The sequence below is a fragment of the Lissotriton helveticus genome, chromosome 9, assembly GCF_964261635.1.
Source record: "Lissotriton helveticus chromosome 9, aLisHel1.1, whole genome shotgun sequence".
Taxonomy (NCBI): Eukaryota; Metazoa; Chordata; class Amphibia; order Caudata; family Salamandridae; genus Lissotriton; species Lissotriton helveticus.
Window position 1 is genome coordinate 1,090,484,532 of NC_136070.1, and position 144,179 is coordinate 1,090,628,710.

Sequence of the window (144,179 nt, forward strand, 5' to 3'; positions counted from 1 at the left end):
CAAAGTGAGCAAGGGACTCACGTCTGAGCATACCCTGCCACAGTTATGGCGGCCAAAAGCGGTACAAAAGGGGGTGGTGATGGACGGAGCATCCGAACCAATCAAACACTCACACCCAGTCAAAAGATCAGGTTTTAATCCATCACCGCTCTTTAGCCCACTCTGCCACCCCAGTTCAGACATGGCTATATGCAAATCAGTCTGACCCTGTGCCTCATGGGAACAGTCCAGCCCGAACTGCCAAGCCATGCCTTCCCTGGACCGGAAACAAGCTTCCGAGGACCGGTTTCTGGCATTACAGCCGTCTTCAGCCCGGCTTGCTTGAATCCAGTGGCAAAGTGAGCAAGGGACTCACGTCTGAGCATACCCTGCCACACTTATGGCGGCCAAAAGATGTACAAAAGGGGGTGGTGATGGACGGAGCATCCGAACCAATCAAACACTCACACCCAGTCAAAAGATCTGGGTTTAATCCATCACCGTTCTTTAGCCCACCCTGCCACCCCTGTTCAGACATGGCTATATGCAAATCAGTCTGACCCTGTGCCTCATGGGAACAGTCCAGCCCGAACTGCCAAGCCATGCCTTCCCTGGACTGGAAACAAGCTTCCGAGGACCGGTTTCTGGCATTACAGCCGTCTTCAGCCCGGCTTGCTTGAATCCAGTGGCAAAGTGAGCAAGGGACTCACGTCTGAGCATACCCTGCCACACTTATGGCGGCCATAAGCGGTACAAAAGGAGGTGGTGATGGACGGAGCATCCGAACCAATCAAACAGTCACACCCAGTCAAAAGTTCTGGGTTTAATCCATCACCGTTCTTTAGCCCACTCTACCACCCCAGTTCAGACATGGCTATATGCAAATCAGTCTGACCCTGTGCCTCATGGGAACAGTCCAGCCCGAACTGCCAAGCCATGCCTTCCCTGGACCGGAAACAAGCTTCCGAGGACCGGTTTCTGGCATTACAGCCGTCTTCAGCCCGGCTTGCTTGAATCCAGTGGCAAAGTGAGCAAGGGACTCACGTCTGAGCATACCCTGCCACACTTATGGCGGCCAAAAGCGGTACAAAAGGGGGTGGTGATGGACGGAGCATCCAAACCAATCAAACACTCACACCCAGTCAAAAGATCTGGGTTTAATCCATCACCGTTCTTTAGCCCACTCTGCCACCCCAGTTCAGACATGGCTATATGCAAATAAGTCTGACCCTGTGCCTCATGGGAACAGTCCAGCCTGAACTGCCAAGCCATGCCTTCCCTGGACCGGAAACAAGCTTCCGAGGACCGGTTTCTGGCATTACAGCCGTCTTCAGCCCGGCTTGCTTGAATCCAGTGGCAAAGTGAGCAAGGGACTCACGTCTGAGCATACCCTGCCACACTTATGGTGGCCAAAAGCGGTACAAAAGGGGGTGGTGATGGACGGAGCATCCGAACCAATCAAACACTCACACCCAGTCAAAAGATCTGGGTTTAAGCATTACCGTTCTTTAGCCCACTCTGCCACCCCAGTTCAGACATGGCTATATGCAAATCAGTCTGACCCTGTGCCTCATGGGAACAGTCCAGCCCGAACTGCCAAGCCATGCCTTCTCTGGACCGGAAACAAGCTTCCGAGGACCGGTTTCTGGCATTACAGCCGTCTTCAGCCCGGTTTGCTTGAATCCAGTTGCAAAGTGAGCAACGGACTCACGTCTGAGCATACCCTGCCACACTTATGGCGGCCAAAAGCGGTACAAAAGGTGGTGGTGAAGGACGGAGCATCCGAACCAATCAAACACTCACACCCAGTCAAAAGATCAGGGTTTAATCCATCACCGTTCTTTAGCCCACTCTGCCACCCCAGTTCAGACATGGCTATATGCAAATCAGTCTGACTCTGTGCCTCATGGGAACAGTCCAGCCCGAACTGCCAAGCCATGCCTTCCCTGGATCGGAAACAAGCTTCCGAGGACCGGTTTCTGACATTACAGCCGTCTTCAGCCCGGCTTGCTTGAATCCAGTGGCAAAGTGAGCAAGGGACTCACGTCTGAGCATACCCTGCCACACTTATGGCGTCCAAAAGCGGTACAAAAGGGGGTGGTGATGGACAGAGCATCCGAACCAATCAAACACTCACACCCAGTCAAAAGATCTGGGTTTAATCCATCACCGTTCTTTAGCCCACTCTGCCACCCCAGTTCAGACATGGCTATATGCAAATCAGTCTGACCCTGTGCCTCATGGGAGCAGTCCAGCCCGAACTGCCAAGCCATGCCTTCCCTGGACCGGAAACAAGCTTCCGAGGACCGGTTTCTGGCATTACAGCCGTCTTCAGCCCGGCTTGCTTGAATCCAGTGGCAAAGTGAGCAAGGGACTCACGTCTGAGCATACCATGCCACACTTATGGCGGCCAAAAGTGGTACAAAAGGGGGTGGTGATGAACGGAGCATCCGAACCAATCAAACACTCACACCCAGTCAAAAGATCTGGGTTTAATCCATCACCGTTCTTTAGCCCACTCTGCCACCCCAGTTCAGACATGGCTATATGCAAATCAGTCTGACCCTGTGCCTCATGGGAACAGTCCAGCCCGAACTGCCAAGCCATGCCTTCCCTGGACCGGAAACAAGCTTCCGAGGACCGGTTTCTGGCATTACAGCCGTCTTCAGCTCGGCTTGCTTGAATCCAGTGGCAAAGTGAGCAAGGGACTCACGTCTGAGCATACCCTGCCACACTTATGGCGGCCAAAAGCGGTACAAAAGGGGGTGGTGATGGACGAAGCATCCGAACCAATCAAACACTCACACCCAGTCAAAAGATCTGGGTTTAATCCATCACCGTTCTTTAGCCCACTCTGCCACCCCAGTTTAGACATGGCTATATGCAAATCAGTCTGACCCTGTGCCTCATGGGAACAGTCCAGCCCGAACTGCCAAGCCATGCCTTCCCTGGACCGGAAACAAGCTTCCGAGGACCGGTTTCTGGCATTACAGCCGTCTTCAGCCCGGCCTGCTTGAATCCAGTGGCAATGTGAGCAAGGGACTCACGTCTGAGCATACCCTGCCACACTTATGGTGGCCAAAAGCGGTACAAAAGGGGGTGGTGATGGACGGAGCATCCGAACCAATCAAACACTCACACCCAGTCAAAAGATCTGGGTTTAATCCATCACCGTTCTTTAGCCCACTCTGCCACCCCAGTTCAGACATGGCTATATGCAAATCAGTCTGACCCTGTGCCTCATGGGAACAGTCCAGCCCGAACTGCCAAGCCATGCCTTCCCTGGACCGGAAACAAGCTTCCGAGGACCGGTTTCTGGCATTACAGCCGTCTTCAGCCCGGCTTGCTTGAATCTAGTGGCAAAGTGAGCAAGGGACTCACGTCTGAGCATACCCTGCCACACTTATGGCGGCCAAAAGCGGTACAAAAGGGGGTGGTGATGGACGGAGCATCCGAACCAATCAAACACTCACACCCAGTCAAAAGATCTGGGTTTAAGCATTACCGTTCTTTAGCCCACTCTGCCACCCCAGTTCAGACATGGCTATATGCAAATCAGTCTGACCCTGTGCCTCATGGGAACAGTCCAGCCCGAACTGCCAAGCCATGCCTTCTCTGGACCGGAAACAAGCTACCGAGGACCGATTTCTGGCATTACAGCCATCTTCAGCCCGGCTTGCTTGAATGCAGTGGCAAAGTGAGCAAGGGACTCACGTCTGACCATACCCTGCCACACTTATGGCGGCCAAAAGCGGTACAAAAGGGGGTGGTGATGGACGGAGCATCCGAACCAATCAAACACTCACACCCAGTCAAAAGATCAGGGTTTAATCCATCACCGTTCTTTAGCCCACTCTGCCACCCCAGTTCAGACATGGCTATATGCAAATCAGTCTGACCCTGTGCCTCATGGGAACAGTCCAGCCCGAACTGCCAAGCCATGCCTTCCCTGGATCGGAAACAAGCTTCCGAGGACCGGTTTCTGACATTACAGGCATCTTCAGCCCGGCTTGCTTGAATCCAGTGGCAAAGTGAGCAAGGGACTCACGTCTGAGCATACCCTGCCACACTTATGGCGGCCAAAAGCGGTACAAAAGGGGGTGGTGATGGACGGAGCATCCGAACCAATCAATTACTCACACCCAGTCAAAAGATCTGGGTTTAATCCATCACCGTTCTTTAGCCCACTCTGCCACCCCAGTTCAGACATTGCTATATGCAAATCAGTCTGACCCTGTGCCTCATGGGAACAGTCCAGTCCGAACTGCCAAGCCATGCCTTCCCTGGACCGGAAACAAGCTTCCGAGGACCGGTTTCTGGCATTACAGCCGTCTTCAGCCCGGCTTGCTTGAATCCAGTGGCAAAGTGAGCAAGGGACTCACGTCTGAGCATACCCTGCCACACTTATGGCGGGCAAAAGCGGTACAAAAGTGTGTGGTTATGGACGGAGCATCCGAACCAATCAAACACTCACACCCAGTCAAAAGATCTAGGTTTAATCCATCATAGTTCTTTAGCCCACTCTGCCACCCCAGTTCAGACATGGCTATATGCAAATCAGTCTGACCCTGTGCCTCATGGGAGCAGTCCAGCCCGAACTGCCAAGCCATGCCTTCCCTGGACCGGAAACAAGCTTCCGAGGACCGGTTTCTGGCATTACAGCCGTCTTCAGCCCGGCTTGCTTGAATCCAGTGGCAAAGTGAGCAAGGGACTCACGTCTGAGCATACCCTGCCACACTTATGGCGGCCAAAAGTGGTACAAAAGGGGGTGGTGATGGACGGAGCATCCGAACCAATCAAACACTCACACCCAGTCAAAAGATCTGGGTTTAATCCATCACCGTTCTTTAGCCCACTCTGCCACCCCAGTTCAGACATGGCTATATGCAAATCAGTCTGACCCTGTGCCTCATGGGAACAGTCCAGCCCGAACTGCCAAGCCATGCCTTCCCTGGACCGGAAACAAGCTTCCGAGGACCGGTTTCTGGCATTACAACCGTCTTCAGCTCGGCTTGCTTGAATCCAGTGGCAAAGTGAGCAAGGGACTCATGTCTGAGCATACCCTGCCACACTTATGGCGGCCAAAAGCAGTACAAAAGGGGGTGGTGATGGACGAAGCATCCGAACCAATCAAACACTCACACCCAGTCAAAATATCTGGGTTTAATCCATCACCGTTCTTTAGCCCACTCTGCCACCCCAGTTCAGACATGGCTATATGCAAATCAGTGTGACCCTGTGCCTCATGGGAACAGTCCAGCCCGAATTGCCAAGCCATGCCTTCCCTGGACCGGAAACAAGCTTCCGAGGACCGCTTTCTGGCATTACAGCCGTCTTCAGCCCGGCTTGCTTGAATCCAGTGGCAAAGTGAGCAAGGGACTCACGTCTGAGCATACCCTGCCACACTTATGGTGGCCAAAAGCGGTACAAAAGGGGGTGGTGATGGACGGAGCATCCGAACCAATCAAACACTCACACCCAGTTAAAAGATCTGGGTTTAAGCATTACCAATCTTTAGCCCACTCTGCCACCCCAGTTCAGACATGGCTATATGCAAATCAGTCTGACCCTGTGCCTCATGGGAACAGTCCAGCCCGAACTGCCAAGCCATGCCTTCCATGGACCGGAAACAAGCTTCCGAGGACTGGTTTCTGGCATTACAGCCGTCTTCAGCCCGGCTTGCTTGAATCCAGTGGCAAAGTGAGCAAGGGACTCACGTCTGAGCATACCCTGCCACACTTATGGCGGCCAAAAGCGGTACAAAAGGGGGTGGTGATGGACGGAGCATCCGAACCAATCAAACACTCACACCCAGTCAAAAGATGAGGGTTTAATCCATCACCGTTCTGTAGCCCACTCTGCCACCCCAGTTCAGACATGGCTATATGCAAATCAGTCTGACCCTGTGCCTCATGGGAACAGTCCAGCCCGAACTGCCAAGCCATGCCTTCCCTGGACCGGAAACAAGCTTCCGAGGACCGGTTTCTGGCATTACAGCCGTCTTCAGCTCGGCTTGCTTGAATCCAGTGGCAAAGTGAGCAAGGGACTCACGTCTGAGCATACCCTGCCACACTTATGGCGGCCAAAAGCGGTACAAAAGGGGGTGGTGATGGACGAAGCATCCGAACCAATCAAACACTCACACCCAGTCAAAAGATCTGGGTTTAATCCATCACCGTTCTTTAGCCCACTCTGCCACCCCAGTTTAGACATGGCTATATGCAAATCAGTCTGACCCTGTGCCTCATGGGAACAGTCCAGCCCGAACTGCCAAGCCATGCCTTCCCTGGACCGGAAACAAGCTTCCGAGGACCGGTTTCTGGCATTACAGCCGTCTTCAGCCCGGCCTGCTTGAATCCAGTGGCAATGTGAGCAAGGGACTCACGTCTGAGCATACCCTGCCACACTTATGGTGGCCAAAAGCGGTACAAAAGGGGGTGGTGATGGACGGAGCATCCGAACCAATCAAACACTCACACCCAGTCAAAAGATCTGGGTTTAATCCATCACCGTTCTTTAGCCCACTCTGCCACCCCAGTTCAGACATGGCTATATGCAAATCAGTCTGACCCTGTGCCTCATGGGAACAGTCCAGCCCGAACTGCCAAGCCATGCCTTCCCTGGACCGGAAACAAGCTTCCGAGGACCGGTTTCTGGCATTACAGCCGTCTTCAGCCCGGCTTGCTTGAATCTAGTGGCAAAGTGAGCAAGGGACTCACGTCTGAGCATACCCTGCCACACTTATGGCGGCCAAAAGCGGTACAAAAGGGGGTGGTGATGGACGGAGCATCCGAACCAATCAAACACTCACACCCAGTCAAAAGATCTGGGTTTAAGCATTACCGTTCTTTAGCCCACTCTGCCACCCCAGTTCAGACATGGCTATATGCAAATCAGTCTGACCCTGTGCCTCATGGGAACAGTCCAGCCCGAACTGCCAAGCCATGCCTTCTCTGGACCGGAAACAAGCTACCGAGGACCGATTTCTGGCATTACAGCCATCTTCAGCCCGGCTTGCTTGAATGCAGTGGCAAAGTGAGCAAGGGACTCACGTCTGACCATACCCTGCCACACTTATGGCGGCCAAAAGCGGTACAAAAGGGGGTGGTGATGGACGGAGCATCCGAACCAATCAAACACTCACACCCAGTCAAAAGATCAGGGTTTAATCCATCACCGTTCTTTAGCCCACTCTGCCACCCCAGTTCAGACATGGCTATATGCAAATCAGTCTGACCCTGTGCCTCATGGGAACAGTCCAGCCCGAACTGCCAAGCCATGCCTTCCCTGGATCGGAAACAAGCTTCCGAGGACCGGTTTCTGACATTACAGGCATCTTCAGCCCGGCTTGCTTGAATCCAGTGGCAAAGTGAGCAAGGGACTCACGTCTGAGCATACCCTGCCACACTTATGGCGGCCAAAAGCGGTACAAAAGGGGGTGGTGATGGACGGAGCATCCGAACCAATCAAACACTCACACCCAGTCAAAAGATCTGGGTTTAATCCATCACCGTTCTTTAGCCCACTCTGCCACCCCAGTTCAGACATTGCTATATGCAAATCAGTCTGACCCTGTGCCTCATGGGAACAGTCCAGTCCGAACTGCCAAGCCATGCCTTCCCTGGACCGGAAACAAGCTTCCGAGGACCGGTTTCTGGCATTACAGCCGTCTTCAGCCCGGCTTGCTTGAATCCAGTGGCAAAGTGAGCAAGGGACTCACGTCTGAGCATACCCTGCCACACTTATGGCGGGCAAAATCGGTACAAAAGTGTGTGGTTATGGACGGAGCATCCGAACCAATCAAACACTCACACCCAGTCAAAAGATCTAGGTTTAATCCATCATAGTTCTTTAGCCCACTCTGCCACCCCAGTTCAGACATGGCTATATGCAAATCAGTCTGACCCTGTGCCTCATGGGAGCAGTCCAGCCCGAACTGCCAAGCCATGCCTTCCCTGGACCGGAAACAAGCTTCCGAGGACCGGTTTCTGGCATTACAGCCGTCTTCAGCCCGGCTTGCTTGAATCCAGTGGCAAAGTGAGCAAGGGACTCACGTCTGAGCATACCCTGCCACACTTATGGCGGCCAAAAGTGGTACAAAAGGGGGTGGTGATGGACGGAGCATCCGAACCAATCAAACACTCACACCCAGTCAAAAGATCTGGGTTTAATCCATCACCGTTCTTTAGCCCACTCTGCCACCCCAGTTCAGACATGGCTATATGCAAATCAGTCTGACCCTGTGCCTCATGGGAACAGTCCAGCCCGAACTGCCAAGCCATGCCTTCCCTGGACCGGAAACAAGCTTCCGAGGACCGGTTTCTGGCATTACAACCGTCTTCAGCTCGGCTTGCTTGAATCCAGTGGCAAAGTGAGCAAGGGACTCATGTCTGAGCATACCCTGCCACACTTATGGCGGCCAAAAGCAGTACAAAAGGGGGTGGTGATGGACGAAGCATCCGAACCAATCAAACACTCACACCCAGTCAAAATATCTGGGTTTAATCCATCACCGTTCTTTAGCCCACTCTGCCACCCCAGTTCAGACATGGCTATATGCAAATCAGTGTGACCCTGTGCCTCATGGGAACAGTCCAGCCCGAATTGCCAAGCCATGCCTTCCCTGGACCGGAAACAAGCTTCCGAGGACCGCTTTCTGGCATTACAGCCGTCTTCAGCCCGGCTTGCTTGAATCCAGTGGCAAAGTGAGCAAGGGACTCACGTCTGAGCATACCCTGCCACACTTATGGTGGCCAAAAGCGGTACAAAAGGGGGTGGTGATGGACGGAGCATCCGAACCAATCAAACACTCACACCCAGTTAAAAGATCTGGGTTTAAGCATTACCAATCTTTAGCCCACTCTGCCACCCCAGTTCAGACATGGCTATATGCAAATCAGTCTGACCCTGTGCCTCATGGGAACAGTCCAGCCCGAACTGCCAAGCCATGCCTTCCATGGACCGGAAACAAGCTTCCGAGGACTGGTTTCTGGCATTACAGCCGTCTTCAGCCCGGCTTGCTTGAATCCAGTGGCAAAGTGAGCAAGGGACTCACGTCTGAGCATACCCTGCCACACTTATGGCGGCCAAAAGCGGTACAAAAGGGGGTGGTGATGGACGGAGCATCCGAACCAATCAAACACTCACACCCAGTCAAAAGATGAGGGTTTAATCCATCACCGTTCTGTAGCCCACTCTGCCACCCCAGTTCAGACATGGCTATATGCAAATCAGTCTGACCCTGTGCCTCATGGGAACAGTCCAGCCCGAACTGCCAAGCCATGCCTTCCCTGGACCGGAAACAAGCTTCCGAGGACCGGTTTCTGGCATTACAGCCGTCTTCAGCTCGGCTTGCTTGAATCCAGTGGCAAAGTGAGCAAGGGACTCACGTCTGAGCATACCCTGCCACACTTATGGCGGCCAAAAGCGGTACAAAAGGGGGTGGTGATGGACGAAGCATCCGAACCAATCAAACACTCACACCCAGTCAAAAGATCTGGGTTTAATCCATCACCGTTCTTTAGCCCACTCTGCCACCCCAGTTTAGACATGGCTATATGCAAATCAGTCTGACCCTGTGCCTCATGGGAACAGTCCAGCCCGAACTGCCAAGCCATGCCTTCCCTGGACCGGAAACAAGCTTCCGAGGACCGGTTTCTGGCATTACAGCCGTCTTCAGCCCGGCCTGCTTGAATCCAGTGGCAATGTGAGCAAGGGACTCACGTCTGAGCATACCCTGCCACACTTATGGTGGCCAAAAGCAGTACAAAAGGGGGTGGTGATGGACGGAGCATCCGAACCAATCAAACACTCACACCCAGTCAAAAGATCTGGGTTTAATCCATCACCGTTCTTTAGCCCACTCTGCCACCCCAGTTCAGACATGGCTATATGCAAATCAGTCTGACCCTGTGCCTCATGGGAACAGTCCAGCCCGAACTGCCAAGCCATGCCTTCCCTGGACCGGAAACAAGCTTCCGAGGACCGGTTTCTGGCATTACAGCCGTCTTCAGCCCGGCTTGCTTGAATCTAGTGGCAAAGTGAGCAAGGGACTCACGTCTGAGCATACCCTGCCACACTTATGGCGGCCAAAAGCGGTACAAAAGGGGGTGGTGATGGACGGAGCATCCGAACCAATCAAACACTCACACCCAGTCAAAAGATCTGGGTTTAAGCATTACCGTTCTTTAGCCCACTCTGCCACCCCAGTTCAGACATGGCTATATGCAAATCAGTCTGACCCTGTGCCTCATGGGAACAGTCCAGCCCGAACTGCCAAGCCATGCCTTCTCTGGACCGGAAACAAGCTACCGAGGACCGATTTCTGGCATTACAGCCATCTTCAGCCCGGCTTGCTTGAATGCAGTGGCAAAGTGAGCAAGGGACTCACGTCTGACCATACCCTGCCACACTTATGGCGGCCAAAAGCGGTACAAAAGGGGGTGGTGATGGACGGAGCATCCGAACCAATCAAACACTCACACCCAGTCAAAAGATCAGGGTTTAATCCATCACCGTTCTTTAGCCCACTCTGCCACCCCAGTTCAGACATGGCTATATGCAAATCAGTCTGACCCTGTGCCTCATGGGAACAGTCCAGCCCGAACTGCCAAGCCATGCCTTCCCTGGATCGGAAACAAGCTTCCGAGGACCGGTTTCTGACATTACAGGCATCTTCAGCCCGGCTTGCTTGAATCCAGTGGCAAAGTGAGCAAGGGACTCACGTCTGAGCATACCCTGCCACACTTATGGCGGCCAAAAGCGGTACAAAAGGGGGTGGTGATGGACGGAGCATCCGAACCAATCAAACACTCACACCCAGTCAAAAGATCTGGGTTTAATCCATCACCGTTCTTTAGCCCACTCTGCCACCCCAGTTCAGACATTGCTATATGCAAATCAGTCTGACCCTGTGCCTCATGGGAACAGTCCAGTCCGAACTGCCAAGCCATGCCTTCCCTGGACCGGAAACAAGCTTCCGAGGACCGGTTTCTGGCATTACAGCCGTCTTCAGCCCGGCTTGCTTGAATCCAGTGGCAAAGTGAGCAAGGGACTCACGTCTGAGCATACCCTGCCACACTTATGGCGGGCAAAAGCGGTACAAAAGTGTGTGGTTATGGACGGAGCATCCGAACCAATCAAACACTCACACCCAGTCAAAAGATCTAGGTTTAATCCATCATAGTTCTTTAGCCCACTCTGCCACCCCAGTTCAGACATGGCTATATGCAAATCAGTCTGACCCTGTGCCTCATGGGAGCAGTCCAGCCCGAACTGCCAAGCCATGCCTTCCCTGGACCGGAAACAAGCTTCCGAGGACCGGTTTCTGGCATTACAGCCGTCTTCAGCCCGGCTTGCTTGAATCCAGTGGCAAAGTGAGCAAGGGACTCACGTCTGAGCATACCCTGCCACACTTATGGCGGCCAAAAGTGGTACAAAAGGGGGTGGTGATGGACGGAGCATCCGAACCAATCAAACACTCACACCCAGTCAAAAGATCTGGGTTTAATCCATCACCGTTCTTTAGCCCACTCTGCCACCCCAGTTCAGACATGGCTATATGCAAATCAGTCTGACCCTGTGCCTCATGGGAACAGTCCAGCCCGAACTGCCAAGCCATGCCTTCCCTGGACCGGAAACAAGCTTCCGAGGACCGGTTTCTGGCATTACAGCCGTCTTCAGCCCGGCCTGCTTGAATCCAGTGGCAATGTGAGCAAGGGACTCACGTCTGAGCATACCCTGCCACACTTATGGTGGCCAAAAGCGGTACAAAAGGGGGTGGTGATGGACGGAGCATCCGAACCAATCAAACACTCACACCCAGTCAAAAGATCTGGGTTTAATCCATCACCGTTCTTTAGCCCACTCTGCCACCCCAGTTCAGACATGGCTATATGCAAATCAGTCTGACCCTGTGCCTCATGGGAACAGTCCAGCCCGAACTGCCAAGCCATGCCTTCCCTGGACCGGAAACAAGCTTCCGAGGACCGGTTTCTGGCATTACAGCCGTCTTCAGCCCGGCTTGCTTGAATCTAGTGGCAAAGTGAGCAAGGGACTCACGTCTGAGCATACCCTGCCACACTTATGGCGGCCAAAAGCGGTACAAAAGGGGGTGGTGATGGACGGAGCATCCGAACCAATCAAACACTCACACCCAGTCAAAAGATCTGGGTTTAAGCATTACCGTTCTTTAGCCCACTCTGCCACCCCAGTTCAGACATGGCTATATGCAAATCAGTCTGACCCTGTGCCTCATGGGAACAGTCCAGCCCGAACTGCCAAGCCATGCCTTCTCTGGACCGGAAACAAGCTACCGAGGACCGATTTCTGGCATTACAGCCATCTTCAGCCCGGCTTGCTTGAATGCAGTGGCAAAGTGAGCAAGGGACTCACGTCTGACCATACCCTGCCACACTTATGGCGGCCAAAAGCGGTACAAAAGGGGGTGGTGATGGACGGAGCATCCGAACCAATCAAACACTCACACCCAGTCAAAAGATCAGGGTTTAATCCATCACCGTTCTTTAGCCCACTCTGCCACCCCAGTTCAGACATGGCTATATGCAAATCAGTCTGACCCTGTGCCTCATGGGAACAGTCCAGCCCGAACTGCCAAGCCATGCCTTCCCTGGATCGGAAACAAGCTTCCGAGGACCGGTTTCTGACATTACAGGCATCTTCAGCCCGGCTTGCTTGAATCCAGTGGCAAAGTGAGCAAGGGACTCACGTCTGAGCATACCCTGCCACACTTATGGCGGCCAAAAGCGGTACAAAAGGGGTGGTGATGGACGAAGCATCCGAACCAATCAAACACTCACACCCAGTCAAAAGATCTGGGTTTAATCCATCACCGTTCTTTAGCCCACTCTGCCACCCCAGTTCAGACATTGCTATATGCAAATCAGTCTGACCCTGTGCCTCATGGGAACAGTCCAGTCCGAACTGCCAAGCCATGCCTTCCCTGGACCGGAAACAAGCTTCCGAGGACCGGTTTCTGGCATTACAGCCGTCTTCAGCCCGGCTTGCTTGAATCCAGTGGCAAAGTGAGCAAGGGACTCACGTCTGAGCATACCCTGCCACACTTATGGCGGCCAAAAGTGGTACAAAAGGGGGTGGTGATGGACGGAGCATCCGAACCAATCAAACACTCACACCCAGTCAAAAGATCTGGGTTTAATCCATCACCGTTCTTTAGCCCACTCTGCCACCCCAGTTCAGACATGGCTATATGCAAATCAGTCTGACCCTGTGCCTCATGGGAACAGTCCAGCCCGAACTGCCAAGCCATGCCTTCCCTGGACCGGAAACAAGCTTCCGAGGACCGGTTTCTGGCATTACAACCGTCTTCAGCTCGGCTTGCTTGAATCCAGTGGCAAAGTGAGCAAGGGACTCATGTCTGAGCATACCCTGCCACACTTATGGCGGCCAAAAGCAGTACAAAAGGGGGTGGTGATGGACGAAGCATCCGAACCAATCAAACACTCACACCCAGTCAAAATATCTGGGTTTAATCCATCACCGTTCTTTAGCCCACTCTGCCACCCCAGTTCAGACATGGCTATATGCAAATCAGTGTGACCCTGTGCCTCATGGGAACAGTCCAGCCCGAATTGCCAAGCCATGCCTTCCCTGGACCGGAAACAAGCTTCCGAGGACCGCTTTCTGGCATTACAGCCGTCTTCAGCCCGGCTTGCTTGAATCCAGTGGCAAAGTGAGCAAGGGACTCACGTCTGAGCATACCCTGCCACACTTATGGTGGCCAAAAGCGGTACAAAAGGGGGTGGTGATGGACGGAGCATCCGAACCAATCAAACACTCACACCCAGTTAAAAGATCTGGGTTTAAGCATTACCAATCTTTAGCCCACTCTGCCACCCCAGTTCAGACATGGCTATATGCAAATCAGTCTGACCCTGTGCCTCATGGGAACAGTCCAGCCCGAACTGCCAAGCCATGCCTTCCATGGACCGGAAACAAGCTTCCGAGGACTGGTTTCTGGCATTACAGCCGTCTTCAGCCCGGCTTGCTTGAATCCAGTGGCAAAGTGAGCAAGGGACTCACGTCTGAGCATACCCTGCCACACTTATGGCGGCCAAAAGCGGTACAAAAGGGGGTGGTGATGGACGGAGCATCCGAACCAATCAAACACTCACACCCAGTCAAAAGATCAGGGTTTAATCCATCACCGTTCTTTAGCCCACTCTGCCACCCCAGTTCAGACATGGCTATATGCAAATCAGTCTGACCCTGTGCCTCATGGGAACAGTCCAGCCCGAACTGCCAAGCCATGCCTTCCCTGGACCGGAAACAAGCTTCCGAGGACCGGTTTCTGACATTACAGCCGTCTTCAGCCCGGCTTGCTTGATTCCAGTGGCAAAGTGAGCAAGGGACTCACGTCTGAGCATACCCTGCCACACTTATGGCGGCCAAGAGCGGTACAAAAGGGGGTGGTGATGGACGGAGCATCCGAACCAATCAAACACTCACACCCAGTGAAAAGATCTAGGTTTAATCCATCACCGTTCTTTAGCCCACTCTGCCACCCCAGTTCAGACATGGCTATATGCAAATCAGTCTGACCCTGTGCCTCATGGGAACAGTCCAGCCCGAACTGCCAAGCCATGCCTTCCCTGGACCGGAAACAAGCTTCCGAGGACCGGTTTCTGGCATTACAGCCGTCTTCAGCCCGGATTGCTTGAATCCAGTGGCAAAGTGAGCAAGGGACTCACGTCTGAGCATACCCTGCCACACTTATGGCGGCCAAAAGTGGTACAAAAGGGGGTGGTGATGGACGGAGCATCCGAACCAATCAAACACTCACACCCAGTCAAAAGATCTGGGTTTAATCCATCACCGTTCTTTAGCCCACTCTGCCACCCCAGTTCAGACATGGCTATATGCAAATCAGTCTGACCCTGTGCCTCATGGGAACAGTCCAGCCCGAACTGCCAAGCCATGCCTTCCCTGGACCGGAAACAAGCTTCCGAGGACCGGTTTCTAGCATTACAGCCGTCTTCAGCTCGGCTTGCTTGAATCCAGTGGCAAAGTGAGCAAGGGACTCATGTCTGAGCATACCCTGCCACACTTATGGTGGCCAAAAGCAGTACAAAAGGGGGTGGTGATGGACGAAGCATCCGAACCAATCAAACACTCACACCCAGTCAAAATATCTGGGTTTAATCCATCACCGTTCTTTAGCCCACTCTGCCACCCCAGTTCAGACATGGCTATATGCAAATCAGTGTGACCCTGTGCCTCATGGGAACAGTCCAGCCCGTACTGCCAAGCCATGCCTTCCCTGGACCGGAAACAAGCTTCCGAGGACCGCTTTCTGGCATTACAGCCGTCTTCAGCCCGGCTTGCTTGAATCCAGTGGCAAAGTGAGCAAGGGACTCACGTCTGAGCATACCCTGCCACACTTATGGTGGCCAAAAGCGGTACAAAAGGGGGTGGTGATGGACGGAGCATCCGAACCAATCAAACACTCACACCCAGTTAAAAGATCTGGGTTTAAGCATTACCGTTCGTTAGCCCACTCTGCCACCCCAGTTCAGACATGGCTATATGCAAATCAGTCTGACCCTGTGCCTCATGGGAACAGTCCAGCCCGAACTGCCAAGCCATGCCTTCCATGGACCGGAAACAAGCTTCCGAGGACCGGTTTCTGGCATTACAGCCGTCTTCAGCCCGGCTTGCTTGAATCCAGTGGCAAAGTGAGCAAGGGACTCACGTCTGAGCATACCCTGCCACACTTATGGCGGCCAAAAGCGGTACAAAAGGGGGTGGTGATGGACGGAGCATCCGAACCAATCAAACACTCACACCCAGTCAAAAGATCAGGGTTTAATCCATCACCGTTATTTAGCCCACTCTGCCACCCCAGTTCAGACATGGCTATATGCAAATCAGTCTGACCCTGTGCCTCATGGGAACAGTCCAGCCCGAACTGCCAAGCCATGCCTTCCCTGGACCAGAAACAAGCTTCCGAGGACCGGTTTCTGACATTACAGCCGTCTTCAGCCCGGCTTGCTTGATTCCAGTGGCAAAGTGAGCAAGGGACTCACGTCTGAGCATACCCTGCCACACTTATGGCGGCCAAGAGCGGTACAAAAGGGGGTGGTGATGGACGGAGCATCCGAACCAATCAAACACTCACACCCAGTGAAAAGATCTAGGTTTAATCCATCACCGTTCTTTAGCCCACTCTGCCACCCCAGTTCAGACATGGCTATATGCAAATCAGTCTGACCCTGTGCCTCATGGGAACAGTCCAGCCCGAACTGCCAAGCCATGCCTTCCCTGGACCGGAAACAAGCTTCAGAGGACTGGTTTCTGGCATTACAGCCGTCTTCAGCCCGGCTTGCTTGAATCCAGTGGCAAAGTGAGCAAGGGACTCACGTCTGAGCATACCCTGCCACACTTATGGCGGCCAAAAGCGGTACAAAAGGGGGTGGTTATGGACGGAGCATCCGAACCAATCAAACACTCACACCCAGTCAAAAGATCTAGGTTTAATCCATCACCGTTCTTTAGCCCACTCTGCCACCCCAGTTCAGACATGGCTATATCCAAATCAGTCTGACCCTGTGTCTCATGGGAACAGTCCAGCCCGAACTGCCAAGTCATGCCTTCCCTGGACCGGAAACAAGCTTCCGAGGACTGGTTTCTGGCATTACAGCCGTCTTCAGCCCGGCTTGCTTGAATCCAGTGGCAAAGTGAGCAAGGGACTCACGTCTGAGCATACCCTGCCACACTTATGGCGGCCAAAAATGGTACAAAAGGGGGTGGTGATGGACGGAGCATCCGAACCAATCAAATACTCACACCCAGTCAAAAGATCAGGGTTTAATCCATCACCGTTCTTTAGCCCACTCTGCCACCCCAGTACAGACATGGCTATATGCAAATCAGTCTGACCCTGTGCCTCATGGAAACAGTCCAGCCCGAACTGCCAAGCCATGCCTTCCCTGGACCGGAAACAAGCTTCCGAGGACCGGTTTCTGGCATTACAGCCATCTTCAGCCCGGCTTGCTTGATTCCAGTGGCAAAGTGAGCAAGGGACTCACGTCTGAGCATACCCTGCCACACTTATGGCGGCCAAAAGCGGTACAAAAGGGGGTGGTGATGGACGGAGCATTCAAACCAATCAAACACTCACACCCAGTCAAAAGATCTGGGTTTAATCCATCACCGTTCTTTAGCCCACTCTGCCACCCCAGTTCAGACATGGCTATATGCAAATCAGTCTGACCCTGTGCCTCATGGGAACAGTCCAGCCCGAACTGCCAAGCCATGCCTTCCCTGGACAGGAAACAAGCTTCCGAGGACCGGTTTCTGGCATTACAGCCGTCTTCAGCCCGGCTTGCTTGAATCCAGTGGCAAAGTGAGCAAGGGACTCACGTCTGAGCATACCCTGCCACACTTATGGCAGCCAAAAGCGGTACAAAAGGGGGTGGTGATGGACGGAGCATCCGAACCAATCAAACACTCACACCCAGTCAAAAGATCTGGGTTTAATCCATCACCGTTCTTTAGCCCACTCTGCCACCCCAGTTCAGACATGGCTATATGCAAATCAGTCTGACCCTGTGCCTCATGGGAACAGTCCAGCCCGAACTGCCAAGCCATGCCTTCCCTGGACCGGAAACAAGCTTCCGAGGACCGGTTTCTGGCATTACAGCCGTCTTCAGCCCGGCCTGCTTGAATCCAGTGGCAATGTGAGCAAGGGACTCACGTCTGAGCATACCCTGCCACACTTATGGTGGCCAAAAGCGGTACAAAAGGGGGTGGTGATGGACGGAGCATCCGAACCAATCAAACACTCACACCCAGTCAAAAGATCTGGGTTTAATCCATCACCGTTCTTTAGCCCACTCTGCCACCCCAGTTCAGACATGGCTATATGCAAATCAGTCTGACCCTGTGCCTCATGGGAACAGTCCAGCCCGAACTGCCAAGCCATGCCTTCCCTGGACCGGAAACAAGCTTCCGAGGACCGGTTTCTGGCATTACAGCCGTCTTCAGCCCGGCTTGCTTGAATCTAGTGGCAAAGTGAGCAAGGGACTCACGTCTGAGCATACCCTGCCACACTTATGGCGGCCAAAAGCGGTACAAAAGGGGGTGGTGATGGACGGAGCATCCGAACCAATCAAACACTCACACCCAGTCAAAAGATCTGGGTTTAAGCATTACCGTTCTTTAGCCCACTCTGCCACCCCAGTTCAGACATGGCTATATGCAAATCAGTCTGACCCTGTGCCTCATGGGAACAGTCCAGCCCGAACTGCCAAGCCATGCCTTCTCTGGACCGGAAACAAGCTACCGAGGACCGATTTCTGGCATTACAGCCATCTTCAGCCCGGCTTGCTTGAATGCAGTGGCAAAGTGAGCAAGGGACTCACGTCTGACCATACCCTGCCACACTTATGGCGGCCAAAAGCGGTACAAAAGGGGGTGGTGATGGACGGAGCATCCGAACCAATCAAACACTCACACCCAGTCAAAAGATCAGGGTTTAATCCATCACCGTTCTTTAGCCCACTCTGCCACCCCAGTTCAGACATGGCTATATGCAAATCAGTCTGACCCTGTGCCTCATGGGAACAGTCCAGCCCGAACTGCCAAGCCATGCCTTCCCTGGATCGGAAACAAGCTTCCGAGGACCGGTTTCTGACATTACAGGCATCTTCAGCCCGGCTTGCTTGAATCCAGTGGCAAAGTGAGCAAGGGACTCACGTCTGAGCATACCCTGCCACACTTATGGCGGCCAAAAGCGGTACAAAAGGGGTGGTGATGGACGAAGCATCCGAACCAATCAAACACTCACACCCAGTCAAAAGATCTGGGTTTAATCCATCACCGTTCTTTAGCCCACTCTGCCACCCCAGTTCAGACATTGCTATATGCAAATCAGTCTGACCCTGTGCCTCATGGGAACAGTCCAGTCCGAACTGCCAAGCCATGCCTTCCCTGGACCGGAAACAAGCTTCCGAGGACCGGTTTCTGGCATTACAGCCGTCTTCAGCCCGGCTTGCTTGAATCCAGTGGCAAAGTGAGCAAGGGACTCACGTCTGAGCATACCCTGCCACACTTATGGCGGCCAAAAGTGGTACAAAAGGGGGTGGTGATGGACGGAGCATCCGAACCAATCAAACACTCACACCCAGTCAAAAGATCTGGGTTTAATCCATCACCGTTCTTTAGCCCACTCTGCCACCCCAGTTCAGACATGGCTATATGCAAATCAGTCTGACCCTGTGCCTCATGGGAACAGTCCAGCCCGAACTGCCAAGCCATGCCTTCCCTGGACCGGAAACAAGCTTCCGAGGACCGGTTTCTGGCATTACAACCGTCTTCAGCTCGGCTTGCTTGAATCCAGTGGCAAAGTGAGCAAGGGACTCATGTCTGAGCATACCCTGCCACACTTATGGCGGCCAAAAGCAGTACAAAAGGGGGTGGTGATGGACGAAGCATCCGAACCAATCAAACACTCACACCCAGTCAAAATATCTGGGTTTAATCCATCACCGTTCTTTAGCCCACTCTGCCACCCCAGTTCAGACATGGCTATATGCAAATCAGTGTGACCCTGTGCCTCATGGGAACAGTCCAGCCCGAATTGCCAAGCCATGCCTTCCCTGGACCGGAAACAAGCTTCCGAGGACCGCTTTCTGGCATTACAGCCGTCTTCAGCCCGGCTTGCTTGAATCCAGTGGCAAAGTGAGCAAGGGACTCACGTCTGAGCATACCCTGCCACACTTATGGTGGCCAAAAGCGGTACAAAAGGGGGTGGTGATGGACGGAGCATCCGAACCAATCAAACACTCACACCCAGTTAAAAGATCTGGGTTTAAGCATTACCAATCTTTAGCCCACTCTGCCACCCCAGTTCAGACATGGCTATATGCAAATCAGTCTGACCCTGTGCCTCATGGGAACAGTCCAGCCCGAACTGCCAAGCCATGCCTTCCATGGACCGGAAACAAGCTTCCGAGGACTGGTTTCTGGCATTACAGCCGTCTTCAGCCCGGCTTGCTTGAATCCAGTGGCAAAGTGAGCAAGGGACTCACGTCTGAGCATACCCTGCCACACTTATGGCGGCCAAAAGCGGTACAAAAGGGGGTGGTGATGGACGGAGCATCCGAACCAATCAAACACTCACACCCAGTCAAAAGATCAGGGTTTAATCCATCACCGTTCTTTAGCCCACTCTGCCACCCCAGTTCAGACATGGCTATATGCAAATCAGTCTGACCCTGTGCCTCATGGGAACAGTCCAGCCCGAACTGCCAAGCCATGCCTTCCCTGGACCGGAAACAAGCTTCCGAGGACCGGTTTCTGACATTACAGCCGTCTTCAGCCCGGCTTGCTTGATTCCAGTGGCAAAGTGAGCAAGGGACTCACGTCTGAGCATACCCTGCCACACTTATGGCGGCCAAGAGCGGTACAAAAGGGGGTGGTGATGGACGGAGCATCCGAACCAATCAAACACTCACACCCAGTGAAAAGATCTAGGTTTAATCCATCACCGTTCTTTAGCCCACTCTGCCACCCCAGTTCAGACATGGCTATATGCAAATCAGTCTGACCCTGTGCCTCATGGGAACAGTCCAGCCCGAACTGCCAAGCCATGCCTTCCCTGGACCGGAAACAAGCTTCCGAGGACCGGTTTCTGGCATTACAGCCGTCTTCAGCCCGGATTGCTTGAATCCAGTGGCAAAGTGAGCAAGGGACTCACGTCTGAGCATACCCTGCCACACTTATGGCGGCCAAAAGTGGTACAAAAGGGGGTGGTGATGGACGGAGCATCCGAACCAATCAAACACTCACACCCAGTCAAAAGATCTGGGTTTAATCCATCACCGTTCTTTAGCCCACTCTGCCACCCCAGTTCAGACATGGCTATATGCAAATCAGTCTGACCCTGTGCCTCATGGGAACAGTCCAGCCCGAACTGCCAAGCCATGCCTTCCCTGGACCGGAAACAAGCTTCCGAGGACCGGTTTCTAGCATTACAGCCGTCTTCAGCTCGGCTTGCTTGAATCCAGTGGCAAAGTGAGCAAGGGACTCATGTCTGAGCATACCCTGCCACACTTATGGTGGCCAAAAGCAGTACAAAAGGGGGTGGTGATGGACGAAGCATCCGAACCAATCAAACACTCACACCCAGTCAAAATATCTGGGTTTAATCCATCACCGTTCTTTAGCCCACTCTGCCACCCCAGTTCAGACATGGCTATATGCAAATCAGTGTGACCCTGTGCCTCATGGGAACAGTCCAGCCCGTACTGCCAAGCCATGCCTTCCCTGGACCGGAAACAAGCTTCCGAGGACCGCTTTCTGGCATTACAGCCGTCTTCAGCCCGGCTTGCTTGAATCCAGTGGCAAAGTGAGCAAGGGACTCACGTCTGAGCATACCCTGCCACACTTATGGTGGCCAAAAGCAGTACAAAAGGGGGTGGTGATGGACGGAGCATCCGAACCAATCAAACACTCACACCCAGTTAAAAGATCTGGGTTTAAGCATTACCGTTCGTTAGCCCACTCTGCCACCCCAGTTCAGACATGGCTATATGCAAATCAGTCTGACCCTGTGCCTCATGGGAACAGTCCAGCCCGAACTGCCAAGCCATGCCTTCCATGGACCGGAAACAAGCTTCCGAGGACCGGTTTCTGGCATTACAGCCGTCTTCAGCCCGGCTTGCTTGAATCCAGTGGCAAAGTGAGCAAGGGACTCACGTCTGAGCATACCCTGCCACACTTATGGCGGCCAAAAGCGGTACAAAAGGGGGTGGTGATGGACGGAGCATCCGAACCAATCAAACACTCACACCCAGTCAAAAGATCAGGGTTTAATCCATCACCGTTATTTAGCCCACTCTGCCACCCCAGTTCAGACATGGCTATATGCAAATCAGTCTGACCCTGTGCCTCATGGGAACAGTCCAGCCCGAACTGCCAAGCCATGCCTTCCCTGGACCAGAAACAAGCTTCCGAGGACCGGTTTCTGACATTACAGCCGTCTTCAGCCCGGCTTGCTTGATTCCAGTGGCAAAGTGAGCAAGGGACTCACGTCTGAGCATACCCTGCCACACTTATGGCGGCCAAGAGCGGTACAAAAGGGGGTGGTGATGGACGGAGCATCCGAACCAATCAAACACTCACACCCAGTGAAAAGATCTAGGTTTAATCCATCACCGTTCTTTAGCCCACTCTGCCACCCCAGTTCAGACATGGCTATATGCAAATCAGTCTGACCCTGTGCCTCATGGGAACAGTCCAGCCCGAACTGCCAAGCCATGCCTTCCCTGGACCGGAAACAAGCTTCAGAGGACTGGTTTCTGGCATTACAGCCGTCTTCAGCCCGGCTTGCTTGAATCCAGTGGCAAAGTGAGCAAGGGACTCACGTCTGAGCATACCCTGCCACACTTATGGCGGCCAAAAGCGGTACAAAAGGGGGTGGTTATGGACGGAGCATCCGAACCAATCAAACACTCACACCCAGTCAAAAGATCTAGGTTTAATCCATCACCGTTCTTTAGCCCACTCTGCCACCCCAGTTCAGACATGGCTATATCCAAATCAGTCTGACCCTGTGTCTCATGGGAACAGTCCAGCCCGAACTGCCAAGTCATGCCTTCCCTGGACCGGAAACAAGCTTCCGAGGACTGGTTTCTGGCATTACAGCCGTCTTCAGCCCGGCTTGCTTGAATCCAGTGGCAAAGTGAGCAAGGGACTCACGTCTGAGCATACCCTGCCACACTTATGGCGGCCAAAAATGGTACAAAAGGGGGTGGTGATGGACGGAGCATCCGAACCAATCAAATACTCACACCCAGTCAAAAGATCAGGGTTTAATCCATCACCGTTCTTTAGCCCACTCTGCCACCCCAGTACAGACATGGCTATATGCAAATCAGTCTGACCCTGTGCCTCATGGAAACAGTCCAGCCCGAACTGCCAAGCCATGCCTTCCCTGGACCGGAAACAAGCTTCCGAGGACCGGTTTCTGGCATTACAGCCATCTTCAGCCCGGCTTGCTTGATTCCAGTGGCAAAGTGAGCAAGGGACTCACGTCTGAGCATACCCTGCCACACTTATGGCGGCCAAAAGCGGTACAAAAGGGGGTGGTGATGGACGGAGCATTCAAACCAATCAAACACTCACACCCAGTCAAAAGATCTGGGTTTAATCCATCACCGTTCTTTAGCCCACTCTGCCACCCCAGTTCAGACATGGCTATATGCAAATCAGTCTGACCCTGTGCCTCATGGGAACAGTCCAGCCCGAACTGCCAAGCCATGCCTTCCCTGGACAGGAAACAAGCTTCCGAGGACCGGTTTCTGGCATTACAGCCGTCTTCAGCCCGGCTTGCTTGAATCCAGTGGCAAAGTGAGCAAGGGACTCACGTCTGAGCATACCCTGCCACACTTATGGCAGCCAAAAGCGGTACAAAAGGGGGTGGTGATGGACGGAGCATCCGAACCAATCAAACACTCACACCCAGTCAAAAGATCAGGGTTTAATCCATCACCGTTCTTTAGCCCACTCTGCCACCCCAGTTCAGACATGGCTATATGCAAATCAGTCTGACCCTGTGCCTCATGGGAACAGTCCAGCCCGAACTGCCAAGCCATGCCTTCCCTGGACCGGAAACAAGCTTCCGAGGACCGGTTTCTGACATTACAGCCGTCTTCAGCCCGGCTTGCTTGATTCCAGTGGCAAAGTGAGCAAGGGACTCACGTCTGAGCATACCCTGCCACACTTATGGCGGCCAAGAGCGGTACAAAAGGGGGTGGTGATGGACGGAGCATCCGAACCAATCAAACACTCACACCCAGTGAAAAGATCTAGGTTTAATCCATCACCGTTCTTTAGCCCACTCTGCCACCCCAGTTCAGACATGGCTATATGCAAATCAGTCTGACCCTGTGCCTCATGGGAACAGTCCAGCCCGAACTGCCAAGCCATGCCTTCCCTGGACCGGAAACAAGCTTCCGAGGACCGGTTTCTGGCATTACAGCCGTCTTCAGCCCGGATTGCTTGAATCCAGTGGCAAAGTGAGCAAGGGACTCACGTCTGAGCATACCCTGCCACACTTATGGCGGCCAAAAGTGGTACAAAAGGGGGTGGTGATGGACGGAGCATCCGAACCAATCAAACACTCACACCCAGTCAAAAGATCTGGGTTTAATCCATCACCGTTCTTTAGCCCACTCTGCCACCCCAGTTCAGACATGGCTATATGCAAATCAGTCTGACCCTGTGCCTCATGGGAACAGTCCAGCCCGAACTGCCAAGCCATGCCTTCCCTGGACCGGAAACAAGCTTCCGAGGACCGGTTTCTAGCATTACAGCCGTCTTCAGCTCGGCTTGCTTGAATCCAGTGGCAAAGTGAGCAAGGGACTCATGTCTGAGCATACCCTGCCACACTTATGGTGGCCAAAAGCAGTACAAAAGGGGGTGGTGATGGACGAAGCATCCGAACCAATCAAACACTCACACCCAGTCAAAATATCTGGGTTTAATCCATCACCGTTCTTTAGCCCACTCTGCCACCCCAGTTCAGACATGGCTATATGCAAATCAGTGTGACCCTGTGCCTCATGGGAACAGTCCAGCCCGTACTGCCAAGCCATGCCTTCCCTGGACCGGAAACAAGCTTCCGAGGACCGCTTTCTGGCATTACAGCCGTCTTCAGCCCGGCTTGCTTGAATCCAGTGGCAAAGTGAGCAAGGGACTCACGTCTGAGCATACCCTGCCACACTTATGGTGGCCAAAAGCGGTACAAAAGGGGGTGGTGATGGACGGAGCATCCGAACCAATCAAACACTCACACCCAGTTAAAAGATCTGGGTTTAAGCATTACCGTTCGTTAGCCCACTCTGCCACCCCAGTTCAGACATGGCTATATGCAAATCAGTCTGACCCTGTGCCTCATGGGAACAGTCCAGCCCGAACTGCCAAGCCATGCCTTCCATGGACCGGAAACAAGCTTCCGAGGACCGGTTTCTGGCATTACAGCCGTCTTCAGCCCGGCTTGCTTGAATCCAGTGGCAAAGTGAGCAAGGGACTCACGTCTGAGCATACCCTGCCACACTTATGGCGGCCAAAAGCGGTACAAAAGGGGGTGGTGATGGACGGAGCATCCGAACCAATCAAACACTCACACCCAGTCAAAAGATCAGGGTTTAATCCATCACCGTTATTTAGCCCACTCTGCCACCCCAGTTCAGACATGGCTATATGCAAATCAGTCTGACCCTGTGCCTCATGGGAACAGTCCAGCCCGAACTGCCAAGCCATGCCTTCCCTGGACCAGAAACAAGCTTCCGAGGACCGGTTTCTGACATTACAGCCGTCTTCAGCCCGGCTTGCTTGATTCCAGTGGCAAAGTGAGCAAGGGACTCACGTCTGAGCATACCCTGCCACACTTATGGCGGCCAAGAGCGGTACAAAAGGGGGTGGTGATGGACGGAGCATCCGAACCAATCAAACACTCACACCCAGTGAAAAGATCTAGGTTTAATCCATCACCGTTCTTTAGCCCACTCTGCCACCCCAGTTCAGACATGGCTATATGCAAATCAGTCTGACCCTGTGCCTCATGGGAACAGTCCAGCCCGAACTGCCAAGCCATGCCTTCCCTGGACCGGAAACAAGCTTCAGAGGACTGGTTTCTGGCATTACAGCCGTCTTCAGCCCGGCTTGCTTGAATCCAGTGGCAAAGTGAGCAAGGGACTCACGTCTGAGCATACCCTGCCACACTTATGGCGGCCAAAAGCGGTACAAAAGGGGGTGGTTATGGACGGAGCATCCGAACCAATCAAACACTCACACCCAGTCAAAAGATCTAGGTTTAATCCATCACCGTTCTTTAGCCCACTCTGCCACCCCAGTTCAGACATGGCTATATCCAAATCAGTCTGACCCTGTGTCTCATGGGAACAGTCCAGCCCGAACTGCCAAGTCATGCCTTCCCTGGACCGGAAACAAGCTTCCGAGGACTGGTTTCTGGCATTACAGCCGTCTTCAGCCCGGCTTGCTTGAATCCAGTGGCAAAGTGAGCAAGGGACTCACGTCTGAGCATACCCTGCCACACTTATGGCGGCCAAAAATGGTACAAAAGGGGGTGGTGATGGACGGAGCATCCGAACCAATCAAATACTCACACCCAGTCAAAAGATCAGGGTTTAATCCATCACCGTTCTTTAGCCCACTCTGCCACCCCAGTACAGACATGGCTATATGCAAATCAGTCTGACCCTGTGCCTCATGGAAACAGTCCAGCCCGAACTGCCAAGCCATGCCTTCCCTGGACCGGAAACAAGCTTCCGAGGACCGGTTTCTGGCATTACAGCCATCTTCAGCCCGGCTTGCTTGATTCCAGTGGCAAAGTGAGCAAGGGACTCACGTCTGAGCATACCCTGCCACACTTATGGCGGCCAAAAGCGGTACAAAAGGGGGTGGTGATGGACGGAGCATTCAAACCAATCAAACACTCACACCCAGTCAAAAGATCTGGGTTTAATCCATCACCGTTCTTTAGCCCACTCTGCCACCCCAGTTCAGACATGGCTATATGCAAATCAGTCTGACCCTGTGCCTCATGGGAACAGTCCAGCCCGAACTGCCAAGCCATGCCTTCCCTGGACAGGAAACAAGCTTCCGAGGACCGGTTTCTGGCATTACAGCCGTCTTCAGCCCGGCTTGCTTGAATCCAGTGGCAAAGTGAGCAAGGGACTCACGTCTGAGCATACCCTGCCACACTTATGGCAGCCAAAAGCGGTACAAAAGGGGGTGGTGATGGACGGAGCATCCGAACCAATCAAACACTCACACCCAGTCAAAAGATCTGGGTTTAATCCATCACCGTTCTTTAGCCCACTCTGCCACCCCAGTTCAGACATGGCTATATGCAAATCAGTCTGACCCTGTGCCTCATGGGAACAGTCCAGCCCGAACTGCCAAGCCATGCCTTCCCTGGACCGGAAACAAGCTTCCGAGGACCGGTTTCTGGCATTACAGCCGTCTTCAGCCCGGCTTGCTTGAATCCAGTGGCAAAGTGAGCAAGGGACTGACGTCTGAGCATACCCTGCCACACTTATGGCGGCCAAAAGGGGTACAAAAGGGGATGGTGATGGACGGAGCATCCGAACCAATCAAACACTCACACCCAGTCAAAAGATCTGGGTTTAATCCATCACCGTTCTTTAGCCCACTCTGCCACCCCAGTTCAGACATGGCTATATGCAAATCAGTCTGACCCTGTGCCTCATGGGAACAGTCCAGCCCGAACTGCCAAGCCGTGCCTTCCCTGGACCGGAAACAAGCTTCCGAGGACCGGTTTTTGGCATTACAGCCGTCTTCAGCCCGGCTTGCTTGAATCCAGTGGCAAAGTGAGCAATTTGTTCAAACGCTCCGTCCATCATCCCCTTTTGTATCGCTATCTTCTTTGTCTGACATGTGACATTGGCCTTTTTGTGTCTACATTGTGTATGTGTCTGTGTGTGTGGGTGGGTGTGTGGGTGTACGTGTGTGTGTGTGTGTGCACTTGTGTGTGTGTTTATGGCTGATTGGTTTATAAATGTCACCTGGACCATAAGATTTAAATCTTTACACATGTCAATCATTATGTATATCCCCCCTTTTCCTTCAGATGAATATGATTATACTTACTTACACGCTTCGGGCGTGTAATGGTTGCCTCCCTTCAGATAGCCAGGGCAATCCCACCTTTGAAAAAATGGGGCAGGCATCTACAATTGATTACATTCTGGTAGATGTTGAGTTGTGGCATAGATCTAAGAATTTTTCGGTCTTGTCACGATGTGAAAGCGATCATAATCCTCTGGTTCCAGCATTAGAGTGGTTCCAGTTCAAGGAAGCTCAGGGAACCTTGTATTCATGTCTCCCTAACCTCTTAGCAATTGAAGGTGGCAGAAGAGTACGATGGTGAACATTTGCACAATCAGCATTTGCGGTCGTCCAAAACAGTACTGGTCATGAAACCCATCCAATGATAGCCAAGAATCACCAAGATATGGTTTCAAAGTTGTCAGAGTTCTTTTATACTAATAAAAGTCTTAAAAAATCTTTTTTAAATTCTGTAAACCCCTGGCTCAACAAAGTTTGCAGGGAAGCTAAATCCGCTCTGACTTAAGGCAAGGGAATAGTGCACCCATTAGAGAGGCCAGGATGTACTACAAAAAAACTCTTGCTGAAGCCAAATCAAACTGGGACCTCGACAGATGGGAAGCAAATAAAAAAGCTTTAGATGATAGAGATATGAGAGGCTTTTGGAACTTAGTAAAAACTGGAAAATCTGAAGGCAACTCAGCTATCGAACCCAATCTAGGAGAAGAAGCTTGGAGATCCCATTTTGAACTTTTATATACTGAACCTCGTGATAGAGAAATTGATTATATGACTATAGCTTTTAACCAGATCCCCATTACTAATACCACTATACCACTCTGCACATTGCCAGAGATAACCTTGGCATTGGCTAAAGTTTTACCAATTACGGCACCTGGGCTAGACAGGATTCCTGGAGACCTGTTTAGAAATGATCAAGTTATATGGGTACCCTATCTATGGACCCTATTCAACGCTATATTACAAGGCATGGAGCTTCCATCCACTTGGGCTGGTGCAGAGATTATTCCGATATATAAAAAAGGATCCCCACACGACCCGGCAAACTATCGCCCAATCAGTCTTATTGATGTGATGCAAAAGATTTTTGCTTGTGTACTTCTTGGTCGATAACAATAATGGATGGATGAGACAAATGTACTTGCCCCTCTACAAGCTGGCTTTAGGTCCAAAGTCTCTACCATCAACCAGTTATTTAGACTGCAATTAATCTTTTGGAAAACTGTAGTGGCGGAGGGTGGTAGTCTTTATTTAACATTTGTGGACCTTAAATCTGCCTTTGACATGGTGCGGCACGATCAGCTTTGGGGGCTTACTCCATGATATGGGTGTCCCATTATATTTATGCCACCAGCTGAAGCGCCTGCATGAAAGCACTTACGTGAGGGTTAGACACGGCAAGAATGCTGAATTAACAGCCCGGTTTCCCGTGGAGAAGGGGGAGAGGCAGGGATGTGTGTTAGCCCCGACCCTCTTCTCCCTTTTTCTTAACGGTCTAATCAACACCCTCCTTGCTGTTAAAGACACAGACTCCCCCAGGTTGGCAAATCGTAAAATGCCAGCTTTAATGTTTGCCTACGATACCCTCCTCTTATCTAAGTCACCCATGGGTATGCAGCATGAAGGTGGATGAATTTAGAAAATATTTATTTTGAAAGAAAAGGGGCCTGGAAATAAATCTCCAGAAAACTAAATACATGGTTTTCCATGCCAATACCAGTAATTGCCCACACTCGCGGCTGGAATGTAGGCCCCTAGAGCGGGTGTCTACCTTCGATTACCTGGGTCTTACTTTAACTGATAAGATGGATTGGGGGACTCAAGTTAAGAAAGTCAATCTAAGATTAATACAGTCCACAGGGGGAATTTTAAAAGTTTATAAGAACTGCACCCACAAAACAGTAGGCCCACCAGCAGAAATTGTTACGGTTCAAGCAAGGGGAGCTTCACTATATGGCGCTGAATTATGGGGCCACTCACCGTCCAATGACCTTACAGCGACTGAGAATAGTTTTATTAGGCAGTTGTTGGGATTACCAAAAAGTACTCCCCTAACCCCACTTAGGATGGACTTGGGAATTGGTCCCATTACGACCTAATCACCGCTCGCCCCCTCCTATATTGACGCCGTCTCTGGGGCACGCTGGTGTTAGCGCCTTATAGAGAGCAATTGAAGGATGTTATGTCCACTCAGTGTGCAGGGAAATTCCCTTGGTTGGTTTATATAAGGAACCTAAGTCGGGCAATGGGGAGGAAAAATCTGTGGCAAACACCAGAAGATACTTGCCCTTTGATTTCTAAAAAATCCCTAACTATTGCTTACAAAGAATATAAATTGGCCCACATTTTACAGAGCACAGACTCACTCTCTTTGACTTCTAGGTTTCTTGAGTTTAAAGATCCATACAAACTAGAGTCGGCCCTAGACAGCATTCAACATCTAATGGCCGAGAAGCTATTCTTACAATTTAGGCACGGGACACTTCTGTTACGTGCATTCACCATTAAATGGAAAGGAGCCACTAAACAAGACTGTCCTGTGTGCTCTCTATCAGATGAAATCGAACTCCACGTTCTATTCTTTTGCCCTGCCTATAAAAAGACAAGGTCTAAGTGGGTCCTCGAGTTTTGTAGGAATACGGGGATTCGCAACTACATCAATGTCTTTAGACTATTTAAGTGTGATACACACCCATTAATTGTAGTTGTCATCTCTAAGTTTTTATATGTGATGTGGCGCATCCATAGAGGCATGATAAGGGCAAATCAGCAGCCCAGTAATGTAACCCCGGCCTCTGATTATACGTATTATGGCCCAAACCCATCAATTTCTCTAACCTGGGGTGAAGAAATGTAGTCTTCATTCTCAGGGAATACTTCCTAAAGGAAAAAGAACTTGGCACAGAAGCTGAAAATATGAAAAGACATCTTTATTAAATTTAATAAGTGAGGCCATGTCACACAGAAGCCGCAGCAACTGAATGAGGTAGTCTGAGGAGTACAGAGAACAGAGGCCTTATATATGCTCAGGGTTACAAAACTCAGCATAAAAGTAAGGGGCAGTCCTTGCTTTTTCAAGCATGCAAAATGCCTAACATGGACATGCAAGGTCTGCCAAACATTAGCCAATAGGACAAACACCCACTATTTACAATTGTCCAATCATAGGTATTATTACGCAAGGTATCGCATGACGACAAACCCACTTTTCAGTTGTCCGGCCCACCATTAATTATACAGAAAAGCCCAACATTCCTTCTCACACAAGCCGGACAAACCCATAATAAAAGGACCACAACACATATCATAAACAGACCATAAAAGAAGGAACAGAAAACAGATAAAAAGCAGGATAAGGGGTGTGTGTGTGCATACCAAACTCTACAATGTCCTGTGCTTTGATCCTCAATCTTGATCAGCTACTGGGAAAGGAACTGCCCTAACAAGGTCAGCTTCAGGCAACGGGGTCAGTTCACTCAGGTCATTCAGAAGTCAGCCAAAGTGTACGTGTACTAAAGACTCGTTCGGCCGCAGTCATCGGCCTATGTGAGGGCAACCACAAAATGGCTGCCATACACAAAATGGAACCCAGGGTTCAGAACGAAATCCCCAAATACATAGTGAATCCCTCGATCTAACATGACGAAACCACTCGTACTTGTCGCACTCACTAGTTACAGTTCGCTACTATCAAATTCGTAACAAAACCATGACATTTATAAAGTGGGTTCAGAATTCACGGAACCTCAGGGGAACATTTTCAAATTTTATGTATCTGCTCCCAAATGTTTTTATTAATAAATTATTTGTTTTATATACAGATTTTATATCTTACTATTGTCTTAAATGATTGTTTTGGCTATAGATGACTTTACAGATTTGTAGTACAATATTCCACTGGCACCAACTAAATTGTGTACTAATCGCCATATCTTTACAATTTTTGGTTATTGTAAACTTTTGTAATATTATGTATTGTTTTAACAATCTGTGCTTTTATGGCTGTAAAGCCGAAATAAAGGATCTCTGACTGACTGATTATGTATTTTTTATGTTACATGATTTAATAATTTGTTTTAGTACTCTTTAGAAAAAGAATTTGTGTGTCATCCATTTAGTATTTTTAGTTTGTGTGAGATTACAGATGTCTGTTTTGAGGATAATGTGCTAATATTTCAAATGTTTTTTAAACAACTCTTTATAAAATGTCAAATTTTAATTTAAGGTAAATAAAATGAAACATGTATTCTAAAATGCACCTTTGTTTTGTAGTACACATACATTAAAGAGTAAGTTTAATACCATTTATATAAGGAAAAACAATAAAGTGCAAGGTGGGACAGTGTAAAGTTTGTTGACATAGTTCTGTGTTTATAATGTCCATTTTCACATACTGATGAGGAATCATTGATAAATGCTTACATGAAAGATTGCCTTCAAAGAGGAGCTTGTCTGGTGGGCTGATTAATGCTCTGAAATCAGCACTGGATTGTGAAAACATTTTTTACCAGCATTGATAGAAAGGTGAAATGCTTTGATAACGATTCATTTAACTTTTTTCTTTTTTCTTTAGGGAAGCTAAATATGATGCAAATAATCTGTTGTTAATACCTTTTTTTCTGTGAAATAAAAGCTTTGAAACATGGGCAAAAATTCAATAAGAAGGTTTATCCAAGTAATGGATCACCATTGTGTAGTTATAGATGGGTCAGAACATCAGACTTTCCAATGGAAGAGCAGAGTGGAATTAAAATGCTTACTATTTCCTTACCTATTGTGAGGAATGTGGTTTAGTATATGGTATGGGTGTATGACCTTACCATATAATTAAGGCTCATTGTTTTCCATTTTTACTGATTTTTACAGATAAATACAGACAGAAAACCATTTATTTTCTTGTCTGTATTTTTATTTAAATATGGATAAAAACGGAAATTGGGTGCGTTTTGAGTGATTCTTAATACACTTTACCATGACTGTCAGGCAAACAACTGTGTGGATTGATAGTTAAGGGGGATAAAAAAGAAAGGAATTTTTGTAAAGAGGCTTAAACAGCTGTAGCTATGCACAAGGCTGATACTGAAATGTGCATATTTTCATATAAGTGCATTGATTTATCTTCTGCAGGTGTTCATATCACTGAAACCTTGCATGCATTCAAGCATGACTGCATATTTATTGGTTGAATAAATGTGGAAATATACCTGTGTCAGCTTTACATTTTTCACAAAACCCATAATAAATATGGATAAATACAGATAAAGTTGTAAAAAAATAAATATGGATAGCTACAGATGGAAATGACAAATACGTATATACCATAAATCCAGGAGCCCTACATATAATACATTTGCAAAACTCTCTTGGGTTCAGTCAGGCATGTTTGTAAAACCTCTAGCTCAAACCTACATAGCTGTAGCTTCAAGCAGTAAGGCACCAGTGTAAATCATTTAGAAGGACCAAACAGCAAAATAAAAAAGTTAAGCAACACAAAAGGAATCCAAAACTAATGTAAAAAAATCGATTACAGACTTATTTAGACACCAAGATGAGCAAAATCCAAAGATTCCAGGGACATAGATTGTTAAGTAAACGTAATTCTCAGCTTTTAGTACAAAATGCAACCAAGCACTGTTCACCATAAAGTTTGGAAACTTTTGTAAAGTTTGACAGAGTTGTGTTCTGATACTACAGCTCCAATTTGGAGAAGGTGAGGGGTGTGAATAATGAGTATTCGGACAGTTACCTGGTCACCAAAGCAGTCTCAAGTCCAGTTCCACACTTTACTTCAAGAAAGCAGTATACTTCAATTGAGTAGTCCTAATGCAGGGGGTGCAGGATGTTGCAGATGCTGAAAGATGCTCTGGGTTCTGTACGGTCTACAGGGGTACTCTTGCGGTTATTCCTCTGGCAACTGGCAAGGGAGGGTGACTTTGACCACAATGGTTGGTGTCCCTCGAAGACCTCTTTGAGCGAGCACAGGATCAGCTGCGGCTGGGCTTCTGACCTCCGTACACAGCGGTTCCAGTGGTTTCCTTTTGGTGAGGCTGGTATTTGTCTTTGACAACCAATCTGGACTCAGGTGACACTCCTGATCCAGCAAACTCAGGTGCAACTTTTGGCTGTTGGGGATTGGACTCTTTGGGTGCCCGTCAGTGGTTAACAGCAATTTGTAGAATGTGTCTACCGACTTCCCGTAGTGGGATATGAGCTTTTATGGCCCTGGTGCAAGAACAGGGGGTCATGGCTTTTGTCTGGGGCTCAGGTGTTACCTTTCCTCGAGCCTGGCACACAGGCACACAGGCACAGTCCTCTCTTTGCTAGCACGAGAAGCAGAAGGGACAGTCCAGCAGATGTAGCAGCCTCTCTTGCCAGGTCTAGGGATCAGCAGGGCATTCCTTCTTCAGTGCTGTCTCCAGTTCCATTGTGATATGAGACTCAGGATGCCAGGGGTGTCAATTTATGCCCTGAAAGTGTCCTGGGAGGATGATGCGGTTACTAGCCAATGGGCTACCAGGGTCCTTCCAATCCTGTGACGACTTCTGGCTATGTGTGGCATCTAGCAAACCCTGGGTGCACTATTCTGCCCACTCCTAAGATTTCTGAACCATTTCTTGGATTTTAAGGAGCCTGGTAGCTCACCCTAAGTGTGTGTGTCTACGTGTGGGCTACATGCATACGGGAAAACTTGTATAGCAACTGGTGTGCCCTCTCTGTTCCCTCCGTCAACCCGTCTACCAGAAAAAAGGGGCAGCCTTACATGAGTGTGAATACCATTTTCCTACTATAGGCTGCTCTCCCTTTGAAGCCCACCTTTTGGGCTAATGCCTTGTTTGGCTTTCCCGCATGACCTCCCTCTCTGGCAGGCCTCTATTAGTCCTGAGCCTGGGAGTCATTCATACGACTCTCCAGGATAGCAGAAAGCTGTCTGGCCGCCAGAAACTGTGCAAGCCCACTGGATAAACTGGGCAACAGAGTGGCAACTTCTTAAAGTTTGCCTGTCCTTACAAATGACATAAAAGTCGACTTGAGCATCAAGACGTGTTTAATCCCATGATTAATTTGATTCTCTGATGTACCTATTTTAGGAGTCCCATTCTGAAGTCCCATTAGCAAGACTGAGAGATCAGCCGGTAGCTCTGTATTAGCCAAATGAGGCTACTAACTTTCCACAGCAAAAACAACAATTTGAAAGCTTTGCTGTTAGGACCTATACAATATATGTCCTACATAGTAATATACAGCTCCCTCCCTCAGGGCTCGATATGCCCTACTTGGGTAGATTACATGTATTGTGAAGGGAAGTGGGGGCTTTGCAACTGGTTTAAATGACAAAGTCGAACTAGCAGTTTTAAAACTGCTCTTCCAGGCTGCAGTGGCAAGCTGGGAGCCATTTTGTACTTTGTCACGCGCAGGGTGGCACAATCATTGCTGCAGCCATGGGTGGACAGCCAAACGTACATGCCCTGGGTACTGTTGGAACCATATACTAAAGGCTTATAAATTAATCAGCCATGCCACTTGGGGGTAGCTAACTCAGGGCCCTCTCAGAGTAAAAAAAAACAGCGCTAGTGGTCCATGTGGGGGCAAAAAGTGTGGGGAGTTAGAGTCGGCAAAAAGCGTTTCCTCACACCTATCATAAAGACATTTCTGATAAATAAATGGACAATGGTGAGGGCCAGTAGACCTTTGTAATTCTTTAGCAGCAGCGGTTACCACATATTTATGGATTTACTGACTATGCTGCATAATTTGCCACATAATTTATCTAATTTGACTAAATTGTAGTTTTCAACAAAATGTTATTTCTAGCTTAATGGATGACATTAATATTAACAGATAATGTGCCACATACGTTGTCTATTCTTCCTGCATTGTTTAGGTGACTTTCCCACATAATTTGGTCCTCCATTGCCTCATAAACTATATATCTGTGGCAATAATACATTTTTGCACAGTGATATGAAATTAACCCATATTTCACAGGGAATCATGGCATATTTTCCATATTACACGATGCCCTGTGAAATATAGGTTTTAACGCTGCTTGTTGTGCAATAAACGGATCCACACATGTAGTATTGTGATGTATGTGCGTGGATGTAAATATTCAAAATGTTCTTATGTTTGTGTCTAATTCTTATTAGGAACAATAAGCCCATTGACTGCAATTGAAAGGTGACTAAAAATACTTTGATGTATATTGCATTGAGTGTTGTTATATGCAATGGTGTATTTCTATTTTAAACATGTCCTTGAACGTTTAACTGTACAAAAAACGAAACCTGCAATGTTTTGTTAATTATATGTTAAAAGAAAGCACATACAACATTAAGTGAATATAACATCTAAAGAAATGTATGCGGGTGCTTAGAAATGAATACATGTAGAAACTAGTTGTGCCCCAGACAGCTGGTTATTTGTGGTTCTGGTGTTAAAGTTGCATCTTAAAATACTGTAGACACATAGAAAATGCCACCAGATGGCAGTGCGCTCATGTTATGAAATTCGAAAGTCTTTCTAAAGTATAAAGCAGAGAAAGTGTCCTTAAACACATTAAACAATTCCAATATTATTCTTTCCCTGACCGCCAGTTACACTAGATGCGATTGAAAATCAAACAATTTCGTGGAGCTCTCTCAATTCACGAGTAGAACATTTAATCTACGTTTTTTAAACAGTATTTTGTTTAAAATGAAAAACGAAATATGTACGTATATTTTTTCTCACTGAAATGCTGCGCCTTCTTCCTCGTACGAACCAGATACAAGTCTTGACCTTGGATGGCTGCTGTGGATGGTGCATAGGGAAATAGTAGTGTCATCAATGCCCTCTAACACTGGGGGTCCGTGATGCATTCATTGGGGGCCAGTTGTAACACTACACCAGTGACCTGCGTGTGCAACTACATGCTTCAGCTGCACAGGGCCACCAAACCCCAGGGGCCACCACGCCAATATATATCCTCAATATAATAATCCTCTGAGGATGGATACATATTTGCGTGGCGGCCCCTGGCAGGGATTTGGGGCCTCCGGCTCTGTTCCACTTCCAAACACCCTGCCCCCCCCCCCCTCTTCACTGGTCTCCGTGCTCCGCCCCGCCCGGACCCCTCCTTCCGCGGCCCCCTACCTACGCTCCCTGCCCAGGGCCGCCAAGAGCCTAGAGCCGCCCCTGTGCAGGTGCACAGGTGTAACGAACGTGGAAATGTACATGTTTTAGCAGCAATAATGGCTCAGCGGGTTGAACACAGTCTGCTATAAAACGCAGTGATATCCACTTTTCAAGATTGAATTTTAGCAAGGCTGACTTTGCCGTCCATCCTCAAGTCTGGGAATTGGATACCATCAAATCGTGCAATAGTAACACCTGTTACTTACAATGTTTAGAAACGTCTGAAATGAAGTATAAAGCGATACATCAAACAAGTTATTACACTTCTTGTGGATCCAAACTCAATATCCAAAAACATAAATTTTTGTTATGTGTTTTTTTTTCTTTTTTTCCTCATATGACCTCTGTAGTTATAGCACCCATTTGACCTGTACCACCTCTGGTGCATATCAACGTGGTTGTTCTACTCTCGCCTGATGTTCTTTACAGGAAATATCCGTAACACAACCTGAGCTGACCAGAGGCTTTAATCATTGGACCTTGTCCTATCCCTCAACTAAACCAGAAGTAGCATCATCCAATAGGTTCCAAAACAATCTCTTATCTGGCCTTTCTCTATAAGCATTTACTCTTTGATCTAGGGTTCTAAAATACCTTTCAGAGTTCCACCAAGCATTCCAAATGGGGGGAACCAACTGACGCCACAATTTGCAGATCTCCCTACTAGCTAGCAGTATCAGGTAAAATACCAGCTTTTGTTGGGTCCCTGTCTGGTCCAACACTCCCCCCAATGCAGGAATAATGCTAAATATTATGAGAAGTGTGCTTACCTCCACAAAGCTGCCCAGGGCCCTGGAGATAGTATTACCCACACTTATCCAATATTCTTGTATCCTCGAGCAAGAAGCAAATACGTGGACATCATCTGCATTATGATGGCTGCATCTCAGACAGCTGGCTTCTCCACCACCCTTTATCCTGGATACCTTAAGGGGAGACCAGTAGATCCTGTGGAGTGTGAAAAAGTGGTTTCTTCTGAGTGCAACAGATGTAATCAGTGGATAAAGAATGTCAAGAGATACTTGCCATAATGTTTCCAGCTCCTCACTGCAAGTATTTCTCCCAGACTCGATATGGCTGTTCCATCTTTCTGTCTGTTGCTGCCAAGAGGTGATTATACCATTGCGCCACTTCTTCCTTCCTAGGGGCTAAGTCTTGTAGTTCAATTTCCATGCTATTATCTCCCAAAGGGGGCCAGTGTTGACTCTTGCACCAGGAAGAAAGCTGATAGAACTTAAATCTTGACAAAGTTCCGCAAATGGTATGGCTCCAAAAGTCCCAAGAATGACATTTATCACCCATAACAAGATCCCTACTGTGTACGTCTCCTGCCTCTTTTAATGGATAAGCAAGAGTGTCCAGAAGACACGCAGGTGTGCCGGGAGAATCCCAAACTGGAGCCCAATCACTATAATATGGAAGTCCTAAGCGGTCTCGGCAGTCCGACCACAGCCTAGCCGTCATACGCAACGTCTTTAAACAAATGTTTTAAAAGAATTTAGGAGAGCGGAATTTATACATGAAACCTTGCTCCCCTAACCCTGCTAGCATAGCTTTAAACATGCAGCCTATCAATGAGTCATCTGGGGTAAGTAATAGCATCCTGCAGTTCTTTAATTGGTAGGCCCAACAGTACAACTGACGATCTGGTAAACCCATGCCCCCTCGCTGAAATTTACGTCTAAGTTTTTTTCAGGATAACCTGATCGCTTTGCTTGTCCAAATAAATGAAAATATCTTGCCCTGGATTTTAAGGATATCGGTTTTTGGATACTCTAGGGGAATATTATTAAAAAGATAAGTATATTTTGGGAGTAGGCACATTTTAATCAGATTTACCCGCCCATAGAGCGAGAGGGGGATATTCTGCCATCTTTTTAATAGAACATCAACCTCCTTTGAGACTCTATCTAAGTTGGTTTTAGGGATTTGGGCGGGATCCTGAGTTATTATAACTCAAAGGTATCTAAGTTCTTTGGCATAGTTCCTCTCCTGAGCGGCGATATTCCAGGCCATGTTCTCAGTTTCTCATTATTTATCTCATAGCTCGAAAGACTCCCAAAGGTTTGGGCTTCAACTAAAAGCTCTGGAAGTGCAGTATTAACATTTGATGAGAGTAAAATCAAATCGTCCGGGTACAATGCTAACTTTCATACAAACCCATTTGTTTGAAAAGGGAAGATCTTCTGGTTTAATCTGATACGCTGGGCTAATGGTTCAATGTACAGATCATGTGTTATGTGTTTTTACTGTCTTCCACAGGGCCCTCTTACAAGAAAAGATGAGTTAAAAAATATTGCAAAAGAGTCAAAATTCTCTGTGAGTATTTGTGTCTTACTGAAAAAAAGGTTTGTGAATCACAAAAATATTTTCTATATTTCTTTCCCCGTGATCAAATATTTTTTTGCTTGCTCCCGGGAATGTGTAAGCCCCACCCAAGTCAGGAGTAAGAGACAACTGCTGACATTTTTCTTTTTTTACTCAGGCTTGGAAATTCCAGTCTATCTTACATCTAAGATAGGAGAAAGACTCAGCTTCTCATGGAATAAAGCTTTATGAATCAGTCCTCTAAAGAAAGTCAGTATTCTACACCTCCAAGAATACACCCTTGCATGGGTGCAGATTTATGACCGCCATACCTAAAGGCCTGGAATTCGGACATGGAAATGTTTGTGAATACACACAAACCTGAGCTTCCAAGGGTATCCTCTCCCTGAACATCCATTCCCCATTCCTGAAGAGGGTTTTATTCAGACTACTATTACTGCTACCAGCAATACTACTGGTAATCCTACTAGTACCAGCATATCCAATCATAATTATCAGCATCACCAAACTAGCAATAAAGTTATTAGTGTTATCATTGTTGCTATTATTATTAATATTAATAATAATAATAATAAGAAGAAGAAGAAGAAGAAGAAGAAGAAAACCAAGAAGGAGAGAAAAAGAAAAAGAAGAATAGAGTATAAAAGTGTCTATGAAACACAGGCAGGCCACAATTCACGAATGCTAGCATGCATTCCGTATTTTAAAAAGAAACACACACTTAGTGAAAAAAGCAGGTCAATTTTAGATTATTGGTATCTTCTTTATGACAACAAGTATGCCTGGTCCTAATGTTCCAATTTCAGAATTCGGTGTCCCAAATACCAGATGTTACAAAGTCTAAAAATATATTTGAACATTCTGTTTCAAACATATAATTTTTATGTCTCTCCCTTCTTTTCTGTTTAGTTATGTGGTGCTTACTGTTCTCTCTCTCTCTCTCAATTATAATAATAACACAAGTTCTACTAAAGTCCTGTTTGAAGATGGTACATTTACTAAAATCGTTAGTGGTGTCATGTCAAAGGATTACAATTGACAGGGGACTTCTCACGTTTTAGAATAGGGCACCTTTCAGATCAGCCGCTGGTCATAGGTTCAAGATGAGAATTTCCAGCTCAAGCGTCTTACTCATGAATTACACAATTCTGATAAGGCTGATCTAGGAGCCGGAAGCCCTCTTGCTTTGATTCCTGAAGATGGACTTCGATTCACCAAAATGCAAGGACGGTGACGTCATAGAGAAGAACCTCTGTCCCACTTCAAACAGTGACAGTAATCATCCTTCTCACCTTCCTGTGTAAAGCTACTGGGACACTTCATTATCATTGAGATGCAAAGCGTTAGAAGAATTATGAAATGGATCTATGATTTGTTGGGTCTAGCACGAATAAAGAATTATGATGTGAAGATAAAAGCTGTTTTTATTATTGATGGCAAGGGAACATGCCCTACAAATAGTGAGAAAGGCAAGTCCTGCCCTGCTAGGGATTTACTGCATAAAGTTGATGGGGTTAATACAGTGAAACTGGGGTAAGTGTTACTGGGAAAATGTGGTCCAGGAAAATAACAATAACCAGTAAAAATAGGTCTTAGTTCACAAAGAACATGTTCTTACTTACGACTTGGCATCATTTACACCTATTTAGAGAAGTCAAGAAACTGATCTAAATGAGTGAAATAGAAGTGCATAGCTTATGTACCAGTGTGTAGCTTACATACTTTTAGGTTTCACTTCTGGTCATCCCAGGAGCGTCTCATGGAAGTGATTAGGGAAGTACGATAAACGTGTGGTGAACACCAATCAACTGTAACATTTTGATAGTTATAAACCTTTTAAGAACGTTTTCTGCAATTATTTCACACTTAAGCTACAAGTGACAGGTATAGACCTAACTGCTACAACAAGTGTTTAGAGGAGTACCACTCATGTCAGGTGGTGTGTGGATGGAGAAAGGCCATGTTAGTAAACAACTGTTCGCATGCAGGTAACATAGATTTATAAAATAATTTAAAACAGTGTCAAATCAAAATGATGTGGCATTCCTACTAATGGTGGATATTTTTTAATTGCACTTAGTTATCACCGATGGTAAAAACATAGCCTATGGGATATATATTTTCAGCATTTACATCAGCTAGGTCAAGGCATAAGGGAACACATTTGCAGCTGGTGATACAAATGTGCCACAACTCGTCGTATGTTTACATGTTTGGGATATTTCCCTTGTAGTAAATCACTTCCCCATCATTACCTGAACTATAGTTAACATATAAACTCCATTATTCAGAAAGGGGTAGCTAGTTTAGTGGATGATATTTTTTAAGTCCTGCTCAAGGCTGTTTTTATTTTGATGAGTAATTACAACATTTAGGGGCCGATTATGATGGAGGATTTTCCGCATCCTCCGGGCCGGCGGAAGCCACCGCCGGCCCGGAGGATGCGGAAAATCTTCTGCGGACCCACCAAAGACCCACCGCCACATTAGGATGGCTGGTGGGTCCTGGTTTTCGTCCGCAGCTTTTCCGCCGTGGTTGGCTTACAACTGCGGCGGAAAAGCACTAATATGGTGACGGTGTCTCTCAGACACCGTCAGCCATATTAGGATGCCCGAAAAGAAATGCTTTTCCACGGCGGGTTTTCCGCCGTGGAAAAGCATACGGAGCTTCATTGCGGGGGCCCGTTGCGGGCCCCCTGGGTGAAGGGGGGGTGGGGGGTGCACATGGGGGGTACCTATGGTACCCCCCTGCATTTGTATGCAGTAATCGGCAGGCACCGCGCGGTGCCTGCCGCTTGCTGCATACAAATGCAATGTATGCATTTTTAACATTGCGGCGGGTGCAGCTTGAAGCTGCACCCGCCGCAATGTTAAAGATTGAGGATGTGACCGCCACCCTGGCGGTCACATCCTAATCTGCACGGAGGGACCGCCGCAGCCCCTGCGGACGGTCCCTCCTACTCTATGGTGGCGGACGGACTCAGGTCCGTCCGCCATCATAATCGGCTCCTTAGTAGGCGGCTTTTTTAGTTCTACAATGCAAATTATTCTAGTTGAAGCAAGTAAGCTGGTGTTAATTACAGTGCTGTTCGTGGTAATCTTCCTACTGGCAGTAACCAGGGACAGAGGAATTTTTCAACTTCAATATTGAACCTTTTTTTGTAATGGGTGGTGTTGTATTAATTACAGTAATTACTAATAGAGAGTGAAAACCCTACCTGGACGCCGCCATTAGCTGTGGAAACGCATTGGGAAACCGCCACTCCTCCCTGCAGCCTCCCTGTGTCCCAGGAGGGATCGACCGCCATCGCACCGCGTAAACAGCTTGCAGCACCCGCTTCGCGGGTGCCGCTGCGCGGCGCTTTGGTGCGGGGTTGAGGCAGCAGGACATCAGCCGGTCACCGGGAGAAAGAGCGAATTGCGTGAGGCAACTGGGGGCGCGTGAGGCAGGGACTCCATAGACCAGGAGTCCCGGCGCTGCACAGGTGTGCACGGCCGCGCCCCCAGCAAGACACGCCCCCGGCAGCAATACCTCCTATAATATCAGTGCAGTAACGCTTAGCGGGACGCGAGCGGGACGCCGAGCGAAGCCCGGGCAAAGGGCGGGCCCTCTGTGGCCCTCAGAGGCCAGGAGAGGCCGGGCCGGGCTAGTCCTCTAAAATCTTCCTCGGCACCCAGCTCATCTACTATCATCACACCCTGTTTCTCTGATTATGAGGAAAATTGCTAAGAAGTCCAAGATGCCCATTTTAAGATCAAGCACAAAAGGCAAAATGGACGTGCCCCCTCCTTTACCAACCCTTACCGCCATTGACAAAATGCTCAAACAGACCATTGGGGCGGTATCCAACGCCATAGCTAGTACAGAGAGAAGAATGTCCTTACCACCTGTGACAATCATCCAGGAAACCCAGGAATCTCCTATTAATTTATCAGAAGCCTCTTGTGATCGGGCGGAGGAGCTCGATATCAGCCCGCCCCTATCTCCCTCCTCTTTCGTTGACCTCCCTTGTGCCCAGGTGCCCGTTGAAACTAGCAGTGATAGATCTGGCACACAAACAATCACTCACGATAAAAATTTGCATATCATAGAGAAAATGCCGCACAAGGGAGGCCACAAACAAGGGGGTAAAAAAGGACCCTCAAAAACCAGTAACCATAATTTGATAACGCCTATAAATCCATCCACACCGGGAATACCTTGCTGGATAACCAACATGGTGGCTGACCTCAAAACCGATCTTGAGCACTCTATCACGGTGCTGCTAAAACCCCTTATAGCAAAAATAGACAGACTTACATCACTGGTAAACAATAAGGGGATCGGCCCAAAAAGCCACCTTGCGCAAGATTGTGACCTAATAAAACATAAAGTCACCACACCTAAAAGCTTACTCAAAGACAAGGCCTCTATAACATCTGATGTGGCCGCAAAGGCATCTGATAGAGTCACACAAAAAGGCAGCAAGGATAAGCAAAAGGCTGCCACAACCCCGATTATAGGATAACCAATAAACAAACAACTGCTGGAAATAAAAAATTCCCCCTTGCATCCGCTCAAACATTGGAAGGAAATAATGCTGCAACCCCCAAAGTAGACCCAAAGACATCCCGGACTCCTTCCGTGACAACCACTAAAGAAAACAAAACTGCAACCCGCTTCAGGACAATTAACCTCCCGCCTGAAGCACTGCCTTTTGTGGTTGTCCTAACAGGAGTCCCACCTCTAAGGGAGGGCCAACGAGAATCACAAGTAGAACTGAAAAATAAATGTGCACAGTGGCTGCAAACACATAGGCCGCTGCCTCCTGACATTTATGGGGAAATCCTCTCTGTAAGAAGGGGTGAGTGGATTGGCAAAGGCATGAAGACCATAGCAGGTGACATCATCACGGTGAACTTTAGAGATATGGCAGCAGTTAACTTTATCTGCAACGCCCCCCCGAGTTATACCCGCTCACAAATTCACCCGGTACACCTTTCCTACTTTTACCCTTTTGAATCTCAGAGGCCTAGGCAGAGCAATAGACCACCACCGATCAGAACACCACAGATGGGCTTTCAATATGGCCCACCACAGTGGCAAAGGCCTAACCTTGTATTTCCAAACTATGACTCTTCCTTAATGCAGTATGCACATTGGAATAGGTACAGCACACTTGAAGAGGTTGACTGACAGAGACTGGGCAATCAATCGTTTAAATCCACAAGTTGGAAGGTGGTAAACTCTCCATTAATAGGCACAAGTAAGGGGGCAGAACATGGCCCAGGCAATGAACCAGAATTCATGCCTAGCAAAGGAGGAAGCATTATATCGTCGGACACCATCAGGGGAATAGGAGAGGGGACAAATCCCCTAAAAGATAACCCACACTCCAAACATAGTAGACTGGCCAACCCCTGTTGTACACAGCCGAACCTGGTCAATCCACCAGAAATGGGAAAACAAGTAACGCCCCCATTAGGCGAATTAAAAAGGACGCCTAAGGTTACGACCCATGGAAATCTCCAAATAGCATCATGGAACATTGCAGGTCTAGCGGCCAAATTTGAATCTCAGGAATGGCTCCGCTACATAAACATATTTCATATTATATGTCTGCAAGAAACCTGGGCTATCGAATTAAATGATTATAACCTGGAAGGCTACAAAAGCTTTTTTGTCCCAGCAAAAAAAACAACCTCTGGGAGAGCCAGTGGGGGGCTCGTGGTATATGTCAACTTAAACATCAAGGGTACATGGTCCAACACCAAATGGGCCACGCAAAATCTCCAAGTATTAAGGTTCACCTCCCCAAGACTAACCTTCTTCCTAATTAACTGGTATAATGCACCGACAACGCCGGAGAAGGGAATAGCCACAAATGAACTAGAAAATTGTCTGAGAAATTTAAACTTTTTAACTAAGACACCAAATCCCACGAGTCTAATACTAATGGGAGATTTTAACTGTCACCTTTGTGAAAAACTAAAACCCCTTAACAAAGACTGGTCAAGATGCACTATCATGAAAGGACCCCATTTTACCCATTCAAAAGAGGGATGGGACCTAGAAAGACTAATGAATAGGCACAACTTAACCCATACTCTAGACCTTGTTGTATTAGGTGATAAAGGAGAACTAACCCCTACATATAAAGGCAGAGGCTGCCATTCCTACATCGATTTTGTACTAGTCTCTCCTACTCTAAAAAGATGCATCAGTAAAACCATTATAGAGGCCAGCGGTTTCAGCGATCACAATCCGGTGATTATTACAATGGAAGGTTTCGATTTTAATTCATGTCTAAAGAGATCTGACATCATGGAAAGAGTAGTGTACCAGGGAAGAAGAATCAAATGGGCCAAAATTGATAAAAAAACTCTTAACTGAAGCCTCAGCAGCAATCGACAAATGTCTTGACCCCGATGTGAGGGGTGTTGTGGTGATCAAGGCTTTTGAAGAAATTGCGCACCATGTAAATAGTTCACTACAGACCACCGGGCCTAATAAAACCTCCCTAAATCCTCGTTGGTTTGACTCGAACTGTACCAAGGCGCTCAAAAAACTAAAGGACAGTCTCCATTCCAAACCGAGGGACAAAATCAAGGTTGCACTGAACAGAGCCGAATACAAAAAAGCTCTGAATGAGCGTAAGCTGAACTTACAAAACCAAGCCTGAGAAGACTTAAGGGAAGCTGCAGAAAGAAAAGACTCTACAAGCTTCTGGAAAGTGATTAATTCTCCATGCTTCCAGGACCAAGGGGCTCCAAAAATCACGAATGTCATCCTGCCGGAACAATGGCAGAATCACTTCCAGAGCTTATACAACCACTCAAGTCAGGCACCTATGGAGGAAGCACCTGGGTCTCACCAGCAAGCCACGTTGACCCTCACTCTGAAAGAAGTCGAAATGGGTATAGCCGGGCTCAGTAAAAACAAGGCACCAGGCCCGGATGGAATTCCACCAGACCTATTCCTGAGCAGACCCGACTTATGGGCTCCGCTGCTTACCAGGGTGCTAAATGAGGCCGTGGAGGTAGGACTTCCCCAGTCCTGGTCAACGGCGACCATAGTCCCCATCTATAAGAAAGGCAACCGTGATGACCCCCAATGCTATCGACCCATCTCACTCATTGATGTAACAGCTATGGTCCTGGGGCGAGTCATCCTACTTCGATTGCAAGATTGGGCCGAGGAGCACCAAGTCCTCTCGGAGATTCAATACGGCTTCAGGAAAGGTAGATCGACCACCGATCAATGCCTAAATCTATACCTCCTGATTGCCAAATACACCATCGCCGGGAAGGGGTCCATCCATATGGGGTTTATGGACCTCTCGGCGGCTTTTGATCGCGTAAACAGGAGAAAGCTCTGGTCTATGCTATTGGAACTGGGAGTGGACCAACCGCTAGTTGACACCCTGCAAAATCTCCATCGGAACACCACTGCAAGTGTAAGGTATAGCCAAGAGGGCAAAAAGACCGATCCCTTCACTTGCAACAGTGGAGTAAGGCAGGGATGTATCCTTGCGCCCTTTCTTTTTTCGATTTACATTAACTCGTTGGAAAAAGATCTCCTCAAACTCAAGGTAGACTCACCCCAAATTGGTCATCGTGCAGTGCCTGTACTACTCTACGCCGATGACGCGGTTCTGCTTGCCAGAACCCCTCTAGGACTACAAAAACTGATTGACGGGTTCGTCAAGTTCATGGGCAAACTGGACCTGGCGACAAACCTGGAAAAGTCCTATATTATGTCATCTGGGCAATCTACAAAAGGGACCTTTACCTATCACATTGGGTCACACAAAATTGACCAGGTCAAGACCTTCACGTACTTGGGGGTACTATTTGATCATGACCTCACGTTCAAACCTTTGATAGAAAAGCATACCACGAAATTGGCAGCCTCAGTAGGAGCCATTATGGGGTATGGGCATAGATTAGGGAAATGGTCCCCGGAACAAATATTGAATTTATACAGGTCAATCTGCTGCGCGAAAGTATCCTACGGGGCTGAAGTGTGGGGCTTCTTGGACAAAAAAGCACAACTGCTTCAGATAGGAGAAAACAAATTCTTGAGAAGAATTTTGAGAGTCCCCCAGAGTGTATCAGCCCACATTTTGCATGAAGAACTAGGAGAAACCTTCATAGAGGATAAGATTAAAATTAAACCTCTCTTGGCATGGGTTAAAGTATGGACCAACCCGGAGGCTGCTCTAACAAGACAAATTATCGAGGACTGCCTTAAAAGAGACAAAGGTCACACCATCCCCTGGCTGAAATATGTCAAGAAGTCGTTAACAGAGATCGATTGCATTAACTTCTTTACATCTCCTGACTCTCTATCTTCGGAGAGCAAGTCCTTGGTGAAAAAACTCTTCCTCACACAGCTGAAGACAACAAGGGCAGAGAAAGAAAATCACAAACCCACCAATCTCTCTTATAATGAACTTACTGTGAAGCAGGGCATGGAACCTTACTTGAGGGTCATGTACAATGCACAGGACCGCTATTTTATGACTCGCTTCAGACTTAATATGTTACATCATCTCCTTGCGGTCCCAGCTGGGTTCACCCACACAGTGGAGGAGAAGGGTCCCTGCGGCTGCGATCGTAGATCTCCGCAGGATACCCTTCACCTTGTGTTATTGTGCCCATTTTATACTATGCCAAGACGTAAGTTTCTTGTGGGAATCCTGAAAGATTTAAAGTTCAAACACGCAAGAGGGGCCTTGAGGTTCCTACAGGAAGCGGAGGACGCTTATACCTTGTTCTGCACCATAAACTTCATCCGAATAGCAATAAGACTGAGGAACACTAGAGAAACTGGCCCCTAATACGCCTTGAACATTTAAAACTTTAAATCCCTAGCACCTTTTTCGATGCCAGATATTTTTAAATATTTATACCCTTTTATATAGAAAATTACTTTTTGCTTTTTAAAAACATTTTGTGTGCATTTTTGTATTTGTGCTTTTATGGTGTCTTTTTAAGAACGAATAAAGTTTATATTGATTGATAATGATAATAAACATTGGATTACCTCCCTTTGTTTGATAATGCTCAAGATATTCCTTTGTGGGAGGTGAGTTGAGGCCATGAGGCAGTAGTTGTTTTGATGAAGAAGGGAGAGATCTTGAGACAGCAGGCATGGTATGGCAAAAGGTGGTGGTGCAGGAGACACTCGTTCTGTTCTCAATCAGGAAGCATAGAAAACACCAGGCGTTCGTTTGATGTGAAAAGTGAACAGGAGAAAAGTTGGGGGATTGTGCACGGGAGAAAAAATCAAAATCTATGAAACAGGAGAGTGAGTAATCATACAGAATTATACACAAAAGAGCTATCCCATCTCCGCTGCTGCTAACTCTGACCATGGTACCGGGACGACCTCCCATTCCTTTCAGGCTATTACTGTTCCCCCATATGCACAGACTGTGACAGACGCCCTCCGACATTACTTTGGGGAAAACTGGGGGTCCACTGCTGCTAGATCTACGGAATGGGAGGCCATGAAGGTTGTTATTAGGGGAGTCTTTATGAGGACCACATACGGGTTAATCTTCTGGTTAATGCTGATATTGAATCCCTAGAAAAGCATTTACAAGCCCTGGAAATTGCCTCATATCAGTCTACTACAGATAGAACTGAGTGGACGCGGGTCAAGGGGGAATTGTTAGAAGCTTGGTTGCATTTGGAGAAAGATAAATACACCACTTATAGGCAGAGGCTTTCTATGGAGGGTGACAGGTCTGGAGCATTGTTGGCTTGTCTTATTAGGACAAAACACACACCGGTGTTACAGCTACATGATACCAAAGGACCATTGTTTTTCTGTACCACATAATAGCAAAGGACACACAGTATATAAACAAGACGTGAATATACAAGAATTTTTGACTCACCCGCATCGGACCTGTTCGACTGCCACCCAGACTCGACCTCTTGCTTTTCAGGAATTTTTTAAAGACATGGTGCTTCCCTCTCTTGGGGAGGACGAGTCTAGAGCCCTCAGAGTGCCGCTCACTAGGGAGGAATTATTGACTTCTATTCAGTGGCTGAAGACTGGCCAGTGCCCCGGGAGTGACGGTCTACCGGCTGAGTTTTACAAGGTGTTTGCCCCGCAGCTGGTGGATCACCTCCTGGAGGTGTATACCGAGGCACTAGACAAGGGAACCCTCCCGAATACTATGATGGAGGCACTAGTCCCCATGAGTCTTAAGCCTGATAGAGATCCTCTCTACCCGAGCTCTTATAGGCCTATTTCTCTCCTAAATATTGATGAGAAAGTATTAAGTGGTGTGTTAGCTGCACGTCTTTTGCTATATATGACAAGACTGGTCCACCCGGACCGGTTCGACTTTGTCCCGGGACGGAATACCACACACAATTTGCTCATGCTTGCACATTTATGGCACGAGCCGGATCTTAAGGACTCGGAATGGGCTTCATGCCTCTTGGACATTCAACAGGCTTTTGATTCTGTTGAATGGGATTATTTGTGGATGGTGCTCTGCCAGATGGGGTTGGGAGACGACTTTATAAGGTGGCTGAAATTGCTTTACTGAAAATCAATGGCTCGGATCCGCCTCCGGAATCAGGTATCAGACGGTCTAGCGCTCCAGCGGGGTGCTCGTCAGGGTTGCCCCCTATCGCCACTCCTTTTTGCCCTTGGGATGGAGCCTCTGGTGATTGTTTTTAGACACCGATGGAGCAATGGGGTAGCTGGTTGGGGACAATGGTTCACATGGTGACCATGTATACCAATGACACCATGGTCTACCTCTGACACCCTGAGACGGCAGTTCCGGAGCTCCTTAGGGAGCTGAACACCTTTGGGGAAATCTCGTGACTCTGTTTCAACCCCAGGAAATCAAAACTTTTCCCCATGGGCAGCCTGCACGATATCGTGGAGCGTGAACTACCTGTGGTGGAAATGAGGTGGGTCGTAGACACGGTCCGCTATCTAGGGGTAAGGCTGGCGCACACATCGGAAGACTATCTAGAACGTAATGTGGGGAGATGTGTGATGAGAGTTCAAAACTCCATTGAGTTCTGGCGTGACCTCCCAATGTCTTTTATTTTTAAAAAAAAAATTTTTAAAGACCTTTATTGTCCAACATACAGTGTACACAGCATCATAGCTTACAACCCAGCCGGGCCAGCTGCAGATAATGAACCTTGTGGTGCATAAGGTAAGTGAACACAGCTTCAAGTCCGACAACCCTGGGGTTCGGCAGCGTATTTCAGTACTTCACAGAACACCATGGCATGTATACTTTCAGTGTCTAGTAAGTGCGTGGTCTATGTGTTTTCTTGTATGAAGTCAGAGGATCAAAGTGGCTGTGCCGAATCTACCCTCATCAGTGGCAGCGGTGGCAGCCGTGTCCGCCCCGTCCAACGTGTGTCATTGGTGAGTGTCTCAGTGTGGGTCGACTTTCAGACGGGCCTGGTGTCATATGAAGAAGTGTTGAGGGTGTTCAGCGACTAAGCGTGTTTGGGGAGTATAACCGCCTTGCGTATCCATTCCGGTGGAAAGAGCTGTTCTGCATCCCAGCGCCCAGGCGAGGTGCCCAAGTTTCGGCTGTCACACCCGAGGGTGCCTTGTGGCGCCAAATGGTATAAAGCATTGAGTTGTATGTGTACGGACATGGTCTAAGGGGAGATGAAACCAAATCAACAACTAACTGCAAAACAGGGACATGGGTTATACAGGGGGTAGGTGGGGGCAGGTGTGTGTAGAGTTTGCCATGTCGTCGAGGGGGTGGAGGTCTGAATCAGCGTGTCAGTCGTGTCTCACGGGGTAGGCAGGCGGGGGGGCCGGGGCGCGGGAAAGTGCAAGTCGTCCGCGTGGCAGAACCATTAGAGGGGGGGCCCACGAGTGGTCGGTGGGTGTGGCATTCCGGCGTGGAGCCCGGGCTCCTGTCGCAGCGCCACATGTGACGGAGCGTGTCTGGGAGTGGGGCAAGTAGTCGCCAGTGTGAGATAGGCGAGCACATGTCAGACAGTGTGTTGAGCCTGATGGCAATTGGATGGTGTAAGGTGCATCATGTGCGTGTATCAGGAGTTCGTATCGGGGAATGGGGGTGGCAGCACATATTTCTTCACGTAATTCCTTGCTCCGTACATTTCTGCTGGAAGGAGTGTATTATGTCCTCCCATTGTTGTGCAATGGGGAATTTTCTGAGCCCTGCTGTCTCTTCCCGCTGCAGGACAGAGCTCTCAGCCCGTGCCCAGTTTGTCAACGACAGACACCAGTGTCGGAGATGTGGGGGTGTGGCTGCTTTCCATCTCTTGGTAAGTAGTCTTTTGGCTGTGATAAGTCCAAGATCCCAGTATCTAGTCTGGACCCTATTTAGGTGTGTGCGCTTATACAAACCCAATATACAGGCTTCCCACGTGCTCGGTACCTGTTCCTTAGTGCAATGTCGGAGTATCATGGTCACTCCGTCCCAGTACTGCTGGAGGGCAGGACAGAGCCAGAGCATGTGGAGGAGATCCGCGCCTAAAAGAGAGCAGCGGCTGCAGGCAGCGTCTGTGACTGAAAAGTACCTATTTATCTTGTCAGGGGTGAGATACGCGCGGTGTAGTATATAAAATTGTATGGTTTTGAAGCGAGGGCTGCGGGGGATGTTCACTGGACCAGCCAGGATCATAGCCCACTCTTTGTCCGTCCAGTCCCGCCCTCTGTCTGTCGCCCATTTTTCCCTTAGGTGTACTGTTGCCGGGTGTGTATGTAGGAGGAGTGCTTGCGTTAACCAATGTATAATGTGAGTGCCGTTGCTCATGACATGCAGGTACTGCATGAAGTGATGTGTTGGTGGCTCTCTAGACATGTCTCCCCAAGCGGTGGTCAACGTGTGAACGAGGGACACGTGCGTTAGGAACTGTCCAGCCGGGAGGGATGTATCCTCCACGAGGGCTGCAAAGGGTAGGAGGGCGCCGTCAGAGTAAAGGTCGCCCATCGTTTCCACCTCTGCGGTGGTCCAGCTGTCCAACTTTACAGTGGTCAGGGTCCCTGCCGTCGTCGGGGTGCCTAATAGCGGCAATATCGGCGCATATGGTGTCATTGCTCGTGTTAGACGCAAGCAGCGGAGGAAGCATCTGCGTGCCACTGCGAGCAGTAGCTGCGGCAGTCGGGGAGTCCGAGTCAGCGGATGGAATAGTACTTGAATCTGGAACAGGGATCAAACGGTGGTATCTGTTGCCGTGTCGCCCAGGTTCCTACCACCTAGCCAGCTTGACACCCACTGCATTTGTGCTGCTAGATAATATAACTCCATGTTTGGAACTGCTAGTCCGCCCTCTGCGGTGGGCATGTAGAGTTTCGTCAATGCGACCCGGGGCCGACCTTTGTTCCAAATCAGGCTTCGTAGCAGGACTTCGAGGTCTCGGAACACCCGGGTAGGTACATATGTTGGTATGTTCGCAAAGTAGTATAGCAGCCGCGGTAGGATTATCATTTTAGCTAAGGCTATGGGACCAGGGACATTGAGCGGTAGTGTGTTCCAGAACCCCACCTGTGCGATCGCCCTCATCAGATTTCCTTCCAAGATGTCCATTGGGTCTCGGTAGATGTGTATCCCAAGGTATCTGAACGTGCTGGGGTACCACTGCAACCTCCCACCCCCGATGTGTATGTCACATTCGGGAACGTTCGGGCTGAAGGAGTAGGCCCCCGATTTGGCCCAGTTTACTCGTAATCTCGACATTTCCTCAAAGGTGCCGAAGATGGTAGTGAGGGAGTCTGGGACGTTGCTGAGGTCCCTGACGTATAAGAGCAGGTCGTCGGCATATAAGGACACTACATGTAGTCCGTCCGCCAATGGTACACCCCAGTTAGCTCCCTGCGACCGGAGCATCGTAGCTAGGGGTTCCACTGCTAGGGAGAACAGCAGGGGCGACAGCGGGCAGCCCTGTCTGGTGCCCCTCCGTACTCGAATGGGATCAGAGAGCAATGTTCCAGTGTGGACTCGTACCGTGGGTTTACGGTATAATAGGCCGACCATAGTCAGAAAGTCATCCCCCAGCTCGAACTTCTCCAAGACCGCTCGCAGGTAGGGCCACTCCACCGAGTCAAATGCCTTCTCCAGGTCGAGCACAAGGCACCCTGCTCGTGGCCATTGTCTCGTGGCGTATTCCTGCAAGCGAAAGAGCCGTCGGATATTGTGGGATGTGTGTCTCGTCGGCACAAACCCGTTTTGGTCTTGATGCACCAACGTAGGAACTATAGGGGCCAGCCTGCGGGCAAGTGCGGAGGCAAGAATTTTGTAGTCTGTATTCAGAAGTGCGAGAGGGCGGTAAGAGCCCATCTGCGTGCCATCCCTGCCAGGTTTGAGTAAGGAGACAAGCGTCGCTTCATTAAGTGTCGGGGGCAGGGTGGAGTCATCGACAACCGCGGCGTACATCTTCACCAGGTGTGGGATCAGGATGTCTGAGGCGGCCTTATAGAACTCGGCCGGTAAGCCGTCCGGTCCCGGAGTCTTACCGTTCGAGAGGTTAAAGATGGTGTCGCGAAGTTCCTCGGGATCTAGTGGTGCTCCGAGGTCATCATGTTGTGCCGTCGTCAGGGTGGGTAAACGTATGGTAGAGAGATAGTCCGTAATGGCAGGTAGTGGGACATGGAGTCGGGAATGGTATAGGCCTGTATAATGATCCGTGAATGCCTCGTGTATTTGGCGCTGAGAGTATAGTGACCTGCCATCTCCGGCCTGTATGGTCGATATTGGAGCCGATTGGTCTTCCCGTTCGATCAGCCAGGTCAGCAGTCTGCCTGGTCTGTCACCTTGTCTGTGGACCCGAGCTGAGTGTGCCGCAAAGTTGACACTACGTAGACGGTCTAGTAGGCGGTCATGTTCCGCCTTAGCTGCGGTCAGTCGGGCGTTCGCACCTCCCCCCGCAGGGCATTCGAGGTCTAGCAGTTCTAATTCTAGTCGTGTCAGGTCTCGCTCAATTTGTCCCTGTGTTCCCAGGCAGAGCCCCCGTGTCACCACTTTGAAAGCATCCCATTCGGTTTGGGGAGAGGACGCCGTGCCAGTATTGAGTTAGAAGAATTGGGCTGATTGCGTAAGCAAGGATTCTCGGAATGTCGCGTCAAGTAAGAGGTCTGGTTGGAGGCGCCAGGTGGGAATGGGAGGATGCGGGACGTCCCACGCAATGATCAGTGTGTGAGGGTTATGATCCGAGTGGGTGCGGCCCATGTATTGGGAATCTAGGACCAGCGGAAGGAGGTCGGGGGAAACCATGTACCTGTCCAAGCGGACATGTAGTGCATGTGCGCCTGACCAATAGGAATATGTGCGTGTCGTGGGGTTGCGGGTCCTCCATGCGTCCTGCAGGCGCCATTGTTGAGCCCAGTTGAGGAGAGCTTTCGTTGTGACGTGTGCCTGAGCGTTAGGTGGGGGAGCAGTGGACCTGTCTAAGTGTGTGTCCAGGACACAATTATAGTCGCCTCCAAGGATCCACGGAAGCCCATGCCAGGGCGCCAGTGCCGTGAAGAGGCAGTCGAGGAAGCCACCCTGATCAGTGTTAGGGGAGTATATGGAGGCAAGTACTACCGGGTGTCCATCAAGCCTGCCCCTCGCTATCACGTACCGGCCTCCCGCGTCTGTCTGTGTATCCATGACTGCCCAAGGAGTGCCCGGCCTTATCCATATGAGCACCCCACGGGCATAGGAGGAGTACTCTGTGGCATAGATTTGTCCGCGCCATCGTCTACGCAGCGCGTGGACCTCAGCCTTGTTTAGATGTGTTTCCTGTAATAAAACTACATGGAATTTATGGCGACGTAAATATGAGTATATTTGGTAACGTCTCGATGGTGTGTGCATTCCTCTCACATTCCATGTGCAGATCTTAATCTCAGCCATATCCACTGTCTCGGTAAGAGGCATCCACCTCTCCTGTCACCCACCCTCCAGGCGACCGCTTCCACAAGGTACTCCGCCCCCCCCACCCCCCGCGGACACAGACTCCGACATTTCTACCAAGGGCATAGGCAGTTCTCTGATGTGGGGAAGGGAGAATGTAACTGGGTTCACTAACAGTGCTAAACAGCAGTAAATACCAAAAGGTCGGCAACGGAACATGTCGCCGTCCAAACACGCCAAGAGCGCGGAATATTAACGTGTAAGTCTAGGGGGCAGTTTGAGCTAGGTGTCAATAAGGCAGTTCTTCAATGTCCAATCAAATGAGATCGATCTGTTGCCCTTCCCCGGACTACGAACAATTCCCACTATGTAGTCCGATGCGGCATCCAAATAGGCCATGTCTTCACCAGTGGCGCGGCCCCCGGGTGTCCATGCATATATAAGTGAGAGAAGCAAACTGTACTCCCCAATCGTGTGGGGTAGGAGCGCGTCCATGTGATATGGACGGATAACATAACAATCCCACCCCCTCATTGCCTTCTCAGCGTCCATACCTCTGGGTGAGTACTCACTGCGCTAGGGCTACTCCGTCTGCTTCCAGGGCGGCGAGGGGCATCCTCAGCAGCAGTCGTGTCCGCTGCATCCCAGTGATTGTCTGTCCATGAGTCCCACCTCCGCCGCCATGGTGTCAGCCGCCAGTTGCATGTGCCATGTTTCAATGGGGCATGTCAGCCGTTTGCGGCGTGACCTCCGGAAGCTCCACCGATAGTTGAGAGTCTGGAATCCCGTAGATAGCTTCATCATCGCTTTGAGCCATCTGCGGGCTTGTGGCTTGAGCATTGTCTGAGGTCGGCGAAGCACTTAGCTGGGAGACCCTCCGGAGTGCGTCCCGTTGTTCCTGGAGTATTTGGTCCAGCGGTGGGGTGTGGTGAGTCGCGTCATTTGGGCGGTCGTTCGTGTGGCCTCTGTTCCTACGTCTGCGCCGCGGTCCGCGGCCTCAGGGTCGCGCCTCAGGATGTTGTGCATTTCTCGGTGCCGTGTCCGTTCCGCTATCGAGCCAGTCGCTCACCTCCACAGGGTTGGTAAAGAAGTAGGTTTTGACTCGTGCCACCACTCTCAGTTTTGCTGGGAAGAGTAGGGAGTACTTGTGGCCCGCCTCTCGTAGTCGGCGCTTCACTTCCAGGAAATCATGGCGTTGGCGTTGTACCTGTATGGTGTAGTCCGGGAAGAACATCACCGTGGTGTTGTCGATCAGGACCTCCCCTAGCCGCCTGGTTTCCCTTAGAATAGTGTCTCTGTCACGGTAGTTTAGGACCTTGAAGAGCAGCGGCCTCGGGTTGGAGCCGGTAGTGTGAGGTCTCGTGGGTACATGATGCGCTCGTTCTACCACGAACTGTGGCGAGAGTGTGTCCTCAGGTAATAGTTCACGTATCCAGTCTTCCACACGTTGAGTCGGTCTGGCGCCTTCCCATTTTTCCGGGACTCCGACGAGTCTGATGTTGTTGCGTCTCGCCCTCCCTTCCGCATCCACAGCACGGTCTTCTAGGAATTCTACCCTGTTCAGGAGATCTTGTCCTTGTTTGTCAGTTTGTGAGACCGTGGGGCCAAGGTCGTTTACCGTACCCTCCAGCATCTTAGTGCGATCAGCCAGTTTCTTGTGGTCGTCTCGCAGGTGGGTGAGGTCTATGGCGACACTGTCTATCTTAGATTCCACGGACGTCCTGGTCTGTTGGATGGACTGTTCCAAGCGTTCCATGACAGCGAGCATGTTATCCAACCGTGACGTGACTTGTTCAGCCGCCATCTTGTGTAATGACTTGTCAGGTTTTCCCTTCGGCGGAGCTCCTCCGGTACCAGTGCGGGTTCTCACCCCTCCGGACATGTGCGAGGTGACTCCACCAGCAGTTAAGCCAGGGGACGGGGCGACCGTCGTCTCCAGGTCCAGCAGCGTTGGTAAGGCACAAGGAGGCGTTCCCGGCGTCTGGTGTCACGGGGCAGTGCAGCTTGCTCCCTGCGCGTCTCCAACGTGAGTGTTGGGCTGTGGCAAGCCGTCAATCCCAGCCCCGGGTGCTGCTCGATTCCCGCCCCTAGCCGAGCCCTCGGGTGAGCTTGATCCCGCAGGCGCTGGGGCCTCAGGTCTTCTCTAGGTCAGTGGGGAGGGTCAGCCTACGACTTGCGGTGGCCGGGGAGTCCAGGGTTATCGAATCGCAGCTGATGTTCACTGCCAACTGACCGTGTAGTGTAGTGCAGCAGTGGTTCAGCGGCCCCAGGAGAGTGTGTGGTCCAGCAAGCGCTCCGGGCCCACAGCGTCCGCTTCATACAGTTCCCCGCTTCCTTAAGGTTGGTGTCGTGCCTCGAAGTCCTGCAACCAGTTGGCACCGTGCCTCGCGGGTCCGCCCGTTGCACGAGGGTCTAAAGGGGGAAGTGGGGGGCACCAATCCAGTAGCGCTTTCCCTCCCACGCAGGTCGCCCAGCAAAGGGGCGTTAGGTCCGGCGGGGTAGTAGCACTGTCAGTACGTGAGCACAGCTGGCATGTGCTGTTCACCGTGTATATTAGCCCCTCTGAGTGTCACTTAGCCCGCCAGTGCAGGGATTTTCAGCAGGAGGGGGGCCGTAATAGCAATGTCTCCTCACCTCTGCCCTCAGTCCCCTCCGCGGGTGCCGGCTGCGTTCTCACAGGTGTTCTGGCGGGTGGTCCGGCAGCCGCTGCGCAGGGCCAGGTGTCATCTGCCAGCCAGAAGTAGTCCGCCAGGTGCAGCCGGCCCGGGTCACTCGCTATCCCTCCACCGCACTTGGAGTGAAGTGGCGGTCAGCGAACTCCGTCCGTCCCTGGGCCCAGGGCACTATGCACGGCAGGTTTCACGGATTCCGTGGTGGGGTCCAGGCAGTGGGTCCTTTTCACAGGTCCCTGCATCTGCTTCCGCTGTCCGGGTGGTCGCAGGCCTCTCCCGGGCCGCCCCTCCGTCCGGTGCACGGATAGACAGTCCGGCATGCACGTCTCCGGCCCAATTTGCACAGGGCTCCTCGTCCACCCGCAATACCTCTACTTCCTGTCAGGAAGGGGTGCACAGCCTCTCTCCAGCGGTGGGGGGGGAGCGCAGAGAGTAGATCGTCGGGGGGGGGGGCCCCGGGGCCCGCGCTGCAACGTGCGCTGGTACGGGTGATTCCGGGTCCCAGGCCGCGCGGTGGGGCCTAGTGTTATGGCCCAGGCCACGGCGTCTCGTAGGTTTCCACGCCGGTCGGGTGGCCACCAGTCCCGCCAGGAAGCCCTAGGAAAGGCCGGTGATTCTCCCACGGACCTCAAATTTCAAAAGTCGGCCAGAATGCCGAGAACGGCACGCAGGTGGTCCGCCCAAAGTTCCGGGCAGATTCAAGGATAATTTCCGGAGAAATGGTCCGGGGAAGGGGAAGCTCAGCTCGGAGCTTTACTCAGGCGTTGCTGTCTACATTGCGTGCCTAGCCACGCCCCACCTCCCAATGTGTTTGATTAGATGGGTTGCCTTAAAAAATGGTGGTTCTTCCACGCTGCTTATACAGTATGCAAAATTCTCTCTATTGTGTCACTTGGAACTATTTTCATAGACTGGATCGCTTGCTGGTTGACCTCTTATGGGGCTCTAAATGAAGAAGGGTGAAATTGGATATATTATAGAGGACTTGGGAACGAGGGGGATTGGAGGTTCCTAGATTAAGCCTTCACTATATGTCGACACAGTTGCAACATGCAGTACGGCTGCTAGATGGAACCCATGGTAGGACTCCTTTACTGGATCTCCTTATGATGAGATCAAAGGTACCTGCGCAACTTCCCTATCTTATTCGACATGTAGCTGCAATTTGGGAGACAGCGGTGAAGGCAGTAATGAAACGATACCATGTTAAAATATCGATTGCTAAAATATAGTTGAAAAAAATATCGATGTAAAAATATTGATTACAAAAATATCGAATTCCTATAATTAAACAGGTAAGTATAATATATCGACTCAAAAATATTGATGTAAAAAATATAGATGTAAAAAATATCGACTAAAAAATTACATAAATTAAAATAAATGAATACAAAAATATTATTATTATTAACAAAATTAATTACATTTAATATATGTTTAAACTAATTATAACAAATATTTACATATACATATATTTACTTAAATAAATTTTATTAACTAGTATCTTTATTTCATTTATAAACTTTTTTAATTATATAAAAATAAAATAAGCACATATTAATAATTTAAAATAAAATATTCTATTTTTAATTAACACGTTAACTTATTAAAAAAATAATACATACATTTAATAACAAAATAAAAACATTAGTAGTTGAAACGTTGGATAGCGAAGCGGTCAAAATTACTATTCCCACTCCAGTGAGTGCAACAGTAGAAAAAAGCGCTGGATAGCGTAGGGGTAAATATTACTATTCCCACTCCAGTGAGTGAAACAGTAGGGAAACGCTGGATAGCGGAGGGGTAAATATTTCTATTACCACTCCAGTGGGTGCAACAGTAGGGAAAGCGTTGGATAGCGGAGGGGTAACATTTACTATTCCCACTCCAGTGAGTGCAACTGTAGGGAAAGAGCTGGATAGCGGAGGGGTAAAAATTGCTATTACCACTCCAGTGAGTGCAACAGTAGGGAAGCGCTATATAGCGTAGGGGTAAAAATTACTATTCCCACTCCAGTGAGTGCAACAGTAGGGAAATCGCTGGATAGCGGAGGGGTTAAAATTACTATTCCCAATCCACTGAGTGCAACAGTAGGGAAAACGCTGGATAGCAGAGGGGTAAAAATTACTATTCCCACACGAGTGAGTGCAACAGCAGGGAAAGCACTGGATAGCGTATGGGTAAAAATTACTATTCCCACTCCAATGAGGGCAACAGTAGGGAAAGCGCTGGATAGCAGAGGAGTAAAAATTACTATTCCCACTCCAGTGAGTGAAACAGTAGGGAAAGCGCTGGATCCCAAAACAATAAAAATAAAACCATCAACATTTCTATTAAATTTAATGTCCAATGTTAACATATTTAATATATACATTTAAATATATTGTTATTAACAAAGATAATAAAAAAAATCATTTACCCATTATTTAACACTATAAAATCCACAACACACACCTACAATTAATTACTGAATTAAATTGAATAATTACTAATTAATTAATTAAAATTAATGTATCAATATTTATTAATTAATCAATAAACAATTCATTACTTACAACCTTTCACACAATTTACACATATTAACACCAAAACACACACCAAAAATTAATTAAGCAATTAACCTAATTATGTATTCATTGACTAATTGAAATTCATTATTAACTAATTATTAAACTATTATTAATTAAGCAATTAATACATTAATTATTCAATACATTTTACAAAATTAAATTACTTCCCACCCTATTCCCCTATAAACCCACAACCCGATACAGAACTAAAAACGCAGAATTAAACTTAAAATAATTAATAACTGGTAAAACTCTAAAACATATAATAAAATAACAAACAATTCTCATTAAAAACACTAAAATACATAAAATTATTAATAAATCGATATTTTTGAAAACTTGTATTTTTGTAAATGATATTTACTACAAAGATATTTATGTAATCGATATTAATTACCTGTCAGTCGATATTCTTGTCAACTATATTTTTGTCCTCGATATTTTTTCTCCACGATATTTCTGCGGCGATATTTCTACTGTGCACCAATGAAACGAGCACCATACGCTGCGGAGGCCCGTTATGGGCAGTGGTGCCGTTCAACCAAATAAGTCTTTATTTAGAGGTTTTCTATAGCGCTAGTCAGACCCGAGGGTATCGGAGTGCTTTACAACATGATGAAGAGGAGGCAAAATACAGAACAGTGTCAAGGATGGCAAATATAGAAGAGTTCAAATTTACAGTTCTGCTGAGTGTCAAAGGTGTGTCGAAGAGGTAGAGAGGTTGAGGGATCCGAGACTAAGCCATGAGGTAGAGAGGGTCAAGAGATAGTCTCAAAGCCTCGAGGAGGCAAGTCTTGTGCTGTAATTTTCTCTTAGCGGTGCCGACCCAGTGGTTGAGAGTTCGGGGAGAGGGCAAGGGGTAGGTAGTGGTTGAGCGAAGTCTGATGGCTACCCGAGGAGAGCGCGATGTCAGGTGACTTCCTGGAGGGGGCGAGTGCGTCACATGATGGCGTTTGGGAAGGCGCGGTTGAGGTAAAGGGATTTTAGGAGGCATTTGAATTTTGGAAAGGTGGGGGTGGTTCTGATGTCGACTGGGATGGCGTTCCAGATTTTCGGAGCGTTTCCTGCAAAAGAGCGGGCTGCAGTCTTTTGTTTCCGTGTTTTCAGGGGAATGAGTAAGAGGGAGTTGGAACTCCTGAGGTTTCTTGATTGACCGTCTTTCTTGAGTTTAGAGGCCATGTATTCCGGTTTCCCTATGTGCAGGGCTTTGTGTGTGAGGCAGGCCGTTCTGAAGCTGGCTCGCATATCCACTGGGATGTGAGTTCTTCCGTTGAGCGACCTTCCAGGGAGATTGGTAGGAGGGAGAATATTTTCTCTTCTAACTCATCTGTGTTGATCTGCGCTATGTTTCTCGACCATGAGGGGGGACTGAGATGGAGGGAAGTGACAAGATCTGTTGGGGGAGGTGGAATAGGATAAGGTGATGGTCTGACCAGTCGACCGAAAGGATGTGATCTATAGTGATTGCGTCATGTTTGGCGATGATGGCATCAAGGATTGCTCCTTTGTTGTAGGTTTCCTTTGAACAGTGCTGGATGAGGTGTTGGAATGTAGTAGGTCATTAAGGTTTTGAACTGGAACACTGTTCTTATCATTCCAGTGGAGGTTAAGATCGCCTAGAACGATGTTATTGGTATCTCGGAGAGAGAAATACGCGATTAGGTCAGATAGGTGTTCCGTGAACGTGACAGAATTGCCAGGGGGATGGTACAGGAGGTGGCAGTGCACTAGATTATTGTTGGCGGTTTTGATGTTGGCGGTTAGGCATTCGAAAGATTTGTAGGTGATAATATCATTTTCAGACACCGATAGGTTTTTGTTGTGGATAATTGCCACTCCCTCTGCCTTTTTAGCCTTTTCTATCTTTATTGATGATGGAGAAACCCGGGGGTACGAGCTTATCCAGGATCGGAGGAGAGGAGTCATCGAGCCAGGTCTCGGTGATGAAGGCTATGTCAATGTCATGGCTGAGAATAGATTCTGCCAGCAATGTAGCATGTTTTGTGGCAGACCTGCAGTTAATGAGCAGGCAGTTCGTGCGTAGCGTCTCTATTTTAGGTTCCGTAGGGATGGTGATGAGGGAGGTTGGGGTTCTGAGGGGTTTCTGGACAGAGTGATCAGGTCTGATCACAGTGATAACCTGGATTGTGGATTGCAGGTCGTGGGGTGGAGGGGTGATGTAAGAGGAGGCCAGCTCGATTGCTTCCTCCGGGGACATGGCTTTCATAGCCCTCCTTGGTCTCAAGGCCTGGGAATAGAGAGGGTGAACTGACTGATTCAGGGATGGGGGGAATGGAGGCCTAAGGGGGGAGTGGTGGGGGAAGATGGGGCTGGAGTCGGGGTTGGGGCGGGGTTTGTGAAGTGACGCGTGGTTGGTTAGGATAAGATTCAGGCCCTGTAATAAGGTGGAGAGTTGGCTTTCAATGAGGGAAAGTCAGCAGTCCGACTCTTCTTGACGGGGGTGGGTTGCAGCTGGGAGTGATCTCTTCTGCGTGGCGGATGGCTTTTGTTGTTAGTGGATGTGTCAGATTGGGTTATGGGGTGTGATGTAGGGTGTGAGGGAACGGGATGGGGATGGGGAAGTCTCTTTCTCTTGATGGGGGTAGAAGACAGGGAAGGAGAGGTTTGGGGAGTGGGTTGCGGACGCCTGGGATTTCATGCAGGTGGTTCTGCACCAGGGGTTGCACTGAAGGAAGAGGGAAGGTGGGGGGGTCGAATCATTGAAGGAGGGGGGATAGTTGATGGTCCGAGGATGCGCTCCGGTTGTTATGATAACAGGAGGTGTGGAGGGGTGAGAGTTCGGGATGGGGGATTGGCTTCCTCGTAGGGTGGGGAGCGGTGCGTGGGGGGGTAGTGTGTGGGAGCTGTTAGTTAGAAAAAAGGGGAAGAGTCGGTCAAAAGCCTCTAGGTTGGCATTGTTGGCTTGGATCAGGACTGTGCCATTGGAATCAGGTGATCCTGCAGTGTGGCAGAGGGGAGGGGGTGAAGAATGAGAGCTTGCAGCTGTGGGACGTCTTGGTTGATTTGGTGATTTGGCATCTGTCTTTCAGGGTGGAGATCCAATTGGCGGGCAAGATTGTGTGGAATATGAGGTCCATTTTTATTTGGCCTATGACGGAGGAGTGATATAAGTCAGCAAAGAGGGATTCAGGGAATTGCCTGATTAGTTTATGTTTGAGGGATTTTTTAGATTGACTAATACTATGACTATTACTAAATGGACGGAGGGAGGTTGCTGTAGAATGGAAGATCTGTACTTGAGACAGCGGTTCCTTACAAGGGAAGAAGCAGAATCCATGTTTGAATTGAGTAGGGGCCAGTATCTTCAATATGCAAAGATTTCTGCGGTACCACAGGAGCTCTGGCCAATGTTTCCGGAGGAACTTCCCGTGGCTGTTACGCTTCAGATTCTTACGTCTCTGTCAGGCAGCCACAGACTGGTGTCTCATATATATAAGGCATTAAGAGAGGATTTAACAACTTGAAGGAATCGGAATGGAAACGGATACACGAAGGGGTCAAACAAATCAGTTCTAATGTGAGATTCAAGTTTACCCAATTTAATATCATTCATAAAACATACCTTACTCCCTATGTCCTCCATAAAATATACCCAGATCGCTCTTCTCACTGTCCCAGGTGCGGTCAGACGACGCCCAGTTCCTACATATGCCTTGGGAATGTACCACATTGAAATTATACTAGTGATCAATACTAGAAAAGCTTGAGGTTAGTGACGGGGTGGACACTGCCCTATGCTATCAAGGAGGTACCCCTGGGACTTCTTCCCAGACCTAAAGGGAAGAAGCTTACGTGACGATTCCTATAGTTGGGGCTGGTGCTAGTGAAAAAGAGGATTGCAATTGAGTGGATGAGTCGGCAACCCCCCAAAATAGAAAACTGGGCTAAAGATCTCAGGGAGTGGGCCACAGCAGAATTGATTTCTTTGCGATGTCTTCGTAGAGATGAAAAGTTAGAGGAGGATGCGAGGTCGTGGTATGTTATGATTTCAACGACCCACATGGGTAGACCATCTCTCTATCAAGCTGGGGAGGAAACGCAAACAGGGGAAAGGAGTCCCAAAATAGAAGCTCTTCCAAAGAGTCGTCTAGAGAATGAGGATACAGCAGTTAGTCTGGGGTGAGATATTGATTAGTCCATGCTGTACGATGCGGAGAAGTGCTTCCTACGGTGACCCTGGGGCGTGGAGGGAGGGTTGGTTTTTTTCAATGTAAGTTATTGCAAATTGTTTATTGAATGATTCATGTGTATATATTTTGATGTAATGCCAAAGGTTTTTATATCAGACTATTGATGGTAAATGCCTGTACCGGCAGAACTATACCATCCTTTTCTCCTTTCATGTATGTTCGATCTCTGCACGCTATTGTATGTAGCATATTAATGTTGATATCCTGTAACATTGTTCTGTACGACTGGACATTCAATAAAACATACTCAAAAAAGGGCTATACCATCTATTAAGGCAACATCTAGGAAAACTAACTGTGTGAAAAGTATGGGACAGTTTAACAGCTCATTAACTTGTTAAATGTCAAAGCTGGTTGAAGACTTATTTGCTCACGTTAAATCAAACTTGAAGAATTATGACATAAGCATCCCCTGAAATGAGCAGGTGGTGGTGAAAGACATTTGGGGAACCTGTGATTTTTGGCCAAGCATGAATAGGTTCAGGTGTGGTGCACAAGGTTTCAACAGCAAATGATGACCAGTGGACAAGGACCATCTTTGAGAATTTTACAGTATAACAATTTTAGGGACATAGTGCTTTTTATGAAGTAGTTATAGAAAATGTGGGAAACTCGGAACATTTTTGACTTCTTTTGAGACTTTTGTTAGGCCACTGACAGATCATCTTGCTGCATAGATGACCCGTGCCTCTTTGTGTTAGTTGATGCAATATGCCCTGAGCATTGCCATCAGTCATTAATGGGTGCACTCATTCCTTAGGCTGGGAGGGAGGTTCTTATCATTGCAGGGAATCGTGTGCAACATTGTAATATCTGATTACATCCTTATCACTATGGCATTCTTGCTGACAAAGCTGAGTATTGTGTCTTCTGGCAGCACAATTATTAAGTGGCAAACAGCTTACAGTTGCATGGTAGACCACGCTCTATTTCCTCAGTCAATGTGAACACGTTTCAGTGTAACACATTTTTAAGCCTGGTTTAACAGCGCAGTTGTCTGACCACCTATTGTTATCAAATCTTTACAATCTACATAGGTTGGGGTTTGGCTCCACCCAAAGGCACATCAAGTCTGTGGCTGTTTGGTGTGTCATTCTGCCTATTGGGAAATATATTCACTGGAATGCATGAGGGACTATTTGATGAGTGAAAATTGCACTTTAATATCAGCCACTTTCAAATGTTAGCTTTGTATGCTTAAATAATGTTTTAATAACGCTGTCAAAAGCAATATGACTGGGTTTAGAGTGATAAACAGCATCTGTGCATGAGACACACATAGACAGTATTTTGAATGCCTTATTTTTTAAACTAGCTATGCCAGGGATGGAGGAGGATATCCTCCACCTGCTCAATAAGTCCCTTGAAACTGGACAAGTTCCGGTTATGTTTAAGGAGGCCCGGCTGATTCCGCTGCTAAAAAAGCTAGGGGCAGACAGTAAAATTTTTAAAAACTTCAGACCCATTTCCCAACTTCCTTTCTTAGCAAAGGTCTTGGAACAACATGTGCTGTCACATCTCTCTAAGCATTTGGAGTTAAATGATCTGCTAGAGCAAAATCAGGCTGGCTTTCGGGTTCATCACAGCACGGAGTTGGTGATGGTGTCTATTTTAGACGAATTAAGGCGCAGAGCCGATAAGAGGATCCCTGGTGCCCTGGTGTTACTCGATCTCTCCGCGGCTTTTGACACGGTTTGTCACAGTCAACTGTTGTCGCGTCTGAGAGACATGGGCATCAGGGGGCACGCGCTAGGTTGGCTCTCCTCCTTCCTGCAGGATAGATCGCAGAGGGTGCAGTTGTCCGACCTAGTCTCAACATCAGCGGCCATCACCTGCGGAGTGCCACAAGGCTCTGCCCTCTCACCACTCCTCTTCAACATCTACCTGCAGCCACTAATTTCAGCTCTTAACCAGATGGACTGTCAGATTTTTAACTACGCTGACGATACGCAGATCATTATCCAAATAGAGGACTCTCCAGGTGCTCAAACCCGGTTGCATAACATCTTAAGGTTTACAGTAAATTGGATGACTGCCAACTCCCTGAAGATCAACCCGGACAAAACCGAGGTGCTGCCCATAGCCATCCAGGGCAGTCCGTGGAACGACGGTTTTTGGCCCAGGGAGTTGGGCAAGTCACCGGAACCAGCAACCGTGGTGGAGAGCCTGGGAATTTACATTGATAGCACGTTGTCCATGAACAAACAGGTGTCTGTAGTCGTTGGAACTTGCGTTGGTCTTCTGAGACAGAGTCGTAAGATCTCTCAACTGCTGTCTTTTTCCACCTTAATAAACGTTGTGTCTGCCATGATTTTGGGACGCCTGGACTACGGCAATGCGCTGTACTTAGGGCTACCCCAGCGACTACTCATGCGGCTGCAGACGGTCATGAACGATGCAGCAAGACTGATTTTTAAGAAACCTAGGACAACACGTGCATCTCCTCTCCTGTATCAGTTACACTGGCTCCCTGTCAGACAGAGGGCATTGTTTAAAGGTCTGTGTATTTCACACAAGGCACTTTATGGTAATGCGCCCAGTTACATTAAAACCAGACTGGCTGGATACATTCCGGGTAGGGTACTTCGATCTTCTGAAGCTACTCTTCTGGCGAATCCACGCTTTCGCCTGTCCACTGTTGGGGGGCGTGCCTTCACCATTCTGCTCCCTGCAGCATGGAATAAACTTCCAACCGACCTTCGGAAGGAACCTAATCTTCTGCTCTTTCGCCGAATGCTAAAAACAATGCTTTTCCGGGAGGCATGGGGTGTGTTATAGGTCTGACATCTGCTATCTGTGGGACTGTTTTCTCTTTGTACAAGCGCTTAGAGACCCTGGGGTGATAACGCGCTATATAAATGGAAATAAATAAATAAATAAATATTTACAAGCTTTGTCATATTGAAGCCAAACCTATTGGCTATACCAAATATCGTTTTTTTTCCTAACTTCTGCTTAGTTCTTGGCATAAGAAGACTTGTTGGAGTATAGCATACCACAAATGTCGCTATGCAATTTAACCGAGGCATTTGAGTTTTGTTGTCTTCAACTAAAGCAAATATCAAAGTGACATATTCCCATCCCTCAGACGGTTTCTGTGGTGTTTCCTTCGCTCAGTGCAGTTTGAAATACAGAACAGATGTAAAAAGTGACAAGTGCTTGTAGTTTCATTTCTGTCGATTGCTCTGTATAATAGCAAAGGGCAGCTGTGTGTTTAAGCCGGTGGCATACAGTGCTGATCCGTTGCCCTTCAACTCTAGGATGAGTCACCTCCTCTGATACGACCTACCTCTGGAGAGGCAGATTACAAGCACCAGTGTGCCTTTATGTAGACAAGCTTGCAATCTACAAAGAGGGAAACAGCACAGAAGGGAGGCCTTTCAGGGCAGAACATTTTCATTCTCAGCTGAACGCTCTCACCACATTTCAAGAAATGCAAACAAGGCGTCAAGGATATCTAATCTAGCAAAGAGCACAATCTAATCCGACACTCTTAACCGATTCTATGGTATATAATGGAGAGGAAGTAAATATATCCTCTGATTTAAGACAGAACAGATGTAAAAAAAAATTACTCAGAGTGGAATAACTGCAGTCTGCATATACTTTGTATCATAAACAATGGAGGTGCCTGTTTGCCCCAAAAGGGCAATGCATTGTAAACCGGCTGCAAAAACATGGTGGAACCTCCGATTCGAATGACGTACCTTGTCATTATTATGAGTTGTGAAAAAAACAAATATTACGCCACAACCAAGGTACAAGTCCTAAACAAAGAAGTGGGGGGGTTCTGACGTCACAACAGGAAGTGACGTCACGAAAGGTGGCTTGCTCCATCAGACTCATTGCCTCCCCTCGCTCACCCCTTAGATGCAATTGCATCACAGAAGTCAGCGTGTGCGCAGCGTTCTGAATGAGCTCCGATCTCGCACCAGAGAGGCCAAAGAGTGAATGTGTGGCTCCAGTTATCGAGCTCCCGGTAAAATAAGTGGGGGGGACGCCGTCTACCCGCGTGGTACCCCAACTCGAGCACTAGCCACAACTTACGTTTTGAGTTTACTGATGTGCTACTTGAAGACATCAATACTGTCCATACGAAGCTGAGACCTGAATGACCTCTTAGCTCTAGTTTTGGCTAGCAATTTATTGCATAAGTCGGTCGTGCTGCAACGTTTTACTGTACTATCAGTGATTCGTCAGATTGCCTCAAGCCGTGCGAATGGCCGTAGTTTCACCTTTTTGCCTGTTGGGAGGAACCCCAGGAATGTTGTCATACCCATCCGTACTTAGACCTTCAGTAGCAACAGCCCAGTTCTTGACTGTTTATGAGAGGGACTGGGGGTACTGTTTCAAGTCTCGGCAAAGGCTCAAGCCTGTGATTATGGTCAAATCACTAAGGGCCTGATTTAGATCTCAGGGATGGAATACTCTGTCACAAACATAAGGGGTATCCCATCTGCTGTATTATGATCTCCATAGGATATAATGGGATCGTAATATGGAGGATGGAATATCCCGCATGTTTGTTATGGAGTATTCACTTCTGCCAAGATCTAAATCAGGCCCTTAATGTAATGTAACTGCTGCTCATGTTAAGCGCTCCAATACCTTTCGGCTGAGTTCACACTACATGAAAAAAATCTAATATGTGTGGTAAAAGCACTTACTACACATATCACACTTAGAGGTTTTGCGATGAATATCGGCAACTCAAACCTGCTGATATATATTGGCGAATAAGACCCAGGGCCTGATAACAGTGGTCCACTCCCACACCTCCGAACTTGTCTGCCGACCGCCAGATTAGGAGTTTTCTCCTGGTCTGGTGGGTGGTGCTTTGGTGGTCCCAGGCAGTGAGGCTTAGAAAGGCACCGCATTGGGAATGCTAAAGCAGGCTCACCTCCATGAAAAGGGTGGATGTGAGGAAACTCGTAATATGCTTGGCTGTGCCGCAGCGGTAGCACCAGCATATTACGGCCTCACACCACTGCTACACCACAGAGGGATCACAGATCCTCGGCTGTTGCAGCGGTTCTGGCTGATGAGGGGTGTTACCCGAAAACTGGTCCCAGGATGCTTGTTTCCGGTCCAGTGAGGACCTGGCTTGGCAGTTCGGGCTGGACTGTTCCGATGGGGCACAGTGTTAAGACTGATTTAAATATACCTGTGTCTGAACCGAGGTGGCGAAGTGAGCTAAAGAACGATGATGGATTCAACCCAGATCTGTGACTGGGGGTGAGTGTCTGAAAAGTTTCAGCGCTCCGTCAATCGTCACCACATGTTTGCATGTGAAGGAATACTGCAGTAACAGGAGATGGATTTCTGAGCAGCCATTGATGGCCAGTGTTCCATCATAGTCTAATTCAGTTTGCCTTTTGAGGCTCTTAGGAGATTCGGGAAACCCCCAATTACATGACCCATCAGTTTTCTGATTTTAGCCCAGATGAACAGTCAAAAACTGGACTACACATGTCTGAAGAGCTTTTTTGAGGTGTACATTAATAATCATCAAAGTATTCTTCTTATGATGTGTAATTGAAAGAAAAATTCCCTTTCAGGATTGTGTAATGCCTATAGCTAAGTATCATTGACAAGAATATAAGTACATGTTTTAAAGTGGAAAAACCTGTGACATTAAGGGCACTGATGTTTGTATGATGTGAACGTTTTGTACTCTCAAATGGGTATCCACGGGCAACCAAAACCTACTGTCATTATAGTGTGCCTGAAGGTGGTGCTGGTGAGGGTGTTTGAAAGAGAACCCGACAACAGTCATCCGCCAATCGTACCTATAATCCATTGCAGGAGCATCACGGATTCTAATTCTAGTTGTACCATGCCCGTCTGAATTCCTGCACCAGTCCCTATGTACACAACATTTCAGTGCCCAGGAGGAAAAGGGGACTGGAAGAGATAGAAACAGCTGGTTGATGAGCGGTGTTCTCACAACCTACTTTTGTAAACATTGAGGAAGGTGGTATGCATGTGACAGATCTTTGCCTCTAGGACGGAGGGCAATTATCATATTAATTCAATCAATTTTGGAGCCCATACTTTAGACTGCACTACTCATAAACACTTGGCTAATCCTACCTCAGTTCCTTGTGAAAAGCCTCAGCAATTAAATCTATGTGTTGTGTGTGCATTACCAGCACAACAATTTTAACATGGTTATGTCTAGGAATAGCAAACGGTGAACAAAGGATAAGAAGATGGATGTACCATGTTTCAGTCTTGGAAACGAATCAGGGAATGGGACCTGCCACTCAGGTTGCCTTTGACTCTATCCCAAATGTTGCCTTATTTCCTGTGTTTTTTCACACATGTACGAGGTAAACGTCCTGGCAGTGGATAATGCTAATGAATTGGGACCAGATGTCCCTGTTCTTGACCTCTGAGCAGGCTGGGCTTACGAATCGTTTGTAAAACCTTCAAAGTTTAAATTCTTCTCTGAAAATGTAGAATCGACATAGCAAGATCATTTCTGACTGTATGCAGAATGGCTCTCTACATGTTTACCTTTTGCAGAGCTTCTAAGTGCAAAATGGCATTGGTGGGAAGGTGAAGACTATCTACTTTGTGCAAGGTATATCTTATGCTGAACCATTTTGTTGGTGTTAAATAGGAACATATACAACATAAACTGTCCCAGAAGTCAAGATTATACCTAGGTTCATACATTCGGTTCAATATTTATAAAAGACGGAATTCGCAACATGCTTTTCACGCATAATGTAAGTTGTATACAAAAAAGTGTATCTGCACATGTAACTTGCATTTCACATTCATTTTGAACCCTATTACTATAGATTTTCCACAATGGTGACAAAATGGATCAGCAGGTTTAGTACAAAGGGATGTGCATAAGGAAAGCCCCCAAAAAATGTTTCCAGAGTAACTGAACACTATTAATCTGGGGGCCGATTCACAGAACTAACTCAAGACAAAATCCTAAAATTACTCCTTTTGGTATTCACAGAAGTTAGGATTTTATCTTAAGTTTGTTTTAAGACAGACTTAAGACAGACTTAAGACAAAATCCTAACTTAAGCCTGTCTTAAGTTTGTCTTAAGTCTGTTTTAAGACAAACTTAAGACAAAATCCTAACTTCTGTGAATACCAAAAGGAGTAAGTTTAGGATTTTGTCTTAAGTTAGTTCTGTGAATCGGGCCCTTGGAAAATAGCTGCAGAGTATTTCTCTCCAAGTTTACCTTCAACTAAGCTTTTCTATGCAGAATGACAAATATTTGAGCATACGTGGCAAAGCAAATCCTATTTGCAACCTTCGCATTGCTGCAAAGTTTCCCATAGAACTCTGCGAAGGTTTAAAAATAATCTTTGCAACTTTTCACATCCCTTGTCATAGGTATATGGCTACTTCTTTTAAAGTATGTTAAAACATCGTGATGAAGAATCACTTACATCGACTGTACAATATTAACACATTGTCAAGGTAAGCATATATTGGGGAGTGTAGATTTACTATTGTAACTTCAAATCTTTTTACTTGGACCATGTGTTGTAGTCAATAGTGTGTAATAGATATAACTGAAAGTTAACTTAAAATGATCTAACACCAATGCCTACTTTTTCACAGTATGCTGGTGGCTAGATTCAAGCTAGCCTGGCTGATGAGGGGTGATGCCCCAAAACTGGTCCTAGGATGCTTGTTTCTGGTCCAGGGAGGACCTGGCTTGGAAGTTCTTATTTATTTTATTGATTTCAAGAATTTTATATAGCGCTGGCTAGACCCGGAGGTATCAGAGCGCTTTACATGAGAATCAACAATGCAACAGAAAAAGTTCAACAATTACACAATAAATCCAAAAAAATAGGCAATACAATTAGGAGAGGATAGAAAGGAGAGAGAAAAGTAGTGGAGGGGGCAGGGGAGGTGAGTTAGGGAGGATAAGGGAAGAGACAATACGGAGAGATGAAAAGAAGTCTGACTAAAGAACGACTGGGTAGGTGATGACCAAGGAGGGAATCCACGGCCCATCTCCCCTATAGCTAAACCAGGTAGCTCCATCGGGCATCAGACAGAAAAGTTCAGTCTCAATACATTGAGAGAGGGGAGAAGGAGAGACATAAATAGAAGGAGGATATGGGAGGAGACGACAGGAGGGACAAAAGGAAGTGCAACAATGTGGTTCAACAAAATAACAGAAAAAGATCAACAATTACACATTACATTAAACAATCAGCAATACATTAGGAGAGGAGAGAAAGGAGAGAGAAAGAAGTGGGGGGTAGGGGAGGTGAGAAAGTGAGGATAAGGCAAGAGACAACCGTAGAGATGAAAGGAAGTCTGTCTAAAGACCGACTGGTAGGTGACGACCAGGAGGGAATCCACGGCCCATCTCCCCTATAGCTAAACCAAGACGAAGTAGTTCAGTCTCTAGTGTCGAGGGAAGAGGTTCACAGAAAAAACAGGGTGGGAGGGAGATACGGCAGAAAGACGAAGGAAGGTCTGCTCAAAGTCCGGCTGGGTAGGTGAAGGTCGAGGGGGAAGTCCCAAAACCCATCTCCTCTATAGCTATCAGGTATCTCCACCGGGCTTTGGCCATATAGCTAAGTCTCTATGGGAAACATTTAATAACATGGAGGGCAAAATAAATGGAGCGTAGAGGGGAGGGGACAGGGAAGGTGAGAAAGGGAGGATAGGGGAAGAGACAACAAGGAGAGACGAAATGAAATCTGTCTAAAGGCCGACTGGGTAGGTGACGACCAAGGAGGGAATCCACAGCCCATCTCCCCTATAGCTAAGCCAGGTAGCTCCATCGGGCATCAGACAAAAAAGTTCAGTCTCAATACATTGAGAGAGGAGAGAAGGAGAGACATAAAAAGAGGGAAGATGCGGGAAGAGACGACAGGAGAGACGAAAGGAAGTCTGGCTAAAGACCGACTGGGTAGGTGACGTCCAGGAGGGAATCCCCAACCTGTCTCCCCTATAGCTAAACCAGGTAGCTCCATCGGGCATCAGAAAAAATAGCTAGCTCTCAAATGAAGCTGGAAATTCACAGGTAAATAGGGTGGGGACTAGGGCAAGGACAGGTGAGGGCAAAGGTCAATAGCAGGAAAGAGGGGAGGAGTAGAGCGGGGAAGGTAGGGGGTAGGTAGTTAGGTAAAAGTCAAAGTCAAAGTCTTTCAATTCCCATTTGATGTCATTTAGTGTAGGGAGTAGCACCATCTGAAAGATCATCTCAGTTTACCCAAATGTCTGGGGCAGTCAATAAAACTGCTGTATAACTGTCCTGTACATTTAAACAAACTGCTATTGTTTCTGATGTTCAGTTCTGCTCCCGTTAGGGGTCTCTCCTTAGTAGTGCCGATGTCAAACTTGCCTAGATTCACCCAATTAGTGCAAATCGGTAGTGTGAATGTATCATTCCTCAAGCGGTGCAGGTACTGAGACAAATATTAATTGCAGTCTTAAATTATCACTATCGGTAATACTATCACACTGTTATTGTGCCTCCGCCATATTAAAGTCAGGCAGTATAACGCAACCATCTTGTCTTCATGTCGCTGCCATTTTAGGGTCAGGCATTATTCATCAAGCAGGTTATCAATAGGGCGTAGCTGTTGTTGCGCTCTTTTAAAGGTGGGTGCTATGTTATCAACGTGCTTATTAATCGCTTTGTTATTATGTAGTCTTTAAGACCTGAACATTAACACTGAGCCCCGTATTGCTTATGGAGCCGCCATCTTGAGTCATTACTCTTATGGTTATCATAGCATGCGTGAACTACTAGCAGTGTTGTAAATACCTTGCCGAGGGTGAGTCCGGTTGAGGTCTCGATGGGCAGAAATTTGATGGGGTAGGAAGGGTAATTAATTAATATTAAATGCTCCTAAAGTGAACATTGTTCGGACTCCGCCATTTTGATCGGTCAGGTTCAGGTTCAGCAGATAATTGGTTCGGTATGCACCTCCCGGTTGGATTCATCGGATTTTTGGGTTAATTACACACCTTTCGGTCCTTCCGTCACTTTTCCGGTGGTGTGGGAGAGCTGGGCTCATGCCGGGCCGGGTCGTCTCAGCTGGTGGCCTGAACACTGCAGCGCTGTTTATGCTTGTGTGTACAGTTCCGGTCTGGGCTCGTCTCCAGTACTGGTGCTCTCACCGGGGGATTTGATCCTCGGTATTGGTGTTCTCAATCAATCCAATCCACGTCGGACAGTGTGGACAACGTTGTCATTCGGACAGGGTGGCTTGGGATTGGGTCATCATGGGCACTGTTGCGCCGGTTTTGGAGATGAATGTGGGTCCTGGCCAGAAGTCAGGGCATATTCCTGGCGCTGATGCGCTTAAAACAGACGATTCGCTTCTTGTTACTGAAATCCTGGTGAGGACCCTTGAGCCGCCTTAGGAGATGCGGTCGAGCTTGGTCGGATGTTGGGACATAGACTTCGGAGTCTTGGTTCCAGAATCCTGAAGTCCGTCTCCGGTAGGTTTCTGATCGAGGCTTTAGATGTTGCTGCATGGATGTTTTAAGTTACGGGTTACTGGTTTCCTTAGTTTCTGGTTTGTGATGTCTTGTAATGGGGGAGCTAGTGCGGGCTGAAACAGGGATATTTAGACAAGTTTCGATCCCCAGCCAGCGGGCAGCCACTCGGTCTCAGAGTGGTTAACAGCATGCTGTAATAACTCAGCAAGTAGAGGATAGTTGTGTTGCGTAGTGGAGGGCTTCATCTGGGTAGAGCTGTCGAGCAAGACAATGGAGTGTGGGGCATGGACAGGGATTTTCACAAAATTGTGATCCCAAGCCCCGGAGCTTAGGTGGGGAGCTCCAGCTCGGCGGCATGTACACAAGCGACCACTGGAGTGGATTGTCCCCATGAGGCACAGGGCCAAGAACGATTTGCATATGGCTGGGTCCAAACTGGTGTGGTGTGGTGAGCAAAATAACAATTGATTAAACCCAGATCTTTGTGACTGAGGGTGAATGTATGCTTTGTTCAGCATTCCGGCCATCATTTGTTCCTTTTGCATTTGTCGCCCTAAGTGGGAAGGGTATGCCCAGACGTGGGTCCCGTGCTCCCTGCACCACTGGATTCAAGCTCCCTTGGCTGATGAGGGATGATGCCCCGAAACCTGTCCTAGGATGCTTGTTTCCGGTCCAGGGAGGACCTAGCTTGGCAGTTCGGGCTGGACTGTTCCCATGAGGCACTGGGTCAAAACTGACTTGCATATGGCTGGGTCCAAACTGGGGTGGCGAGGGGAGCAAAAGAACAATGGATTAAACTCACATCTTTGTGACTGGGGTGAATGTATGCATTGTTCAGCATTCCAGCCATCATTTATTCCTTTTGCTTTTGTCGCCCTAAGTGGGAAGGGTATGCCCAGACGTGGGTACCGTGCTCACTGCGCCACTGGATTGAAGCTAGCCTGGCTGATGAGGGGTGATGCCCCGAAACCGGTCCTACGATGCTTGTTTCTGGTCAAGGGAGGACCTGGCTGGCAGGTCGGGCTGGACTGTTCCCATGAGGCACAGGGTAAAGATAGATTTTCATAGGGCTGGGTCCAAACAGGGGTGGCATGGTGAGCAAAAGAACAATGGATTTAACCCAGATCTTTGTGACTGAGGGTGAATGTATGCATTGTTCAGTATTCCGTCCATCATTTGTTCCTTTTGCTTTTGTCGCCCTAAGTGGGAAGGGTATGCCCAGACGTGGGTCCCATGCTCACTGCACCACTGGATTCACACTAGCCTGGCTGATGAGGGGTGATGCGCCGAAAACAGTCCCAGGATGCTTGTTTCCGGTCAAGGGAGGACCTGGCTTGGCAGTTCATGCTGGACTGTTCCCATGAGGCACATGGTCAAGCCTAATTTGCATATGGTTGGGTCCAAACTGGGGTGGCGTGGTGAGCAAAAGATCAATGGATTAAACCCAGATCCTTGTGACTGGGGGTGAATGAATGCATTATTAAGCATTCCATTCATCATTTGTTCCTTTTGCGGGTGCCATTCATGTGGCACTCAGCTATTGTGCATGTACCTGAGGCCTTTTATAATGCTTAGTATATTGATGGAATGCTTTGCGCTTCTTTTTGCAAAGCAAGCAAACCTTAGTAACTAACCCCCTATTGTATGATGGGGTTCTTTTGCAAAAGCATTTATGGGAAACGGAAGTTGTGCTACAAGAGCACTCTTTTAAACACTCTTACACACCATTGTGATTCAATCTCAAAACTTCTAACTCCCTGTTAGTAAAAGTTTATTTTTGAGATTTATAAAGCGCTCAATTACCCGTGGGTGTCTCGGCGCTACGGACAGCAGGCATATACCATGGTGAAGTGAGTTATTGATTGAAGAGCCAGGTTTTTGTCATTTTCCTGAAAGTTTGCAAGGACTGACAGGATCTAATCTCTAACGGAAGATAATTCCAAAGTTTTGCAGTGGCGACAGTAAAATGCTTATCGCCCCATGAGGCACCTTTGGTGCGTGGTACCTTCAGCAGAAGTGCAGTGGATGAGCGAAGTGCCCTGTTTGGAATATAGGTTGCTAGCTCCTTTATTAGTATGTAAACAGTGGTGCATTTTGGAGCGCACACTCACAAATATATTATTAAAATATGGTGTGGGAGCACACTGCCATTTACAGACAGCACATTTTACACTGAAATATCGCTACATTTGCCTAGACCTACAGATATACTGATAAATCGATATGGCATATAATATAGGGCCCTATTAGGATGGTGGATGGAGGAGCATCCGACCGCCATCATTGCGGGATAGATACCGGCCGACATGTAGTCGGCAGTTCCACCCCTCAAATTACGATCCAGTCATCATGCAGGTGATCAGGAACATGCTGTTTACTATTGCGGCTTGTGCATCAAACCGGAAATGCGCCACAGCACAAGCCACAATAGAAATAGGCATGTTTTAAAGATCCATGCATCGTGTGCCAGGCACCATGAGGTGCCTGGCATAGGGTCCATGGATGTTTGGAGGGGCACGACATATGCCCCCCAAGCCCCAAAGCAGTGGCCAACGGGGGACTGGGGCCATGCTAGGGGCCCCCAAAGTCACTTTCTGTCTGCCTGTACATGGTGGGCAGACCGCCATGTACAGGCCAAAGGAAACAGACATCATATTCCCTATAGCGGTGCCTGAGCTGGCACCGCCCCTATTTCAGGGATTACACTCCAATCGCTTGCCCGACAGGCTCTCTATAACAATGATCCGTCGGTCGTACTGCTTCTATGGATGGAAATGAGAGTGCCACCGTAATCGTAATGAGGCCATAATGTGTGGGTATTGGATGTCAGCCCATATTTATCATGTTGTCATTACCAAGTAAAGTGTCTCAATTTGCTTTGATGCTATTAAAATATTTGAACCTGATTTAGATCTTGGCTGGACTTCCTCCATGGTGGCGGGATGCCATCTGTGGCAGCGAGACTGCCTCTCTCGTGGCAGGACTTCCTCTGTGGCAGTGGTTTCAAGTACTCCATCGACTCCTTATGGAGTCCTGCCTCCTGTATTAAGATGATAAACCTTCTTGGTGGAGTTGGGAAGATGCTGACGATCTTCAATCTGTAGTCCCGACAACTTATACATACAATGGATTAAAAAACAATATAAACATGAGCTCAGAATATTTTTATAAGTCATTTGATTAAGTTCATTCAGGTGCATTTAAAAATATTATAAACGTGATCAGAAATGACTAAAAGATAACTAGCTACCATAACTTCCTGTACACATTTATACAGATGCAATCCTAAAATGTAAAAAGTACGTTTGTGCAATATTCTTCATGTTGCCTTCCCAGTTTATGTGTTCCCCGAGACCTTAATGTCCATTCCCCTTCAGTATCTAGTCACTTTGCCCTATTCTAGGTAGTACCTAATGTCATTTTCTTTCTGGCATAAAAATCTGCCCAGAGAAAAGATGCCATTCTGCAACAGATCTCAAGCGTTTGCAATGATTGCAGGTACAGATAAACAGCACAACATTGTGTAAAACGTAACTGTCTTATTATTGGAAGAATATACCACTCCCTGTATTTAGAATAACATTTACACAAAAGGACCATATGCATTGTATTCTGAGACATCCTCTAAATACAGGGACAGTTTACCAGATCTATCGACCAGCTTTTAATAGTAGGGAATGAGCATAGCCTATGAAAGATATTCAGTCTTAGGCGTGTGAGCACAAACCTGTGCCATGAATGTAAAACAGACCTAAGATAAGGCAGCATGTTAAAATCAGTTGATTATGTAAATGGAAGATTTCAGAAGTTCAGTTATCAGACTAAGTTATTCTAAATGAGCCATCATCTCTCCCTTCAAGGTTTTTCCACAGATGGTCACTAATGTCTCTGGTTTCTCAAAATATTCTGGGTGGGCCATATCTTCAAGGAACCGTTGGACGTACCCTAGCCATGGAATGAACTTATATGCACTTAAATTCAGACAATCGGCGATTATTGCTCGATTGAAAGCTGTGTAATGTGAGGTTCAAATTTTGTGGCACGGCAGAATTGGTTCCAACTTGATTAAACTTGTAATAAAGGGGGCACCGAGTTCAGAGTGGAGAACATATGCAGAATGCTTTTGGGGGTTGCTAAAAGATATGTAAAGAAGTTATTTTCCATTACTTGCATCTCTGCACATTTCTTATGTCCCCATATGCCCGCCCCATAAAGTGCTAGACTAGTGCAATCTTTCCTCACAGGACCAGAAATCGCATATAGGATATAGATAATACACCCTCCAAATTGCCTAGGAGCAGTCCTAAGAAAATTAAGGTATGATTAACTGGACATTAATAATCATTATGTGATATGTACTGATTATGTATAAGCAATAACTTGAAATCTATCCTGAATTCAAACATATATCAATTGTTATGAAGAATACATTTATGTCGACATTTACACACACAACTATAATAATTCTAAAGCTAGTGAATAAGCATTCCTAATTCTAATGCTATGGTTAAATTCTAAAGATGTTAACCGTGAACAACTTTATAAGTAAACTCGATATGTGTTATGTATAAAAGATTTAAATATCAACAAATAAACATTCCTAAAATAGTATACAAATAAAGATGAAATATGTGTGGAACCAAACAGTGTACATCCGAGTGTTGAGCTTAACATGTAATTGCCCATGAATACTTAGCACATTTTAAGAGTGCCCATTAAAGTAGTCAGGCAAACGTTCCTAAGTAGGAAAGACATTTGTATTCTAAAATAAGCCAGAGCAACATCATTACATTGAGGCCAAATACCTCGACATGCTACAATGAAGCAATGAAATTTCACAGTGGAATAATTAGTGAGGTTTTTGATTTCTTGTGGGAAACCTTGATAATATGTAACTTTACTCTCAAATGCTAGTTCAAGGGAATTTTGTGAGTTTTCACATCAAATTGAGACATCAATCGCTACAGCAGTACCATCTTTGGTGAATACTACATCTGAATTACATAGTTCACCTTGAATATTTTTGACATGAAGAACCCTATATATCATTCAACCACATTGTGTCGCTCTCTCAATGAGAAGTTCCAAAAACGTGTTGTCTATTGATCCTTATGGCCTTGGTTTTAGGACATGTACCTGACATGTGAGCAATTGTTCCACAAACATCTTACAATCTGCAAGTAGCAAATGTTTGGTTTCCTCCTCTGGTGATGCTTTCTCTGTTGTGCAAAGCATATGCTCTTAGCATCAGTGGAGTTATGTATTGGTCTTTTTTTTAGCTTGTTGTGCTTGCTAATCCAGAAATTCGAGGTTGGATTGTTTGCTTGATAGATAATATCATCACCATGGACAGGGACATTTTTTCATTTCTTAAATTCCTCTTTTCTCCAGTCATATGCTGCTAACAATTGTAAATAATAACTCAGAAATCAACTGTCCACCATGTTAAGTTTTATGAGTTTTGATGATATTATTGATCTTTTCATTTATTATTTCTCCTGCAAACATATAAGAGTGAGCAATGTACAAATCTGGAGTTTCTCTGAGATATAGAAAACTGTTGATTTTGAAGAGTCCGATTATTGTACATAGCTTCGGTATACTTAACCTCCAATATGATCTTTTGGAGTAAAGGAGACCATTGAAGGTGTATGCAGGTAGGTGGAGGAAGTGCTTGATATATTTCTTTATTGCCTGATCCAGAATGATGAAAGTTTTTGCTATTAAATGACAATTTCGGAACCCAAAACTGCCACAAGATTTTAACTTTTTTAATTGGCTTTAGTAGTAAATTGCCAAGTTTTTGAGCCCAATTTGTGAGAACCTCATTTATTTTGTAGTTACTTGTATGGCCGGTGTGTGGATCAAAGTTCAATCGGAGGTATCTCTCACTGTCACCTGGATGAATGTTCTCAATATTTTGTTTTTCAAATTGCCATGGTTTGTAGTTATTTACCAGGATTTCGTCTTTATGGTGACATGAAGAAACCATGGGTCTTTTTTACATTTAATTTTAAGCATGTAGTTTTACTAAATTTTTTGATGATTTTCAGATTAGTACTCCTTCTTTCCTGGGTGTTGTTGAGTACTGCTATCTCATCGGCAAAGGCTAGAGTGGTGAGCTGCTCAATATGACCATCTGAGCCGAATGTGAGGCCCTTGACTTTTTTCTGAAGATCAACATTATAGGGGATCCATGGCAATGTTAAATAATGGTGGGGATAGCGCGTCACCTTGTTTTACTCCAGATTCAATTGTTATTTCTTGTGTAGACCGTATTACAACTATGGAGGTCAGACTGCCATAGGACTGACGCAAATACCAGGGATCTGCGATCGGTGGTGCGGTGGTCTGAGGCCGCAATATGCTTGGCTGTGCCACTGCAGCGCTGCCAAGCATATTATGAGTTTCCTGACCACTTCATTTTTCATGGTGGTGAACCAGCCATGAAAAGTGTGGCTGTGAGGAGACAAAGGGGGTCCTACAGGGTACACTGTTGCCTCAGAGCCATGGGATGCACGCAGGGGGCCACATGGTATGCCCTCTGTCTGCATGCACCCATTTTCCTGCAATGCATGGACTGCACAGTTCATGCTGTGCAGGAACAGGTTTTGACTCTCCCATTGTGGTACCTTTTTAATAGTCACCACCATGGGAGCGCCAAAGGACCACCCGCCAGACCACAAGATAACTTGTAATCTGGCACACAGACAGCTGTGAGGTTTGGTGGTATGGGAGCGGGGCAGTGGTGTTGTGTCCCACTCCCACACTGTCAAACTCATAATCAGCCTATAAGTCTTTTGGTCAAGATTTTTGTAGATAGCTTCATGAATGCTGAACCAATTGTACTTGATCTCCAGTTGCTTATTTTGTTTAGTTCACTGATCAGTACATTCTTTTGGATTAAAATCAAACAAATTTTCTTTATACATTCTGGGACTCTTCTCATAGTTAACCAAGTCAATAATATTTTGGGCTGCAGCCTTGGTTACTTATTGTGAACATTGTTAAAATCATTTAAGCCAATAGTGTCAGATACCACTGTTTTATTTAAGATAGCGTCTTCAAAAGCTTTTGTTGTTTCAAGCAGTGTAATTTCTTTGCATAGTCTTTCAACATCCTATTCCTCGGGTATCCTGTCAATAGGGATGAATTTGCGGTTTTTCTTGTTCTTTTTTTCCATAATACCTTTGTAGAATTGAATGATATTATCAGCACTGATTTCCCAAGTAGCAATGTCTGCACCATCAGTTATCATTCTTACAATTTTCTTTTTATCTTTCTTCAACATTGTCTGGTATTCCTTATAGCTGCTGTTTGCTTTTGCAAATCTTTTCCTACACGTTCTATTGAGCCATCCAATTTTCTTGGCTTTGGTTGGTGTTTTGTTTTTGACTGGGGCATTCTGATGATCCTCTTGAGTAGTATTCATAGGCTCATTACAGGGTTCACTTAGACATTCATTGCAATTGACAGGGAAGTGAGAATAGTAATTTTGACCCCCAGCCACTGTCCAGCACTTGCACTGAGGTAAGTACCCAGCAAAGTTAGATTAGTAATTTTACCTCCCAACCACTGTCCGGCACCTGCCCTGAGGGAAGTGTCGGGCGGAGTTAAAATAGTAATTTTGGTCCTGAGCAACTGTCCAGCAGCTGCCCTGAGGTAAGTACCCAGTGGAGTTAGAATCGTAATATTGCCCTGCAGCCACTGTCCAGCACCTACCCTATTGTAAGCACCTGGTGGAATTAAAATAGTAATTTTGCCCCCAATCACAGTCCAGCACCTGCCCACTCTGACGTAACCACCCAGAGGAGTTAGAATAGTAATTTTACCACGCAGCCATTGTCCAGCACCTACCCTGAGGTAAGCACCCTTCAGAGTTGCAATAGTAATTTTGCCCCCAGACACATGTATTGGGGGCAGCACATGCACCAGCACATGCCCTGAAGTAAGTACCCAGTGGAGTTAGAATATCATTTTGCCCCCGACCTACTGTCCAGCTCCTGCCCTGTGGTAATTCATGTATTTTTTGAAATATTTTTTTTACTTTAAAGGACCTGTTTAATTTGGATTTTAATTTCACTAAAATGCTTACAATACTAACTTACATTGTTAAGACTCCAGTTAATGCAGTCAAATTATAGGCTGGAAATAATCTGAAAAAAGGCTGTGAAATTGTAAAAGAAATACCATTAATATATCGGGTTCGGATTCATGGGGTTAATACAAAAGTTTTTTTTGTAACTGGTGCACTTACTAGACCATATACATGGCACTGTGTGGAAGCAAAATGTCACTTGTAGCCTGCTCTCTCTGTGGTCAGGAGCGAAGTCAGTTTACCACTGAGCACAAAATGGGGGACAGCTGAATGTATACGTTTTTTGGTGGAATTCCATAATTCTAAGAAAATATGTTTTAGAATATATCTTTTAACATGGATTAGAACCTGATGAAGGGTCTAATTACGAACCTGTAGGTCGGACCGCCAGGCCATAGTGTCGGCGGTCAGGAGACCACTGACAAGCTGGCAGCATTCAGACTGCCGTATTTTTACATGAACTCTACAGTGGTGGTGGTCTTGCAGGGGTGGTGCCACAGCAGGGGAATGTGACACTCATAGGAAGAGCTTGTGGTACATCCCTCAGCTGTGCCAGCACCTCCAGCACATCGGTGCACTGTGTGCCTTGCACCATGTTGCGCACAGCATACAGTGCAGACACTAACATGCAATGGAAAGGGGTCACTACATGTGCCCCCAGGCACATTTTGTTCCGAAGTCCAACCCCTAGGGGCCCTATTTAGGGTCCCTTCCTAACCTGCCATGAAAAGGTTGTCAGAAAGGGAAACCGTAATCATGATGCGGTTCCTGACTCAGCATTGCTCCCATTTCCTATTATCATTCCGAGAGGCGAACTGTCAGGAGTCAAGATCCTAGCAGTGGCTGAGGGTTTTGTGTTGGGATGGTGTCGGTCCAACTGCCTGAATTCAAATACAGTGGTCAGACCAAAGGCCTATTGGCAGTCAGATCGACAAGCTTTCAGAGTTCAGACCACCACCGGCAGGCTGGCGGCGGTCCGACCACCGTTATCGTAATTAGGCCCTAAATATGTATTACTTTCCTTTGGAGAAAAAATATATTTTTGTAAGCTCTCTGACAAATTCCAACGGCTATTTTAAATGGTGACAAGCGGCACATGCTGGTATAATAAATGAAGTACTACTGCAGAAATTGGATACACGGAAATGCATTTATTTGAGTATTATTTATTTTGCGAAATGATTTCAAAAAATGTTTATAAGTAAATCATATTTTGTGGAATACTAATGCACTGGCTAACTTTACATACTTTTTGGAAATATAATACATTTAAAAAAAATTGTTATGTAAAAGTACATATTTAGATTTATATTAATGATGTGCTGTAATGGTATGTGTGGTAATGGTATATGTGGTAACGCAATGCGTGGTAAGGGCACTTTTAATGTCTCCCTGTGAAAGTTAATGGTAGTGGCATGCGTGGTAAAGACGTGTGTTGTTCCGTCATACATCCATTTCTACAGTCCATTTACTGATATTTAAAAGAATAAGCTTAGGGTAGAGGATGTACCAGTTCTAGCCTCGTAGTAGGCTCAATTGTCCTATGATTCTTGGCAAATCACTTAGGGCCTGATTATGATGTAGGTGGTCTTACCGCCATCCCACCACGGTCCAGAAACCCTGACTGCTGTATAGCAAGTTTCCCGTGGGGCGAGCGGTGTGTTGGTGGCAGAGCCATGGCGGCGGCAAGCTTCCGCTCTAGAAATGAGCTGGAAGCCAATGCCGGCCATACTGCGGTGCCTCCAACCAGGCGCACTGTTTCCTTGCATTCTGCTGCGCAAGTGAAACATTCTGCGCAACCACCTAGAGGCATTGAAGGGCACTATATGAGCATCAGCTACATTACGCATGGCAGATTCTACCCTTGAGACATTACTACGGCTTATTACCAGCCTTTCCGTTGACTCTCGCATGGCGGTGTCCCCACAAGGAACAGGTCAGCAAAAAGGCATGTCATGATTGGGCTGGCGGTGAGCTGCATGGGACAGCCTCCATGGGTCACCTTTGCCTCTGTGGTAGCAGAAATGTCGGCAGTGGAAGCGGTCTTGTGGCGGTCTCACAGCACCAATTGCAATCGGGCGGTCAGACAACTGAGGAAGTGGCGGTCAGATGTCCAAAAACGCACCGCTGGGACACTTCCCGCCGTCATTGTAATCAATGCTTCGTCATTGTAATCAGGCCCTAAGGGACAGATTTACAAGCCCCTTGCGGAGTCGAACTGGAGTCTTAACAATGTAAGTTAGTATTGTAAGCATTTTAGTGAAATTAAAATCCAAATTAAACAGGTCCTTTAAAGTAAAAAAAAAAATCAAAAAATACATGAATTATCACAGGGCAGGAGCTGGACAGTAGTTCGGGGGCAAAATTATATTCTAACTCCACTGGATACTTACTTCAGGGCATGTGCTGGTGCATGTGCTGCCCCCTTGCGTCACTTTTATGCCGCTGTTGCGTCACTTTTGTGACGCAGCGGCGTTGTAAAGTTGCGGTCCATTTACAACATGACGCATCTAGGGAAATGCGTCACGTTGTAAAGCACTGCGTCACATTATACCTGTGCCAGGTATAATGTATGCAGGGTAAGCGTTCCCATGCAAAAAGCCATGTAGAACTGGCGCAGTGAAATTTACTGTGTCACTCTATGCCTTCACTGCGTCAAAATCCCTACGCCTGCTCAGACCAGGCGTAAGGATTGACGCAGGGACCTACCTATGTTTTCTGGCGCATTGCTGGAGTTGCGTCACTTTTGTGACAAACTCCATCAATGCGTCACTTTTCCTCCAACAGAAGCGTCAGAATATCTGATGCATCTGTAATTCCTTGCGCCATGGTGCACTGTATTGTAAATACAGCACATCCATGGTGGCGCAAGGATATTTGGAGGTGACGGAAGGAAATTGGCGCATCTATGCAGATGCGTCAGTTCCTTGTAAATCTTCCCCTAAATATCCCACTGCCCACAACAATGAATGTGTCCTTGCGTAATGTAACAGGTGCTATGTAAAGCATTCCTTTGGTTAGACCTCGCTATATAAAAACTGCTAAAAATAAAATAAGCTGGGATTTGACAGAATTATAGCCTATTTGACCCCTATGTTGGAGCACACAGGAAAAGAGACAAAATAAAACTGCATACTTATTGGACATTGACCTTTTGAACCTCAGCATGGTTATTTTGGGGGTGCTTTAGCACACCCCTACAATCCTAATTCCAGCGCCCATGGATCCTATTTTTTTTTAATGGTTTGAAACCTTTTGACACAGCCAGGCATCAGAAAAAAGCTAACGCAAGAATAACATCTATGTATAATTTCCAAAGAATTGTGATTGCTTTTTATTTTTCAGCCCTAACACTGCACTATGCTTGCGGATTCGTTACTGTGGTCGTTCTGAGTGGGTCTTCTGGCCTGGTGCACAGTGGGATCTTTGTGCTTCTTCAGAACTTGCATCAAACTGTGATCCCAAGACAATCCCTCCCCCTCTGTAGAGCTGTTGTTTTACTCCTGCGACCGCACCAGGGCAACATATCTCACACGTGAACGACAACCTGCTCGGTTCCCATCCGCTTTCACAGTCACTTCTGGTAATTCCTGCCAACAGTTAAGCATCTTGTCGAAAGGGTACACGAAAAGCGGAATAGCGAGGAAAAAACACTCAGTAAAGCAATGTGGGCTCGACAATAGAGTTTTGTAGCTGTTTTATTTGATGTGCAGCGGCGGGAATTAATCATTTTATCTGACAACATTACTCTTTGTCACTCAAAGAAAGCCTTCTCTGGACCTTTTTTCAGTGTGAAAGAAACTGGTCAGAACTTTCATTTTTCTCCAGAAAGCACAATCCCTATGGCAACCTCCAGGGCATAACCGCACGACCCCCACAGATCTTGCAGCTGTTGTGTTCTGTCCCATAAATCTGATTGAATTATGTGGGAACAGCGTACTGGGCCTCGGTGCATTTTCCCCATTAGGAGTCTCATGACAGACCAAGTGTATTCGGTTTTGTGAAGATAAAGCCACTTACTCTGCAATAACAGAGGGAACTTTAGAGTGCCTAAAATAACAGGATGCGAGTCTTACACATCTGAGAGGAGCACTATAAAATATGTTAGCTAATAAAAATAATAAATCGTGACTGCTAATACTATTAATAATCGGTGTTCACCCTATACGATTCATTGGTCAGTTTAGTGTTGGAAACAATGGCCCAAATTTACTAAAGTAAAGAATCAAACTGACAACAAGTGGCCTATTTGCTAAGATGTAATGCTGTGTTTCATCACAAAAGTGACACAAAACAGCGCTAAATCTTTTGTTACCTCGGTACTTTCTAGTGTAAAACCTATTTTACACTGCAAAATCACTTTGCATTGCTCAGCACCAGGGGGCGTACCATGGGTGGTGGATGGCGTTTCTATGCAACCACTCATGGTTTCTGACGCTAAACTCTATTTACTTGAAAAGTAGACTAGGTTTAGCATCAAAAAATAGCGCCCGTTTCAGATAGGTGCTATGAAGAGAAATGCTTTTTTCTCATTTAATTTCCAACTTTACTTGTGTGCTGCACTGTACAGCACACAAAGTTGGACAATGTTTACAGTTAGTCCAAGCATAGTATTTTGTTCTGGAAGGGTATTTTCCCCAATACAAAACATATGCTAGAATCATGGAGACACCCTTGCACTATGGTGCAAAGGCATGTCCATGGAGCACGGACGCATATTTCTGTGCCGGCATTGGTGCTAAGGGAGGAAAGTGCCATATTTCTGTAAATATGGTGCTCTCCTGCTCTCTTCTTCTCATGCAGCACGGCATTTGCAGCTGCTGCTCTGCATGCAAAATTTGTAGATCTGGCACCAAGTGTTATATTAAGATTTACTTTCCAGTGCAAAACTTGCTTTGATCTGGAATGTAGCTCTAAAATAATGGAAAGTAGTGTTACACACTGGTGCAAAGCAGTGTGTAACACTACTTTCCATTATTTTTGCATCAAGGGAGGGCATACCATGGGGGGGGAGGGGGGGCTCCTGTGCAAACGCCCATGGTTTTTTATGCAAATCTATATCAACTAACATTGCTAGTCATGGATTAGTGTAAATAAATTACACCCCCTTGAGGAATATGTAACTTTTCTGACTTTGCATGTGTACTGTACTATTCTATAAATATACAAATTTGTAAAAGTAATAAATTATGCCAGTTTAGGTATAGAAAATTCTAGTGGAAGCATACCCTTCCAGCACAAAACATCCTAGACATCTTGTGCAAGTGTGTGCCCATGGCGCAAGACAGCCAGAAAATCACCAGTGCAGGGGAAGAGAGAAACATGCCATACCTTAGTTGATATGGCCATGACCGTCAATCCACCCAAAGGCCGGGATAGCTGACATGACATCAGACACCATTTGACCCACACGTGCATGTTTACACATACACACATAATCACACATACACACACACTCTCTCACATCAACATTCTCACCTGCACGCATGCACATAACATACATTTAAAATCATTTTTTACTTACCTCTGCTGCCACATAGGGTCTATTCCAGCAAATTGTACTCCATTGTTTATTACACCAATAGTGAATAATATATTATTCACTATTAGTGTAACAAAAAAATTACAAAAAAAAGGAGATTGGAGCCCCAATGGCAGACCATAAGAATGAGCTGCCCCTGTACTCCTGGCACTGATTTTGCAACCTCTGAAGCAAGGGTCACACATGCAGTTCCAAGGCTCGCAAGAGACAAGCCAGGAGGCTGCATCTGCGATACCTGGTGACCCCTAAATGACGTTCAGGGATATGGCACTTCTATGCTCCCTCCCTTTGACACAATACTGTGCAGCAACGTTAGGTGCTACACTGCATTGCATCTCCACTCCACTGAAGAGGAGGAAGAGAAACAACAATGTTGTTGTTAAAGGTTAGATGTATTTACTATTACTGGAAGGTTTCGATTTCAGTTTTTAGAGTCATGCAATCATAAATAAAAGCATTGAAGTAACCAGTAATCATAATGCAAGCGAGGTCATCACAGTCATTCAATGCAAGCGAGGTCATCACCGTCATTCTATAGTCTCCTTTGGAGCCTTTTTTGGGCCGTGAGCAATGGAGAGAAGAATGTGATACCTATATAGAAGATATGGGGAGTGGACATCTTCACATGAACAAGACAATAGTTTTGGTGATACATTTTTGTTGATGGAGAAGAGAACCAACCAGTGCTCTTTCTCCAAAGAAAATGCTCATAGAGTCTCCCAGACTCTGCGAGATTAATCTGCTCTGTGCATTCTTGTAATATCCTTTCACCTCACAGACAAATCACTATCGAAAGAGCATGCAAACTATAATGTATGATAGTTTCTTTGTTATTTTCCTTGCACCCTTTTGTTGTAGTACTATTGTGTTATCTTATACTTTCCCTTTACAGACTTTTACTTTTTCTACTCAAGGTTCCCTTCCAGCCTTTAAGTAGTTACTAGTATATTTTTTACCCTTGCTTCGGAAATCCCTTTATGCTACAGATAGCACACAACCCCTGTAATCGAGTTCAGTTTTATCTCAAACTCACCCTGCTAGTCCCCTGGCAGTCTCTCTGTAAAGGATGCCCAGCTTGGTAGATCATCCATTTCCCAAAATTGGTCTATGGTCAGAGAAGCATGATCAGAATGTAAGACTGTAAGCTTAGTTTGACATAGTGAACTACCCAGCAATTTCAAAATGAATATGTTTTTCCTAAGTTGTAAATGATGAGGTGATTGTGTAGGCTAAGAGCCCAGGTGGCAAAGATCACCTTGGCTCATTTGTAAACCTGGGCTCATTCTTAAGTCTAACTCAATTTTATCCCAAATGTATTGCAGTTTGCAGATAAAATAAAATGTTTGACTGATGAAGGACTCGTAAAGCTTTCTGTGGATAACACAATGAAGGGTTTCCACAATTAATAAAAGACATGGGCTCGATTCCGATCCGGTAAAAAAAACCGGCTTACGATTCGTATTCGTAGCCGATTCCGTACGATTGGGAAACTACCGTCCGACCAGCGAATTCCGATCCGTTACCGTTGATTTCCGTACGATTTTCTAAGATCCGTACGATTGACATTCGTATACCCGTACGAATAAGCCTCGGGCAGACCACCGTACGAATCGTAATCAGTCCGTACAAACTCACTATTCCGATTCGGAACGACATGCCTGAGCGAGATACGTACGGGCCTAAGTATTCACGCTTCAACATTCAGTCGTATGGGACATTCGCCTCACTGCAAGCTCCACCAATACATACTACACGCACACCCCTCGGCCAAGCCTACGCGAACACCCCCACCCGCCAACGGCCCGTACTACTCACTCGCACGCACAAGTACGACATGCACCCCCCCCAACAAGCCTACGCGAACACCCCCACCCGCCAACGGCCCGTACTACTCACTCGCACGCACAAGTACGACACGCACCCCCCCCCAACAAGCCTACGCGAACACCCCCACCCGCCAACGGCCCGTACTACTCACTCGCACGCACAAGTACGACACGCACACCCCTCGGCCAAGCCTACGCGAACACCCCCACCCGCCAACGGCCCGTACTACTCACTCGCACGCACAAGTATGACACGCACACCCCTCGGCCAAGCCTACGCGAACACCCCCACCCGCCAACGGCCCGTACTACTCACTCGCACGCACAAGTACGACACGCACACCCCTCGGCCAAGCCTACGCGAACACCCCCACCCGCCAACGGCCCGTACTACTCACTCGCACGCACAAGTACGACACGCACACCCCCCCAACAAGCCTACGCGAACACCCCCACCCGCCAACGGCCCGTACTACTCACTCGCACGCACAAGTACGACACGCACACCCCTCGGCCAAGCCTACGCGAACACCCCCACCCGCCAACGGCCCGTACTACTCACTCGCACGCACAAGTACGACACGCACCCCCCCCCAACAAGCCTACGCGAACACCCCCACCCGCCAACGGCCCGTACTACTCACTCGCACGCACAAGTACGACACGCACACCCCTCGGCCAAGCCTACGCGAACACCCCCACCCGCCAACGGCCCGTACTACTCACTCGCACGCACAAGTACGACACGCACACCCCTCGGCCAAGCCTACGCGAACACCCCCACCCGCCAACGGCCCGTACTACTCACTCGCACGCACAAGTATGACACGCACACCCCTCGGCCAAGCCTACGCGAACACCCCCACCCGCCAACGGCCCGTACTACTCACTCGCACGCACAAGTACGACACGCACACCCCTCGGCCAAGCCTACGCGAACACCCCCACCCGCCAACGGCCCGTACTACTCACTCGCACGCACAAGTACGACACGCACACCCCCCCAACAAGCCTACGCGAACACCCCCACCCGCCAACGGCCCGTACTACTCACTCGCACGCACAAGTACGACACGCACACCCCCCCAACAAGCCTACGCGAACACCCCCACCCGCCAATGGCCCGTACTACTCACTCGCACGCACAAGTACGACACGCACACCCCTCGGCCAAGCCTACGCGAACACCCCCACCCGCCAACGGCCCGTAATACTCACTCGCACGCACAAGTACGACACGCACACCCCTCGGCCAAGCCTACGCGAACACCCCCACCCGCCAACGGCCCGTACTACTCACTCGCACGCACAAGTATGACACGCACACCCCTCGGCCAAGCCTACGCGAACACCCCCACCCGCCAACGGCCCGTACTACTCACTCGCACGCACAAGTACGACACGCACACCCCTCGGCCAAGCCTACGCGAACACCCCCACCCGCCAACGGCCCGTACTACTCACTCGCACGCACAAGTACGACACGCACCCCCCCCAACAAGCCTACGCGAACACCCCCACCCGCCAACGGCCCGTACTACTCACTCGCACGCACAAGTACGACACGCACACCCCCCCAACAAGCCTACGCGAACACCCCCACCCGCCAACGGCCCGTACTACTCACTCGCACGCACAAGTACTGCAAGCACACATAACGCCAACACCAAAACGACCACAAGGACCTTGCTAACAAGTCGCACTACCACACTGAACATGTCTCCTGTGTACACACCTTTGACAATCAATGTCCTGGTCACAGCCAAGCAGCCAAACAGAGGACAAAGCCAACACCCACCCCATATAACACCCACACAAAAAATTCAAATTAAGCCACACCCACGATTTGACCAATAAAAGGGACCACACATACAACCCATCATCCTTTGCAACATACCCATGCTTGCGAGGAAACAGAGAGCACACCAACAATTCCAGCCACATACCTTCACACATACACCCTATCACATCTACACCAACACCACCTCCTTCACTATCACAAACACACACCCTAATCCATACACACCATCACACCCTCAATCACATACACCTCACACCATGAGCACACCCAAGAATCCAAAATTCACCAACCCGGAGATGGAGATACTTACTGATGAAGTCATCAGAGTCGACCCACAGCTGTTTGGCGCATTGGTCAGACAGACCAGCATGGCAGAAAGAACACGCCTGTGGGAGAGGATTGTAGACCGGGTCAATGCTGTTGCACCCATCAGGCGCACCAGGGAAGAATGCCAGGCCAGGTGGTACGATCTGCGGAGGATGGTGAAGAAGAAGATGGCACAGGATTACGCCAATGCACACCACACTGGAGGCGGTGGTCCCCGCAGACCTCCTGTATACCAGCCCTGGGAGGAGAAGGTCATGGTCCTACTGCCAGCGGTGGGAGTACATGGAATAGAAGGAGCCATTGAGTCTGGTGAGTGTACAAAAAACACAACTTACATGGGTAGACTAACAACAGTGCCCAGCAGCATGGGGTGGGTGGCCATGACTCCAAGCAGTACACAACCAAATGGTGGGAGTTGCAAGGGGGAGGCACATAGGGTGCAATGTGTAGGGTAAGAGGCTGCTCTCATGCCATATGTCCCAGGGACACACACAAGCATAATGCCCAATGCACAGGGATAGGTAAAGATCACACAAGATACTAGACCACAGCTGCTAAATATTAACATTTTGCTGACACACCTTTCAGAGATGCATCATTTTGTGACAAAGTAAGGCAGTGTAGCAAGAGAGCAAGCACAATCTACCTGTCTCCATCCCTGTCTCGCCCTCTGTCTCTGTCGCCCTCTCCCTCTGTCTCCCTCTCCCTCTGTCTCCCTCTGTCGCCCTCTCCCTCTGTCTCCCTCTCCCTCTGTCTCCCTCTGTCTCCCTCTGTGGCCCTCTCCCTCCCTCTCCCTCTGTCGCCCTCTGTCGCCCTCTGTCTCCCTCTGTCTCCCTCTGTGGCCCTCTCCCTCCCTCTCCCTCTGTCGCCCTCTGTCTCCCTCTGTGGCCCTCTCCCTCCCTCTCCCTCTGTCTCCCTCTGTCTCCCTCTGTGGCCCTCTCCCTCTGTGGCCCTCTCCCTCTGTCTCCCTCTCCCTCTGTCTCCCTCTGTCGCCCTCTCCCTCTGTCTCCCTCTCCCTCTGTCTCCCTCTGTCTCCCTCTGTGGCCCTCTCCCTCCCTCTCCCTCTGTCGCCCTCTGTCGCCCTCTGTCTCCCTCTGTCTCCCTCTGTGGCCCTCTCCCTCCCTCTCCCTCTGTCGCCCTCTGTCTCCCTCTGTGGCCCTCTCCCTCCCTCTCCCTCTGTCTCCCTCTGTCTCCCTCTGTGGCCCTCTCCCTCCCTCTCCCTCTGTCTCCCTCTGTCTCCCTCTGTCGCCCTCTCCCTCTGTCGCCCTCTCCCTCCCTCTCCCTCTGTCGCCCTCTCCCTCTGTCTCCCTCTGTCTCCCTCTGTGGCCCTCTCCCTCCCTCTCCCTCTGTCGCCCTCTCCCTCTGTCGCCCTCTCCCTCTGTCTCCCTCTCCCTCTGTCTCCCTCTGTGGCCCTCTCCCTCTGTGGCCCTCTCCCTCTGTGGCCCTCTCCCTCCCTCTCCCTCTGTCGCCCTCTCCCTCTGTCTCCCTCTGTCTCCCTCTGTGGCCCTCTCCCTCCCTCTCCCTCTGTCGCCCTCTCCCTCTGTCGCCCTCTCCCTCTGTCGCCCTCTCCCTCTGTCTCCCTCTCCCTCTGTCTCCCTCTGTGGCCCTCTCCCTCTGTGGCCCTCTCCCTCTGTCGCCCTCTCCCTCTGTCTCCCTCTGTGGCCCTCTCCCTCTGTTGCCCTCTCCCTCTGTCTCCATCAGTCAGTGTTTGTCCCTCGGTCACCTCAATGCACATCCCTGAGGCAAACACACAGTTGCACACAAGCACTGCACAGGCCTCACAAACTCCATAGAGCTGAATGTTAAGGGATGTCTCACAAGTACCAGCAAGCATCTGCCATGTGCCTGTAAGACAGCCACCATTTCCTGTCAACACTGTACTGTGTCAGGACACACATCTCAGAAAGCTCAATAGTACACAATGGGCACAGGTGTAGGCAGCACAAGTCCCTCCTGTGCTCATTGCCAACACAAACATCAGGACAAGGTCACACATGCTGTGCATAAACACAAATCCAACATAATGGCAGCATGCCACATGAGGGGACAGCCAAAACATGAACAATGGACGCTTGCAATTTGCAAACAAAGTAATAGCATGGCGTGTTGTACACACCCCTTACATAAACTCATCCCCGGGAGACAGGCGTTGTATTGCAACACTGTTCCAATTGCCATGTACCACAACAAAACACGTACTCATAAGAATATGCATACAACTCTTACATGCACATAACAGAAGCTCCAGTCCATTGTGGCCCTCTAAAAAAGCTAGTGCCCCATCTCATTACCTTTGTGGATGTACATAAGCACCAACATGGACATGGGTATTGACAAGGTGATGCGTCTCAGAGAAGTGCCAAGTTCTAAAGCCATGATCTCCAAGTGGGTGTACAGGTCCAGCGGTGTTGCCATTGTTTGGCCAGTATGGAACAGCAAAAGACATCCAAAGTAGTAGCTGACATGCTAAATAATGATGCTCTGTCTCTTACATCAACATGCTGCATCTAAACTCTGTGCATGCTTGCCGCACACATAAGATTTTTCACCACATCCAGGATGTTGCGTGAAACTTACAAATTCTTTACACGTGTGGTGCCGGCAACACAAGACACAGCAATGGCTGTGTCAGTCATTGTCAAGAGATTGGAAGAATGTATATACCCCATCGTACTATTGTGTTTTTCTACCACTAAATACACAACTGTACAATGTCAACTATGTATAGCTTGTGGAACAGTGATGCTGATAATGGATAACAAAACCACATGTCACTTGATATAGCCCTAACAGTGTCTCTCTCTCTCCCACACACAGGGCAACGTGCGGATCGCCCCCCCAGCCAGGGGGGCCAAGGATCCCAGTCCCAGGCTCAGCAGGACCCAGACCCCACCGCCAGCGCCGTCCCTCAACGCACTGTGGATGACCCCAACCAACCTGGCTCCTCTGGATCCCAAACCCCTGCAGCAACTATACCAGCTACATCTCTGCCAACCACCGGACCTATTCCCACCACATCCCAGCAGACAGGTCAGAGCCCTGCCCATGATTCACAAGAGAGCCAGTCTGAAAATGAGGGACACCCTTTGTCGGGCGCCCCTGAGGTTGGTGACAACCTCCACCCTCCCAGCACTCGGGGGGCCCGTCGATCGGATGTGCCCACAAGCGCAGGCCGTGCTCATGTGGGTCAGGGTGGTGGGAGTGGCGCAAGGCGGAGGCGAGAATCTGGCCAGTCAGCTGCAGGGACCGGTATGGCTGAACTCGATAACATCCTTGAGGCATACCGGCGGGACACCAGTGAGGTAAACCAGCTTGCGGAGACCCTCAACCAGCTCAAAGAACAGCAGGCAGAGCAAATAGCCAGGCAAGACCTGCATTATGGACGGGTGGAGGCACACCAGGCTCAGCTCTTGATGGTGCATAGGGACATTGTCCATGTGCTACGTCAGATGGCTGCCAACATGCAGCCCCCTCCCTGTGTCACAAGGCCAGCAACATCACGGCAAAGTGCAACACCAGCCACAGGGAGGGAGGAGAGGGAGGAGGTTGAACCCTCTGACGTAGCGTCCCATGCACCGTCCATGCCTGCACATGAGGGTCCCCCAAGGAAGGCGGGTCGTCCACGCCGAAGGCGTTGAGGGCCTGTGGCCCATGGACTTCTCCCAGGACACTGGACCTGGCATATAGCCCCTGGGTGCAACAGCATCCCCTACGAGACTCTCCCACAAGGACTTGCTGGTCACAGTCTGCCCAATGATGTCAGGCACTGTGGGCTGGACTCTGTTGACTGAAACAGTAAGCCATCTCATCTCCAGCAGTGAATTTTGGATTCCCCCCCCTTTCTGTACAGCACCTATTCACGTTTCATGCACTAGAGCACCCAATAAATAATTTAAACATCATACGCATTTGGTGAGTAATCTTTGAAACAGCATACATGTATATGTGTCAGCAAATGTCATAAATGCAAGGTATACAACAAACAGCAGTCATCCACACACTTGGATCAGAATCTGAGTGAGGACACACATTGGTCAGAAATTTCCACAAACTACATACATGGATGGTAAGACACACCTGTGTGGGACAGTCAATGCTGGAGGGGGGAATGAATCCCAAACAGCTAGCACAGGCAGGCCCAGGAGAGTCACTTTGAGGAGTACATGTCAGTGTCACAAAAGTAGTAGTCCATGTAGGGAGTACCTACAACTGTGTCCTCAGGTATGTGAGCTACCATCAGCATGATGCATTACTGTGTATGTGATTAATGCCGCACAGGATGACGGTGGCAGGACAGACTGTGGGCAATGGGCTGGAGCACTCTACACAGGCACACCTGATTAGGTGACCTACCCCTATGGAGCTACAAGTACTATACTACTGTAATGGGAACAACGCATACAGAAAAACAACACACACCAGACAAATACCAACCCCGGAACCGCCAAATCACACCACACCCAAGAGACAGGGTCATGGTGTGTGTCCCATGTGCCAACTTGACTGACTGTGACAGCAATGTTGAAGTGGTGTGAGCATGTTGTGTTCTGGCACGTGACTGTAAGCTAACAGTTTTCGGATCTAGTGGTGTTGACAAGCTAACACTCTACAATAGTGTGCCAATGTAAGGTGTGTGTGTGTTGGACACGCCACATGACCTGGTGGTACGTAGACCCAATGTCATGTGAATCTGCATAGTTGTGCCAGTATGTGTTGCACACACACGCATAGCAGCAGCTATGACTGAGTACACAGCATTTTCATAGCACGAGGGTGAATGTCTGGTGTTGTCTGTGTGTAGGGTGGCCGGAGCATGCTCTATTAATGGATGGAAGGAGGGTCATCCTGTAGGTGTCTGTGTTCCTGGATAGTGTGCGCTGCATGTTGGCTGTGTATGCAGCTGCAGCAATGAGTGAATAAATGACGGCAGGAGGGGTGTGACTAATTGCTAAACAAACACATAACACAAGGGCAGCCGCAATGCGCAAAGTGACATGTGGATGTGAAGGCAGGAGTGTCTGCCTCACTCAGGATCACTGACTACTAAATGGCACAGTAAACACCACACATCACAGTCAGTGGATCAGGGCCCTTACGGTCAAGTGGGGCACAAGACACACAGCGTCTGCAGGTGTATACAAGAGCTAGTGTGTTCAAATCCAAACTGCACCAACAAAGACATCTACCTCACACACAACATAGTATTATAGCCTTCACCCACCCCATGTGTGTGGACAATACACAGTTACACACCTAACAAGCATGAGGTAACTAATTTGAAAATAGTATATGTGCACATTAGACGGACATGTGTGTAGAGACACAAGCAGGCACTAGATTCTGTAGGAGTCAGACGTCATGCACAACATGATAATCTACATTGTGAGCCCATGGAGCTATCACAATCATACATGTGCATTGTCAATAAGTCCAATTTACACTAATCATGATGTCACCTGTAATGCCGCTTTACGAATACCTACAAGGCTGTCAACGACTGGCCGTACCTTTCTTCATCAGACTGGTGTGATGCTCTAAGGGTTCCACCTCCAAATAGCCCATTGGTCTGAGTACAAACAACAGACACAAAAGGGTGATCAGGCGAGGGAAGGAGAGGATGGGAACTGCTGGGAGGGAGACCTGAAACAGAGGCAATTAAGCATTAGGACAACATTCTCATGTCACAGACACTTCAAAAACCTCATTAGCTACACTCTACCAGTAACACCTGTGAAGTGTACTGTCTGGTGACAAATAATGATGATTAATCATGCCATCACATCAGATTCGATGCTGTGACACAGACACATAAAAACTGGGACAGTCTGTCATCCATTAGAGTCATGTGTAACGCTCACAAGTGAGCACCCATGCAAAAAGATCTATGTAGTATAAACACATTCCCAGGCACAGATGAGGTAGACATCAGTAACAAATGGAAACATATGGAAATCAAACTACCGCTAACTCTAAAGTCTGTATGTGATATTGGTAAGCCATAAGGGCCCTGTAAGCTAACTTGAGCAAATCCACTCCAGCTGTTAGTATCACATATGACGAGGAAGTTAATGATCGACATGCAATGAAGGCACTCTGTAGCCAGTCTTTTGGTGTGGCAAGTATGCATCACAATGCTAAACATGATATGCATGTACAACAAATATTAAGTGCAAGTGATGTCCATCCAAGCTACATAATCAGACCCTACCATAGCACAGTCATGGTGCCGGCGACCAGAGATTCATGTGAATGACCGCACTCCACTGGTGCTACACAGAAATTCACATATGCATCTTTCACACTTTTTACTTTGTCATGCTAAACATACATGGCATCATGTGCATCTAAACATCACGGCTACTCACTGTGAAGGCTGGCGTTGCAGTATTCTCAACCTGCACTGAGGTAACGACATGACAGTGACATGATATACTGCTGCAAGGGGCAATGCATCCATGTTAACTGATTCACGGGACAGTTGTCTTAAGATGTGGAACATACACTGGGCAACACCAACACCACATGCTTTCATGGTACTCACACTGGACTGGCCCACAAGCTGGAGGTGAGGATCCAGTCACATTCTAATGCACACAGTGAGGCTGCAATCCCCCACAGAGTCCGTGGTTGTGACCTCTGACACAATGTCATGCCATGGTATGTGCAATGTTGCTGTGGCAATGTCTCCACACATTGATGCATTCACCAGAGTATCAAAGTACAACAGATGACAGAAGGGGTGACTATCCTGTCATGGGAGTGGCCATACATGTCATGAGGTACATAATGGAGTAGCATGTATGCAAGATGACACCACATGCACATGAACATGTACCACACATTTCTACACATACCAATGCTAAACAGCCTCATATGAGTCCTTACCCAAATTGACTCCTCCACATGTTCAAGCATGCTCCGTTGATGTGGCTGACGGTGCAATCATAATGAGCAGTAGCAGGATGACCACGATGTACCCCAACGGACAACAGGCAGGGCGAGCTGTGGATGAGAGTGGCACACAAGGGGTCACGGTCGGTATAATGTCATTTTGACAATGTCTGTTGAATAGCCTGATGTAGTATGACACCTGTACATTCCGAGTGCACTCATAGCACGTATGTGTGTAGCATTCCAACTGAACATGTGACACAGCACAACACACATCCAATTGATCTTGCTTACAGTCTGTTGCATACATAGCATGCTACCCATGCTACTCTATAGTCCATCTTTTACTGAAAAGATGAAAGGACTCACCATCATGAAAAGAAGTTGCGGATGAGGTGACCGCGGATATCATCTTCACCCTCCTCATCACTGGCATCCTGGCCAAGGCCTTCATCCTCAACGGGCGGATGTTCCAGCTCATCAGGATCCAGGTAGAGTGGCACAGCCTTCTCCACTGCCATGTTGTGTAGCATGCAGCACACGGTGAAGATGTCACACACCTTGCGTGGGCTGTATTGGAGGGCTCCGCCTGTCTTGTCCAGGCACCTGAAGCGGCTCTTCAGGAGTCCAAAGGTCCGTTCGATCACCTGCCTGGTCTTCACATGTGCATTGTTGTAACGCTGGTCTGCAGCTGTCCTGGGGTTGCGTAGCGGAGTCATTAGCCATGGCATGTTTGGATATCCAGCGTCTCCTGCAATTTGACAACATGTACAAGAGTCAATCATATGATGCAGATCATGAAGTTGTGACATACTGACATACAGAGCTCACAGTGTATACTCACCAACTAGACATGCCCGGTGGTTGTGCAGCTGCAGCATCATCTGTGGTACCCTGCTACGCCTCATGATGAAAGCATCGTGGCACGATCCTGGATAACGTGCACAAACATGTGAGATAATCATGTTGGCAAGACACACCACCAGGGCATTTATCGAGTGGTAGTGTTTCCTGTTGCGATACGCTTGCTCCTGAGCCTGTGGTGGGACAAGAGTAACATGTGTACCATCAATTGCACCAATTACATGTGGCATACGGCCCAGGCCATAGAATTGCCCCTTGACATCTGTCAACTCTTCTGGAGTAGGGAATGTAATGAAATCATCAAGGTGGAGCAACATTGCTCCCAAAACATCACTCAATACCCGGCTAAACATGGTCTGAGACATCCCTCCCACATCAGCTATGGTAAATTGGAAGGTACCTGTGGCAAAGAAATGGAGGGCTGCCATCACCTTCACCTTGGGTGTCAGTGCACTTGGATACCTGTGGCGTGGTTGTAGGTGAGCCTCAAGCCTGCCCGTCAGGTCCTTGATCAACTGTCGGCCGAAGCGATATCGACGGATGCAGTTGCGCTCCCTCATGGCTTCCAAGTCAGGCAACGGCCTTTCCAGAGGGGGTGCCCTGCAAGACACAATTTTAAGGAAATGTCTACAACTGTCTGACTAAGACTATAACAATGTACATGGCACAAGCAACACCTCTTCAAATGATGTAGACAATTTGGAGTGTGGTGTGGGATACACACAGATGCCAGCTCCCACACACTCCTCCGTGGCGAAGGTAAATACCTGTAGTGTGTGGAATGGATGTGACATGCATACAAGCCTTCAGATGTACAGGTCTAAGTGACCATGACAATGTATCATGTCAGTGAGACACGTCATGTCAATGTCAGTAGGAGGTTGCACACCCAGAGGGCAGACTGCAATACACACACACACCACATGTGCAATCATTTGCACTGTTCAGCCTTAGTCATGTCGCGGTGTGTACTTTCAGTGAGAATTACATGACCATCATCATACATCATGATAATTACATTTGTCACTGACGGTCTGTAATGCCATCACACATGTGAACGGGTCATTTACACACGTGGCATGGTGTGTGTACATTAGTCACCCTGCCATCACAGCAAGGACACAACATATATGCTCCTACAGCAGATGCACAGTACTTTCAAGGACTAGTTACTTACCTTTTGTGAACCAATATCTGTAAGGAACAGTAGGCAGTAGCAAAGTGTCACATTTCTATACATACATAGCTTAGGACTAATTAGCCTCCCTGGGTGTCATTGATCTGACCAGTGAGTGGTGGCTATCCAGGCCACACCGGAACAAAAGTAGTGTTGTTGATTGGCATCCGACAAGGGCGTGGCCACGTTTTGGCTGTACCTACAACGCATACACTGGCAGCTGTTACACAAACATATCCCACAGAGAGTGTGGGTAGCAGGCAAAGATGCATGTCAAGTAGCTAAACATCACTCCCAGAGTCAGGGAGGATGATGACATCTTTGCGTAGTGCCTGTACCTCTTGGATACCCTCTACAGCGTAGGTAACGTGACTGTGTTCTGTGGTTTTGAGGGCTGCATGCAGATGCTTCCTGGGATGGGGTGGTAGGACAGGGAACATGGTCAGTCCGGGTAGGGCAGTGGGGGTCTGACAACGTGCCTATGTACAGACAAACATGCTGCGTGGCTGTACAAGCTTGCAAAAATACATACAGTACTCTCATCAAGATGAGCCTGCAGAGGCTCAGCGTAGCGTTAGTGTAGTTGAAGGACCTGAGTGACAAGTTGGTCCTCACCGCAACAACAGGGAGATGAAGGGCCATGGTTACAACCGCCCACATAAACACTACACTGAACGTTGCCAAATCATCCAAATACATCTTTTGAGTTGAGACATCACCTGTGTCTGGCTAGGTGTCCACAACACTCGCATCCCCCAGTCCACCTGTCCTGTGGTGTTGGGACTGACACTCACGTGCCAGTGGGTCTTCTTGACCCTCCCAATACTCATTAGCGCCAATTGTAATGAGGTGTGGCCAGCTCATTGATGTTTACATTCCCATGCAGCATTAAGAGCGGTGTTCTGCCACACAGTTACCACGGCGGAGCCGTACAGTGTGTGTTATCGGGGCCAGCACCACCCCAGAATGGTGCCACGGCTGACACCTGGGGGAGATCTGGCAGTGAGGTTGTGAGTTGCACCAGCGGGGACCTGGATGAACATTCCGATCATGTCTGTCACAGCGGTTCTGGGACGTATGCACCGCCTGCGTCCGTCACTCAGCGAATGATGGTGTCAGGGGCATATCAACTGAGGCGCAACTGCCCCCTGACGGGTACGGTGGGCCAGAAGCTGATGCAGAGTCACTGGCCGGGGTGAAGGACATCATGGACATGAGGAAGTGCAGTTACTCCTCCTGTGTCACATGCAGGGCTGGGACCGTAGGTCGTGGTGCTGGCTACGATGGCTGCTGTTCTGATGGAGCCGTGTGGTCGCCGTCACCCTAATCCCATGCAGCATTGCACTTGCATCATGGTTATTTGTCAATGCAATTACACATCTCTGACTTTTGTTGTTTACCTGACAAGTGTCGCCTGGGGAATGATGTACTAATGAGGGGCTCACATGTCTCCACACCCACACACATGCACTGGTCCTACATCCCAACCATGAGCTATTGTGCTGCTGTGCCAACTGCTGGAGTCTAAGTGGCTTGTGGGACATATCACACCTGGATTCATATGTCAGCTCCCCGCAATTGGAGCAGCTCTTGTTGTTGTGCCTGACGTGAAAACCGTGGAGACACAGACGGTGAGGGTCACTCACCAACATGAGGCCTTTTCATTCCTCACAGGCTTTGTAAGTGACATCCCTATTGGCACGGTCTTGAGTATGACAATAAAAGGTAAATGTTCTGAAGTGTTAGTACAATGATTTAGGGTACAAAATGTGTAAGCTTTAATTTAGACCGGAGCTGCGTTGGTGTTGAGAAACAAACAGAGGACCTGACGTGTGGACGCAGAGGTGACATATGACTACTCAGATAACGTCATCAGGGCAGACACAACGCCAAGGATACTTGCAGAGCCAGAGGAATTACACACCAACACACAAGTGTACGGTATTACGGAAATTGCCATGTCCAGGATGACATGTGTGGATATTCTGAGGTGAGTAATACTTTACTGACCTCTTCATGGCATATGCTAACAGCATGCACAATGTAGCACAAGGCACACACATGACGTGGTCACACAGGGTCATGCTGTGCGGCTATGACCCCTCTGTGACAGTGGGCATGTTCCTGTCATCATGTGGCAGTTCCCTGTACTGAATTGTGGCCCATTCGAGTGTTCATGTGCCACGCTACATGTTGCAGACGTCAATCGTGTTGAAATTGTTGAATGCATGTGATGCACATGTGCATCATGAATGATGACATGTTGTGCAAGCTATTTACACATCAACTGAGGCACACGGTCACAATCCCTGTGCTTCTTCAATGTCTGCCAAACCTGGCACATACTGATGTATGTGTGCCATGCTGATGTATGCATCCACATGGTTGACATGAGTGTAGACTACATCCCTGCTGTGTGATTTCCTAGTGTGACTCTGCCAATGGTGACATGAAGGTGGACAGGGACGCAGCCTACACAATCGTTCACTTGACCATGTCTGACTCAATGTACCCCAATGGTAGGGGCCTGTGTACGCATCGTTTCCCTATCGCCTTTAGGCTCTACTGAGCGTACCCCAATGGTACGGGCCTGTGTACGCATCGTTTCCCTATCGCCTTTAGGCTCTACTGAGCGTACCCCAATGGTAGGGGCCTGTGTACGCATCGTTTCCCTATCGCCTTTAGGCTCTACGCGAGCTGAGCGTACCCCAATGGTAGGGGCCTGTGTACGCATCGTTTCCCTATCGCCTTTAGGCTCTACTGAGCGTACCCCAATGGTAGGGGCCTGTGTACGCATCGTTTCCCTATCGCCTTTAGGCTCTACGCGAGCTGAGCGTACCCCAATGGTAGGGGCCTGTGTACGCATCGTTTCCCTATCGCCTTTAGGCTCTACTGAGCGTACCCCAATGGTAGGGGCCTGTGTACGCATCGTTTCCCTATCGCCTTTAGGCTCTACGCGAGCTGAGCGTACCCCAATGGTAGGGGCCTGTGTACGCATCGTTTCCCTATCGCCTTTAGGCTCTACTGAGCGTACCCCAATGGTAGGGGCCTGTGTACGCATCGTTTCCCTATCGCCTTTAGGCTCTACTGAGCGTACCCCAATGGTAGGGGCCTGTGTACGCATCGTTTCCCTATCGCCTTTAGGCTCTACGCGAGCTGAGCGTACCCCAATGGTAGGGGCCTGTGTACGCATCGTTTCCCTATCGCCTTTAGGCTCTACTGAGCGTACCCCAATGGTAGGGGCCTGTGTACGCATCGTTTCCCTATCGCCTTTAGGCTCTACGCGAGCTGAGCGTACCCCAATGGTAGGGGCCTGTGTACGCATCGTTTCCCTATCGCCTTTAGGCTCTACTGAGCGTACCCCAATGGTAGGGGCCTGTGTACGCATCGTTTCCCTATCGCCTTTAGGCTCTACTGAGCGTACCCCAATGGTAGGGGCCTGTGTACGCATCGTTTCCCTATCGCCTTTAGGCTCTACGCGAGCTGAGCGTACCCCAATGGTAGGGGCCTGTGTACGCATCGTTTCCCTATCGCCTTTAGGCTCTACTGAGCGTACCCCAATGGTAGGGGCCTGTGTACGCATCGTTTCCCTATCGCCTTTAGGCTCTACTGAGCGTACCCCAATGGTACGGGCCTGTGTACGCATCGTTACACCATTCAATGTGTAGCAATGGCAATGTCACCGTACTTGTGTGTGGATTTTTTAAATTTCATAGGGAACAACTAAGGAAACAGTGTACTGTTCCAAATGCAACCAGGTTGTCATGGATACGGAGTTTTTTACACTCCTACAGGTGTCCTGGAAGATTCAGTTAGGAAAAAGTATACAATGTTGCGAAAGTTGTTGTTCAGCTCTGGCTCTATTTTCAAACCATGCATATGTGTGTAATGGGCTTAGGTGTGATGTGATTGGATGGAACATAGGATGCAAATTATGGTGGCCTATCACACACTACTCCTTGGACTCACAGACCCTCTGCAGCACAGATATAAGGCAGCATGTGGCTGTGGGAGGGCACTTGCCTGCACAACATTGGTGTGCTAACCACAGCTGCTGTCTCTGAATCCTCTGGCCCTGATTAGCTGAACATGGAGAGGGCACCTGCATTCACTGATGGTGAGAACAAGGCCCTTCTGGATGCCCTCCTGCCCAACTTCAGCAAGCTGTATGGGAGACCAGGGGATCAGGTGAGTGATGTGTGCAATACCTTGGAGTGTGCACCTGTTGTGTGTGTGACATCATAGCCACTGTGTAGTAATACTGGATAGATGCAATGTTGTTGTGAGTGAGTGCCAGGGTGCACAGTGTTGTTAGAAGAGAGTTATTTGTTGTAGTGTGGTGTGTGACAGCATGTCACGTGCTGCATTGCACCCAGATATAGCATGTCTTGTTCAGTGAGTGTCATGCTCAAAGAGTGTTTTACAGCCCTCATGTAATCTGTAGATTTACAATGTAATGCTAAGCAGTTTTGTTAGCACACAGGCCACATACTCCTGGACAATGATGCTAATGTGTGTGCCATACGTTGCCCTATTGTCATCATGTATTTTGTGGACATATGGGTGTCTTGGGAACATGCACCAGGTATACTGATGTTCTGTAACTTTACATTTGTGACAGGTATCTGCCTATGAGAAGGGTGAAATCTGGGTGGACATCGCCAGGGCTGTCCGGAGCGAGGGGGGGCCTCGCAGGAGGCTTCGAAACATAAAGAAGAGGTGGCAGGACATCCGGTGCTGGAGCCGCCGCATCGCCCGAGTCCAGCTGAAGCTGGAAGCTCCACGCCGGCATGGCGGCAGCCGGCAACTCACCCCCAACATGCTCCGGGTCCTGGAAGTGGTGTTCCCAGACCTCCATAGGCAGTTGCAGGAGGGACAGCAGCACGAAGGGGGTAGGTACATGTCTGTTTGTAGTCATGTGTGTGAGAAATGGTACCTGAAGAGCTCTACGGCATGGTCACACTCCCATAGTTTGAGTGGTGTAGTCAGACAGGCAGTTCATGCATTGGAATTCGATTGTCCCTCTGTCAGCAGCTGCTTCTTTACATGCCTTGCCCTACTCCACAGTAGAGGTTTGCTTTGGCTAATGCTTGTTTTTGACATGTACTCCTATGGTGCAGTGTCTCAAGTTGCATCTTCCTTTGCACATCTTCATGTTGTAGGGGGGTATGTCACACCTGTTCGTACCTTAAATGTAGCACCACTTGTGCACTATGTCTGCCCTTCTTCATATTGTGGCACTGTTCTTGAGTCTCAACAAGTGTTTTATGCACAAGTCAGCCTCAGTGGCCTTTGTCCATGGTACACTTTCTAATTATCTTGTGTTAGCTGCAGGTGCACAATGTACATGTGCTATATTTTGGACTTCTGCATACTCACACTGGGCAGTGCGTGTGTGCATATTCTCTCCATCTGTGGCATGTTCTTTGTACATGGTATTGATGGTTTGCCACACAATGTGACTTTGGATGTACAAAGCGGTGATGGCAGTGTGAGGTGATGGAAGACTTGTTTCAGGTCCCAGGACGGCATCACATGGCAGTTTGCCCAGGACTTTTCTAATGTGGCACAGAGTCAAAGCTAATCAAACATGACCAGGTCTTGATTTGGGTGGCAGGGTTGGGTAATGAACTGTTATGCATCATCAGCTATCCTGTTGTCAGGCAGTGGATCATGATTGTGTCTCTCATACAAGTATTTTACTTGCCTATACCTTGTCTCCTACCTTACATTGAGCTGTGTGTCTCTGACATTTCTCCACAAGTAGAATTGTCATTATGAAGAGTTATGTGTCATGTGACTCATGATGCATGCCATGTTGACGAAAGAGGCCATATGATTTGCAGCTGATATGTCTGATGTGTACAGGTGACTGATATGTTTTAATTCTTCTCCTTGCTCACAGCATCATCATCTGAATCTGGAGGAGACAGAGGCGCGGACCAGGCGGAGGGACACACCGACAGTGCCACCTGCTGGGAGGTGTCAGAGGGAGGCAGTGGCACAGAGTGGGAGGAGAGTCTACAGGCCGCACGACATGTGACTGACACATCGTACCATGCCGACGAATCCGAGACAGACTCTCAGGAGGGGGGGGAATATGCAGCAATGGTCACTCATACATCTTTGGCTGCCCTCCCCTCCTCCAGTCCCATCTCCAACCTCCCACTCCTTGGTGTGCCTAGGGTCCGTGCTAGCCCCCGTGTCTCCTTTGTTCCCGGCACCGCAGCCCCTGCCCCTGTGTCCCCTGCTGCCCTCAGTGCTGAGACAGTGGACCTACTCCGGCAGATTGCAGTAGGTCAGGCATCCATGCTGTCTGTCCTCCATGGACATACACAACTGATTACACAGGTGGTGTCGTTCATGGAGGGCATGTCATCAGCCATGTCTGATCTGCGTCGGAGTGTGGCTGCCATTGAATCAACGCTGACGGCAGCTATGTACACCCAGCAGCATCTGTCCCCCCCCCATCCTTCCGAGCCATCCACCTCTGCCTCTCACATACCTACACAGCATACACGCACACGCCACAGGTCAGACACACCCAGCGCACACACACAGCATAAGAAGCTCAAAGCTCCACGCACACAGTCTCAAGGGCAAGTAGGCACACCCACAGGGAGAGGGGAGACACCTCACACACACATCCACACACCCAGTAGGACTGACTCACAGCCCTGTACCTCCACCCCCAATGTGTCCCCGGGTTCTGGTGGTAGTTTTTCCGCCCTGGCTGAGGTGTGCAGCCAGGTTTTTGAATCTACTTTCGGCGATGCCCCAACCAGTGTGGATGAATCCACTACACCTGCACCCACTCCACCTGTCCTTCCCTCTCCTGTCCATGCGGTGCCGGAGGATTCCACAGATGGTGCCCCCATAGTCAGCACAGCTGATTAAACGCCATGTGCAGGCATGTTTGGGTGAGATGACACCCATGGAGGCACAAGCTATTGCTGAGACTCTATTGGACTGGCCATTGCCCTTTAATGAGCGAGGACTCTCATTTGCTTTTCTTTTGTGATTCCGCTGAATAAAGCTGATTTTTTATTTTCAGATTTGTAGTTTGTGTGATGATGTCTGTGACTGCTGGGTGCCTGGGAGCTGGTGTGATGTTCACATTTAGGTCTACTAAAATGTGTCTATCTCCTGAGGGTAATGAGGTTGACAATGGTATGTTTATGATGTACGAGCTGGGCAGTGGTGGGCACTCTGATGCTGGGCACTCTGATGCTGGGCAGTGGTGGGCACTCTGATGCTGGGCAGTGGTGGGCACTCTGATGCTGGGCAGTGGTGGGCACTCTGATGCTGGGCACTCTGATGCTGGGCAGTGGTGGGCACTCTGATGCTGGGCACTCTGATGCTGGGCAGTGGTGGGCACTCTGATGCTGGGCAGTGGTGGGCACTCTGATGCTGGGCAGTGGTGGGCACTCTGATGCTGGGCACTCTGATGCTGGGCAGTGGTGGGCACTCTGATGCTGGGCAGTGGTGGGCACTCTGATGCTGGGCAGTGGTGGGGACTCTGATGCTGGGCAGTGGTGGGGACTCTGATGCTGGGCAGTGGTGGGCACTCTGATGCTGGGCAGTGGTGGGCACTCTGATGCTGGGCACTCTGATGCTGGGCAGTGGTGGGCACTCTGATGCTGGGCAGTGGTGGGCACTCTGATGCTGGGCAGTGGTGGGGACTCTGATGCTGGGCAGTGGTGGGGACTCTGATGCTGGGCAGTGGTGGGCACTCTGATGCTGGGCACTCTGATGCTGGGCAGTGGTGGGCACTCTGATGCTGGGCAGTGGTGGGCACTCTGATGCTGGGCAGTGGTGGGCACTCTGATGCTGGGCACTCTGATGCTGGGCAGTGGTGGGCACTCTGATGCTGGGCAGTGGTGGGCACTCTGATGCTGGGCAGTGGTGGGGACTCTGATGCTGGGCAGTGGTGGGGACTCTGATGCTGGGCACTCTGATGCTGGGCAGTGGTGGGCACTCTGATGCTGGGCAGTGGTGGGCACTCTGATGCTGGGCACTCTGATGCTGGGCAGTGGTGGGCACTCTGATGCTGGGCACTCTGATGCTGGGCAGTGGTGGGCACTCTGATGCTGGGCAGTGGTGGGCACTCTGATGCTGGGCAGTGGTGGGCACTCTGATGCTGGGCACTCTGATGCTGGGCAGTGGTGGGCACTCTGATGCTGGGCAGTGGTGGGCACTCTGATGCTGGGCAGTGGTGGGGACTCTGATGCTGGGCAGTGGTGGGGACTCTGATGCTGGGCAGTGGTGGGCACTCTGATGCTGGGCACTCTGATGCTGGGCAGTGGTGGGCACTCTGATGCTGGGCAGTGGTGGGCACTCTGATGCTGGGCAGTGGTGGGCACTCTGATGCTGGGCACTCTGATGCTGGGCAGTGGTGGGCACTCTGATGCTGGGCACTCTGATGCTGGGCAGTGGTGGGCACTCTGATGCTGGGCAGTGGTGGGCACTCTGATGCTGGGCACTCTGATGCTGGGCAGTGGTGGGCACTCTGATGCTGGGCACTCTGATGCTGGGCAGTGGTGGGCACTCTGATGCTGGGCAGTGGTGGGCACTCTGATGCTGGGCACTCTGATGCTGGGCAGTGGTGGGCACTCTGATGCTGGGCACTCTGATGCTGGGCAGTGGTGGGCACTCTGATGCTGGGCAGTGGTGGGCACTCTGATGCTGGGCACTCTGATGCTGGGCAGTGGTGGGCACTCTGATGCTGGGCACTCTGATGCTGGGCACAGGTGGCCAGGGGGGGGTGTCTCAGACACACACTCTCATACTTACACATACAATTACTTAGCAGACGTATGTCCCACACGTCTATTGCACTGGTGTTGTGCGGTGAGCTGGATGAGGTACATCGAGCTGGATGACGTACATGCGGCACGTATAACACTGGTGGAGTGCGGTGACGTACCGTACCCCGAAGTCGATGACGTAGGTGCGGTACGTCTCCGTATGACACTGGTGTTGTGCGGTGACGTACCGTACCCCGAGCTGGATGACGTACATGCGGCACGTATAACACTGGTGGAGTGCGGTGACGTACCGTACCCCGAAGTCGATGACGTAGGTGCGGTACGTCTCCGTATGACACTGGTGTTGTGCGGTGACGTACCGTACCCCGAGCTGGATGACGTACATGCGGCACGTATAACACTGGTGGAGTGCGGTGACGTACCGTACCCCGAAGTCGATGACGTAGGTGCGGTACGTCTCCGTATGACACTGGTGTTGTGCGGTGACGTACCGTACCCCGAGCTGGATGACGTACATGCGGCACGTATAACACTGGTGGAGTGCGGTGACGTACCGTACCCCGAAGTCGATGACGTAGGTGCGGTACGTCTCCGTATGACACTGGTGTTGTGCGGGATTGTGTGGTGCAACGTACCCAGACATGACAGTCGTGCAATGGAGATGTGCTCGTATGGCAACACGTACAGGTATGTTGGTGTTCGTTGTACTCACCTTCTGCGCCGTCGTCGGTTTCTATATACGAGGTGGTGGGCGTACAGGATAGGGATGACACGGACGATGGCGTTCATGTCTTGCTTGTCGTGTACCGGGTGCCGGGTTTGACGGAGTGTGGGTTTACGGTAGTTTAGAGCTCTCGTAGCAAAAGAGCCGTACGGTGTGTGTTCGACACGGATCGTACTTCCTGGGTCGGAAGGCGCGGTCTATTTACGTACGGACGCAGCGTGGTGCGTCAGCCGACTGCAAATCGTACGGATTTTCGATTTGTACGGTGTTTTGTACGAGTCGTACGGAGCCACGCATTTATTTGTGATCGTACTTGCTGAATCGTACGGGGACGCCTACGGGTGCTATTCGTACGGGGAAAAACGCTCCGAACTGCAATTCGGAGCGCTTTTTACCGGATCGGAATCGACATAGTGAGTACCAGCTTTGAAACCTTTTGATATAAAGTGTAAGAATATCATTGCTACACATGCTTGTAATCAGGTTTGGGAGCCGTTAATAATTAGGAAAAAGACAGAAGGATGTGACATTTGTCTCTGCTTTCTGGGCTTCAACAGAAAGAGAATGAAACTATCTCACCATGGAAAAAAAAGCTTTAGTTTAGTTGAGAAGTGTTGAGTATTACCACCAATTTGGGAAGGAAACAGAGTTTAGTGCAATAAACAATTGCTCACTACCTAAGACACAGGTAAAGCAACAGCACGCACCACTAAATGACAGATGAGGATGCAAGAGTATATATTACAGCTGGAGAATGTATCGAAATCAAGTTAAACATTGACAGATTGTTGAACATAGCGTGTATATGTAAAGCACAAGTTCACCCAAGGGTATCTTGACTCTGAATAGCAGATGCTTACTGTTACCAAACTCAATGGTACTACGTTTATTGACCTCATGAGGATGAAAGGCTGAGCGCACCCCCTGGGATTTGAACCTGTGACCCTGAGATTCAAACACAGGTCCCTATAGTGGATCCAGTAGATGACTAAGCCACCAGACTTAGCACTTTAAAGGTGGACCATGTGTCTGGAGCAACAAATCCCAGGATAAAATGGCTTAGCTTGCTCAAATGGTGAAGTAGCCAAGTAAAGACATTTTTGGGTCCATATGCCACTGTGGGTGGTTGTCCACAATATTTTATTTATTTATATGTAATTTATCATCCTTACACAGCACAATAGGCCCAACTGTATTATCGTGCTGGGCAGTTAAAATCTATTTTTTTCAAAAACACTTTAAACTAGCTAACCATATCCTCATGACATACTTAAAAGGAAGATATTTTGAAACAGTACACAAAATATTAACTACCGGAAAGTGTGAGGTTGGCAGGAGGGATTGAATTAAGAATAGAATTCCAATGAGACTAAGAGGGATTGGAAAGAGAGTGAGGTAAATCAAAGCCAGGGCTTGATAACAGAAGGTGAAAAATAGTAAGGGACAACTCGGTTCAACCAGGTGGGATATTGGAAGGGAAAATTTCATGAGAATGTAACTGCAGCAGAGTGATAGACTGGAAGAGAAATTGAATTAAGGCTAGTGGTACGGCTGATGTGAAAGAGACAGCGTGAAAGAGTAATGTCTGACAGTAAGTCTAGCATTTGTTAGTCCAGATGTAGTTTTAAAAAAACAGTTTTTCATATATTTTGGGACTTTATAAGTGATTTGCCACATAATGTTGGAGCAGCTCCAGAAAATACTGCCTATGCTGATTATTTTCTATCACTTGCTTAGCAGAAGGCTATGTTGTTGACATATCTAGGACAGGGAGCTTTTGGAAGAGCTGTTTGTGAGGGAAGGATTTCCGTGGGATTTGGTAACTGATAGTGCAGTACAACTTGCTTCTAATGAAATAACATATTTTTGGAAAACAATCTATGCATTATCCTCTGAGCAATGGGCTTGCAAAATGCTTTATCAGTCGAAGCGGTAGTTATAATTGGCTGTATCCAAGTGTGTACTCTAAGATCACTATAAAGATGCAACTCTGAATCCAAAGACACTGGGGAATATTATCAAGAAACGGCATTAAAATTATCGCCGCTTTAGCGGCAGGAAAGTGCCGCTAAAGCGGCGATAATGGGCTTCATAATATGCCCTTGTGAATGTCCATAGAAGCCCATGTTCTGGTGTGAACATGGAATTGTCAAGAGCATATTATCATGCCCATTATCGCCGTTTTAGCGGCAGTTTCCTGCCGCTAAAGCAGCGATAATTTTAACACTGTTCTTGATAATATGCCCCACTGTTTGAAAAGATGAAAAAATTGTTGCTTGTTGGACCTTGCCTTCTCTGCAAGGTCATCCCCAAATATTTTAACTTCAGCCCTCCTACTTTGCTGAATTTGTTTTTGTTGGCTTTAGGACTGAGCACTTTACCACTGCTAACAAGTGCTCTCTCTCCCTTAATCAAGGGCTGCCTCCAGTACACATACACAGGAACTTGTCACCAGTTTTTTACACCCTAGACTACTAGGAGCCTTGGCAGGGGAAAGGTCATACTTTCCAGAACCACATGCGGGGGTAATATAGGGAGTCCTCCCACTTCAAAGGCCTGCAAAAGGAATAATACTGGACCTCTTGAACCACTCATCAGATCACTTCTGGACCTGTGAAATACTCAGAAGAAGGACTCTCACTATGTCCCTCTGCTGCAAGGACTACTCTGCTGCCTTGCTGACTGAGGAAAGAATCCTGGATCTGCTCCTTGAGTCCAGCACCATCCGAGTGACTCCAAGTGCTAGGTGGCTGGCCTCCTGTTCAGAGATAAATGAACACATCAATCTCCAGAAGCCTCCCGGCAACTGACCAGCTGACCTGCTGCATCTTGAACTGCCTGGACCTACAACTGGACCTGCCTGAGCCCTGCTGGTCTCTGCTAGAGTGAATTCCCTATTCCTCAAGAGGTGCTTTCCCAGATCCTGGACCCTTAGCTGGCATCAGAGTGCACTCCTCTGCCACAAAAGGTGAAATTCTGAAGCTTTACACCCTTCCTGACCACGGACAGACGTGTTCATGCCAAGACTCTCCCGGCTGTGCAACCACCAGCGCAAAGATGCAGTGAAAATGACTCTTTGTGCTACAGCAATCACCTGCAAGGACCAGCAATGCGACTTTGCTCTACAGCAACTACACCCACAGTGACCACCAATGCAAAGCTCCAGCAGCAACCATCTGCGATGCCCTATCGGATATTCGCGCTAAAGAGGTGACCATCCTTGACTTCATGCCTGTTCTTTGCACTATAGCAACAAACATCCTCAACACTCTTTACGACCATCTCCCTCTCAAACTGACTCTTCATACCAAACCTGGAGAAGGTAACTTTTTCAGCTAGACTAATCTGGCAACTATACCTGCCTGTGCTCCATCAAAATTGGCCTGAGCTTGGGACATTCCCCGTTCTAGCATGACCAGATGAATACAAGTGGCAGTTTGTGCTTTTAGGCACTATGCTTACCTAAAATGTGAACATTGCAAATCTCTGGCTCTATTGAGTGGATTTTTATTGTTCTGGTATCATATTATTTATAAAAAGTTACTCTGTTTTCAGATATTGGTGTACAACTTTTCTTCTGTGGTGCTTCCACTTTAATACTGTTGTTGTGATGCATAAATACTTTTCATATTTCATCTACGTTAAGCCTGAATGCTTTTGTGCCAAGCTAACAGAGGGTTAAGCACAGGTTAATTTAGTGACTTTTGGCAGTTCATCCTGACAGGGATTGCAGTTCTTGGTTGAGAAGGATCTTCACCCCCCAACCAAAAACTACATTTCCTACACTGCTGCATTGATGTGATTTACTTATGCTATCACATTGCATTCTAGGGCCCTGAAATTCCTTGGCTGGCAGTTGTTTTGGGTTCACCTCAATAAAAATTGATACTTTTTTCTCATGTGGACACACAAAAGATTTCATCTCACCATAGCTTAGAGTAAGTCTTTTCACCATCCAGAAAAAATGTTAACAGTATCTTTTCTGCATCATATTATTAACATCATGTTCATTCTTTCATCAAGAATAATGATTTAGAAACCGCAATTGATACACCAGTGTTTGAACTCAGTGCAATTATCCTTAGAAAAGTCATGTGATTTTCTGTGAATGTGAAGTATATAGGCCGGTTTAGGTGCAATGAACTGATTTCTTACCAAAAATGTCAATTCAGTATATCCCTTGTGAACAGTTCCTTGCATGTCCTGCAATTCAATTTCTCCACATTATCCTTCACTAGTTCACTAAACAAAAAATTTAATCATACAACCAGATATTTTCAGGGGCCTAGAGGAGTCTTTCTGTAATTGCTTCATACCCATGCACAAGGCAGTTGTTCTGAGTATTCTTATTCAGAGACACAGCCTCATAATTCCCCAGTTAATTGATTGGCCTTAAAGGCTTGTGTTGTATACTTGATCTTCCAAGTTGACTATGCTGGGCTGAGAGCATCAAGATAACATTGCCCCTATATAGAGAGGACTTTGACATCTCAGTTCACATCACCACATATAACAGTTTTCAGTTTTCTATTTTACTATGTGACAGCCTTTCTAAAGCAAGAATTACCAACCTCATACACTGTGGAACCCTAGACTAGTTCTGTCCATGACACTAATGCAGAAGTTATAAGTGAGAACGCACAGATTAAAGGGATTTATTTATAATAATTAGATTTTGCATATAAAACTACTCTCCTGCAGGTGTTTCTCTCAGATATTTCTCTGCCTAGTCAAATAGCATTTCAGTGTCAAAGAAAACTGTCATTTTCTATTCCACCAATTCTAACTATTATGAATATACGTTGCTACTCCGCTGTCATGTATGCCTTAAAAGCAAAGTAGAGCTCATGAATTGTTAGTGCTTTATTTGTCATCAACATGCCTTATCATCCTGGGGCATCTTCATGACCAACTGTGACCACTTCAGTATGAGTGGATAAGATGACTCAATGAGTTTAATACTTGCTGTTAATATCTCCTGTTATCTGCAGGTCGGAAACTTGAATGCTGGCCAGGACAACATAGCCTTTCAATTCTTCTAAGGTTGAAACATTGGGTGTCATTAAAATGGGTAATATACCATTTTCCATTGGAAGTGCTTAGAACTGAGTGATATGAAGTGCAATATCTAAACATCTAAATATATCTCTTTATGTTTAAGACTGATTGCTTTGGTGTGTCTCTGAAAGGAGATGAGGTTTGTAGCAGAACACAGGAAGAGAGGCATGGTGTTCCATGCTTTCTAATTAATTACTAAAGAGGATCTCCTCCAATACCATTGTTCCAAATTTCAGGGCAACAGTAATGTTCAGACTCTGAGACCGAAGTGGTCTGACAGGTACATGGCAAATAAAGAGGTGTTGTATTTTAAAGAACGGGAGACATAGAGGGTTTTGTGGAAGCGAAAGAGAGCTTTGAAATGTCATCTCTTACAAAGAGATAGCCAATGAAGAGGTACCAAGTGGCTTGAGATACAAGTCTTTCTTTAAAAAACAAGGATGAAGTGGGTGGAGGCATTTTGAATGCAATATATCCTGCAGATGAAATATTCTAACAGACTGAAATACAGGGGATTGCAAACCAATTAGGGACTGAACTACGGTCCTTCTATGTCAAGAAGTAGATCTTTGACCTTCCTCACTATCCATAGCATAAAGAAACACATTGATAGCTTGTCTGATTGAGCCTGCAAAAAAATGATAGGTGTCAAAGATGATACACTGGTTTCACACACATTATATACTTTCCCCAATGTTTGTTAGACTGGAGTTAGAATAGAAAATCTATCCCCACCAAACAAAGCAATTTTTAAAAACATAGATGAGGGTCATAACTCAGAATAGTACTGTTGCCCCCTCCAGAGCTTATACACATGCCCCAAAATCATCTATTGGGTTAGAGTTAGAATAACAAATTAAAACCCACCAAAGTATGCCCTTGTTTCAATCTTAGGTTGCTGACATTTAGAAGAAGGTATTTTTCACCTCATATAAATGTTTCCTAATATATGTTGGACCAGAGTTATAAAGCATTTTCAACCAAACAGAATTATGCACATCTTTCTAAATGTGTGCCTATGGAGCTAGAATAATATATTATCGATTACTAGCAACCCCCACCAGACATTAGACATGTTCAATAATGTTTGGTGTTCCATTGAAAGTTTGTACTTCTTCAATGTTTGATGACTTGACTAAAATATACCCTTACCCAATGTTTGTTGGACTGGAATTATAAATCTAACCACACAAAATGTTGCCTTTACTTAAGTGATGGGTAGTTGGGAATTACAATTCAATATTTGCACCTCACTCCCAACTATACATTTTCCACAATGTTTTTTAAATTGGAGTTAGAATAGTACAACGTACCCCTTTGCAGATACTGGAAAACAGTATGGCACAAGATTGGGCAAACCTGCAAGAAATGACACACAGGATATGATATTACACAGTTGCACATGTAAAATTACTTTTCCCAGAATCATAGTTGGGGCCCCTTCCCCCAAAGGACCGGCACATGCAGACATGCTTCCAGGTCAATAGTGGCAGTTAGAGTATTCAGGCCTGATATCACTAAGCTCACTTGTCTGGGAACAGCGGATGTTGTGACTCCTCGCTACTCTCTCTAGTTCACACCTGGCTTAAGTCGTTCCTTCACTTTTGTTGTTTTTCTCCTGTTCAGTTCACTCAGTTCTCTTGGTTTCTCTCCTGCCTTATTATACTTTTGCTATCCATTTTGTGGAGTTTATTTCCTTCCCTGTTCTGGAATGATCTTCATCTTTTGCTCCTGTGTTGATTTCATGGTATAGCAGGGGCTAGTTGCAGAGTATCAATTGATTGCACCAGGTAAGTTCCAGTCTGTGGTATTTGTGTCTAGTACTTTATATCTGAGTTCTTTGTAATTTGTGTTCTCTCACCTATAGGTGGAGACCCAGCCTTGATAAGTCTGACTCAAGCTCCAGTGCCTAGGTAACCAGTCTAGCTCTTCCATCCCTCAAGCAGAAGGAGTATCTATCTATCTATCTATCTATCTATCTATCTATCTATCTATCTATCTATCTATCTATCTATCTATCTATCTATCTATCTATCTATCTATCTATCTATCTATCTATCTATCTACCTATCTATCTACCTATCGATCTATCTATCTATCTATCTAACTTTTGCTCTTTCTCTCTTTCGCTCTGTTCCCTGCCCCCCTTTTCCCCTTAACCAGGATCTTCATTATCACATTTGACACAATACAAGGGGTTGTGGAGCCCTCTAGGGGAGATGAAGTGATTAGATTTGACACCATCACACTCACAACACCCTTAACATGACAAACCTACAAATTATGTTTTTTCTTCTGTGCTTGGGGGTTGGGAGTTATAATAGTATATTTGCCTCGCCTCCCCAAAACAAGTATACACCTACCCCAATGTTTGTTGGACTGGAATTAGATTTTTTTTGTTTGCCCTACCTTCAAGGTTTGAGGGTTTGACCTAATGGTTTTTGGCCTGGAGTTGGAATAATAAATCTTGCCCCTCTAGATTTTGCTTTACCTTAAATGGTTGGGGGGTTAAGTAGTTTATTTGCACCCACCCCCACTATTTGTTGTACTGGGGTTAGAATAGTGTGTTTAAGGAGTTTATTCTGTGTTATTGAGGCTTTTTGTTAAATCGTAAATATGCACCACCACACAACAGATAATTTCCCCAATGTTTGTTGGACTGTACTTAGAACATTAAATGTAGCTCCTCCAAGTTAGACATTTTTTTCATTGTTTAGGGGTTTAGGCTTAAAAGTACCATCCACACAGAAATTAACAAGAAAACATTATTTATTGCATTATAAAATGAAGATTTCATTTAATTCATAAAATAAAATATTCTAAACACATTAATTATTATCTTTTAAGTTTTGAATACAAATGTACACATTACATAAAATGTACTTCTAACAAAAATAATTAATCTTTGTATTCATAAATTTATTGTTTAAAATTCCAACTCATTTGAAAAGTAATACAAAATAAACCTTAGGATACAAAAAAATTAGGCATGCTTCAAATTTTAGACTTTAGGTATTTTGAAATATTTTCTAAAATATTTTGCCTAATAAAAACTTAACACAACATTGATCAGCCTTTTTTTAAAATAAATTATTTTTAGGTCTCGCTTAGGCAGCGCTTGCACTGCCTTTAGAGACATGCTGTATCTGCTCTGGGGGCTATCATCACGCCTTCGCTTTTTATCAGTGCCTTTGTGTGTCTTGTAAAATCTGTGTCTTTCGGGTGGTGAAATCATCCCAATGGTCCCGCATTTTGTGTTTTCGTTGCCGCCCAGGGCGAATGGCCCTGTTACATGTATAATTTCACTTCTGTACATTACTTTGGCGCACTATTTTTTTTGTTGCATTCTAAAACCTGCCACGGTATTGGAACTCTGTTAACAGCTGATTAATGTATGCAGGGTCATTTTACAGAGGCAGCCCGGCTAGTGCCTGCCTGAGCACAGCAGGAGTCATAGGACTCTCCTGCAGACGGCTTATCCCTTTTTAAGCAATGCTTTTACGTGAAGATGTTCCTACAAGAATTTGCGAGTGACTATATTTCCCAGCTTGCAAAAGTCTCTGTTCCGTGCCCTATGACAGCTCGCTCTTCTATTGTGTCTGAACAACATCCATTGTGGCGCATCATTGATGAGACACTTTCTGTAGCAATCATTATACAATGTATATGTTCTTTGTTGATTGTTTCCTGGTATGTGCAAGTTGTGATTCAGCTCGGGATTGTCAGAGCACCTCAATGGGGACGGGAGTTGGCCTAACGGCTAGCATCTGGGAAACTGAGTTTGAGTCTCGGCAATGACGCTGAACATCCTGTAGTTCTGGGCAAATCACGTAATCTCCCGTGCCTGACAAAAAATAATGAATTTGTCCTCATGTAATGCAACTGGTGCTTTGTAAAGCGCTCTGATACCCGATTCATGTCAAGTTCGCGCTATATAAAACTCTATCTGAAAAAAAAATGTGTTGTCTGTGAAACTATGAGTAAATCAATACTTTCCATAACTAACTATAATGACTATCAACGATTGTACCCGAGCAGTCAGCCCAGTATCATTAGATATTCCTATGTTTTTGCTCTGGCTACTTTATGGCAAGTTAGCTCATTTGGGTAGAGCTGGGGCTACGAATTTCAAAGTTGTGGGTTTGATCCCCGTACGGCCCAGTATGTTTTCACTCTTTAACTTTGCAACTCTTTAAAATTAAGAAGTCATGTATACAGTGTAGCAGTTTAAAATTACACCTTATAGGTTTGTTGTTTATTCTAGTGAATAACTAGGTTCTGGCAGCAGATGATTGTACCAGGATCACAGTGGGTGTTGGTACTGCCATATAGTGGACACTGCGGGCTAACAGGACTCCTCTTGCTGTGACACAGCCTCCTCCATGTTTTCATGGGTCTCTCAAAGTGCATTTCTGGAAGCGCTGGTTGAATTGGCGCTGCACGACAATAGACACTTTCTCTCCTAGAGTTGTAGTTTTTCGGTGGAGTGGACATAGGGCACTGGAGGTGTAGGAAAGACCACACAGGTCTCGTAAGCATTCATTACATTATCTTGCTTATATTAGTAACCTTTATAAACATTACACTTTCGTATTGTGTAGCTTAATATATATTTTGAGATCTTTATCCACCAGTGTATGTTTTAGATTCTAGACACCTCGTCACTGAATGGCTGCTAAGATCCAGGGTGTCAACTTCAGCATAACAGGATAACCACTTCCTATTTCAGTAGCGACATTACAACTCCCAGAATCCCCTCTAGAGGAGGGCGCAGGACAGGGCAATACCAGTTTTCATCCTTGCTGGCATGTGGTTTTCATCAGACCTGCATGTGTCCGAGGCCACAGTACCAGCACAGAGGGAATTTGTGTTTTTTTGCAAATACAATAAGATTCTAATGTCAGCAGCCCAAGGAGACAGGAGAATGCCTGAGTGGCAGAGGTGAAAGAGCAAGAAGAAGGGTCTTCCCTGCCCCCTTCAGTTATTGTGGGTTTCTTTTAGTTTCTGTGAGATCAGGGGTAGGAATGTTAATTTGTCTGTGCTGTTCACCAGAGGAAGGAGAATTGGAATGGGGGTAGAGAGCGCACAGACTCAAGAAGGGGTATACTGTGTGAGACCTTTGCTTGCCCTTTAAGTGTCTCAGGAGCCAACAAGATAAACCTGCTACAGAATGTGTGGTAAATCTGTCGGTTTTTGTTTTTTAACTACATATTTATATAAACATTTATGTTTTTAGCTAAATAAGAAAAGGCTTAAATTGGGCTACTGGAACATGAAGGGAACTGCAGATGTAGATAATGAGACTAATTTGGAGGCTAGTTAACTGAAGAAAGTGATCTGGTCTGTGGAGAGATGTTCTGGATGCTGGTGCACACTAAAGACCTGGTGGGGGTACGTATACTCAATCACATAAGCCACTCTGCTTGTGACTGACTCATCCCCCAAACCAACTTGCCATTTAGAGGCTAGGACCTCCAGAGAAGTTGCCAAATTTCCCAAAGCCACACGTTCTTCTTCCCAGTTCCATTCTCTTAACATTGAATGGCTCGACAGACGGGTAGCTCTAATTATCGAAACACAGAGGCTAACTTGTATCCCCTTTGAAAGGCTGTGATGTGTTGGAGGATCAAAGAATTCCCCTGTGTGTTCATGTAGCACTTGCAATTTATTTTAAATTATGTAGAACATGAATTCCCATTGCTGCAGTAGCTCTTTATTTGTAAAAATGCCCCGTGTCAACTCCAACTCTAGAGCTATTGTCTTCGTACAGTCCACAGATATTTCAGGCCAGGCAGCTTTCCCAAAAAAGTGTAGGAAGAAAACCTAAAATCTCTTCATCAGAGGCAGAAAAACTCATTTAACTAGGTTGCTTCTTCTCATGTCTGAATTAGATAGATAATACGCATAAATGAGTCTACTGCGGTCTGTGACCCTCTACTGTTACATAAAGCCTGCAAAGCTAAAGATAGCCTCATTGATGTGAAAGTTTAAACACTCCATTCAGTCTGACAGGTAGTAGGTTTTTTTATTTATATTTCACCCTCATTTTTATGTTCCTAAACAGAAAGCAATTGCAGAATGTTTTTGTTTCACTGATAAGATAAAGTCCTACATATATATGTTTTATCATACATATATATGTATGATAAATTCCTACATATATATGTAGGAAGTAAGCCAGTTGGGTAGGTGATGTGTTACGTAATTGTAGTGTAATGTGTTGTTAGTTAATGTATGGGCTGACATTTTTCCTATTAGGTTGGTTAATATTTGCCATTTCATGCTAGTGGTTATTGGGAGTTAGTTATCAATGCGTATACCTGTGCTGGTAGATACAGATCCTGGAACAAATAACAGTAAAGTACAGTATGGAGAGCAATCAGTACAAGTCGAGCAAGAAGCTTCAAAGGAGAAATGAAACCAGTGCTTATAAAGTCAGTAGAGGATGATTTAAACCCTGCCAGGGAGAGGCTACTGCTCTCTCCTACAAAAGTCCTGACACCTGCCTCCTGTCCACCCTGTCCATAGACAGAAGCATGGGCCCCATTGAATTAGTGGAATAATTCTCATCTCCCGCTTACAGCAGAATGATACCATTCACCATGTCAAAATTGATTGGAACTAGTCCCCCATTAACTACCATGGAGTGAAGGTGACTGAGAGCAAGCAATGGCACAGCCAGGATAGAGCTGGTGGTAGCTCCTATGTGCCCTGCCTGGCCCTCAGGGTGTCCCAGAGGATCTCCCCATCACCCGTTGCACACACAGGTTGCATGTATAGTGTCTTGTCTGGGAGTGCATGATCTTCAGTCAATCATGAGGATGCCATCGAATGAGCCATGCGTATGGCTAGGGGTTGCCGGCACAGCCAGAGAAGGGTTGGCCAGTGGTTTGTCCATGTAGCATAGACTGATCAATCTCTCAGATATTTGAGAGAGATGTAGTACTTACACATTCTATACTTATCTGGAGCTAGTGAAACGCGACAAAGGTACTTGACTTAATTGCACTGTCTAATGAGTAATAACGAGTGCCTAAAAATGGTTTTTGAGAAGTTAAGCTGCTGGGTGTCTGCGTCTGCTATTTAACATCCAAGTCTTCAGCGTTAAGTCAACACCCGACCTCAGACACAACACTCCTCACCCTGCCATTTGTGCCATGTTTCCCATCTGTGGTGGTGCAAATTGTCTGATCATTTGTAAGGTAGATTAATGTGTGACAGACTGCACCGTTTCTGCGAATGAGAGAACTGAGAGTGACCAAGGGAATGGGGACAGGTCAGAAACAGCATACCGAGTTCCTTGCATTGCCATATAATGTAACGCTGCTACTTTTCTAAGCAAATTTCCCGGGTAATAGGCCTCCCTTTAGTTGGTCAGAGGGAATCCTGAAAATGAAACAGTCTCTGACTGCACCACCATTCCGATACTTATGACCATTATGTTACTACCTCTTGTTTAAATTGTTTGGCCACTCCAGCGTTGGTCTAAATATGTTTGTATTCCCCACTAGTTGTGTGAAGTCTCTGGTGCACTATTTAATAATGAATGCAGCAGTATTCAAATATAATGTACTGTAGTGCTTTGCTCCATGCACATAGCACCTTTTCCCCATGCTCTAGCTTCTTTGCTCCATGCATACAACACCTTTCCCCCATGCTCTAGCTTTCATTTCACAGTAGAGTCTTGTTGCATTACACATTTTCACACTAAAGACACAGGGACACAGGGTCTGTATTTAAACCTCAGACAATGTATATTAAAAGAGACACACATGGTTTGCTCTTAGTGACTATCTCTCAAGGGTTGATGTAAGGTTCTGTAGAAAGTTATTTTTAAAATATCCTAAAAATATGTAAAATATGGTAAATACCGGCCCCATTTTCAGAAGAACAATTATTTGGTTGAATAGAGAAACAACCTGAATACAGACAGGTTAGATACATCTATTCATAGACTTTCCTAACCAGAATCTGCAGGTCTTGTTAGGTTTGAAATGTGGGTAACCATGGGGCAGTCTTCAGCCGATATAATCTGTGGGAATTCCTTAACACAAAATGCAGATACCAGGGGACTGACTGCAGTTGGCCTCTAGTGCAGCCCAGAGATTGCAAACTTCTTATCTCTAACCACATCCAAGTTCTGCTTTCCATTCTCCACCCAACTTAGAAAACACGTTATTAATTTACTCAAAAGCACTATATTATCTTATCAATGACGACTTGCCCTCTAAGGAAACTCATAAGAACGGGTTACTCTGTTAGGCAGGCTAGACCATTTCCTGTGGGCAGGTAAGGGACGTGTTTACCACCCTGCAACTCATTCAAGAGCAGCCATTTTTGTATGAGACTGGATGGCTGATATTAGCTTTCAGGGCTGAAGTGAGGAAGTTTGTTCACTTATGCCCTTCTATTATCGAATTACTATATATAATCTAATCAGTGAGGAAATACAAAGCACCTGCTAAGAATATGCCAGAAAGGTTCTAGTGAACAAAAGAGGACTCCTGATAGACTGCAACACTTTCCGATGAATCTGCGAGGTTTTAACCTGCTGATTAGTCGGTTGATGCTTGTGTGAACTGAAGTGAATTGTAGATTGATATCCTTTGCTCTTTGTTGGGTGCAACAAGCCAAGGAAATTAGTTATACGATTGTAAGAATCAAGCCTCTGTCGTGTACCTCAGGAAAGTGTTATTCGTGTTTAAGGAAGACGAGCTTTTAAGTAACATGCTGTAAGATTTATCATATACTATGGAGTGGCGCGGACGCACGACTATGGCGAATCAGATATTGTCTGATCAACCTACATAGAAAATAAAATCTACAGCACAATACAGGATATGCAGGATATGCAGAACCAGGACTCACTTCATCCTCCTCCCTCAGGGCCGTAGCGGGCATTAGGCGTTTTCTAGGGAGGCTGGAAAGGTGGGGGGCGGATCTGCAGCAGTGGGGGCCAGTTTTGCAGTTGTGCAGCAGTGGCGTAACAAATGTCCCCTTAGCCCCCCTCGTGTAGGTGCCCCCGAACACCGTGTGGCCCCCTCAACAAAACTGATCAATGGTGGACTGGGAGGGAGGGCCCCCTCCATGTACTTTGCATAGGGTGCCCCTCAAGATTCGTTACACCACTGAATATCAGCCCCCGGTAAAAGAAAAAAGCAGCCTTCCAGGACCAGGCAGTGCTTTACTATGATCTGGGTTGAGAAAATTGCCAGGGCTGCTTTGGGTTCCCAGTCCGGCCCTGTCCTCACACATATTCAACAATCTCATTTTAGATGGTTACACCGTACATTCAGGGCTGGACAAGAATCTTATTCAACTTGTCATTTCTGCAGTGGGCTTCAGCCCCTGGATGCCGGTATTGAAAGCCCAGGGCATTCATGGTGCCTCTTTTACTCTTCCCAGCTCCACGAAATGAATTGCAGTAGTCAGGGTAGGCTTTAAGAGAGTGAAAAAGAAGGGGAGAGGGGAGGGGTAGAGACGAAGAGATAAGAGAGGAAGAAGAGAGAGGAGAGAGAGAGAGAATGGATGGATGGAGAGAACGGTTGTGCGAGGAGAAGAAAGGAGTGGGGCAGGTTTGATCTGCACTTCTTTTGGTTCCCCAGACTGGCCCTGCATATTTTACCAGCTATCACCTACAAAACAACTGAACCTGCACCATCATATGTCATGCCTTCTCCCAATATCCACCGACACCCTCTTTTTCACATACTCTGCAGAACTTCCTGGCCACAAAAGGGATTCCCAGACAGGAGTATTTGAAGACTTCGTCACCTTTTTAAAGACAAAGAGGACATTCTTGAGGATTTCACCCAGAAGAGAACCCAAAGCACAATCCTTGAGGAAATATGCCTTCAAACTATTTGCATTTTTTGTCACTCACTTCACATGTAGGGCCAGATGTAGGTAGGCAAATACCGGTCAGTAACGGCCGAAATTCGGTAATTTCGGCCGTTACCGACCGGTATTTGGAAAATGAGATATAGGTGGGCATTTTAGAATCGGTATTTTAAGGAATCGGTAAATTACAGATTCCTTAAAATACCGAATCGGTAAATTACCGATTACTTAAAATACCGAATCGGTAAATTACCGATTCCTTAAAATATGTCAAAGTGCCACCCTGCCACCCTTCAATGTTTCCCCCTTTTACCGACTCGGTAAATACCGATTCGGTAATTGGCATTCATTCCTATGGGCCTCCAGGCCCATAGGAATCAATGGCAATTACCGATTCGGTAATTACCGAAACTTACTGATTCTGTAATTTTTTCGGTAAAATTACCTATATCCCATTTGCCTGTTCTTAAATACCGAATCGGTATGATTCGGTATTTAAGAATCGGTAATCTGGGATTACCTACATCAGGCCCGTAGTCTTTTAAACCCAGTCTAACTTTTAATCCCATAAATATTTAAATTTTCACTGCATATACTGAACCAAAGGAAGGAAAAAGTAATAGAATCATTTCTACAGAGCATGTGACTATGCCAACTCATAGTTTGATTATGCCACAGTTGGTCCATACTATTAGATAGCAATCATATCTCAGAGTTTTTTTATGCATCCTTTCTTCGAAATTATCACAGCTATCATTTCTTTATGCCATCCACTATATTCAGGAGGCTTTGGATCTTTCCAACGCTTCGCTATTACAAATCTACAACCATTAAAGTGCTGTACAAACCCTTGTGTAATATATTGCTGGTTAGACCTACATTGATTAGAGTTGAGGTAAATTCAGCAGGAATAAAGTTAGTCATTGCCGAGATATATAAAGATGAGATTTTCCTCCAGTAATCCGAACGTTTGGAGCTGATGGCAAACATGTGGATTTTGTCTACCCCCATTTCCCCTAATATAGGACAACCAGTCTCTAGACTGCTAATTGTATTACATTGAGAGATTTTACTGAGAGTGATCTAGAAATCAAGTACATTCTTATAAGATTAGATTTTATACATGAATACCATAGACATTTTATGCATGAGTTTCATAACCTGGTTAATTATATCTGTAAATATGTAAAATATTACTGCTATGAAATGGCAAGTTCTTCTTGGAGAATTGTAAAAGACTGAAAAACATCCCATTCAATGAAATTTAACACATATCGTAAGTTACTCTTCGTCCAACTTTTGGGAGGGCTGTTTGCCCGATATATGTTAGCCCCCATGTTGCTCTGCTACCTTGAAGTGTCTCAGAATGGAATTCCAAGTAGAGAACAGATATGATACAACAGTACACTGGAAGTGTATGGGATGTATAATAGAATCAATGTGGGTCATCAGCATAGGGAGGTTGGAGCAGATACAAATATCTACAAAGGTGTGGATAGTATGGTGACACTTATAAACAAGAGGAATCCATTAAGTAATGGGTCAACGGTGTCCCTACTATGGTTGGGAACACGTTAGGTGTTTTTGGGTACCCCTCACACACCAACAGGCCCCTTGGTGTCATGCTTCATCATCGGGGTCATCGTATCCCTCTACGGGATACGGCGTGCTGCGACTAACGATTACGTGGGAGCACTTCTTGACTATGTGTGGTGTATTGTGAGGGATTTTTATGTGAGTGCTGTGGTGGGGTTTAGGATAGTGAGTGGGGTTCTTAAAAAGCACCTGACTCGTGGGGTAGCAAAAAAACTTTAATTGGTCCCCGAGCTGGTACTAGTAAAAATAAGTGAGGAGGTAATGGCGTAGTTAAAGTGCGCCACCTCCTATGTGTGTGTCAACATGTTTCGATGTAAAAACATCTTCTTCAGGACTGGGGTACACAAATCCCCACCTTACTCACGTTTTTCTAATCGCGTATTTTGAATATTTCAAAAAAGTGATATTTACAAGTGAAGGCGTACCAATGTACCTACTTAACAACCGCTATTTAGCTGACCTGCGGAGGGAAAGGCCCAAAAAAAATTTCAGTTGATCCATTCCTTCAAAAAACCATGGTTCATTCACCCGTGGAATTGGTCATGCAAAAAAATGTGCGGTTTAAAAATTATCAGGACACGTAAGTGCCATTCTACACATGATAAACGTGCCTATGGTGAAAATTTTCAAAAAAATTCACAAAATCGAAAAATCAACAAAAAGACACCTACAAGACATACACACATATAACATAAAACACACGCTCTAATGTCAGGTTCGTGTATAGAACCCTGTGGTATATACTACGTTTTGTGATTAGTGAGGAGATTTCTGTGAAGCTCACAGTGGGCAAGACATACTGTTTGATTAGGAGTTTGTTACTCCATGAGACCGTATTTAACGTAGGGGTTACCCGGGCTTCCTTGCTGCCTGTAAAAAAATAATATATACACAAATACCGATGTTTGTTTTCTGGTACTTACATATTGCTAAGGGGTTGTTAAGTTCTTCCGTTTTTTGGTATTACTCACGGGTCTATGAGGAGAATCCCTCTTCGCTGCCCCTTACGCCGGCGCCGCTGATTGTGGAAGTGCGGCTACAGAGGGCCTTTATATACTCCTGCTAATGCGCCCTTAATTAGATTATTGGTGAGGTTTGAGACCGGGGCGGCCCATATTTGGTTCGCCGGTAATTGGGTTTGTTCTCAGCGTTTATTTCATGGTGGCGCATGCGTTGTAGTCAGCTGCATTCGTTCGCACATGCGCGTTGCGCTTAACTGTCCTACTGTCCACCGCGCATGCCCACAAATGTACCGCTATACTGTCTGAACCTAACTGAGAGCCGGGTTCGCTTCTGCAGTGGTATTAAATTTGGAAGACGATCGTTTTCTTGGCAAAAAGGAAAAAGATACCTATATTCATATCCTGAGGGGATTGCTTTAAGAATACATATGTGATGTAAAAATTGTTTGCAGTTATTTCCAAACTACTATGTGAACCACGGGTTCGTGCCCGTATCGGGTCTCTATGAACAATATATATACACACATGCTCGTTTTTTTGCAAAAAATGGCAGCAATGGCATATGGTTTCTAAGGGAATTATAATTAGAATACTAAAGATTTTATAGACTGGGCATATTAGATTCTTGAGTAATGTATTTAGTGTATAGTAATAGCGTTGCTTCAGTGGGATGCTCTTGATAGACAAGGTGGTTTTAGGTTTTTAGTTGGCCCCAGGGGATATCGTCATTTAGTCCTGATATATGGGTACCTAAGCGAAACACCCAACGCTGTTCCTTTTCAAAGAGACCCTGTTCTGTGGGTATCTGTTCAATCACAGTCCAGTAGATATCATTGACACAATGTCCCTACTCCAGAAAGTGAGTCGCTATTTTGGTAGTAGTTTTTTTGCACCGTATATTGCTCTTGTGCTCATTGAGCCTGGTTTTCACTGCTACACAGGGTAATTGTGCCAGCTGCCACCTAACCAAGAAAAGCAAACAACTGACATTCGCCAATGGCACAAAATGGGATCAACGAAAGATGACAAAGTGCAACAGCAAAAATGTTGTCTACATGATTGTGTGCCCTTGCCATTTGGAGTACATTGGCATGACCACCAGAGCAGTGAAAACCAGGCTCAATGAGCACAAGAGTAATATATAGCTCTGTAGGTCCATTAGGGCATTACAAATATAAATTTAACAGTCCTGAAGATGGTCTCGCAGATAAACACATAGGAGACCGAAACGTCGACCATCGCCTTTTTCCCTATCCATCTACCTAATTGAATATCAGGAAAGGCGTCATCAAGACCTACAGAGCCATATATTGATGTATTAACGATATTCCTGTAGGCCTGTTTATTTATTTGATTCTTAATCTCAATGCCATTTTAACTTGTTGATAAATTCAATATTTTTTCATACACACCGGTCTAGTGTTTGTCTTTTTGTATTTATTTGTTATTTGTTTTATGTTGAATTACAATGTGTATTCTTTTGATAATTTGAAGAAAGTTGTATTGTTGATTTATTTCACTAGAGGACCATTGATTTGGCCTAACAAGTTTTTCCTAAATCAGTCTAAAGATATGTTACCACCATCAGCGCAGTTTCAGTGCTGTGAACAGCTCTAGAAGAGTGGCCGAGAAAACCATGCACTTCCAGATAAGTGCCAAGCTGTTTATTTACCAGACTTTCCATGATCTTACCTAAAAGTGGAAGAAGAGAGATGGCCCAGTAATTGGAAGGGTTCCCAGTGTCAGCATTAGATTTTTTTAGGATCAGGGAAACCTGCACCACTTTCCAAACCATTGGAAACTTGGTAGGATCTAAAGAGAGATTAAAAAGGGACATAATACACGGTGTGAGCATGGTAGATAAACTAAATGCCATAAAGGGAGGGCATGGGTCTGATGGGGAGTCTGATATAGCTTTTTCTAACAAACCCTGCACTTGTGCTTGAATGATGGGTTCAAATATCTACATCAGTAGAAGGAGAATTGTCGATGGAGAGATCATCTAGCCTAGGGGGGAGATTAGGAAAATTCTGATAGATTTTATTTTTTTTCTCCTCAAAGAAATCAGAAAGTGAGTCACATAAATCATGTGATGCTGAAATGGTGAAATGGTGAGAGCATAAACATGTTGCTTAATAAAAACATTAAGAGTTTTGAAGAGTTTTTTCTGTGCTGCCCGCCTCATCAATCTTATTGGTGATATGGCTTTTACATGCTTCTCTGATTTTCCTATGATAGCTGGTGAGCTTTGAATTATATACATCTTTGTCCGAGGAGGTTTTGGTCTGGTGCCATCTTCTTTCAAGTCTTCTACATGTATCTTTCTCAATTCTCAGATCTGAAAAGTACCACAGGGCATGTTTTCTACTGGGAGTGGATGATGCATGTTTGAAGGTAGAAATCCTGTCAAATGCTAGGGAGAGAGAGCTATGGTTCGTCAGTCAGAGCAGAGTTGATATCCCTACTATGTGTGGTCACCGGTGGTTGGAAGACCGTAGCAAAAGAAGCAGGTGCAAGTAGTTTACATTGTCTCAAGCCAGTTCTACTAACTCTCGTAGGCTTAGCGGTCGCCTCCGTGCTTAGAATATGAAAACCGACCAGGTGGTGAATAGTCCAGGTAAGGAAAGAAAGTTAGTACATATCAGGTCTAGGATGTGTCCTGTTGTGTGAGTGGAACTTACCACATTCTTTTGGAGACCTAACATTTCCATATCTGTCAGAGGTTGACCTACCTTTAGCTTCGAGGAATGTTCTCCATGGTAGTTAGAATCACCCCACAGAAGAAAATTGTTAGCGGCCAAAACATGTGGGGCAATGTGTTCTATTAACAGATTAAATAAATCTTTTTTTGCTCCAGGGATGCGATAAATGAGAGCACTCTTCCAACACTCATCTAGAGAAAGATAAATTTTGAAGATTGACAACTCAACCCATTCTGATAAAAAGGTGCCAAGAAGCACTACATCTATGCGGACATGGAAAGCAATGGCCGCGCCATCCCCTGGTCTGGATTCTCTGTCTGATCTTGCCAATTGCTAGTTATCAGGAACCGCTATCGGAATGCAAGGAAGAGCTGTGGAATTGAGTTTAAGTAAACAATCATAGGTCCAGTGAGAGAGAAGATAAATGTCCCAGAGTTCCATGGCATGTCTACAATAGACCTGGCTTTGCAATAAAGGCCTTTGAGCCTCTGGGAGTTGCTCAATGACGTAAAAAGAAGATCACTGGGGTGAGCTGGAAGATTCTTGTCGACTTGCAGTCGATCGACAATATAAGCGGAGTCAGCCCCCTCTCCAACCTTGGCCACAGGACAGATGATAGTGCAGGAAAAGCTGTAGGAAATGCATGAGACTGGGCCTTTAAGATGTGGCGCGAAGGGTCTAGGGCAGCAAGTATCCCAGTCATCATGGCTCACCAACCGGGCTTTTATTTGAAGTAAATCCGTAAAGGAGTAATGCAGTTTCGAAGCATGAAAGACCTTGCTGGCGGGATGAGCAGGGGTCCTGGTGCCTGGTGACATTTGGGCACGGACGGACACAGACGGGTTTGCTTTGGCATACCAGTGATGCACCAGTGGTATGCCGACTGTGCGTGTCCGCGCTCGCATCAGGCCTAAATAGGCATCTCCTAACTATGGCCTGAGAAATGAGACTGCTAACTGCCGAAGATGGGGGTTGGGCCGTCAACCACGACGTGGCGGCAAGGAACTGATTCTCTCCCCATACAATCGGTAAATATAGTGGCGGACTGGAGAGCAGGGCCAGTGTGAAAGCCCATGAACAGAAACTGCTTATGTCTAATGTTAACTCCCCTCAAGGAGGCCAGTGCAGTGAGTAAGGATGAAGTGAGCTACAACTTCAGGCTAAAACAAAAGCAGTGCATGCTGAAGTCAAACTTGACTATCTTCAAAATAAAATATAGTGAATTCAGTGTTAAAAACAAGTGCAAAGAGCAATTCTGGCTAGCATTCCTGTGTCAGATGAGACAAATCAGTCTCTCTTTCACCATTGACACTTTGACTCTAAAACTCAACAAAATATGATACACACTCAGGTAAACTTTTCTATTTAGTGCCCCATTACACACCACCCGTTTGCATGCACTTGCAGCAAAATATTCGGGGTTATGTGCACTGCCGTAGATGAGACCACCACAGTAGCAGTGGTTACATCATAATACCAATCCAATCCAAAAGTTCTTTATTTCGGCCATCGAGACCATAAAAGATACAATAAAAACAACAGTAAAATCACATATCAAGTTACAGTGTAAAAACAGCAGGGGAAGAAAGAGACGGTAGTATAATATGTATGGCAATACATAAAATTCCAGACCTAATATTACAATTTATTTCCAACTTAATGGTTTAGCGTTTTCAGAATGCTACTCCGTTTCCACCACATAGCCATTAGAAACTTTGCAAGTGCAAATACGATGTAATCGAGAGTACTTGTTTTTAGAATTCTATATGATTGTAGGCAGTGTCTGAAACCAAGATTCCTACACATAGGTACTAACCAGTACTTTCTTGATCTACTATAGGCCGGGCAGAAAAAAAGCACGTGTAGATCGTCCTCCACGCACGCGCTGCACCCTGGACAAATATTATCATTCGATGCGGTCCATTTACTCGTAAATCCTTTGAGTGGTAGTGTACCAAGCCTCCACTGGATGAAAAGTTTCCTTGCTGTAGTGGGATAAATTATATTATCATCCGATGCGGTCCATTTACTCGTAACGGTGCTAGGACACAGCCCTGTCTTACCCCCCTGCCAACTGGAAACCTGGACGACAATGCCCGTCCCTCCCACACCTAACCTGGGCAAAATTACCATTATGCAGGCGGATTATTATTTGCAGGAGCTGTGGTGGGAGACCAAGCTCTCGGAGTACCGCCCAAAGTTTTGCACGGGGTACTAGGTCGAATGCGGACCTCAGATCCACGAACACCATGTACAGGCTTCCCCCCTCGATCCCCGCCGTTTTCCAAAAGAGGAGAACGAGGCGGAAAATCTGATCCATGGTGGACGTGTTCTTCCTGAATCCTGCCTGGAGAGGACTGAGAATCGCGATGTCCTCCATCCAGTCCAGGACCTGGTCCAGCAGAAGGCGAGCAAAAAGTTTTTGGGGTACATCTATGAGGCTGATAGGCCTGTAGTTGGCTGGGAGGAGAGGAGAGCCCTTTTTGAAAATTGGTACTATGTCAGCTCCCAGCCAAGTACAGGGGATCTCCATCCCTCTCAGAATTGAGTTAAAGATAATATGCAGATAAGGACCCCAAATTTCTGGTTGATGTATAAATAGGTCCCCAGGAAGTTTGTCAAGACCTGGAGCCTTCCCTCGTGCAAGTCTCCCTATAGCATTCGGCACCTCCTCCAAGGTGAACTCAAGATTCTCTTTCTCGTTCTCATTACGCTCGGGGGAAGTGTCAATTGCTAACTCTGAAGATGAGGTGAAACTGTCTTCATACAGTTTACTAAAATGGGATTCCCATACTGAGGCTGCAATATTTGGTTCTACGGCTGCTTTCAGTTCCCCAATACCTGTGTGTACCAATGACCAAAACTTTCTGGAGTCCCTGGTTTCAAGCGCCATTGTGAGACTGTGCCATCTGTCCCAATCCCACTCTGACTTAGCGAGGGCGATGGCTTCCCTATATTCCCTTCTCACCTCGTGTATTTTACTTTGGGCCGTACCAGACTTGACCAGGGAGACCAACTCAGCCTTGATCTTCTTACACGTAGAATTATACCATGCTGGGGATGGTGTCCTTTTCTTCCTGCTCGTAGCAACTGGATAGAAGACATCTCCTAGGCTGTCTACCAAATCTGCATGAATTTTTCCTAGTTTCTCAAGGTGAGGGGTTGAATTGGGTTTGTTTATCAGGTTGTCCAGCTCAACTAATCTGGGAATACATTTTCCTAATACACTCTGTGGAATTGACTAGTTTTCCCCATTTTACCCTACGTCTATTATTAGTTAGAACTAGTGCCCCTGTATCTAGTTCTAAATTATTTGATGGTAAAGTATCTTTGGGCCCTGGGTGAACCAAGTCGAGTGAAAGAGCATTGTGGTCGCTATCCGTTCTCGTCACCACCCTGAAGTCCAAGACACTGGACCACATACTAGTATCTACAAAAATGTAGTCTAGGCGCGATTCATGGCCTTTTCTGTTGAAAGTACACACTGAGGGGCTGTCGGACGGGGTACACCCGTTACAGGCCCGCAGTGCGTAGTTCAAGGTGAGTGACATGATCTGCAGCGCCAAGGGTGACCAATTTTTCGGACTTGGCGATTGACAAGGTGGAATCCCCCAATAATCGTCCTCTGCCGTAAGGGCGCCTTCCTTTAAACCATGTAACGGTTCGAAGTGGCTTTTAACATCTCCTCCCATCAAGATTTTACAATCTGCTGGAAATAGTCCAAGAAACGATGATAGATCATCTAAAGTACATGATTCCTTGGACACATGGACTGGACGGGAATAGACGTTAATAATCGCCAGATTGTAGGTACAGAGCCATTTTAGAAAAACGCATTGGGTTGCCATAATTTCTGCTGTGCAGCCCAAATGGGAGGCCCTCCAGATTGCTAGTCCCCCTGAAGGCCTCCCTTTTCCTCCCCACCTAGCTGGAATATAGAAAGTTTCGAAGCCCACCCTGGGGGAAGCTTCCCTGGCCCATGTTTCTTGAAATAGGCAGATATCATTACTGTCCACTAGGGAGCCCCAGTCACTACAATCTATTTTGTTAGCCAAACCCGCAAGGTTCCATGATAGTACCTTCATCCTTTTTGGCACAGAGCTTGATGAATTTCCCTGGACGCTCATTCTACCCAGATCTTGAGGGTTGACTAGTGCCCCTTCCATAGATGTCGGTCCCACCGGAGGCTCATTGTCTATTATATCTGGGGGTGGCAGGATCAGGGGCAGGATACCAGGTACATCAGTGCCGGACGCCATGGTGGCAAGATATGTAGGATCTGCGTGGGCAACCGCCCCCTCCCCAGTAGACTCGACCTATGAAAGTCAATCCACCTGGTCGAGGCAGCTGTACCTATTGGCATGGATAAAGTTGCTCTGCATTGTTGTTTCATGACGTTGGGGTCTATATCTTGTACCGTCAATAGCAAAGCCCACCCTAGTCCAGCCATCATTCCCTCCCAAATGCAGGTTACTGTTTCTTGGATAGAAAAAGGACAGCGGTACCAATTGAATAGATGAAGTTCCCCCACTCCCCAGCCAATTACAAATGTGAGAACCAATGTTAGAGTTCCTAAAACTCACCAAAATACAGTCACCCCCAGTTTTCTTTACAGTATGTCCTACCCAAGGAACCCTCCTGACCATCAAAATTTTCCCTCTCATATTAGGTGGGAGTGGCCTATGAATGTTCAGCCAACTGATGACTTTATTTCTTAGTGAATCAAAGGGTTCCTGCACAGAGTCGGGAAGCTCAGGGACCCTGATCAGAATCACGGTATGAGCTGCCGCCTCTGGGGGTAGGTTAACTATATTTGGGCGCTTAAAACTATTGGCCACCCGTCGGGGATGATCGGGCACCCTAATGGGCGTCTTTTCTTTCCTCGGGATAGGCAGTGGGCAACTTTGACTTCCGCACTAAAGGCACGGGAGGGAGTTGTCTCTGTAGGGGTACTGGATTGGATTTGGGTGTAGTGACCATAGGTGCACTATCACTAGGATCGGGCATTGATCTTCTTCGCTATTGGAGTACTAGAAATACTGAGGGAAGAAAGAGACCCCGCGCTCATCATAGTTGTACCTTGAGCGCTTGTCAAAGTCCTTAACTGATCCTCCATCCCCCCGGTCGCTACTTCTAGAGCTTGTAGTCTGATATCAATGTAATCAAGCCTGGCCAACAGGGGATCTAGAAGATTCCTAATAGCATCAACAACGAAATCAATGGACTGAGCCCTTAAACCACAAGACCCTTCACCAATTATAAGTGGGCCGGCCGATACGTGTGTCTGTGCACCAACAGGGTGCAGTGAGCTTGCTGTTTCAGTGGCCATCACGATAGCAGGGTGTTCCGTCGTTTCAGGCCCAGTGCCAGTAGTCTTTTGGATTTGATACAGTTTGGGCCTTTTTTTGCCCTTCGGCTGTCTAGTTCTTTTTCTCTTTGGAACTGCACCCTCCCGGAGCCCCCGTGAATGAACTGCGTTTAAGTCACTACCCTCATCCACAATGGAAACTAGGTTAGATGTTAGAGAAATTGAGACCTCAGGTGGTGTAGGACAGGAGTCTCGACGTGGATTCGAAGGGGTCCGCAGCTGCTGCAGAACAGATTCTATAGTTTGATCTATGCTGTCCAGAAGAGAAAAATGGGGGACGTTCTCAGTGTCAGGAGTTTTAGCAATCATAGTTTGGCATGGGGAAAGGTCAGATCCTTCCACAGACCAGTCTTCTGGGGATGTCATGCTATTATTTACAGCAGTATTAAGTTTGATGAAAAAACCATCCATAGTACCTGTGTCCTTAATGGATAAACCTGATGGTTTATTTCTGGTCTCCCTCGTTGCCATGGTCTTGCAGTATTGGCTTATTCCCGAACAAGCAATCGTGGTCAGTCACGGGGGGACCAAGAGGGGTGGCCTGGTCCGGTCTCCTCCGGGCTCGAACGGGCTACAACGGGCTACAACGGGCCCGCCCTTGGCCCGGGCTTCGCCCGGCGCCGACCCGCGCGCGTCCCGCGTCCCGCGTCCCGCGTCCCGCGTACGCGGTGGGTGGGGGAACTATAAAGAAGTAGGCGGGGCGGGAAGAGTCTCCAGGTGTGGCCGGTTGTGCGCCGCACTGTCCTCTGGGACTCGCAGTCCCGCTTTCAGCGCTGACCAAGATGATTTGCCCCCAAAGCGCCAGTCAGGTCACACAGGAAAAGCCAGGGAAACGGTCTCTCGCCTCTGCCCTCACGCCTCGACTGCGAGCGGCATCATAATACAGTGGAGGAAACTTTCCCGGCCCTGGTGGTTGGAACCGGATCGCGGTCGCAGTGGTCAGATGGCATCGTAATCAGGCCCGAAGTGCCAAATGCAAAATTGTCTCTCTAGAAAGGTCCTCAGTAACTGTATGCTTTCTCTGGCAAAATTCTGCATCAAATCATTTAAATTGTACTTTGAATTAAAGCAATCTTTCACAATATGTCAACAACGAATTGAAATGTCCATAGTTTTAGCTTAGTCTCTTCTGAAAAATTAAAACTAATCTCGCACTCTCCCACCTTAATTTCATCTGACCAGGTCCTTATTCTATCCTACTGAGACAAAGATGGAAATATCCTTCTCAAAAGACTCCCACACAATAACATTGGGCCCCAAATAGGAGGAGACTTCTATGTGGCCAAAATGCAATTCAAATGGGCAGAATAATCAGATCACTCCATTTTCATAGACCTATGATTCCTTTCCCTCATATCATCATGCATCATATTCACTACAAACTGCATTGTTTATTTAGAATTTGCAATACACTGACCAAAGTAACAAGCATTCTACATTAGATACTCGCATACCATAGGAAATAAAGTGGTTTGAATATTTAAAATCCAAAAGTGTCACAAATAAGTAATCCAGTAACATGCAAGACACAATTTCTTCTCCACTCAGATAATAGATGCTGTCACGTTCAACCATCCTCAGTGAGTCATTTCTATTACCCAATCATTAAGAACCGCAGCTCCTTGATCAAAAAAATGCATCACACTCAGCCTCATAACGTTGACTGATTTAGTGTTTCATATAGGAAAAACCACCCCCTTTGGTTCCTCACATAACTGTCCATTTTAATTACGTATTACAAGGATTCTTTGCAGTAAGGATGGTCTTTTGATATATTCAGTGCTCTATTGCTTCTCAGGTTAGTCCGCGGAATATCGAATAGCATAAATGGGGAGACACTCTGCTAGAATAGTAAGGTTAAAACGGTGCCCAAAAGACCTCTTTGTTGGTGCTCAGAGGGAGGGATCAGCTCCCAATGCAGTGACTGACAAGGGAAAACTAAGTTCCCCCAAACATGATAAAATATGATATCAGAAATTCCTCACGTTCAATAGTTGTGGTGTGCATGTGTCAGGCTCCACCATGCGTAAATATGTAGTATCCGTATTGAGACAAGAGAATTTCTGACATTACATTTGTTTTGGCTGTGATGAAGTCTGTATCAAGACGAAACGTGTATTGGCTAAAGTGGAGGGTCAATATCAACAGATACCAGAGTTTAGCATATTGGACTACTGGAGACTGGTAGTGCTCGAGAAATAACTTTAAATAAAATAACAATATAAAGTGGCTTAACACAACAGTTAAGCCCTGTTAGATCTGCGGGTCTCTAGTTGGCAGAGGTAGGTACTAATGTACAAATACGGACCCTTGCTTCTAGTCAGGGTAAGGGGGATACACTCTTTAGATAACCCACCCCCTTGGTAGCTTGGCACGAGCAGACAGGCTTTTCAAAGGCAATATGTAAAGTATTTGTACCAACACTCACAGTAACACAGTGAAAACACCACAAATGGACTCCACACCAGTTTAGAAAAATAAAGTATCTATATCTAAACTACACAAGACCAAAACAGCAAAAATCCAACATAGACAGTTCAAGAATATGAGTTTAAAAGAGTTCTAGGGTTTGCGTCAAAATAATCAACAGTTGCGTCACTTTTAGCCCAAAGTACCTGTAGATGCGACAAAAGTTCCAAGTGGAAGCTGCAGCGTTGAAAAACAAGCAATGCGTCACTCCTGAGACCCTGGGGAGGCGATGCGACAACCCGCTGCACGCAGCAGGCGTTTTGCGACACATTCGATTTGTATGTGGAGGGATGCGATACCTTGTATGGATTCTGGTGCGCAAGTTCGGTAGGAAGAGTCTTACAAATGCACGATGCGACAATCTTCGGGACGGCGATGATCTCCGGTGCAGCGACAATGCACGGAGCAGCGTTGATCTTCTCCTCTCGCGGCTCCTCGATGAGTTGACTCTACGATGATGTTCGCATTGACAGGATGCGATCCGCAAGCAAGCGCTGCAACGGTTTCTCACAGCGACGACAGGCTCTGTGACAATACTCGCAGCGACAGGAATCTTCCCGCACCGGGGCGATGCGCTCCGCAAGTGAACGATGCGTCGGTTCTTGCAGCGGCAACAGGCGTTGCGACGTTCTTCGCGGCGCTGGGAATTTTCTCGCACTGTTGACGATGCACTCCACAAGCGAGCGATGCGTGCAAACTGTAGATCTTCTTTTTCTTCTTCTTTTCCAGCTCCACAAACAGCAGGCAACAACTTCCAGAGGCCCCACAAATGGCCCAAGCACTCTAGGAAGGGGAGAACTCACACAGCAGAGTTCAGGGGGGATGCTGGTGGTGAACTCTTTTTGTTCCAGGGACTTCTTAACAGGAGGCCAGCTCTCCTCAGGCCCCTGGAGATCTCTTCAAGCAAGGGGACACAGCAACAGCAAAGTCCTTCCCCTCTCCTTGGCAGAAAAGCAACTGCAGGTCAGCCCACAAACACACAGCAGGACAGTCCTTCCTCTTCAGTCTTTCAGCTTTCTCCTTGGCTGAGGTTCCTTTTTGATTCCAGGATGATCTAATTTTCTGAAGTCTGGGTAGCCCTTTTTATACCGATATTCTCTTTGTTCTCTGAGGGCAGAGAGGCCTTGGCCTAGTCCAAACCAGTTCTGGTCAGTCCTGGAGCACTTTGTTTACCTAACTCCTTCTTTCCTTTGAGAGAGAGGGGCAGGGTCGTCAGCCGCCCAGCAGAAGGTGGAGCCATCATTGAGGAAGGCAGACACAGCCCTATTTAGGCCCAGGTGCCATCCCTTCCCACCACTCATTATGCAGATGAAGCTATTCAGCCTAAGGCTGACTCAATCAGCCTCTGGGAGCCACCCCAGCCCCTGTCACTCACAAACCAGACAGTCAATTCACAAACAGGCCAAGGCACACAGAAAGGTTAGACAAGAAAACAGCCACTTTCTAAAAGTGCTGTTTTCAAACACAGGATTTAAAAACCATCCTTCCTAAAAGATAGGTTATTACATTCTGAGTTCAGGGATACCAGACTTTAATTTTCTATCCTGCTCCTATGGGAAGATATGCAGGTAAACATTATACACAGCATTCCCCATTATAGCCTATGGGCAAGATAGCCTTCCAATAGTGAAAAATAATATAGGCAGTATTTCACTATCAGAGCATGTCACCTACATTAGTACATGCTCTACCTTTCACATACACTTCACTCTGCCCAGGGGGGTACCTTGGGCCTTCCATAGGGGTGTCCAATGTGCACAGAAAGGGAAGGGTTAGGCCTGGCCAGTGGGGACACTGGTCAGGTTAGCATGGCAGTTAGCAACTGCATACAGGCACTGCGGTGGCAGGCCTGAGACACCATTTTAGGGCTACTCACGTGGGTGGCACAATCAGTGCTGTAGGCCCACTAGTAGCATTTGAATCACCAGCCCTGGAACACTTAGTGCACTTTACTAGGGACTTACTGGTCAAACAAATATGCCAATCATTGATAACCAATCACAATAACAATTTATACGGAGAGCATATGCACTTTAGCACTGATCAGCAGTGGTAAAGTGCCCAGTCCTATTGCCAACAACCACAGGTCAGGAAAAACAAGGGAGAAAGAAGCAAAAAGTTTGGGAATAACCCTGAGAAAAGGGCCATTTCCAACAAGCCAATTTAACAATCTGTAGTAGAATTTGAATCCTACTATGCGCATTTATTGGATGTGATGTTCCTCTACCTGGTGAAATGAGTCTGCATTTTGGGTTTTAATATTTTGATCTGTTGAGCCACAACAGATAATTCCAGCTATCTGAACTTTTTTGTGCAATGTCTGGCACTAGCATATTTAGGCAAACCTTTAACCCACGTACCTGAAAACAAATTGGGTGACTGGATTTTTTATGCACATTTCTGTAGATGCTGCAACTGGAGAACTCCATTCATTGATTTGTCTTCAGAAATGTATGATTAATTTCTGTTTTCTACCTTAAACATTATATCTGATCAATGATTCACTATACTTTTTTTCGGAAGTTTTCAAAAGTGGGCATGTGCTTTGTAACTTTGGATGCAGTTTTTGTTTTTGAGTAGTAGTATTTTATAATATAGTAGTAAATGATTTGAATATGCAATAGCGCAACATTCTATTGACCTCTAGTACTATAGTTACATATTTCAATAAAACGTGCATGAAATGTATAGATAATAACCTCCTTATTAATCACTTCACTATTCAATCAAAAAATGCGGAATATTCAAAAACATTTCTGCAAACATATACAACTACTATATACCAATTCAACGTTCTGGTTCCTTAAGGAATGTTAACTTATTACTATAGGCCTCTGAAATATACGTAACGTAAAATTCATTTTTAGTCACAGCAAATATTAAAATAGAAATTTGTATATTTTATCCTGAAATACTTAAAAAAAACTGGTTGAAGTACGCAACTCCTTATTGAAAGAGGAACACATCCTTGATGCCTGGAAATCTGCTATGTTTCTTCCACTTTTAAAAAAAAACAGTCTTGACCCTAATATCTGGGCAAATTTTAGACCAATCTCCATTATGCCCATCTTTGCGAAGGTTCTGGAGAAACATGTCAACTCACTGCTAACTGCTTTTGTGGAAGATCATAATGGTCTGCATCGTTTGCACTCTGGCTTCTGGGCTCAACACAGTACGGAATCCGTTCTCCTGGAGGTCACAGAACATCTTGGAAGGCTCCTAGATAAGGGCAGTAAGGACGCACTGATTTTACTTGCTCTCAGTGTGCCATCCGATACTGTATCCCATTCCATTCACTTGGGAAGGCTAGCGTCTTCAGGGCTGCAAGGTAAGACGCTAGCATGGCTTTCCTCATTTCTTGAGGACTCAAGTCAAGTCAAGTAAATCAAGCTTATTCGGTGCATAGTATACAACCATAAAAGCATTCGAACCAAAAAAGTAACATTCCTAGAAATCATTCAGGACTCATTTCAGGTCTTCTCTGCCAGTATTAGATCAAAGGTACATGCACTGGAGAATGGGGTTCCGCCAGGCTCGCGTTGAGCCCAATGTCTTTTAACATCTATGTGCACCCCATGCAGAATTGGTGGAGAGCTGTGGTTTGACTTTGTTCTCGTACACAGAACCGCACAGGGCAATAGCTCCAGCATCCAGAATTTAGGACTGAGTAGGATCTCCACTTGGAGGGGCACAAATTCTCTTAAGATTAACGGGGAGAAGACGGCAGTCATGGTCCTCCGGAAGAATCCTTCTTAAAAAAAGAGAGGAACCCTTTGAAACCCAAAGGACTAGGATGCAAAAAATGTCCTTTAGGAATGATATGTTCTTACTTTACAACATCCTACCACCCATACATACTTCTTACGGTTCAACAATCAAACAAAACAATCAATCCGAGAAGTCACTGTTGAAAATACCAAACCATACTTCAGTGTGCAGTTTATAACAGAAATTAAAGCTGCATCTGCCTTAAATGTTTATGAATTTCGACACATTAGGGTGATGTTGTGGAAGTTTTCTGTCATGAGTTATGGCATGTAGTAACAAAGTGCATATGGGTTTTTAAAAGTGTCTATATAATTGTTTATCGGTGTTGTTCCTTGTGTACTGATTTTTATGCTTTACTTTTAATACATTTACTACCTCAAATGTATAGAATGTAGCACTTTAATTTATGTTATAAACTGCACACTGAAGTATGGTTTGTTAGTTTCAACAGTGACTTCTCGGATTGATTGTTTTGTTTGATTGTTGAACCATAAGAAGTATTTGTGGGTGATAGGTCGTTGTAAAGTAAGAACATATTCATTCCTAAAGGACATTTGTTTTTTAGTACCTCCAGAGGAATCATCCCCAGTTAAGGGACCCCCAGCACTGGCCGGATGTTTTGGGCAAACTTCCAGTGCAGGTAAAGAACTATGGCTACTGGTTAGGTGTGAAGCAGAAGATATAGCCCCAGGTAGGTAAGGTAGCTTCCACCTGCTTTGCAGTTTTGAGGTGGGTTAAAAAGATAATTGGCATTCTACCTCTCTCTCTTGACAGTGATCCAAGTCCTGATCCTGTCTAGACGTGCCTATGGGAACATCTTATACTTGGGGTCCAAAAAGGCTTTCATCTGGTGCTTACAAATGGTAAGAAATGTGGCAGCCAGGTTACTTTTTTTCTTCCAAAATGTGCATTGGTGTCTCATTTGCTCCACAAACTTTACTGGTTACCCATAGACTAGCCCATTCAGTTCAAAGCCCTAAGCAGCATGCACAGGTCTAGACCGGACTGTGCCCCACCGTTTATTTAAGATCTAGTGGCACCCTATCAGACCACATGCATGCTTCAGTCATATTCCCTGTTCCTGTACAAAGTGCCAAGAATTCGCCAAGTACACATGTGGGGTCACTCATTCTGATATCTGGGTCTGAAGCTTTGGAAAGATCTTCCAGAAGCTTTGGGAAATTGCCTTTTTCTTACGGCATGTCATAAGGGTCTGAAGACCTGACTGTTTTTGTTTAGGACTGCACACTCTCTACTTGGGTCTAACACTGGGAAACCACATGGTGTAGCTGTGCGCTTTATGAGACGCAATAATCATAATAATGTTATAATATAACTAAGCAACTCATAACATCTATTTCATTCTTAAATGTTCATATAAGTGAGAGCAACTTTTTACTGCTTTACATGTCTGCACATTAAAAAAAATTGCTGTGTAGCAGTGTGAATATAGCACCATGTTATAATATTATATATATACATCAATATTATTATTATACATTACAAA